The sequence below is a fragment of the Chaetodon auriga genome, chromosome 16, assembly GCF_051107435.1.
Source record: "Chaetodon auriga isolate fChaAug3 chromosome 16, fChaAug3.hap1, whole genome shotgun sequence".
Classification (NCBI taxonomy): domain Eukaryota; kingdom Metazoa; phylum Chordata; class Actinopteri; order Chaetodontiformes; family Chaetodontidae; genus Chaetodon; species Chaetodon auriga.
This window is the reverse complement of record NC_135089.1, coordinates 4,585,170-4,729,348: the sequence shown is the minus strand read 5'-3', so window position 1 is coordinate 4,729,348 and position 144,179 is coordinate 4,585,170. Positions and strand designations below refer to the sequence as shown.

The 144,179-nt window shown below is 44.1% G+C and overlaps 5 protein-coding genes across 11 annotated transcripts in view; 3 read left to right on the top strand and 2 right to left on the bottom strand.

Annotated features, from left to right (window-relative positions):
* The window catches only part of tmem98 (transmembrane protein 98), a 6,701-nt gene extending 6,447 nt beyond the window's left edge, over positions 1-254 (bottom strand). For 2 of the 4 annotated variants that reach the window (XM_076751720.1, XM_076751724.1), the window contains exon 1: positions 45-166. The gene's annotated coding sequence lies outside the window, so the exon portion shown is untranslated. The other 2 variants (XR_013078290.1, XM_076751723.1) reach the window with 2 other exon arrangements.
* A 71,225-nt stretch (positions 255-71,479) lies between these two features.
* LOC143333604 (G protein-activated inward rectifier potassium channel 1-like) lies at positions 71,480-86,974 on the bottom strand. Its single transcript, XM_076751719.1, has 3 exons — positions 85,918-86,974; positions 76,478-76,694; positions 71,480-72,531 (listed from the first exon to the last, which is right to left on the bottom strand). The coding sequence occupies exons 1-3, from the start codon at positions 86,581-86,583 to the stop codon at positions 71,867-71,869; spliced, it is 1,548 nt and encodes a 515-aa protein (XP_076607834.1). The 5' UTR covers positions 86,584-86,974; the 3' UTR covers positions 71,480-71,866.
* A 6,248-nt stretch (positions 86,975-93,222) lies between these two features.
* On the top strand, positions 93,223-101,673 carry LOC143334627 (zinc finger protein 281-like). Its single transcript, XM_076753488.1, has 7 exons — positions 93,223-93,355; positions 95,056-95,506; positions 97,803-97,904; positions 98,181-98,307; positions 99,257-99,340; positions 99,433-99,551; positions 99,639-101,673. Exons 2-7 carry the CDS (start codon positions 95,105-95,107, stop codon positions 101,223-101,225), a joined length of 2,421 nt encoding a protein of 806 aa, XP_076609603.1. The 5' UTR covers positions 93,223-93,355; positions 95,056-95,104; the 3' UTR covers positions 101,226-101,673.
* A 9,843-nt stretch (positions 101,674-111,516) lies between these two features.
* Positions 111,517-143,575, top strand: LOC143334571 (uncharacterized). 4 transcript variants are annotated; one of them, XM_076753410.1, is made up of 17 exons: positions 111,517-111,703; positions 121,611-121,700; positions 122,659-123,345; positions 123,612-123,968; positions 124,608-124,715; positions 137,946-138,920; positions 139,394-139,459; positions 139,620-139,718; positions 139,819-139,928; positions 140,018-140,076; positions 140,182-140,315; positions 140,403-140,537; positions 141,236-141,278; positions 141,454-141,491; positions 141,589-141,676; positions 142,337-142,523; positions 143,276-143,575. In XM_076753410.1, the coding sequence occupies exons 1-17, from the start codon at positions 111,652-111,654 to the stop codon at positions 143,402-143,404; spliced, it is 3,357 nt and encodes a 1,118-aa protein (XP_076609525.1). In that variant the 5' UTR covers positions 111,517-111,651; the 3' UTR covers positions 143,405-143,575. The 4 variants fall into 4 exon arrangements, with proteins under 4 accessions (XP_076609525.1, XP_076609524.1, XP_076609523.1 ...); XM_076753409.1 differs by having other exon boundaries at positions 121,611-121,967; positions 123,612-123,701; XM_076753408.1 differs by having other exon boundaries at positions 121,611-121,967.
* LOC143333822 (uncharacterized) lies at positions 125,091-137,247 on the top strand. Its single transcript, XM_076752178.1, has 3 exons — positions 125,091-125,141; positions 126,953-127,789; positions 137,215-137,247. Exons 1-3 carry the CDS (start codon positions 125,091-125,093, stop codon positions 137,245-137,247), a joined length of 921 nt encoding a protein of 306 aa, XP_076608293.1.
* Positions 143,576-144,179: the final 604 nt, after the last annotated feature.

Below are 144,179 nucleotides of genomic sequence, written 5' to 3'. Positions count from 1 at the left end.
CGACTCGATTGAAGCGAACGAACTACTGATTTCCAGTTACTCACCTAAACATTTTGTCCTTTTAGTCCTTTAAGGAGTCAAAATAGTTTTCTCTCCGCCACCAGGCGCGCGGAGACGGCACCAACATCTCCAAATCTGCGGCGTGAGCGCGCACGGAAGCAGCCCTCGAGCTCCGTGAACGGCCGCGCTGAAGGTATCGGTGAGTGACCGATGATCCGACTTTATCTTCCTTGCAGCGCGCGCCCCGCAGCTCTACCCTCGCGTGGGCAGTTTCAGCCCACGCGCGTCTACTGGGTGCTGTAAAGCGCGCGCTCGCTGTGTGGAAAAAGCTACAGGCTATCAGACACGGGTCGGCGCAGCTAACGCTAGGTGGCGCACGTTACCCGCTGAAATGCGGTCTTCTGGCCACATAGGAGAGGAGGTGGGGTCAAATCTGGCCGTATTGAGTGTTCCTGTCGTGTGTTTCACATTTAACATGACGTACGTTGATGGCAAATTAGCAGAGTAGCGCTAATGCTAAATGTGCCATTTGTGAGTCATTATGCTAAACGTAGCCACTCGTTTTAAATGTGCACAGTTAAACAGTTTCGACATCTCTGTGTCAGGTTATGGCAGATATTTAAACTTCTTGAATCAAGAAAAGCACAGGTGTCACTAGTAGCGTTAATTAATTAATGTTTGACCGCTGCGTTGCGTTCAAGTGTCCCACCAGCAAACATGTCGGGTTCTAACTGAAATGCAGCCATAATCAGTGTAAATTATCGACCTGTGCTTCCTGCTGTGACATGTCCAAAAAGTCAGTTTTCAGTGCTCCAGTTTGAGCCAGTAATTTATCTTCAAAATCACCGTAAAAACATACAGTTTTAGCCTTAAAATGCTAACTTTTTATAGCTAATTACTGTGGATATGGAGTCTCAAAGTTCCCTCTTGTCCTTTGGAAACAGCAGTTGAGAAGCTCAGGCTCTCTTTAGCTTTTCTAAAAGCTGTACTGAACGGACCTTGAGGTAAGATACACCTATATTCCTTTACTTTAAGTATTTATTCAACAATATGGATTGTTAATGCAATAGCTAACAAAGAAGCACTTTACAGACTTTACAGGGATAAATACAAAAAGAAGTGAATGTGATTTGGTTGGCATGCAAGTGGTGATTCATTATATCCTGTCAGCCTGGTGTTAAAACCATGTTCCTTTAACTTTGCAGAGCTATGAGCTCTCAGTCCACAGATGGATGAGCCGCTGAGAGCTACTTCCCTTCACAAACATGCAGGATAATTTACAGAATACGGCTTTAAAGAGGTATGACTGGCTTTTTCACCCTGCACACACTGTGTCAACTCACTGAACATTAAAGCGTGTTGGAGTGTAAATCTGCAACATCCTCTTTGTTGTAATCCACCTCTGTTGCACTGCAGTTTGGTGCTTTTTCTCATACATTAATGCCCTACATCCACTATTCCCTGCGTGCTCCACTTTGCAGGAGTGTATCCATACCACCAGTGGAGATAATTACCCCCTCTTCAACTGAATCCAGAATCCAGCATAAAAGCAGTGTACCTCAGCACAGAGACGGCGAAAAGCTGGTTAATTTTTGAGCAATCCTGTCAATCACAGCGATGCATCATTAGGTGTGTCTGTGCAGCGCTCTGGTACAGACGCATGTCTTTGAAGTTTTACTCTGCACAGGAGTGGAAGAGCAGACTGGGTTTAGTTTAAAAATATGTGCCTATTCAACAACATCGGTTTGGATTGAGAACAGAAATATAGATTTCACTTAAACACCTTTTCATCCCAACATCATGAGCACAATGATAAATTAGATAATAAATAACATTATCCTTAGATAGTTATCTTTTCTCTTTTTGTAACTGCAGTGCTCCAACATCTATACCTGAAAGGAAACTTTACTGAGTCTCCTCTGCTGGTCACCTTTGTAGCTCTTACTCTTCATCATCGGCCCACAAGCTTTGCAGTGGTGCCAGTTAACAAGTAGGTGAGTGTTATCCAGAAGCAGTATTGAGCAGCAGCAGAGCTAATCAGCTGGTAACAGCCGATTCTCCCTGAGAGCAAACCTGCCGAGCTGTAATTGAACTATTAACTGTCCTTGATGCTGCCGAGGTGGCTGTCAGGACTCCGGGAGCTGCACAGGAGTGTCTTACACTGAGTTTGCAGTGGGTGGGCTGAACTGCTGGAGCATTCAGTGATTTTCCTTCAAAATATCGGCTTGTTATTCTTTCTTTGCCGATGAGAATAATGCCTAAATCATGAAAGCTTTTAGATTCACAAAGTGTTTAGTTATAGGAGAGCAGAAGTGGACTGACACACAGGAAGTGATGCATTTTACACTTCTGGAAGCAGCAATTGTTTGTATTTTTTTTTTTTGGCGGGGGGGGGGGGGTATTTTATAGTGCAGCTGGACAGACAGGAAAGGGGGAGAGAGTGGGGATGACAAAGGGCTGCTGGGAAAGAAACATCAAAACAATACATGTTAAGGACTGAAGCTCTTGCTAAAATACTGTATGCACAGGATATAACCAACAGAGGCATATTGCAGAAATAAATAGAAATGCTTGGGGCTGTTGATTGCACTTCCTGTTATCATAAATATTAATCAAGACAGAAAATTTAATAAATCTATACGAGCAGAAGATTTGTGCAACTTCCAAGACAAGCCTTTATGTGGTTGTGCTATAGCTTCCTCTTCTCTTTTTTTTTTTTTTTTTGTGTAAGGTGATATCAGTCTGAAGACATCACCTTCACCGTTTTCTGACAATTACAGACCAGTTTAATTGAGAAATTAATTGACAGATTGATCAGTAATAGACATAGTTGCGGTCATAGTTGTAAGCATGAAATTTGTGAGCAAACTCTTTAAGAATCTCCACATCCGGTCGTCTCACCAGTGATAAGTGACAGAGTTAAACTTTTATTTGTAATGAGGAAGAAGCAGTTTACTCGTCAGTTGGAAATAGGCTCGGAGTTTTCTTAAAGTACCTCTTGAATCATTGATGTTTCCCCATCAAGCAGATTTATACTGCAGGTTTACAGATGCAGCCATCACTCTGCCATCAGCATGTTGGCGAGTTTTCCCACCGTCCATAATTAGAGCCAATGGATTGAATCGTAACAGAAATCTCCTCCACAACTTGTGATGGACAAACTGGTTCGCCAGCTGCTGAGTGCTGCAGTCGACAGGAGGTAGTAAATGATGCATGGTTTCCCTACAACCTCTTTATTTCATTTCTCATTATCCCTTCTCACAGCTTGTGGGATTCATGACGAAGGACACAGGCTGACTTAGTCCATGTGTCTCTGGTTTTGTTCTTATACACTAAACACGCCTGCTCATTACTCAGGTTTGATGATTTTGGAGGCACATCTCTGGTACTTTGGACTGGCTGCCTTTAACTGGTCAGTGTGGGAAGAAGTGGGTTTGTTTGCAGCCCATGTGGCCTGTCATGACATCTGTGGTCTTGTGCAGCTCTGCAGGCTCCAGGGTAAGGCCATTAAGTGTGTGAAAGAGGGGGTCTTTCTTCAGCAGATTGCTGAGGGTGGCCTTTGAGAAACGCTGGATCTGGAGCAGCACTCTGAAGATTTATCTATCGCTCTCGGTGTCTTAATCAGAAACGGTGGGAAACAGTCTTCGCTGTCAGTGCTTGACAACAGTCTTTGTGTTGGATGTCCGTTGTTGACAGAGAGGCAGGCGTCTCACTTTTATTTCCCTCAGCCTCCCTGGCAGGTGTGGTCGTTTAAGCGGAAAATCAATCAACTTTGGCAATTTCTTGCTGTGTTATTTCACATTATTTCCATGGCTAGGATTCTGATTAAATTCGATGCCTTCATAAAAAGCTATATATTAAAACAATGTTTTCAGGCCGCAGATGTAATCAAGTTTTTCCCTATTTTTTCTTACCTTGATTGACATCATTCTCTCCCTCATATTTTCCTGCATTAGTTAAGGCTGAAAAATGAGAACATGTTTGAAAATAAAGATGAAGAAAATGTTACCATCTCCTCCAACACTACACTGGAAAATATTACCGGCCAGTCTGCAGGGAGAAGTTGTTGAAGCCCATATACCCCCTATTGTATTCTCTTTGCCCATCTTACGTGTTTTGCGGGGGTGGAAATGCTTCCCAGATTTAAAAAAAAAAAAAAAAAGATGTTTTGTTTTCTCTGTTTTATCAGCACTTTGAAGCTGGAGGCAAACCATGACAACACCATCTGTATCAGGAACACAGGAGAAGCACACAGAGAGAGAAATGTTGGTAAAGAGGCTTCAGTCCAAAAGAAGGGAGCTAGTTATCATCACCACGACCTGAAGTGGTCAGACAGTGGTCTGATTGCGGCTTGTTGCAGAGATCGAATTACCTGTTGTGCATATGAAGCATCACCTGTTCGCTTTGTGTTTTACATGCACAGCTTTACACCTTTAGGTTTGTCATATGTGGTTTTTCTGCAGCTGCGTTAAGATGAATGAGCACACAAGGCTGGAAACAAACATCAGCACGGCTGCCACAGATGGCTGCGCTACTATCAATCAATATCTTAATAATGTGAAATGATTCAAGTGTAGTGTGGGCTGAGAGGTGTAAGCAGTAAGTGGGATGCTGTTGCTAAAGTTGGCCAGACAAATCCAGCTCCATTGTTGTATTTGCAACTGGCTCATTCTTTTCAACTAAGAGCACTGTGACTGATTTTCAAGCTAATGTTGTCATCAGTTCAGTTGACTTCAATTGGAGATTCTGGGTCATACCCTCACCCATGAACTATGGCTCAAGTCAAGTCACATTTATTTATAAAGCCCCATATCCCAAATCACAAATATGCCTCAAGGGGCTTTACAATCTGTTCAACATCAACACCCTCTATCCCTCCTCAAAAAATCCTTTTAACGGGGAGAAAATGGAAGAAATGTCAGGAAGAGCAACAGGATCTGGATTATTTGGTCATTAGCGTTTTTTATTAGGAAAAATCAGTTGAAGTCCGCCATATTTAAATCGCCCTCGTCATCATGTGTGGTGAAAATAACTCCCTCTAAGCACAATTGGAATTTTATTAGGCTAAATGTAAATTTCCTCATATCCTTCCTTGTAAAAAACCCTTCATTTTTGCACAGGCTACAGGCTAGCCTATGTGATTTCTGTCACTGTTGATAAAGTGTCTGATGAAGCGTGTACTGAAACTGAATGCCATAGCCTGCCTAGCCACCATTGCATCAAACAGCACATGAGCGACATAGATCAAATATGGCCAACCAAGCAAACCTTAGCAGGTACTATTCTTTGGATAGGCTCCCCATCAATTGCTTTAAGCTCAGTATCTTCCAGGACACGTGGTCAGGCACCATCCGTCTTCCAGGATGGATACATATGCAGCAGATGCCGTGTGCACAGAATAGACCAACATAAAATTACAATCGGGATGACAAAATAACAGATTGTAAACATGTCCAACAGCTGAAAAATGAGCACAGCTTCTTTACATTAAGAGCCATTCAAGGTGGTCTAGGCATCTGATCAGGGAGCCTCCTTGACCTCCTTCTGTGGATTTATTCTAGGCCGGTCCAACTGGGAGGAGACCCTGGGACGGACCCAGAGCCGACCGGAGGGGTTACGCATGTATTATGTATGGGCAGGGAACAGCTCAGGGTCATCCACAAAGAGCTGGAGAATGTGGCTCAGCCGGCTGCCACTGTGACCTGGATCCAGATAGGCATCAGAAATAGCAGAAGTTTTCATGGTATAATCAGCTAATTTAGATACTTGACTGGGCTCTATAAATACTCATATTAAATAAAATTTGGTATAATTCCCCTAAAAAGTATGTGTTCTAAGCTCAAAAGTGCATTCCAAATTCCCCAATATGCCACAGTGAGTCCAGCTATATTTGTTATAATCCCCATATTTGGCTGAGCACCCACATTTTGTCAGTTTTCATAATCCCCCAAATTTGTTAAGGAGCTACTCATGGACCAAACTCCCCAAAGGTTCTCCCAGCTGACATTCTTGGTTTTGCCACTCTAAGAAAATGAGGACCTTCAAATGGTTAAATTATGTTAAAAATGGTAGCTTGGGGGCCACAGGGGGACTTGTGATCCTGTTGTTTCCACAAGGGATTTGCAGCTTTTGATAGAAAATGAATGAGAGGCAGCCGTTCTGCCTCACTCAACACATTTAGTCTGGGTGTACCCCGAGACTGTTTGCCACTAAAAGGATTGGGGAATAGAAGCAAAGACGAAGATGAAGAGGAAGACTGCTGTTACAATCTGACGATCCATCCAATGACAGCCTTTGTGTGTTCTATTTCCTTGAGAAAACAATGCATTATAAAGCATCTCCTGGGTGCAGAGGGGAGGTGGAGACGCTGATGCCTGATATCTGATGGCCATGGTCGAAAGGGTCTCTCATACGGAGAACATGAATAGATTCAATAGTCTGTTCATCATGAGCTTCCTGTATGTGGCAACAATACAGCAAGCAGAACTGTTTTGTAAGATAATATCTTCAAGAACGTTTGGGCTCATTGCGTTAAGTATGACGAAGACTGAATCACTGGCATGTTTCAGAAATGGATGCGGCTGCATAGATCAGCTAATGAATACACTTTGACACCCTCTGTACATGCAGAATATTTCCACTCCTAAGTGCCACTTAGGATATCATTTGCTTTTAATGACCCTGTTTTATAAGACCTGCACTGCTCACAAGGTTCTCTGGCCTTTCAACTCTTTTAAAAGCCAATTTTGCGTGAAGAGCGACTTCAAAATCTCTTGACTTTCAGAATGAGGCTCAGAAAAAGTCCAAACGCAAAACGAGAGTTTCTCTGAATGTTCCCAGCTTTTACCCCAGGGATCTCCAATCCCTGTGGCTCCAAAGGCTTACATGGCTTCCTATTTTATAAGCAGCTGAGTTGGAATTGCGGGAAGCTCCCTGCAACTGAGAGCGATACAATGGGGCTGGTTGGGGTGGGCTCAGATAAAGGGTGGTGGACTCAGTGGAGTATAGGATGTAGAAATGTCCTTGAGAATCAAAGAATCCAGCAGGCTTTTAGCCAAACGGCTCTGCTTCTTTATTTTTCTCGTCCCGGTCTCTTCAGAGAGAAATCCCTTTCTTGGCAGGCAAACAGAAAAACGGCAAACATTTTTTTGTGTCGTCGCCTTTGCTGCAGATTACAGGATGGTGCAAACCGGTATGTGTGCTAGTATTTGTGGATAATGTGTACAGTTCATTTAGCAATACAATCATCTGAGTTGATCTTTAAAACAAGATCCCACACATGGTCCCAATATGTAAAATTAAGCCTGTCTCCTATATGATCATTGTTTACTGATCAAATCTTTAGAAACTGAGTATATCCAACCTGATGTTAGGACTGCAGGTTTAATAAGGCTTTTGACACATAAACAAAGCTTATATCTAATTATCTTCTTCCATTCTTGTCACATATGCGCGGTTAAATGTGAGTAAATCTTTTCTACATGTCTTTCATGCTTTGAATGTGGTTTAATTTTGATGAAAAGATCAGTAATGCCACTTAAAAACAAACTACACAGCTGCTGATGGGGAGTGCTTGGGCCTCATTTCCTAAAGAGAAGTGTAGTGGATTTATATTTTTTTCTTGCATTTGATCCCACATGATGCTGTGAAGGTAATTTTTGGGAGCATAAATGCATTGAAGCACCTGTGTGATTACAGTCCTCTGCTCTCCAGTGGAAGAATAAGCTTTAAAGCTGCATCACCTGAATACCTGAACAAGCTGAAAACACAACATTGACACACTGTCACCTTACAGTTCCCAAATTACCAGCTAAATGTCTGTTTGATGCTGAGTAGGTAGTGTAGAGTAGGTTTTTAGAGGTTTTTCTCTGTAAACAGCTTCCTGTCTGGACTGAAAATGACGCCATGAGAGCAGTGAGAGTGAACCACAGCAGTAAAGTTTTGAGTTGTACAGCTAACAATGAGCTCAAACTGAAGCTGAAAAACACCCTGATGGAAACACAGCTGTTGTCACACTGTTTTCATATTGTCATTTGATACATTTTTTATAATAAAAATAGACATTGTAGCCACTTTAAGGTAATTTCAGACCTGTTTAGTTGTAGCTAATCACAAAAAGCCAGGAAAACATCATCTTTACCCTTTAAATACATGGTTAACCCAAGAAAGCCGTCCATGTGCTCCACCTGTGCTGACTTCACATGAGCATGCATGCAGGCAGAAGTGAGGTTTTTATTTCAGCAAAAAAAGTCAGCAAATCATTATGAATCCTTGGTACATGTTGTATTTCAACTCCTCTTTCCCTTCTAACTGTATTTCTCCATCCACTGATCTTCGCTGATGACGCTGCTTCTATTTTGCATTCCTCCCAACATTTCTAACTTAATGTAATTGAATCAAATTTGACTGAAGGGATTACTCCGCTCTCGATTTCTTATCACGGCGCCGTAGAGCTGAGAAATTGCTTCCTCCTTAGATTCTTTGCCTAATCTTGAAGCAATTTCTTGCTTCCCAAAAGCCGAAGGGAGAGTGAGAAGATGTGAGAGGGCCGACCGTTTTATCTTTGTCGCAGGTAAATTGATAGATCCAGTGCCGCTGTGAGGTTACTCATACAGCAGGGTGGAGTGGATGGCACTCGCACAAATGGCTGAAATAGACTGAATTAACACAGAGACTTAACCTGAACTTTTAAGAGATCTCCAGACTGGAGTTTTAATAGCACAGACATTTCTTGAGGGCAGAGTGGAGAGTGATAATAACCACAATTTTTCTGACTGAGTAGTAAAGCCTTGTGAAAGGTCAAGGGCTAAGGAGGGAAAACTAAGTGGAAAAGCAGTTGTATGCTTATGTAGATTCATTTTCTAATGAGTTTCGGTTGATTAAAATCACAAACATCCAAGCACTATCATCAGATGTAAAAAGGGACTGTCACATGACCTGAGATGCAAAAGTCACATGACTGCTGAAATGTCACTGAACACTTATATTAAGAAGAGTAAAGCAGGGCAGTGGGCTTCTTTAGCAGTGCTTATCAGAGGGTTGACCAGCTTTCGAGACCCCCTGCTCCCCCATAATAAAACAGTGCATCTCTGTTGCAGCTAATTAGCTCTGTTCTGTCCTCACATGGCACTTCACATTCAACATCACATAACCCAGGGACCAATATCATATGTCAGTCGTATGTGATACAAGAATGAAACAGGATTTATGTCGATTTACCTCAAACTGCACTTAATTTGTGCTTCACGAGCAGTTTTGTCTGTGTAAATGTTTGAATAAGTCAGGCTACGTTCTGCCATCTGTGGAGTGAGAAAAGAAAATGCTGATAATGTGTCAACGTGTGTCCTGGTGGCTCAGTTGGCACCGAGTACCCAAACTGGCCTGGAGCCTTTGTCGCATGGCAACCCCCCCCCCCCCCCACTGTATCTTTCTACCATCATTGGCCAAATGTGTGTGTGTGTTCCCGTGTGGCGTTGTGATAATTGTCATATGATAGTGCTGGTGGACAGTTCAGTCAGCTGTGTGTGAGATGAGAATTAATGCTCACAGTGACCCCAAGTGGTTTGTAAAATGATTCAAATCGATGATGGTCCATGACCACGGCGGTGATGCTCTGCCTGACTGGTCATCAGACATCCTAATCAGCCGTGTGGGGTCAGTCAGTGCTGCGTAGAGGACACGCTGCCATGATAAACACTCTCTAATCTCTTTAATCAGATTCTATTACCGGACAGACCTGCCTTCATATTTTATCTCTCCGCTCTTGGTCGCCTGCTTAACAGACGCCATCGTGAAGCTTTGGTAGAAGCAAAAGGCCGCTTGACAAGACGCCTGGGTGGAAGCAATGTCTGTACCAAACCCTCGCTCCGCAGCGCTGATGAAATCCACTCTGTGGTCTATTGATCTGGCCTGCCGTTTGATTGATGCCGTCTTTAAAAATTCATTAGTTTGAGGCATGGGGGAGCTGCAGGGCGGCAGGAGCTCCTGTAGGGCACATTCGTCTATGTTTACAGAACCAGCAGCATTCAGTCAGCAGCCAGAAAGGAGGCCTGACGGGGGCCACCCAGGCCCCAATGAGTCACGCTGTCACTATGGACCAGATACACAAAAACACGCCGTCCCACAAGGTGTGGTATTCTGCTCGTTCTTATGGACTTACCTATCTGTGTGTGGTTACTATTGATCGCCTGGTGTGAAGCGGCTCTTCCCCTTCTGTGGGCTTATAGCCAGCTGCTTCTGTGCAGGCTGTAACAAGGCCTCTTGCTCTGCACACATCCTTCATCTTAACAAATGTAACATACATACACTTCATTTAGAGGCTGTGGTTGTTCTGTTATCTCCCTGAGTGCTGGGCCATAAATCACCTGCAGGGGGATTTTGCCGTTAACAATATATTGTGGTCAAAATGTCAGTGTTTGTATTTCACATTTTTTTTATACACTGGAATAGGATCTTTTCAAAAAGGTGAAACAGCTTTGCAGCAAAACATTTCTAATTAGCTCTGGGGTGTGACGAACCCTCTTCAGCCTGCATCTCTTCAACCATGTTTGAGGCCTGATGAAGTAACATTTGGAGACTGTGGTGTTTGCAAACAGAAGGAAGCACCTTTTAAACAGAAGGATTGTCCTTTTCATTCCTTGTCTACTGCTGTTACTTTGATTTATAAACCAGAACTAAGACATACCAAGCCAAAACTGTTAGTGTTTAAGTCATAATTATCAGATTATATTCAAAACTTTGACTCCTTTTGAATCAAAGTATTGTTCAAGTGCGATATCTAAAGAATTGGTCGAACGTACTACTATAAATGAAGCACTGTGGTGCTACACAGATGGCCTGGCTTCCAAAACATATCCTCCAGACGTAAGGGAACATGCTTGTTTGGACGCCAGCAAAAATCACATCATCATTTTTAGATTTTTTTCAGTGAAAATGAAATGAAAAAGTACCAGTCCACTAAACCTGTGACTCATACAATATGTCAAAAATATTCACGAAATCATTCAGCCTTATTATAAAATAGTACTTCAAAATGTAGTAACAGCTATGAGATAAGTCAGTATTTTGATATACTGTGAGTATTTTTAGATTTGTAATTATGAACATTTCATCATTGTTTTTTCATTCTTGGCACAAACGGGCTTCCATACTTGTCACCATTTCTACTTATATTCTACTTGCTTTTTTAAGATTGATGTTTTTTCCCTTTCTTCTCTACAAAACTCAAATCCTCATCTTAGAAGGTCTCTGACCCGTGACCAGCTACTACAGGGGATTCATCCAAATCAATGTACCCCCGTGTGTGTGTGTGTGTGTGTGTGTGCGTGTGTGTGTGTAGCAGTGGTGACTCAGCAAATGAAGAGTTAATCACCTGAAGACCATTGCATGCTGTGGGAAATACCACGACTTGAAAAGCAGCCTCATTAAGACATGCCAATTAGGGCTCATTGTTGATTATGGCTGTGTTCTCCAGTTAGTGCTGACTGGAAGCAGGTCCAGTCATTACTTATTGCTGAACAATGGGTCAGCAGGATACAGGGCTGTTGTAGTGATGACAAGTGAGGTGAGGAGGGTGAATGAGCCTAAACAGCTGTGAGGAAGAAGGAAATGAATGCCAACAGAGAGAATAAGCAGGAGTGAGAAGGAGAATGGGAAGGGAAAGGTTTTTGTCAGCCTAATCATCCTGCTGCTGTAATTGTACTTGTAGCGAGTATCACATTGAAGCCCTACACCCACTCAGCTACCGCTACAGACAAATGCCCACAACGCTCTCACTTCCACATGAAAGCAGAGACTGAACAGAAGGCGATCCCCGCAGTCTGCGCTCGCAGCTCCCCCGCAGTGGATTCTGGGTCAGGTTGTATTCACCAGCAGAGCAGAGGGAAAGCCTCGGCTGCCAGGACATCAAACACTACAGAGCTGCCGGCTTTTTGAAGCAGGGAAATGAGAATTTGCCTCTGCCGGAGCTTGCATCACCCGTGCTCCTCGCCCACTCCGACGATGGAGTGGGGGAAAAGTTCAGACACACCGGTCCACTCGGGCTTTGTCAGAACAGACCAGAGCCCACGCTTTGTTCTCCGTTTGTGTGTGGATGCATGAGTGATAGAGTTACACTTCGGAGGATGTGCAGTTCATTTCTTTTTACGTTGCACTGCTGACATACTATACTGCAGCACGTGTGCTTGTTTAAGTGATGAATATGCCCGCATGTGCGTACATTAGGTGTGAGAAGCCGCCCTGGGCTCACATCATCACAATCCCTATGACTCAGTTGAATAAAATAGCACCTCTGGCTTCAACGTGTTACACAAGAGGCTTGTGTGAGAACACAGGACAGTAATGACTTCTCTCTTCTGCATATAGAAACATGCATATCATGCTCCCAGAGGCAACGCAGGCGGCCTCAGGGGGAATGAATTTGTATGGAGTAAATGTATGAATACGGATTAGCTGTTTGTGAAGGGCCAGGATCCATGGCCATGCCGTCTCAGTGGGAATAATGAGATCTGAGAACGACTCCAGTCTCAACTATAATCTAACTTTATACTGCTGTGGGCCCTGATTCATTTCATTAATTAGATATACGACTGGACTTTTGCAGGCTTTACACAAACAGTAATAGTTGTTGCTGCTTCCTGTCATATCTTCTTCAAGCCCTTTGCTACTCTTTTGAGTACTGTCATGATGCACTGTATGAAAACACATTTTCACTGGTGGAAGAACAACTCGGATCGTTTACTTAACATTGAACTTGATGTTTTACTTGACTTGTGTGCTTCTACGGTTAAAGTCGTAATTACCAAAACGAAGAAATTTCTTTTTCTGCAGTGAAAGCGCTCTCATCCAGTGTTCACCAAAGGGGATGTTGCTGGTAGTTCAGTGGAGGGCAGACGTCTTAAATTGCTTCCAGTACATCACCAGCACTACGTTAGCTTAGAGTTTGTAAGACACCACAGAGGTTTTGTGAGAAACCTCCACCAGAGGCTCAATGCTTAAACGCTTTTTGTGCTTTGACAAGTGAAAAAAACCCCACAATACAGTAGCTGCAGGGATGTTCTGCAGAGACGTCACAGCTCAGTTCATACCCCAGTTTAGGAGTCATGGTTCAGTGCGAGTTCGGCAGGAAAAAACCCAAATACGTGAATACTCTTACTGAGGACAAGCTGTTTTCATTATGAAAATGAGGAACATCTCTGTATTACACTGTACTCAACAAGCACGTCCCAAAAGGCGAAAGGTCACTGCAGGCTATGAAGCTGAAAAACATCTCATATGCTATGAAAATACAGAATAATAAAATATAAAACTTGCGCATTAAGTGACTCAGCTAGTTCCACCTTCGCTAAAATAGTCAGAGCGCCCAAACTTGTTCGCATTGCACTGAATTAAGCAGTAAAATTAGCATGTTCACTGTGCTTCCCACAACATTGACACGCCATCCTTGTCTTACCCACAATTCTTTGCCCGTTACTCAGCAGGTCGTCCAGCATTTGCGCTCACCATAGTGCGATCAATGAGCTTGTTGCGCTGACCTCGGCACACGCTGCTTTCAGCTTAAAGCTTCCAGACAGAAGTCACACTTGTGAGCTTTGGTTCCTCATTACGTGCATCAGTCTATATATAGTGAAGTCAGAGTGCACACTCCCACCATGACGGTTCAGGATGCATACACAAGCTGTTGTACTGCTGCAGAATCATGGTTTTCTCTAGTATAATACCACAATGTAGAACTACTCTGCTCAAGGTTTTACGTCTCTAAAACTGAACCTTCACTCTGTCTCTAGTTGTACGTAACCAGTGACGCAAAAGCATGGGAGCCATGTAAAAAAGATACTCAGACAAGGACAGGGGTTTAATTTCGCTTATTGATTCCCAGAGATGCTGAAGAAGGCTGGAGCACAAGGATGATTAGTTCACAGGAGCCTCAGATCTTTATTGAAAAGAACCGAATGAAATGACTTAAATCTCTGTCTGTGGTTGTCCAGCGTTTATATTCAGTCTTAAATCATATACGTGTTTGTCTGTGCTTCTACTGGATATCTAGTAGTATTGTTTTAACCAAGTCTTTTCTGCAAACGTATCTTTTATTTCCTGAACAAATGCACTGAAGTCTTGAGAGCTTGGACTGTTGATTATTCTCTAAAAGCTGAGAACATAGACGCTAACATTAATGATGCTTCTCCTCCAGATCCTCAGGTCATCCATGCTAGCTCTTTGCTTAACTAGCAGGCGTTAAACCTTTTGATAATAAAGGTAGAAAAACTATTGAGACCTTTTACTTAAGTAACAGTAGCAAAACTACAGTGTATTGCGAGTAAAAACCCTCTATTTGTGAGTAAATGTATGTAAGGATTAGCAGCTGCAGTAAATGAGGTGCTCTTTATGCAAAATGGCTCCATTCAGAGTTATATTTATCATATTTTCTTGCTTTTATTGTTTCTGATACACTTGCGTAAGCAGCATTTTCACATTTTGGTGATGGACTGGACGGGTGCCTGTTACAGTGATATGACGCCGTCCTTCGCCGCAGTGCGTTCTATTTCTTCTAGGTGAAAAACGTGGGATACATTATTGATTTTCTTTTTCTAAATTTGACAAATCTCAAAACTTCAACCAAGACAGCGGTTTGATTTTCCTCACCGCGGTGCCGTGTCAACAAAACACTGCTTACATAACAAAAACAAAATGAAAGAAAACACTTCGCGCTTCGCAAAGTTTAGAGTATCTGTGTATCTGTACGTGTGTCCGTGCGTGTTGTTTTGTTTTTGTTAGACATCCGCTGTGGCTGCGAATATCAAACCCCAGAAGCGCAGCTCAGACAGGGGTGGGTGGGCTGCAGGAGAGACGTACCCTGATAAATCAAATCTGTTCTGGAGACGTGAGCCTGATGGCTGAACTGAAGCATGACCAAGAGGGCAGAGAAGAAGAGCTGATAAGAGGAGAGAAGAGAGGCAGAAAATTGAGACTTAGGCTTCCAGCTCTTCCTCGTCTTCCTCTTCTCTCTCTGTCTCTTTGTGTTCTTTTGCCTCTTTCCAGACAGGAAGCTACCTTTAAGGTGTACACATGGGTAAATTCATCTCTTTATACCGAGTGGCAGCCGAGGTGAGCAGATGGAGCATCACAGGAGGTTACATAACTGCTGCTCTAATATTGACAATCACCCAAATGTTGTGAGTGGAGAAAGGAACTCTGGGAGTGTGTTTTTCATCCTTTTCAGCACATAATCAGACAGTCAAATATAGACATGGTGTGAACTTTATGTGATTCAGAATATATGCATTAAACACCTCGCAAAGTCATTCACAGCAGAGACACTTTCTGGTTCAATCTAACACCTGTCCAGCGACGCTTTCTGAAGATGCCACCAGGGGCTCAGGTGTCTTGGGATGTCGAGGTTCTCCGTTGCCTTTGTTGCTGCTGTGGATGTGGGAGTGGTTAGTGTTAAAGTTATGGCTTAATTACCGCACTGCAGGGCTCCCTGGGCCAGAACGCCTCAATTACCAGAATTACCCGCCTGTGGTGTCACATTAATTTTGAAGCAAACACTTGTCACTATAAAAGATCATTTTTAAAAAAATTAGCTTTTTGAAAGATAAAGAGAGTGAGAGGGAGGGTGTGGATGCAAGAGGGGGCCATGTGCCCGAGGCTTTTGCAAACCCATGAGAGTTAAATGTGCCTGAACTCTCTAATGGTGCCGCCGTGCGTCGAATTTCCAATCAGGCTGCCGACAAAGAGTCCGGGCTGTGAGTGCTAACAGGTGCTTCCTCTGTGCTTATTGCTTTATTTTATCACTTTTCTAAATTTTGTACCAGGACAATGCACGCTGATCCACGTCTCTGTGGATGTGCCAGTGTTATTCATGTGGACAGTTTTCAAATGTTGACACTTTGCCAGATGTTAAATTACCCATTGAAATAACAGCACAGCAGATATAATGTAAAATCAGCATTAGGAAAGACGCACACAGCTCATCCAACAACACAGTTAGCTATCTATGAATAAAAAGAGCTGTGTGCCAGCTGTTCATATGTGCAGTCAAACCTTCTCTAAAACCTTCAGTGACTCTTTGCTTTTGTCTTTGAGTTTGCTGTTACATTCTGAGCTTCTCATGTTTATGCATTAACCTTGGACCTTTGCATTGTTTCCATGCTAATATGGCTTCAGGGCAGAAGGTTGATGTGAGCTATGATTGTCTGGCAAGTTGTCAGAAAACAGCTTAGCGGCTATGTGTACCTCATTATGCATGGTGGGCAGACTGTGTGTTCAACTTTGGTTCATTTCGGTGAAAATGATGTCAGGTTGATCTTCCAAACAGCCGGCACACAGCTAACAGTGTTGTTGAATTAGAGCTACTTTTGGGTTCTGTGCACACAAATGAATTGTTTCTTATACACATGCATTAACATTTAAGCACTTGATATATATATATATGTTTATATATGTTTGCTCCATACTTGACTGACTGTTCAGTTAATTCGTTGTTTCAGCTCTTCAAGCAGCACACATAGTCGAATTTATGCAGGGCAAACAAGTGTGAGAAAGACAAAGGACACAATCTGACAAACAGCCAAGCAATTGAGAACAGACAAGACAAGCCTGCAGTGACGAGGCGCTGTGACAAGTCTACTGAACTTTCATGATTTTATACAAAAGAATTTGTGTGTTCCACGTCTGTGAAGCTCCTTCTGTAAATGCTGTGTAGCCAGAAATCAGAGTATGTAGCCATGGAGGCAGGAAAGATGTTCAGAGTAAGATGGAGTGTGTGGTATCCTTTATGGTGGCTGTGCAGTGCTGTTGTTTGTGCTGTGCGCTCAGCCGTGATAATTAAAAGACTCCCTCCCCTCGTCCCCCCAGAGTGCCCACTGTTTCCTACACAAGTCAAAGAACAACTTCTCTGCATTACCCAGCATCCAGAGTCAGACGTGGAGGAGATGAACAGTGCCACATCCTGCTGCAAAGAAGTGAAATCCACTTTAATTAAAAAGTGAATAATTTTTATAATTACAATACACCCACATCTGCAGCAGGGGCGCTCCTCTGGTCACTGAGTGTGTGGTAATTTCAGCTCACAAATGCGATTATCTTCAAAATTTATTGTCATGAATTGGAAACTCGTGACTGGAAAGTATGACCCTAAGCAACCTCTCAACAAGCTTTCATTAAGCTGCTCATATTGAAGTCTATTTATTTATTATTATGAAGCATTTCTAGCATAATTTAAATTTTAGGAGACTCTCCTTCCTTCGAATTCAGATAAAGTTACAGCTAACAGGCTTGTTTTGGACTTATCTTGGAGAAAAAGTGAAAATTTGAGTTCTCCACAGCTTATTGGAAAAAAAAAAAATGAAGCAGGTTTGAAAGGTTGTTCCCACTCAGACGCACCACATATTATCCATCTGTTGCAGTTGCATAAATGCAGTCTGAAGCTGGATATTTGTGTTAGAAGTTTTGGGACACAGACAGATACTGTAACTTTAAAAACCACCTCCTGCTTGGTTCATTTAAACAGGTTAAAATTATAAATATCAACTAGACATTGACAAGTTTTGACTCTCTGTTATAGTCAAAGAGATCAGCTGATTTAGAATAACAGACGATCACGTTCTTCCTCCTCTCATCTTTCACCTTCTCTTCATCAATGAAAAAAAATAAATGGCCGTTATTTTGAACAGATTGAAGAGCTGATATTTTAAGAACGAGCACACTGTGTCCTAACGTTTTGAAAGAGAACGCGGGGTTGCGTGATGCGATCCAGGATGTTGTTTCTCTTGTGTATTCAGCTTGACTCTAACTGATGTCCTTGTCTATTTTCCACATCTGGGGCCTCGACTGGGGCTGACTCCAAATAAGAATTCATTTATTCATCCTTCCTGGAAACGCAGATGATATTGGACGAAACCTGACCTTGTGCCACGACAGAGTGGAAGCTGAATATTATTTAGCATATAGGAATCACGCCTGTTACTGTGAGCTCCCTCATACAATGCAGTGAATTAGTTAGGTGACCATATGGCATGCATTCAGTAAATCTATTCCCTGTTATGGAAATGTGGTCAGTGCTCATTTAAGTGGAACCCGATAGTGTCTTTGGGGAGATAACAGTAGAATTCATATTAATCTGAGCAGAAATGAACAAATATGAGATTGAGGTTGTTCCTGGCTGACTTTAAGACAGTGAAGGTAACAGTAAGTGGCAGAAAGGCAGGCGAGGAAAAAACGTCAGGCTGCAGGAATCCCTTGGAGGGGTGGGGGGGGTGGGGGGGGGGGCTAATCCGGACGTTTACCTCAACACAGCTTAAACCCATCTGATGTCATTTGCATGAACACACTTTCTCATGTCACTTATCAGACCTCTGACAGCTCTGCACACATGTCGACTGCAGTTTACATCTGCTGCTCAAACACATGTACAAACACATGTCATTACATCAAAAATGCATCCCGGTGTCGCCTGTTTCCCACTTATCCGCCTCTCAAAGACTCACAGCTCGTGCACTTGTTCGTTTCCAGAATAAACAGGATGAAGAAACATTTGAGGGAAACAGCTGCGTGTGTGATTTAGTGGTTAAATTGTGGTTTGTACATTTATTTTAATGTCAAATACAGTTGAGTTTAGTTTGAGTTTCAGGTCTTCCTCAGTGGAAGGAGCTTGCCAGCTGAATGTGTTTCCATCCAAATGTTTCACGAATTTTAGCTGAATTTCAAGAAAATCGACCAAAGAAAATGCAAAGAACGATTGTTTCCTTATTTAAGAGTTGGTTCATTGAGATGACCAGTAGGTGGCGCCAATTCTCCAGTCAGAAGACCTTTATGCCATCGCAGAGGAAAACGATGGCATAATTAAAGGAGCGTAGGTGAGAAAAAATGCATGATGAAAATTTCTGTTTAATGGTTCAATGTGAGGAAGGTTTCAGTGGCTCTGTGCGAAGCGACGAGTACACAGAGGAAACGTCCAATCAGTCCTGAGTTAAATGTTCTCCGGAATTAAAAAAAAAAAAAAAGGTGTTTCTATCTCCCATTAGGTGCTTTAAGTCCTTTTCGAAATTTGCCGTTTCCATCAACCTTTCCTAATGCGATACTTAAAAATGCACATTAACGGAAACCTGGTTAAAAACGTGTGACATCCGACGCTGAAGGCCATCGTGGGTCTTCCTCCTCTTCCTTCCGCCTCACCTCCACCAACTGTCGATCGGTGAAATAGTGTGAAATCAATGACAGGACTGTTTATTGGCGTGCACTAATTAGTTTACATGTAGGCCTCATTCAAAGTATGGGTGAAAACTGACAATCTGCTGGCTGGTAGCAAAACCAGTTCACCCATTACGAGCTGTTTCTGTGTTTTATGTATTCTCTGCAGGTCTCAGGGGTGGCCGACATGGAGAGGCAAACACACATATTGATGTGTACGAAGTGATTTTTTTTCATAATGATTTTTCTGGTTTAATCTTCCCGAAGCAATCAATATGCACCAGCGACCATCACTTTTTTATATTATTGCAATTTGTCTTCACAAAATGCATCCACACCTACTTAATAGAGAAACACATCATGTGGCTCTCAGTCCCACAGTGATTTGAACTTTTCACGGTGACTCATGCTCGCCACAATAATGAGCCAGACGCCACATAAGCAGGAAGAGAAAAGTGTGCCGGCCTCTCAGCCGCTCTCTGGCTCATCCACAGTCTGCTCGGCACGGATATTTCAGCCCTCCAACTCAATGCTGTTGTCGGTGGGAGCTAACCGTTTGTGACACACACACCTGAAGATACATACCAGCAGTCATGTTAGATGCCAGGACATGAGAAAATTGTTTAAGCACATACTGCTGTGCTGTTCCTTTAATCTGCATCATTTCTGCCCCTCTCACGTTCTGTAGATCTCCGCGGGTCAGCGGCGATGTCTCTCGGTAAGAGCGTGCATCAAAAACAGCTTGTTGGTGTTGTAATGCACGGTTGAGAGGAGGCCCGCGGGAGAGACGTGTTTCCTCTCTGAGTTTTGGATGAGAGCCTGCATGACAGGGTCGCTGTGTCTTGATGTCCATAGGTGGCAGAGTTAGAGAGGTAATAAAACGTGCATCAGACCTACCTCCCCCCCTCGGAGGGATGAGCGATCTGATTTCGCCGCGGCTTTTTCCTGGAAGATCCATCTCTCCACCGGAGCATCCAGGCGAGAGAGCAGAGACTCAGGTGCACAGCAGCCAGTGAAGCAGAGAGCAGCTCTGCCTGTGTGTCACTTTGACAGGATTTCTCTCTTTCTGCCTGTGTTTTTGAGTGCATGTGTGGCTGCTTGTGTGTCGTTTTGAGACGTTTTTCCTCAAACTGTATTGTTTACAGCAGAGCGAAGCTGCTTTAAACGCTGCAAACAACAGCACCTGCACCATTTCCTGTCAGCCAGAAGTGTGTTTCTGTTGCTGCGTGCGATGTATGCTGCTCACACATGTTCAGTTTGGCACTGCGTAGTTCACTTGTGAGTAAACTGTCCCTGTGTGTCAGATGGCTCTCAGGGGATTCCTGCTCTGACAGGGGGTTTCTCTTGCAAGCTGAGCCCAGAGACTCATGGGATATGGGGAGTTTTTTTGAAGCCTCCCAAGGGTTCATCACATGAAGTTGACTGAGGACAGATCCTAATGGGGGGGGTCATGGATGGAATAAGAAGCGAGGTTCCCAGTATACAGTATCTGTAAGCGTCTACAGTACAGCCTCTGTCTGCACCTGGCCTTCACATGTGCCATGGGTGATCCAACCACCGAGGTGGTCTTGGGCACATCTGACCACATATCTTTTGTAGTGTAAATGTGTCCTGATGCATCACGGCGAGGAAGTAACATGAATGTTCCTCATCAATGCAGGACACAGCGATGGTTCGTAGTCAGAGTACAAGTTTCTTTTTGTCTTGTCTTGCATTCAATTGCAAGTTCTTGGAACATTTTTGTTAGCTAGCTGTTAGCCCGTGTGACACAAATCTGGCGACACTTATCAGTCTATGCAGCCATGCAGATGGTTTTGGTCTGATTTCTGTCGTCCCCTCAATGCAGTGAAGGTGAATTAGGAACTATTTCTTCAGCAGAAAGGATAGTTTGAGTGAGAACTGTACTCGGGGAGTACTGTGGGTTATTCAGACGAGCGATGGACTCCAATAACCAGATCCAAAATACTCAGTGCTAACGATTCTCATATTAAACCTTTTATCTCTCATTCTTTTCTGTCAGCACAGATCAATGGAAAACATACAGGTAGCAGGCGTCTCATTTCTTCATCTGTTGCTGGTTAAAATATCAAACATCACCGGCAGCAGATTCAATCAGCTGTAGCCAATTATGGTGACAACACTGTGCGGCCACCCGTGGACTGAGTGTTTTTGTGGTTCTACAAGAACTGTGTTGTCTGTTCTCCAGCAGATCACCTCACAGCAGTTTAGCCTCCCAGTTAAAGTCTTTTATTATTGTCAGTTTAATAGCTCTGTATCAGGATTCTCAGTATTTGGCGTACGTCAATGTTGATGTACAGAAGAAGAAGAAACCAGGAAGTTGTTTCTGGGAAAGGATGAGGTGTCTGAATTTTTCAAATGCCAAAGGGTGTGCAGATACAACCAGAAGCATCTGCAAGGCTTTTCCACCGGAGATACTTAAGAAAATATGGTTTGGTCATTTCGGGGTGGATGAACCTTTTAATGAGAACAGAATTCATTTTAATGACGGAGTCGTGTTTTGTTGCCGGAGAGGAAAGAGTGCTGAGAGCGAGGAAAAGATATTGACGGCTTCTTTTGTCATTATGCACAAGTCCCGCAGGACATAAACAGCCACTAAAGAAGTATTGTGGAGTTTGGTGGATGAGTGAAAATGTGTGTGCTCAGCTGTGCGCCCCCTGGCTGTGCGGCTGATTAAAGGTTATCATTACATGGCTGGCTCAATCGCTCCTTTGTGGCTCATGGTTACATTGACTGCTTAAAGCTTTGCTCCAAGTCAAATTCTCAGATCTGCGCGCCATTTATATCCTGTGATGATCGCACAAACGCTGCTCAGCTCGTCCAAACCTGTCACCGAACCTGCTGTTTATAAGGAGAGACGTTCACCACACTGCAGGACTGACTGGAGCTGGACATGTGCGTACTGTTGGACAGCTTTGTGAACTATAAATACTACACTGACTTGAATCTGGCGAGCGCTTGTGTTTGCCGTCATGACACCTCGGGCCAGGAGGAACGAGGGATTCGCTCCGTCCAACTGCGGCTCGGATGACTCTCGGCGGGACGCTCCTGTAGTTAGTCAAAATGAGATTTGCAAACGCTCCATAGAAAATGCCCGTCGCAATCAAAGTTCACTAACTGAGCTGGCAGCACAGACGAGCATCAGCTTTCTGTTTTTACAGCAGTTACCTGATTTTGTTCCAAGAGTCTGAGCCAAGTTTATACAACAGCGGATCTTCACAGGCAGACGATTCACTCACGTCTGTATAAACACACACGGCTCAGTGTGAAGCTCCACTCAGTTTGACATCTCTGTACACTTGTGTCTGTGTTGTCAGTTAGTTCAGAGTTTTACAAGCTCCAGATATATTTCTGTATTTCTCAGGCTCAGTAAATCTTCGGTTTTTGACGCATCGAGGAAATGCATCACGGTTACATAACTCCGCTTTGCGTCTCCTCATCAGGAGGCAAATGCATTTCTTCCTTTTAAACCTGACAAACAGCGTTCATCATGGTGTGACATTTAAAAAACATTAGAGCATCAAGCAGCAGCCAGCAAACTTCACTGGTAAATAGTTCAAACATCTCACCACAATTCTGAGAAAGTTGTAGTTGAGTATTTCTATTTTGTGTTACTTTATACTTCTGTTTCACTGAGTTTATGATGGAAGATGCTTTCCTATATATTAAACTGTCTATAAACTGGTTAATATTTAAGTGTGAACATTTATTCTTGATCTTGATAACAGCAGTTTGACAGAAAGTCTTTGCTCAAGGTCCTTTTTCCATCATTTTTCCAGAGCTTTCAACTACACTTAGGGTTTGCTAAACTTAACCAAATCTCCATTAAAAAGATAATTAAAACGATATTTTTGAGTTGATGCATCATTAATAATAAGCCATTCATACCATTCTGTAGTATTTTCACGGTGTTGTATTTCTTCTTTTGCTTCACTAAATGATCTCAGTGCTTCCTCCTTCACTGATTCCAATAAGCACTTTCAGTTTGAAGCCGTTGATTGTTTTGCTGGCTCACTGCAGACTTTCCAAATTAAAATTAAGCCTCGACACAATCGTGCAATAAACATGCTCGCCCTCTGTCTTATCTCTGAGCCTTGAATTATAATTCCTTATCTTGTCATTGATGGATGACGATGAATACTATCCATGGTATAACAGTTAAATGGTATTCATATTTCCTTCGTCATTATTAGCATGAGAATGGATCCTGAGAGCTCCATGTGGCTGCTGCCTCGACACAAAGCTTTCTCAGAGGATGTCACAGTGTGACGGGTCTGAATGTCTCCTCAGAGATGAACTGTGGCTTTATTCTGAGAAGAGATGGAGGAAAAATGGAGGAGACAAGTCTCTGTGGCAGATGCCGGGCTGCCTCGTACTGCCTCACATGGGACTTAGCACATTGAAGGCCCGGTGGGACTCGACAAACAAACAGAACCTTCTCGACAAACACACAAGCACATCCCTCAGCTGCTTGATAGGCAGTGTTTTTGTTGTCATTTTTTTGTGTTTGGGATATTTTAAGATGGATCCCTGTCGTGCCCTCCCGGTGCCACCTGAGGCTGGCTGAGCACCGCGGAGCGCTTCCTGCTGGCTCTCTGGACACAGCGAGCGGCTGGAGCCTGTGAACGCTGCCTGTTCCGGTCTTTTCCATCCTGCCGTCTCTTCGCTCGCTCCGCGGTGAAGCTGCCCTGACCAGCTGGTGGAGCTGGGTAGCTGCAGGCTGCCTTGGACCCTGATCAAGTATTGATGTCTGGCTCTCCATGCTGGCTGACTCACCAAAGAAGAGCTCTATGAGACAGAGATAGAGAGCGGCTGCAGAGAGGATGACGGTTTCAAAGGAGGCTTGCATAAAACAGCTAATTGCACTGTGTGGAGCCAAGATGTGTTCTTACATGCATATTTAAAGAGAAACTTTATCTAACTTTCTAAACCACGTTCAAATCCCTGTTGGGCCCTTACTATTAATTTGCTTCACATTTGACATTCAGCGTATTTACTGTAAACAAGGGATCCAGTGTGGAAGTGGGAGATTCAACTGTAGATGAGGAGCAGCAGGACTGTCTGCGTCTGTGTGCACACTGATGTGTCCGGCCTCGTCAGTGGCAGGTGCTTTGGCAAAGAAGTGTGAAAAACTAATCATGGTTGCTGACCTTTCCCAGTCCCATCATGCTGTGCATGGATAATCTCCATGCAGGCTGTCAGTGTGGGTCAGAGGCAGCCAAAGGTCCACAACTCTCTCTGATGGGGTTGAGTCCATTCGCCTCCCTGAACTCAAGACAGTTTACCAGATCTGTGGTACAATCAGTAAATGCTCATTGGTTTGTCGCAGCTGGCTGAACGCATGAAGCCAATTCTGCTGCCTAATTATGTGTATTTTATGTATTTAGATTTGAAGTAGATGATGTCTCTCTCCTGTGTGAAGGGAAGCTGCGAATTCTCTGTGGTTTCACTAAATGAGAGCAGTTAAATGTCTGATGTTGTTTATTTTGTCAAAATATCTTTAAATCTCCACTTTTCCCCAAATTTTGTGGTTTCGCTTTACTTTTCCTGCGTTCTGTGTTTGATGGAGGTTGCTCTCGTGTGTGGGCAACACTCCCTGTTTACAATGCTGGACCAGGAACCGACGTAACTAACGAGGTGGTCATCACACACATTCTTATTCATATTCTGCAATTTATGGATCATTTCGTTTTTATTGTTAATTTCAGCGAGGAGGAGGAGGGGGTGTCTGAAGGTGTTCGCCTACTGATAGTTGATGATAGTTGTTGATACATGTCAGTTTGGAGCAAAGTGGGGGAACGTCTGACCGACTGACTGACCACCATTGTCGTCCATGCAGTCATGCAGCTAACGTGGCTAAAGATTGTACATTATGTTATTTATCTGCACAAAATCAGTCAGACTTTCTCTAATAACAACTAACAGGTCGTTTACTGTTTGTTTATTTTACATCGAGCGCCACACACAAGCTTACACCTCTGGATTGGTTTGTGTGATGAGCACTTGATCTCTTTTTATATGAGATTCACATCTCACATATATCCCGGTTTGGTTTCATTTCCTCCAGTATCAAATGTATCTTATTCAGAAAAGCTGTGAACATTTTCCACACTTATGGTAGACTTTTAATTTCATGCATATTTCCATCCTGTCTTGTGTCTCATCATGTCGTACTGCTGTTACTTTTTCACACGATGTGATTTAAATTGCATTTTATTTTTCTGCTTTTCACCCCATTCACTCAATTCTTATTTACACCATATATTTCATTTTCTGCTACCACTTGCTGCAGCAACAGCCCAGTTTCCTCAAGGGAATCATTAAATTTTCATCTAAGTGTGCCACATAAAAAAAGTCTATTTCTCTGAGACATATGCAGAGTCTTTCACAGTCATCTGAACTAAATGAATAAATTATTTGGGTTTAATGTTTTGCTAGTCATACAAAGGACTCCCAAAGTGTTGGCAACTAATTAGAATAAACTCATTTCAATTATTCATTGTTTATTACTTCGACGCCGCCCTGTTAACAGTCAGTGAACATGGCAGATGATTGTTTTTCTTCAGATATATTGAGTTAGATTAACTGTCAGATCAAATTCACTCCATCTTGAATCGTGCTCGCCGTCGGCCACCAGTTGCTTTGTCTTTTGTTGTTTTGTATTTTGCGTACCCTGTATGTCACCCAGTGCATGCTGGGATATCGTCCAGCCCTTTAGCACACCTCAGGCTTCATTGACATGCTGAGTGCTGCAATGAATAGTAGTTCTCTGGTTTCCTGACGAAAATGACAACTTGAAAGCAAAAGGCAGCCTTTGGCAGAGCTGGTGAAGAAACTGTGACCTCAGCAGAGGCCAAATACCGACAGACCGAACAGACAGAAAGACAGAACGAGTTGCATGCGATGTGCGAGGAATAAGCGATTTGATCATGTTCTCAGCAAAGAGACGATGTTGACAAATGAAGACGAGGCTTAAAAGCTTAACTGCAGCTCCATTGTCCTCAGCGCCATTCAGATTGTTGCATAAATTAAATCTTCTTGCTTTCATTAGCTGGGAGAAAATGGGAGAAAGTTTGCGTGTGGGAGTGTGTGTGTGGGTGTGTGTGTGTATGTGTGTGCGTACGTATGCAGTGCTGAAGCTGAGTTTTGAATTCTCCAGGTGAAGGCAGGCAGGCACTAAAAGCCATGATTAGGCAGAGTTAATATATGCACAATCACTATTTAGCCTCAGTGCACCCTTCACCTCCTGAGGTGCTGGTGACACACACACACACACACACACACACACACACACACACACAAAAAAAAAAACCAGAGTATTCCATCCTGAAACTGGAGTCGAGCTTTAAATAGCAGTCAAGGTGTTTTCCCTTCAGTGCACTGGTTATACTGGTTATACGTTCTGTTGATCTGTGTGACTCATGTTGAAGCTGTGAGAAGATTTTTTTGATGTACACATGACTCCAGACTTTCATTTACCCAAACTGATGGCCTCCTTCGATCATACTTGTCAGAAATTGTAATTTCCTGCACGCTTCGAGCGGTTTCGGGAGGCGTTCCTGCTTTTATTGTGAAACATTTGACAGAAATGAGTTTTATTAACATCAGTGACGTAGAGTTTCTGACTAAATCAGTGAGTGAAAACAGTATTTCTGGTAAATTAGCAGCAATTAGCAACAAACAAAGCACCTGAGAGAAAAATAGAGAGAAGTCTGCGGGAATATGTTTTGTGTGGGCGAGTTACAATTGCTCTTTCATCTTTTCAGTGCGTTTCAGTCACTTGAATTATGTCCACCACGACCGAACTTAATGGGCAAAAGTGTTTCCATTTCCCATTTAACGCAAAAATCACCTCAGACGAGTGTAAAAACTTTTCTGAAACAAAACACCTCGATGGAAAGGCGGCCACTGTTACTGTCGTTAGTGACGTTGTAACAGATGTGCAGTAAAAATACTCATTGTCACACACATTCAGTTGGCAGCCCCCTTACTTAAAACATCTTCCTGCACGCCTGCGTGAGAGAGGTATCCTTCTTCTCATTTGACTCTTGGCAAGAAGCCGAATAAGGTGGATTAGAAACTTGTTTTCTGCCTTCACACACATTTCACTGGAAGCACTACCCCACTCGATTTTAGTCTCTGTGAATTCATTAACGTCTTCAAGGATCTGATTGGTCTGACGTTCTCGTGGGCGGGCTGAGTGCTTCCTCATCGACGTCTGCGGATGAAACCCCTTCAGTGATGTTTATGTTAATGCACCGAGCGCTGAGTTTCTGCATCTTAAAGTCAGTATTCGGATCTCTTTCATGTGGCCCGGTGGCTTAAGATGACTGTGCTTCAATGGGCGTCACATGTGGAGTTTTCTCCTCTGCTGAGGATTTCACATGCATGAAGCCTGGTTAATGCTCCATATGATGACAGCTGAGAAAAGTCTGAGCTGAGCTAAGTAGGCTGATGTTTGACATGTCGTGTATTTAAAAAGGACACTTTCCGTTCCCTGTACTTGAGGTGGTGAGTCACTCTCTGCAAGGTAATCAGAAAAATGTTCATTACATTACATCCAGGCTGGAAGACACATACATACCACTTCATCAGGCTGATTCTGGGGAACTCTGAGCAAGATTGAACCCTGATAAACTCCCTGCTGAGTGTATATTTTTCCACTACAACACAAATAGTCCTTTCAATAATTAAAGCAGCAGGGTGGAAAAAGAGAGAGAAAATCAGTGAGAAAGCGTCTGCTGTGGATGAGTGTTAGCACACGACAACAGAAGCATCGCCTCTGACCGGCTGTCAGACCGGCTGACCACAGCAGTCAAGAGCTTATTAGCAACGTTTATGGATATTTATAGAGACACTAATACAGGCTTTATAATGTTGTATCACACGGTTTCCAGGCAGCACTTAAGTTTTCTGTGCATCTCCCTGTATGTTTAATTTTATACCTACTGGAAATCTCAACAGCAGAAAGATACCAAATGTGGCTAAATGATACACAACGATTCCACAATATTTTCCAATATTTATCTGGCAAGTTGCAAAAATGCTGTTACTGAATGTTCCAGTAAAATGTTCACTGATGACTTAATTTGTTGTAGCTCGCCGTCATAGAACTGGAGTTACATCAGGTTACTATTTTCCCCCCAAATATTTGATTTTGCAGCGCAATATCCACTTGTAGTGACTTAATTACACTTTTTATGACAGTTGTTTAAGAGCATGGTCCTGGTTTAATTCATTTAAGTTCCGTGACTCGAATCACGAGACAGAACTTAATTAACATTTGTCTGAAACCACGATTATTCCCTGACTTTAGTCAAAGGGCAGGTGCTGACTAAACCTGACCGTGGATGGAATTATGTAATAACATCTCATAAATAGGAGGCCAGGGTTACCGTTTACGCATCCAGCAGATATGGAGCAACAACAACACTATTCACTCGACGTGTTTATGGCCTAATCCAACATTTACTCTCCTTTTTGTTCTGTTTTGGTCTCCACCATCTCCAGAGGGAAACATTTGGCTCTTTAGCTGCTAAACGCTGCACCGTGCTCTCCAGTCAGTAGCTGACTTTGTTTTTCTGCTCTTTGGTGCTGAGCTGGTTGTGAGTTTATCAAAGCTTTTCCACTGCAAATGGAGTAGAATAAGAATATTCATTAAAGCTGGTTAAGTGGAAACAAAAGGAGAAAATTGTCTGTGTTAAAGTATTGACTTCAAAGACGTCGCCTCTCTGGGGATTCCCTTCACCCAAATCCAAGAGCACATTATGTAAAGGGATATTACTCGCTTCATTCTTTCCCCTACATTTCTTTGAATGTCTTCTTCTTTGCACGGCTTGCAGAAAGACTTGAAAGGACTCAAAGAGGAAGTTGAACTTTGGTTGCTGCCCCCCCCGGCTGAACTTTGCTGCTCTGGTAACACGAAGCTCTGCTGTCGCTTCGCTGTCAGCGTCTCCCTCCATTATCAGATGATCCTGCAGGCTTTGTGTGTTTGCGGCCACGCGTGTGTGTTACAACACACACATTTCACATTCAGATTCGTCACAGGTGGGAACAGTCAGGTGTGACTGTGCTCTCGGTGTTGCATGCAAATGAGCTGTGATGCGCCACACAGACTGTAATATTTCTGAGCTTTTAGTGGTTCGTGTGTTTGTTGTTTTTTGACATTTGGAGCAAACAGCTGGATAGATCATTTAAAGGTCAGCTTTACATATTTAACTCTTTTTCCTTTACTTACACTTAAATGACCTATCTTAGCCTGATAATCGCGTTGAATTGCTACTTTGTTTCACGTTGTGTCCTCGAACCAATCAGTAGAGAGTGACGTTTAGTTTTTCACGTTGATCAAAGAAGTACGCTGTGTCAATCTCAACTTCATGGGTCGGCTTAGTTGTAGCATTTGTCTGTTAATCCTAATGTTTTGTAGCCTGATTCTAAACAGCCGGAAACACCTGAACCACAGAGAGCAGGTCTAAACCAAATGAGGATGATCTCTTTTACCATGTTAATGATATTCAGTATATTGTGCATGTTTATTGTAAAATGACGCACTGAATGTGTAGCTGGTCGCTTCTGCAGAACACAGGAAACTGTGCATGGAGCTAAAGCTAAAGCTAAGTTTCCATGATGGCAGACAGGCAGGATACTGGGAAAACAGACAAAATGAGAAGCGGAGAAGGACATGGAAAGGCAGCCGTGTCTGGCAGTCATGTTGATGTTACTATAAATAGAATTTAAAAGCTTTTGATGGGTTTATGAAACTGCCACAGGTATGTGTCGTCCTCCTTTCATCTGCATGAGTTACACCTGCTCAGTACTTCATCAAGCTGACAACCAGAAATTAACTTTATTGAAAATGAACGAGATTTCTGAAACACACGTGTGGCCTGAATTGGTCGTCAGTAACGTCGTCCACAAAAAGAAACCCTTCGTCTTCCCAGACCAAAAACTATATTTCACTGAGTCAGATCTTGTGTTCGTGCCATTCTGCCGTCAATCCAGCAGGCTCTGGTGTGACTCACAGGACCTCAGATGTCAGAGTGAAACCTTGTCAAACAGAAAGCAGAGACGGAGTAAAGGGTTTAATCACGCCGCCTGGAGTTACAACCATGGAAACTACACACACATACGCACACACGGCACAAACACACTTCACTGCAGCCTCAAAAGGTGTCAGGATGACGACGATGCCGAATCAGGCGGTGAATGAGCGACTGTGTGATTTCTGAAAGTCAGCAGGGTCCGGCGGGGACGTGGTTGAGCTCTCCCGCTAAATCCGGACCTCCGTTAACCTGCTCGCCTGCGACTTCGTGTCTCCTTGTCAACGGCGTCCTGATGTGCTGTGCGACTCCAGGGCCGGTGGGAAGCCCAGGAAGGGCTCTGGATGAGTGACAGAGGGCCATCCCCTGCACGTACCCGACATCCGGCTTGTCTTCCCCCACCTCCCTTTCTCCGTACCCCCCAGGAACCACGTCCAGCTGCTGAATCACAGATGAGGAGCCGCTGATGGGAGCTGACAGCCGGCCCGCCTGTGGACATGCTAAATGTACTGACTTTCACATACTAATGTTGAGGTCAGAGGTCGTATGAAAGCATGCAACACGTGACTGCCGGGAAGGAGTCTGTGCAAGTGTGAACGAATATATTCTCCTGGTATACAACACATGCATAATTCATCCCACTGTCCCCAGGAAAAGTGTTCATTTTGATTCTGCAGCACACAGATTGGGCAGCGGAGGCAAACTAAGTACATTTACTCTAGTAAATGTACACCACTGCATTTATTATTACCTTGTAGATCAAGATTTTACCAACGTATAAAGATAAAATACGATTTTTGGAGTCCTGACCTGATACCTGTATGCTGTGCAGAATACTCCCTTGTGTCTTCTTCTATTGTTTATATTGTGTGTGACCGGCCAGTGTTTTCCACGTACTTTATTCCCCTCCATGCACATTGCGTGCAAACCTCTGATTGACTTTCCTCTTGATTCCTCCTTGACGTGTCCGTGAAGTGAGTGATGTTGTTGTGCTGTCATTTTGAGTCACATTCAGGCCCTCTGCAACCAGGAGTCATCATTACTCCCAAAACTGAATTGTGAATATGCGGATGAATGTTTTTCCTCTGGTTTTGTGAACACACTTAGAAACAGTGAACAGCCTGCAGTGTGTTTTGGATGGAGAGCTCCTTCAGTATGAGTGTATGAGTGGAGAGATGAGGTAGTTCTTCCAGAAAACAGCAGAGAAACAGTATTTTTACTGTGGAAGAGGACGTTACATCGCCGCTTTACTGCCAGTGGCATAATTTGTCCTTTTAACAGACAGCGTTGGTTTCAAAATGCAGTTTGTGACGTGGATTCATTTTTAAGTGAACATTTCTGCCTATATTGATAGCAGGCTAATGTAAATTATATTGTGTATTATTGTCCCGAGGACTGAAGATGGAAAAAAGGTGACTTAAACCTGCATTATGTCTAATGGCCAGCAGGGGGCCAATTGACTGGCTGCAAAAAGTAGGATTGGATGAAACCTTACTCCTGACTTCCTTACAAGTTTATGATCTCAGTCACTAGTTTTAAGTCTTTAAGTTTTAAGTCTCAATGCAGCACGATGTGCATCTTCCACCCGCTCGCCCAAACATGGTCACTTTTGTCTCAAAAAAAGATGGCGACAGCCATAATGACAAACTCGCTTCAAACCGGTCGTCCCCAAACCAATGGGTGACGTCACAGCATGAGTTTGCATCCCGTCACTTTATTTAATGTTTGCAAATTTTTTAGAAACCGTAACTGTCAGATGAAGCATTTTTTAATGATTTAACAACTTGAAATACGTCATCCTTGAACATTAAAGATGAATCGTTTATTGTCAGTGTTCAGTCCAGCAGTGAGGCTGGCAGAGTGCACGATGCCTCGCTCAAAGGCAGGACGGTAAGATGTATAACAGGCTAGAAGAAGAACTTGGACCTGGGTGTTTAAACTCTGAAGGAATGGAAGGAGTAGAGAGAGAAGCAGGATGTGTGGACAGAAGGAGGGAAAGGCTTCATGTGGAGAGGAAGATCTGATGCGTGATGTGGGCTGACATGTAGCTTTTATGTGGCGCTGCTTCAGTGGCAGCACCCACCGGTGAGCCTGACACCCTGCTGAACATCGCCTGGTTTAAGGGAGAGAAACTGGGCCAGCAAATGAGGACGATGAGGGGATGTCAGTCTCATCTTCATCATACAGCTGCCTAATGTTATGTCATTTTTAAATTTGCAGGAAGGCCGTCAAGTACTGTAAATCTGGCTGACTGTTGTCTGTCCATTTGTACCGTGTGATTCAGCAGAAAGCAGCCCAACAGCTGTTCCATGTCTGCAGAATCTCATAGAATCAAATGACTTAAATTACTCCATATTTAATCTCGTGTCAGTTCCCTTTCTGGGTGACACGCACATAAAACCGGACATATTTGACATCTTTTGGAGCTTTGGGATCTTCAGTAGAATCTCGAGTAAATGAACCAGAGTGTAAGAGGTTCAAATCAGAGGTGGGGTGAGTCAGTCTGGACAGAGATGTTGACATTACCAATTCTGCTTCTTCATAATGTGATTATACGTCCCTCGGGTTCCACGCCCTCCCTGTGCACGAGCGTGAACGCCACCTGTTGTTGCTGATTGGCTGGAATCAGCACACAAAGAACATACAGGAGGAGGAGATACTCGCTAAATTTCAAGTTTTTTCTCCACTCTGACTCACCCCACCTTTAACTTAACATCTAAAATATGTTCTTGCACGTCTTATCTCATCAGTGAAACTCATTCATTAGACCGTCCTCAGTGTTTTATTTGCATTTCTGCTTATTTGAGCTGAAAAAAGGCGAGTTTACAGCGTTTAAAGGTGAAATGCTCTTTCTGCTCTCTCTGACATTCAGCACGGACAGAGAGGAGTTGAGCTTCATCAGCAGATCCTTTGTATTGAATCTTTAGCCAACGGTTCATTTTTTTGGGACTGCTGTGAGTCAGTGTTGTTTTTGACATTTTCCTTTGAATTGCTGTGGTATCTGGTGACAGCACACACTGTGGAAAAGCCTGAATGAGTTCTTCACAGCCCTTTTGATTGCTGCCGTTTGTTTTGTTGTGATGACGACAGTCTGGATGATAGCCGGTGTTGGTTGCAATCTAAATTGCATATAAACGCTGTTGAACTTTGAATGGCAGCAAAAATTGGCGGCGGCTCCCCTAAACGCTGCCGCTGTCGGCACGTTGGCGACAGGAAATGTTAAATGTGGAATCTAAATGTCTCCCTGAAACCGCCGCTCCGTCACAGGTTTCTTATTGGTCCCCGACTGTGAGGCTGTGTTGTCTGAGAGGAGCCCTGAAGGTCAGTGTTTCTGTTTCAGTTTGAGTGTGTTTGTGATCTATTTTCAGTCACTTCTGTCCTTTTTCCTGAGTGCACTGCCGATGTCTGCCTCTGCTTTTCCACTAAGAGGATCTCCCGCTGTGACTTCAACGTTTTTTGAGTCGTCTGTTTAAAGGTCAGAGGTGGAAGAAGAAGTCTGAGAACAGAGACTCTTATCCTCTTTCACCTGCCTCCGTAGACTTATTGATGAGAGCAGGTGGCTGCGTGACTTCACCTGTACTGTTAACAACATTAGTTATAGAGTACGCTCATTCAAGCCTTTGATGCCCTACTTTCTCCGCCCTGCACATGTAGACACATGCACCCATAAAAAGGCTTGTTTGTGGCAGCCCATGTACGTGAACAGATGCTCACTTTCTCCAGCATGTCCACTGACGAGAGAAATCACCCGTCAGAGCAGTTTATCTCGCCGCCTTTCAGCCCGACGGCTTGTTGTTGTCGTGTCATAATTAAAAATGACACCTGGCGCAGATTTTTACACACGCTGGTGATCTGGTGTTGGTTGCTCGTCAGCCACCTGTGCTAAATATGGAGGCGCGTTAAGCGCTCCGCCTCGGCCTGCCTCAGCCACTAATTTGCATTGGCCTCCAGGTTGCTTTTAGCGACCACACAAGGGAGAATCTCATCGGGCTCGGTGACTCTATTTTAACAAACCACCGCAGCAGCAACGACGTGAACCAGTCCTGTCTGTCACACGGTGCTAGAGGAAGTATTCGGATCCTTTACTGAAGTAAAAGTACTAATACCGTACTGTAAAAATACTGCATTATGAGTAAAGTCCTGGTAGAGCAGCGGCCTGGGCTTGATTGTGTCCTGTCTGTCTGTGAGCTCTTCTTTCATAAAAGAAAAAGCTCAAAAAGCACTGAAAAATAAAATAAATGTCACTTTAACCAGGAAAATGTAGTTGCAGTAGTAAAAGTACTTGATGCTTGTGTGATTATTATGACTCATGCATTCATGTGAAAGCAGGATTTCACTGTTGTTCTTGGTCGAGGTGGAGCTCATTTTGAGTGATTCCATGGAGGACTGATTATTTTCATTATGGATCAGTCTGCTGATAATTGATTGATTATTTGGTTTGTAACAGAGTCAAACTGTACAAACCTCAGAATGATTAAAAATACATTAAAATTATAAAAATAATTCAAAGAAATATCACCGCTGTGAAGCTGGAACCATGAGCTGTTTTTACATGAACAAATGATAGTTTATAGTTAATTAATTTAATTTTCCAATTAATTTTCAGCCAATCGACTAATTGATTAATCATTAGAAACTCATTGTTTCAGCTGTACTTGTATGCAAACATCATATTTCATAAGCTCTTCGTATGTTTTTTTTGTGGATAAAATCTTAAAAATAATTGTAGTGGAGTATAAAGTGCAGTATTTCCCTCTGAAACGTAGTGGAGTAAATGTATACAGTGGCATGAAAGTAAAGTACAAGTACCTCTAATGTGCACAGTTGAGTAAATGTACTTTGTTGCAGTCCTGCGCTGCTGTCTCGTGTTCTGCTCTCATAGTTAATCATGTGTGAGGGAAGCGGTCAGGGTGGAGGTGACCGGGTGGATCAAAGAGTGGCTGATTCTGATGGAGAGCAGATTGATGGCCCGGCCTCAGGGTGGAGGTGTGTGTGCCTTGGGGGGGGGGCTTCACGACCTCAACCCTACGTTTCACCGTGATGAGAGTGTCACGAACAACCTGTGAGACTGTGTGAGTGATGGGCTGTGGGTGTGGGACGTGTGGCTGCTGGGTCTGACTGATAACACGGGGAGGTAGAAGCTTGTTATTTTGCCTTTTTATCACAGAAAGTCAGAAATGTACAAAAGTTTAATTTTGATACCAAAATTATATGTATCCCATCCCATCTGCATAGTAGTTGTGAGACCTTAATTGAAGAAATATGCTAATTTAAGAATTAATATCTCAGTAATATGTATACCTGCATCATCCTCACGCACGCTTGTCGACATTTTCATGGAAATCTTTCTGTTTTTATTTTTCTGGCTGTGAAACACAAACATGCACGTTTGGGCTTTTTTAGGGCTGCTGCCAAGATTTAAAAATACTGAGGACGACTCCACCTTCTAAAGAAATGCTTCACTAGCCAACAAAGAGTCGAAACTTTACATGTCATTTGCACGCAGCTGAACTCTGGACTTGATTTTTTGGTTACAGAGGTTGTACTCAGCCTGTGAACAGTGCCTGTAGAGTGAGGGGATGCGTGCACGCTGCATGGGTTTGGATGGTCTTTTTGATGGCCTGGAGCTGGACTGTGGCTCACGGCGAACAAAGACAAGAGTTTATGTAAGCGGACAAATCATCACATGAATGAAATCATTGTCCTGCTCTGCCATCAGTGAACAATCCTGAAAATTGTGTTCATTTTAATCTGCGGAGACGCTTGAATGAGCAGGCTTCATCACATCGGGGACAATTTAGATGGGATGAGATAAGATGACAGACACAGAAATTGCAACCTGCTGACATCTGTGGAGCTGCAACACAAGCCCGTAAAGCGCTCTGTTGACTGTTTACAATGTGCTCTGCAGCACAACTTAATTCATCTGAACTTCATTTTACATTTGACACTTTTTCATTATCTTCCCTGAGATTAGGATTGAGGGCTCTGCATGTAACTGGGGAAGTTTTTATGAGTTCCAGAGTGACTCTCTTGGCTCGCACAGCTGCTTTAATAACACGTTATCAGCACATGCTGATGTGGAAACCCATAAAGCACAATGTGACTGCGCATCTTCCTGTCAGTGTTTCGCAGAATGATGGTGAAATATCGACTCGCCAGCCACGCGGTCCACACCGCCGGCAGCTAGATGGACAGATAGTGTTACTTATACGTCGCTGAAGGAAAGTCAGAGTGCTGCTCGCTCAGTTTTGAAGCACTTACAGTCTATAGGTGAATTTAATGGGACGAGGCTGATGTTCCCGTTGCACTCATATCAGCACGTACCTGTTCCCACACATTGTTCTGCTTTTTGTCATTCTCCGCTGCTCTCGCTGGTTGCCAGGGAACAGTATCAGATGAACGCTGAGTCTTATCTTGTCACACTCCTAATTTCCTGTGGACCGACTCTCCCCTGTGGCTGCTGTTCCCGTGACGATGGAGATGAAGGGGGGGGGTTGACAGCACGGCTCCCGCTAAGACAACAGTGTATCCGCACAGGGTGGAGAGGCCTGTAATGACCGGGTAAACAAATGTGGAACATATGGAGCCCTCCATTGCCGGGGACACCACCTCCTCAACAAATACGTCTCACATGGAGATTCAGCAGGACAAAGGACGTGTTTTGATGTTTGCATTCAGCAGAAACACAGGTTGCACAGAGCCATGACTACTCACGCACAGTCCCGCTCGTCTCATCAGCGCAGCTAACGCAGCGGGTGTTTTGTTGTTGTCAGGGATTTTACGATGGGCGGTTGAGGACCATTTTCCTCTGTCTCACTGGAGCTGCACGGTGAATAGCATGCGCAGCCCAGTATAAGATAGATAGCGCTGGCAATTTTAAATCGAGCCGGAGATGGATGGATAGCAGAGGCTGTTTTCAGAGCAGGAGGAGGCCAGAATGAGTGAACAGTTTGACGATAAAAGCCGAGTAATGGTGTCCCTGCTGTGGTGTTTCCTGGATCAGCAGTTCAGTAGGATATTCTCCCACTTTCCTGTGAAAATTGAGAAAAAATCTTGGAAAACTGCTTTTTTACTCCATTTCACAGGTTTTCTTACTCCACTCCACAAAATACAGTATGGCTTCTTCTGGAATTATTTATTTAGTGGAACATAAATTATGTGAAATTAGCTCCTCCATTGTGCTGCAACATTAAAATACACGACATCAATAGCTTAATGAATTTTTCTTAATATATACAGTAAGTTTTACTGAATATTTACCATAAATTCTTAAATAAAAGTCTTTGCAAGTAGTGGCTGAGTCTCAAATAATGTTATTAGCGCTAACTCCATCGGTGCAGCAGTAAGTCATACGCACCAATCCACTGTTTCTCCTATGTTCTGTTGTTTGGCTGTTGGCTTCCAGCAGCTCAAAGAAGCTTTTCTGTCTGTCTCCTTGTAGGTTTTTAATACCAAATATCTGCAGGGAAGTGTTAATTTTCACTGGCAGTGATTGAAAATGGCCGAGTGAGTGAATGAAACTGCTGAAAAGGGAAAATGAGAGCAGCAAAGCCGTGACTGTGACATAGCTTGTTGTACTGATGGAATCAGCGCTGTGGTAACGAACATTATTATTATAGCAGGTGAACATGAAAGACGTGTTGAGTTTATACTCCCAGCATGCATCACCAGCCAATTAAAATAGGAGCAGATCAGAAAGCGTTGTTAATCCTACTTGAATATAATTGCATTTACTTTATAATGCAAAGTAATTTAGAAATAGAGGCCTGTATGTAAATCAAGCCTGTTTCAAATACAAACCTCTGTCATGGAGTATTACTACATGCATTGAATGGCATGAGCATGCACACACATATATGCACATGCATTCTCAAGCATTAGCCCTTAGCATGACCGTCCTTGTGATCTGATGTCTATCTGTTAAATAGCTTTTATATGCAGAATATATCCCCCTGAAGTGGTCCTGAGTATCATATAAACACTCAGCTCTTGTTTTTCTTGAGTGGCGCCTCTTTCTGATTGTGGAGGGCCTGAATAAACCCTCAAAACCTGATTGGCATATTTAGCTTGCAAACGAGCAGGCATCTTAAAAGCTGAGAGAGCGACGGTAATCTTTATCAGCTACATATTTTACCAACCGCACCGGAGCAGCAGTCCAGCGCGGCGTTCTGTAATTGTTCCTCCAGCGATCAGATGTCAGGCCTGGAGATGTATGAGCCTGCTGTCCGTGTGCCGAGGCTCTCGCCTGATTAAGATCTGTTACAGCACACAACACAGCAATTCAATTAGTTAAGCCCCATTCCCATGTTAACCAGTGAACTGTACATGAAAGCGGGCCAGCCCATACGCTGCCGAGCACCGTGTAACAGTGATTAAATATGAACAATCAATCCCTCTTTCAGGAGACTAATTGCTAGTTTCTTTCTCTCCCCTTCTCCTCATGCAAGATAGATGAAAAATCCCATCAAATGACTGGAAATTTAGGAAAACAAGGCAACATCCAGTATGCTAATATGCATGTGTGTGTGTGTGTGTGTGTGTGTGTGTGTGTGTGTGTGTGTGTGTGGTCTTTATTTATGTGAGCACGTCTGTGCCTGCAGAAGCGTGTTAATAGCTCTCTCAGTCAAAATGTAAATAACTGCTGGGTAATGTTCTATCCTCTGCGCCGGCTCACCACCTGAATGCTGATATAACAATTACTTAATACGCGTCCCATACGTGAGAAAACAGCTTTCATCAGTAAACAGGTGTACAAATTGATGGCAGAGCTCGCGTGGAATTAGCAAACGGCCTGTTTGACTTTGTGCTGACATTGTGCTCCTGCTTTCCGTGCACACTGGCATGGCTGGCACTGTTTGTGTGTGTGTTTTTATGTTTCCAGCCTTACAAACCCTATTGGCTTTCCCCCTTATACCTCCTGCTGGGATCTTCATCATCAACACATCCCTCAGTGCTGCGTGTGTGTGTGTGTGAGGAAAGATTAGCCCTGGGAAATGTTTTGGAAAACCTCACCTGATTATTATCTGGAGAAAGCTGATCTGTGGTCAGATCGGAACGGTGACTTCATCTTCTGATAGGCTGTAATGTAATTTCTATGGATTAGGATCTCACCACTGCATGCAGCTCATTAGTCATCATTCTGACGTGCATCAGCTCACCAGGTAGTGCTTAATGCATCCCCATATTTTAACGTCTGCTAGGATTGGCTGATATGACAGCATATCATCCGTTAGCACTATCCCTCAGTGTCTCTGCTGTATGTTTGCGGCAGGTTGCAGCAAATCAGGGTTGGATTTCACGTGATCTCGCAATCTCACAAGTGACATATATGCATTGCACATTGCAGTACAGAACATGACAACACCTCATTAAATAGAAGTTAGCTAATAAGGTTTATTGAAAATAGGATTTCATTGGGTGAAAGTGTTGCAAACACAGTGCAAAATAGTCATCAGTTGTCAGAAGAACTAAGAATAATTAGCCTACGAAAATATCAGTTAGGTCTACTGATCGACGTTAGCGGTTTTTCAGGCTGCTTGCTCGACTGACGAAACAGTTTTCTTTATTGAAATTAACACGTCAGCATCTTCGGGTGGAAGGGGAGACCTCAGCCGATTAACAGGAAGTGCGGCAGCTGTAATGCAATAAGTTGAACTAGCGAGTATCTCCGGAGTCTGTAACGCGTTATCAGCCTGACGTCAGTTCAGACTGCGTCTTTTATTTTCCAGTAAACATTCTGGGGTAATTAGAACAGGATTGAAAGCACAGGACATGTCCATCCAGGGCCTTAAATTGAGCAGAGTGATTCCACAGACATCCTCTGCCTCTGGAAGCAGCGAGCCCTCCTCCTCCTCCTCCTCTTCCTCCTCCTCCTGCAGCCGATGTGACAGGCCTTTTAATTGTCTCATTCAGATAACATGTCATCGCAGGCCTGAGACCACGCCGTGACATCTGCTAATCATCTGTCACGCGCCTGTTCACACATCCGTCCATCCAGTGCGGGGATCTGATTGCCTCTTGGTGGCCTCTGTCTGGCCCCGATTCATTCTCACCTTCTGTCTGTATCCATGTCTCTCATTCACACCCGCTTTTCACACTCTGGTCCTGCTCCTATTTCAATTTCAGCCTCGACACTGATTTTCATCCCTGCTCCGTCTTCACTACGAGTGAGCGAGGCCTCTTTCTGCTTCTCCTCTCTGTCCGCCCTCTGCTACGACAGCCTGATCATTCATTGTGCTTCTGTGTCGCTGTTGTGATCAACACAGTGTGACTCTACAGGCTCACAATCAAGCTCCTACGACGATAATTCCTCTTCATTACCTCCACCAAGGAGGTTATGTTTTCTGTTTGCTTGGTTTGTCTGTTTGTCAGCAGGATTATGGAAAAACTGCTGCCTTGATTTTCATGAAACTTGGTGGGAGGGTGTAGCATGGGCCACAGAAGAAACCATTACATTCTGGAGCTGATTCACAGAATCAGAATCTGCTTTACTGGCCAAGTATGTGAGCACATACAAGGAATTGTAAACACTGCACTCAGTGCACTTGCATAGAAAAAAGACAAAAAACAGAAAGAGCGAAAGATTCGTTAAGTTGTGCAAAAATATAAAATAAGCAGTAAAGAAAGAAGAATGATGAAGAAGAATGCCTTCTAGCTGTGAACTGGATCTTTATCGCCCCATCGTGTCTGTTGGTTATGATAACACTGTACTCACTAAGGCAATGTCTGAGGAGCAGAAGACCACCGGACAGGCTGCGTGCAGCAGTTCAACCAGGTTATCTGAACTACTTAATTTACCTGAATGTGGGTGTGATAATCTGTCACTGAAGGTTTTGTTTGAAGCATCTGTAATTGACATTTTTAAAATCACACTGAGTGTGAAAACAATGTGGCTGTGAGAGGGGTTACTGTAGCACTGAACCCACAGAGAAGATCCCCTCCCCCCTCACTGCTGCCTCCCCCCTCACTGCTCTCACGTAGCCTCGTTTTCAGCTGCTGTTTTCAGTGGAAAAGCTCTAAAACCCCACAGAGCACAGCCTGCCAGCACCCAACGGCAGAAGGACACAGTTAGGAAGGAGCTGGTGAACGTAGTGGAGCATTTAGCAGCTAAAGAGTCATGTATTTCCCTCAGGAGCTGGTAGAGACCAAAAATGGAGCAAAAACAAAGTGAATATTGGACTTCAAATCAATGATAATGTTGCTTCAAAACGACTGCTTGTGTAAACAAGCAAGAAAGGAGAAATTGGTCACATAAGCTTGGCGGGTGTATCGATGAGGACCCAAGTTTTCACTATTAATAAATGATGAATAAACAAGCAAACAGCACTGTGCTCAGCAGCAGGACTTCAGGGCTTTTAAGTTACTGATATTGCAAACTACGCCTGAAATGGTGTACTGTAATACTCATTGATGAAGTTTAAAAAACTGAGAGGACACTGGTGTTGCATTCATACGTCTAACAGTGCTGCAGCTCTGCAGGTTGATGATACTGAGAAAGCTGCAAGCATCAATACTGGAGGCCGAGCAATCAGCGTGTTGTGAACAGGCGTTTTTAACGGGCGCTGCTGCAGACTAACAACCCAGACAGTGTGCAGCGAAAATAGCCTAAAGTGCAGATTTAATAGTGCAGATTCAAGGCGCAGCTTTGCCTTGTTGTTTATCAGAAATCTGCTGTCGATGTTTAATATTTCTGTTTGTGTGAGTTCAGACGTTTTTTTCTTCTTCCTGCATAAATGTATTCATTTGTATGTGCGCTGAGTCTGTATGTTTGTGCGTGCACTGATGCGTGTCGATACGTACTGTAAAGGCTAGTGGATGGATACTGCGATAGTCGGGGGGGTGCTGTAGTTGTTAGTGCACTGAGCCCAGCAGAGAGATAAAAGGAGAGTCTATGGGAGCTTTACTTGATAACACTGGTGAGACTCAGTGAAGTGGTTGGAAAACGCTGCACTCTCGGCTCATTGCCCCGAGAGTTGCGCTGCTCTTTCCTCGGGGGTGTCCACTCCTCTGCCGTGTGTTGCCAAGCTCCATATGGCGCTGCAGCAGAGCAGAATGGATTTATTATTTATTTGCCTTGTCTCATACAACCCAAATGAGGTCGAACAGTGGGACTGGCAAAGCAGGAGAGACCCAAACAGGGTAGTATATGCTGTAGCAGCTGTAGCCCATAGCTTACATTTCCCATGAATATAGAGGAGGTGAGTTGGCACTGAGGTGCAGTACCGACCGGTCATATTTCCTCAGGGTCAGGGACGCCGAGTGACTCCTTCCTCTCTTCAAATCTCTAATCTTCATTGTGTCTTTTCCTCTCATCTCCATTTATCAGCGGGGCCTCTTCTGTTCTGCCCACCGACACATCCAGTGATGAATTACACTGCCCACAGTGGATCATTCTGCATGAATCACTGCTACTGTACTCTAACATGGCACTGAACCTGGGGGGAGTGCAGCCTTGCCAACTTTGCAGGGAGTTTTTGTAACTGTCAGAAACAAAGATCATTCATCATGGTTTCTCTAATTTTATTTTCTGGGACGGCATGTTGAAATGATATCAATTTTCATGGGCAGACTCTCAGGGTAATGTGATGATGTACTGGATTCCTGTCACAGTTTGTCAGGAAATGTATTACATCTGCATAAACAATGATTTAAAATAGCATTTACATGCAGGTGTTTTATCCATGGCCTGCTCCTATCCAAGTGACATTTTTTGGGAAGTTCAGTGAAGAAACTAGAATGGATTATCTGTTTTTGGCACATCCAGTTCATTAAAAAGTTTATTAATGATCCTGTAAATCCATAAAGAACCTCAGCCATTCGGCCAAATGCAGTTATCCCCAACCTTTTTTGGCTTATGGCCCCTTAAAATGACTCCCTTGTGATCGTCAGTCAACCAAAGTTTTTTCCTTGTTTCATTTGAATAATCTTTAAAGCCCCGAAGAGCTAAAGTTATCCAATAATTCAAGCTACGATGAGAAAAACAAATGTTTCTTTCTGTTTTTTTTATCGTTATTTGCCTCGTTTGCTCTCTGATTTATCTTTGAATGCTCTCCTAATATTACAACCAGAGATATTAAACTCACGTTTTACATGATCACATCATGCACGCCTGGAAACCTTTGTCAAAATTTCAGTTTACATGCTTTTGTTTGCCATCTTCCACTGACTAGCTTTGAATGCATGCTTACTGAACCTGGTCACAGTATATTTGCGCCCCTCTGTTGCTTGCTTCGTCCACGTCTTCCCTCTCACTTCCCCTCTGCAGTGTGTTTTTGCAGAAACTGATTCGCATTCAATGACAGTTTATGTTTTATTCATCATGTCCCCGATAAGTAACAACACCGCCCAGGCCCTCAGCTAATCACAATCCCGGTGGGGGGAGTTTTTCCATCATTAGCTGCACCTGTAGCTCTCCTCAGCCACAGATGCTAATGTGAGGAGGTTAGCCCCGCCTGCATCTGTGACTCCAGGTTGAAGGATGAGACCTAATCACTGAATCACGTCTGTCACCTTCTCTCTGCTCTCGCTGGAAGCGCGGAAGCATCAGGAGTCTCTAATTGCCAATCAGGGATAACTCGAGTGCCGCGGCGAGGGCTCGCTGTGTGTAAGGCTGGAAAGGACTACAAAGCAGACTGGAACCTGGTTCAGACACACGCAGGAATCCAGGCGTCGCCGAGGAAAATGAAGTCTCCGAGAGGTGTTTTTGTTCTCTGTTTTGTGCTCTGTCTCTTTGAACACTGTCTGCTGAGACCCTGACAGGGGCAGTTACGTCTCCGCCCCGTAACCACCACACTACATTTGATGTCTTTTTGTACAGCCGCCTCTGAACTATCTTAAGTGTGATGCAACCCTTACAAACAGATTGTAGTGTTTTCTCCCCGCGTTTATGTCTGGGTGTTACATCATTACATTACAGTGAAGACTCCTGAAAACACACTTTATCTATGTATTTATATATATATTTTCTTTTTTGACCATTGCTCCTCTTGGTTGGTTCGCACTGATCTGGGAACATCTGAGAGCTGCTCTTCCTGCTGTCTGTTTGCTGCTACCTGTTATCTCTGGTGTGGCACATTTTGGCTGCTCTGAGTGCTCATGTCTGTTTGTGATCACCAGCCTGCCCTCCTGAATGCTGGCTCCACGTCCACACTTGCTGTTGGCGCTGTTTTCTCTCTGCTGTCGAGCAGATGTCACTCACTTCTTTCCTGTGAAGCACTTCATAAAGTTTGAGATAGCCGCTGCTACGGTTTTTATAATTAGACCCAGCGTTATGTCGGACAGGCACCACAGGACTTTGGATGATCAGCTGTTAACAACTTCACACTTCATGCGTATTTTGTAAAGCAAATTATTTGGAAGCGATAGCTGCCGTGTTGGCCGCGTCCCCAGATCTCAGCATTTATGTTGGAAAGCGAAATATGTCATTAACAGGAATTAAGTGAAACCTACAATAACAAGACTCCTGTGGAATAAAGACCTCATTTGTCCTGAAAGAATAAGGCTTTTGTTGCTCTATATTTTTCTTAATGTTGAGACCAAATCTAAAATGTGTAAACTGTGTTGACGAGTCAAAACTGGTTTGATTTTATGCGAACCGTCTGAACCGTCTTTTGTCATGATGAGATGTTCTGGCAAAAAGTAGCCGACATCAGCAACGACTGTCCTAAATCCAACTTTCTACTGCATTAGTAACAAGGAGTATGACAATGTGACTGACCTCCTCAGCCAACTAAACGACTAAATAGAGCAGAGACTTACCCATTTTTCCATGTTGAAAACAGTTATTGTTGTTAGCATGATTGTTAGCTGTCCACTGGCAATCCCATGATGCCTTGGGTTGAGTCTGTCCACCAATCTGAGGCTGTGTTCCCGACATGGAAGACATTGGAGAGTTGAGCACAAACTCCAAACGCTCTCCTAAACAGAAATTAATGATTAATGATTAATATTAACTCACTGTTTGGTTTTTTAACAATCAGCCAATCACAGGCTGGAATAGAAACCATGAGCGCGCTGCATGTATGCACGGTTTGCTGAAGGCCTTACATTTCCACAAAAAGCTGAGTTCAGCATGATCCACTCTGGAGTCTCGAGTCACCTGGAAAAGGTATGAAAAGAAATCTTTATAGAAACAAAGAAGATTACAGAAAGCAGTGATTTCATGCGAGCTGACTCCTCTCTGTTAATCACATTGTGTTCGCCTCCTGACGCTCCAGATGAAGCTAATATCAGTGAGGGATTAATATCCAGGTCTCCTATTAAACAAGAAATGGTGCTGCCGGTGGCGAGTGGGTGGATGGAGATCGTGGAACAGCTGCCATGTTGATGGTTAACTGCATTTAGTCTTATTGGACGCTGGGATTATGGGAATTACGGATATCCACGTACTGCCTGGAAAATCCTATTACGTGCCCTAACCCTAACCCTATTAAGGTGCACAAAGAGCTTTTTCCTCTTTACCTTTTACACACACAAAATCTCCCACCCATGCAAATGTTTTATTAGTTTGACACTTGTTTTTAAAGGGAAATGTTTTGGTCATTAACCCCGCAGTGTCGGAAATTTTAGATTTGAATGAGCGCTGATGCTAGCAGAATCCATGGATCCTCCTCTATGGATGGAAAAGTCGGACGGTCCACCTCCATCGAGTATTTGCTACGCTACAAAAACGCCTTGGTACAGATGTTCATGGTCCCCAGAGGATGACTCTCAACGACTTTGCCTTTCCATCATCAGATCAAAACTTGTCAGATACTTTGATTTGTAACTGAATACGTGCAAAAGTAATGACGTTCCCATCAGCCTCAGCTGTACTTACTGCGACATAGCAAAAGTTAGCACGGTCACGTGCTAAACCAAGCTGTCAACCCTCCTGATAAAAGACCCTCTGAGCAGACATTACATGTTCTTGACCACTAAAGATCAAAAACCTCAACTTTTTTCCTTCTTACAGTTGTTTTTCAGCCTCACAGAGAACTATTATTAGTCTTGTTTGTTTTCACCAACTGGCTGATATCCAGCTGAACTATCATCGCTGTAACTCTTGGCTTCATCATCCTCTGTGGCTGCAACTGAGTTTTCTGTTCACATACTTTCCCATAAGGGCCTCGTGATTAATCAGTTGTTGACCGTCAGTCCTCAAAGCTTCTCTCTCCTTCAATATTGAAGTGCTAAGACTAGGTAGTGTCCCTATCAGCAGCAACTTTTAAACGTAATTGAACATAACGGAGCTCTGGTGCTTTACACTTCAAAGCCCTCTGTAGATGGGATGTCACTCAGCTGACAGTCGGCAGCTGAGAACCACTTCAGCCCGTCTGTGACAGCGCCGGCGACAAGCGAGCAGCGCAGTCTTTGGCAGGATTTCACACAAATCGCCCAAAAATAAGCAGTGAAAAGCAGATGATTTAATGCATGTCTGTTTTTTTTTAATCTTTTACTGTGAATTACAAGCAGAAAGCAAGCAGTGACGCCAGCGTGCTGAAAACATACAGCTGTGATATCAATACGTCAAGCCCGTATTATTTCAAGGACCAATAAATTAGGAAGGCTGGGTCACTTCTTCTGCTGTTAATTAAAGCCTATAGCATAATGCTATGGCACAGCTTGCAGTAATTGAGTTAATTACCGCTGCTAGCTTGACTGTTCACATGCCTCCCACACGCTCTCAGAGGGGTTGAGAGGTCGAGCACACCTACACCGCCGTCATGGAGCGCTCCCTGGAGAGCGCTGCTTAGGCTCACTTTGGCTCGATGCATTGAATGCCTTTTAGTTTAGCATGAAAGAGTCTTCGTGGGTGGGAATAAACCAGCCTGTCTCACAGCTATCATACAGGCCACAGTGTAACATAATTAAGGCAAAAATGGGGTCGACGCCGTGGAATTAAAGTCCAAACAAGAAATATTCTGCCTTTCAAAAGTTCTCATGACAGAGCAAAGAAGACAAACAGGATGAGGGAGTCAAACCCTACTTTTCTTTCTGATGCTTTTAGCTCTAAAGTTCCCATATTTTTGCCTTTACCCCCCCTCCCTCCCTTTCCTCTCCCCACCCGGGACTCACAGAGCTCCAGGATTAGATTAGCTATCATTTATAGCAAGCCTGGGAGGCTGTGAAGAGCAGACTCCATCAGATGGAGAGATAATGGTGCTTTATGATAGATCCTGGCTAATGAAATGCCACTGTCTGTAATGAGATCAGTGAAAAGTGAGCTTTTGACCTCATGAAAAGGGCAGACAGCATGTTGAGAATATCTACTGAGGATGTTCTTGACGTCTAAGATTTCGGCCCTCCTGCTCAAGACGTGGTCAGTGAGACAGTAATAGTTTTTTGGGAGGAACAGAGCTGTGAGGAATGTGTCGCGGCTCTACGGTAATGCAGAGCCCGGCCGCACGCTCGAGCTGGAGCACAACACGAATCACACATGCAAACAGCACAAACAGTGGAAATGCCAAAATGCTAATGCCAACATTTACCAGAGGCTGCGAGGTGGGGCTGTTCAAACAGTGGGAGGTGTGTAAGGTCAAGAAGGGGATTACTCATTCTCAGTGTGCCTCGGAGGTCCACACATCTGTAAATCAGCAAAAAACACACTATCATTCCCGACAGCTGCGTGGAGAGGGCGAAATACTCAGCCTGTAAGGACTCAGAGCACGGAAACTTTAACAACCCTGATTCCACAAAAGTACTAAACACAATGATTTGCTCACAAACTGTGTTTACCGACAACGGTTTTACAATCATGTGTTCACAAAGTGATGAACGTCGCTCCATCCTTGAATGACTGAGCCTTTCCAGGATGCCCCTTTCACACCCAATCATGATGCTCTCACCTGTCACCAATGAGCCTGTTTACCTGTGGAATGTTCCAAACAGGTGTTTTTGGAGCGTTCCACAGTCTTTTGTTGCTCCTGTCCTAACGTGTTTGAAAAGTGTTGCTGCATCAGATTCAGAATGAGCTGATATTTACAAAAATCAATCAAGCTGATGAGGACAAACATTAAATATATTGTCTTTGTGCTGTTTTCAGTAAATGGGGTTGGATCGTAATTGGATTGTTGGGGTTGTAATATCAAATCCAACTCGCTAATTAAAATCAATTTTCCAACAATTACAAAGCTTGAACCCAAAGAAACTGGATTTGGTTTTATAACACTGGTTGTTCAGCAAACTGCGTACATGATCACAACAGGATCCAGCTTTCTGAGCTGTGTGCAGGTGTGTCTTTGACCTCTTAAAATACTATCAGACCCACACTCCACTGATTCTTTTCACATATGTAGTCGTGCTCCTTTAAATGTGTAGAATGTACGTGCACGTGGCCTCAGTAGTTGAGATGAACTTTCTGGCTGCCTGGACTTTGTTGGATTTGTCTTCCACATCTGACCATGAGAACTGGAAAATAGGAGTGACAGTGTGGTCCACATTACTGATGGCAAACCTTGTTTTTCATTGCGGCGTGTTGGCCATTAGGTTGCTGAGCATCATCATTTTTGTTCCATCAGATAATAACATTGCAGATGGATCATTCGGTCTTTTCAAACCAGGATAAGATGTTCAGAATGGCAATGTCATTACTCACATATCCAGTAACTGATGGTCCTGCAGCTCTTATTTTTTGTGCCCTTTGAGGAAGGGAGCCTCAGTCCTGTATAACTGCAGTTTGAAGGTACAGAACGTCCCAGCAAACAATTTAACGAGGCCCTTTGGTGAAACAGCAGGTTCAACTTTGCTCTTCCAGTAAGTCTTATTTTGTAATTAGTCACTGATTTTTTGACTCCACCATCAGTGGTTGTCAGCTGAACATGCTGTTGCTATAACAACCACAACCGACGTGGTTGTGTTTTATCCACTTGGCAGGTGCCCTTGTTCTTGCAGCGTTATCTGCAGGTGCTCTTTTTTTCATTGAAGCTGCTTTGTGGTCATAAACCGCTAACCATGCTCGCCACGGTACGAGCAGTCTGAGGCTAACATGTCGCTAACATCATTGTAAGTGACTGCTGATTTACTGTTGAGCTGTACTTATTATTTATAAAGTTCCTCAAATGAATACATGAAACAAATAAACAGATATTCCACGTTTCACGTATATGCATTTTATGCAATGTTGCAGTGACCCCTGTCCTCCATTATTGGATCAGTGCTCCTCACCTCCTATGAAGCAGCACCGTCAACCCATGAATAAGAAACCAGCACAGCCTTCCTGTTACACAATGACTGTTTTCATGATTACCTTCGCTTTTCTTCTCTTACCTCTTAAAATATTCCTCCCCTTCGCTCTCTTTTCTTCCTTCATACTTCACAGGTCATCAACCTCATCCGTCCAATCTCATTTCTGTCCACTTTGCTTCTTGCTCTCGGGAAGGCGAAGAGTTGTGTGACAGCAAAATCGCATCTGAGAGCTGCCACCCCCCTCCCTCATCATCCCGGGGAGCTCGGCCTCGTGTCTGAGTCTCCGAAGAGGGGTCAGAGGTCGAGCGAAGTCATCTATAGCTTCAGGAGAATTCAGAGGGGGCTCATACGCCACTGACAAGTTTTCATTTACACCTTCCCTGCTCCCCTCACTCAACTTCATTTTTCATCTCTGCTGTCACTCCCGCGGGAGCAGAGCGCACTTGCTTCCCCTTGAAAATGTGTGTCTTGCATTGCAGCAGGAGACCGTTAACAAAGAATAAATTGGTCCCATTCTCCTCTCACACATTCTGTTTATTAAAACGGCAAACAGTTTTATTATATATACTTTGCCTGTGGCTATTTAATTATGCCGTTTACAGCGGCTGTTTTGTTGCAGACTGATATTTTAGACCCCACCTGGCTGTCAATAAGCAATCTCATTTAATAGTAAAAGCAGTCTTCGGGTGAAGTCTGTAACCACACGCACTAAATTAATTTGAAACATCTTTCCAACTTTCACAGTCTGCCTGTCACTGACAAGAAGCTCGCCCGCCGGCAGCACAGGGAAGACCAAACCGCCCCGAATCGTCTCTCCTCTCCTTTTATATAACATTTCTATTATTGTCAAGAAGTCATTTCCGAGGCTAATCTCCTTTTGAAAAGGATAGAGAGGAGTCACAGAGAGCGATATACTTTTTTAGGGTTTTCTTTAATTGAGGAGTCATGGCGGGATTAAATTTTATTTGGTCCAAGGGAGCAGCCGGTCCTAGTGAGGCGACAAAGGAAATTGATTTTGTGCCCCACATCCTTTCCTGCAGCTCCTGGCTGGCGCTCAGATGGCACGGCACTGTGCCATGTTAGGACAAGCTGGGATGCAAAATAGCTTCATGCATGTCTTTATCTCAGAGTGTGGAGGGTGGCTCCACCGGCTTGTTGTTTGGAGCCATGAAACAGGGAAGAAGAGCAAGTGGGAATTGTGGGTAGAGAGAGACATCTCAGTTTTAATGGATTTGGGTGTAGGAGCAGTTTGTAGGCTGATCTCGTGTCTGCCAGAGGTCAGCACACATTAGGGAAACAAATACAAATGCGTTATCTGGGTGGGAACGTTAGCGCACTCTGTCCCAACAGTGCATTTAAACACAGAAAAATGGCCGTTAGGTTGACTTTGCCAGTAGGATATTATGACCTGTGCCACTTTTATCGCTGCAACCTCTAGTGACTGTAGTAATTATGACGAGAGCGAAGGAGGATGTCAGGTGACGCAGTGTAGAAAGCAAGAGGGTGTGTGGAGGAGGTGGGATGGATGGATGGATGGATGGATGGAACAAACCACCACTGATTGAGGCAGGAGGCCGCTGTGAAGCTGGAAGTCATATATAACAGTAATCTACTTTTTTTAGCCCGTGATCTTTTCCTAAAACTGCAGATGGAAGCTGAATAAGTAACTGTAGTTACTAAAGTAACTCTATAGCTCACTGTTAAAATCAATATTCCAACCAAGGAAATAATAGCTGAGATTTGTGGTTTTGTGTCGTGCTTTCTCTGTGTTTCACCACGCTAAGTGGCCGAGTCTCGAGGTGGCTGACTCAGGCTTTTGTTTTGCTCTGAGATGCTGGTGATCTAGAAAATCTTTAAACTCGGGTATACAGAGAAACTCTCCTCCTTCAACAGATTGGTTTGAAAACATCTGCCCAGTGTCAAACTCTGCACACACAGCATCCTGCACAGTGAAGCGCAAACATCCCAGTAACATAAGAAAGGAAAAACACGGGTAGCAAGTGGCATTTAGAGATCTCTGTCAGGCTGAATACACTTAGCAAAGAGCTCCATAATCACCTCAGCTGCTCTGCAAGTTTTTCCATGTTCGGCTGGCCAGAGGGTTGGCTTTGAATTTCAACTATGTCGTTCCTCTGAGGAAACCCTTTTAGACCCGCTGAGCCTGAGGGAACGCTGGCCTGAGTGGACACCTCTGGGCAGCTTGGCATGCTCGTAATATCATGGCCAGCAGTCACCCGGGGCGTTGCTGACAGGCCAAAATGTGCTAAGCTGACCTTTTGCTTCTCATTAAAGTGCATTTCGTGTGGCCAGATGTGGCAAAGCAGCCTATAGTCTGTCTGTGGAGAGAGGCTGATGTCCTGAAGCCATTGTTCCTGCAGCGGCCCGTCGCATTAGCTCATCCGCCTCGCTGTCACCTCCTTCACATGATGTTCGCTGCTTTACAAACGTGTGAAGTCCTGACACCCTGCTAAGTGCTGCATGGGCCGCTGTCCGGGAGGAACGTTAAGTGCCCCCACAACACCAATCCAATGTGTCCTTGAACACAGAGATGAACGGAAAACTGCACACTTCCAACACACACATTCATATACTCACGTTGGCACTTTAGCATCACCGAGGAGATGCTCCGCTTGTCTTTCCCTTTACTTTCCTTCACGTCACTGGAAGCTGTGAATTGGAAAAATGGACCGTTTCTCCCTCGAGGCACCAGAATCCTTCTCCTGGGGAATGACATGCGAGTTTCAGGAGAAAGCTGCACTTTGCAATCGATTTGGATGTCACCACAAAAAAAGGAAAGACAGAAATACAGAAAGAGAAAGCAGGAAGATGTCCTTCTCATTAAGAATATATGGAAACACGAAACAAGCAAAGAGCCAGCGAAGCAGGAAAACACTTGTCAAACAGGCTTTGACACAAACTTATGCAGCAGGTCTTTTCAATTTGCCGGGAACTTAGATCAAAAGTGGCCTCTTCATTATTATCGTGCAATGAAGAAGCTCCTGCAAGGTCCATGAGAGCTAATGTTAATTGCTTTTTTCGATTAACAATGAAAGAGCCTCCTGATTGAGTCAGCACTTGTTGGTGTGAGAAATGGCAGAGAAGAGGCTCGTGGTAGCCGTGAGTCACTCTGAATGGCAGTCTGGGTATTTCTAAAGGCTGTCTGTCTGAATGGTAATCACATTTGGTCGTTTATATCCTGAACAATAAAGATGCATCACCACTTGTTGCTGTGAAGATTAAAAACTGCCTTTAAACATGCAAAAAAAATACTAGTTATTTTAACAAGTTAACATTATATATGACAAACAACATGTGTAACACGAGCCTGAGTTGATGGCTGCTGAGACAAGATTGGCATTAGTCTGTTACGAACTGACCAGACTGGAAACCGCCATCTTTTCTTTGCAGACGGCAGTGGAACGATTCGCTCTTGCAGCTGCGTGTGTGTGATTCAGTAAATCCACCTTATCGTCTTGGTTGCAGGAGGGAGCTGTGGGCCTCTGGTCAGCGCTGTCTGATAGGGAAACCATGTCTCGCTTCTGGTCATGCTATTTGTTGGCTCTCGAAGGCGTCGGGAGAGATTGCTTTTAAGAGACTTCGCACATATTACAAAGCTGTCACTGTTGGGAGCGTCGACAGCTGATCGCTCTGTGGGAGTGTGACGCTCAGAGAAGCAGAGGCCGCTAAGATAGCAGTTGTCAGGGAGGTTAAGGGTGGACAGACTTTCCCAGCATATGCATATAAGGATTCCTCCGGCCGTCCTCCTCCAGAGATGGACAGTGTGCCGCGTCTCCACCTGCCGTTAATGCCCGTCCTGGATGATTGGATTAAAATCGCATGAATCCCAGACTGCACCTTAAGTTCACCTGTAAAATCATCAAGATGATGTGATTATCCATCATGTCCGGAGGTGGTCAGAGACACATCTGGCTAACAAACGCTGCATTTGGTCTTCAGATCACACATTTGCCCCTCCCCCACCCCCACCCACACACAGCGGGTCTATCAATTCAATCACCATTTGCTCGCTGTGCGTTAATGGCCACTGTCATGTGGACTTTTGGACTTCAGATAATAAACGTCCTGTCAGAAAGTGACCTCGCTCAGATGAGTGGGATGTCGTTAATCTCTGCTGCTTTCAAGGCCACTTAAAAGGTCCAATTTAATCGTTTTTGGAAATATTTTATTCTAATTTATTGAATTACATCCATCAGTCAAGCACAGTCATTCATGCTCTTTGTGTTAACCCTCACAGTCCCAGGCTGGATGCTGCTTTTCTGTGCTACTCGCATTTATCTGGCTCCTTTTATGGCTTCAAATATGGCTGTGTTATAACAAGGGCTATTTGAAAATTGAGAAATATTAATAGATTACAGAACTACGGTGGCCCTGAGAGCTCAAAACCTGAAGGAAACGCATGCAAATTAAATATACACCTTCATGCAAATACACAAAATCCATCCAAATACCACCATACAGAAGAGTAACACAGCTAATCAGTGACGTCTGTAGTTTTTGGATAAAACAAACATGTAACTACCGGATTTGATGAAAAAGAGACACAACAACCAAACTTTAAATGCTATAAGGTGCCATGTGCTCATAAAGACCAGAGCTACTGATGTGTTCACTGACTGCACCAAGCAGTTTGGATAAAGCCTCGTTCACGCCGGCGTCACTGGACTGATGAGGTTCTAAATTCAGTGTCTATAATATCTAATGGAAATGTGGATCCTCTACACATCTCAGTGAGTCTGCTCCACATCACTATAAAAATGCATATCAACCTTAATTTTCGTGAATTATGCTCTTACGGTGGTGTGCCAGAGTACCCTTTTTGAGACCTTTATTTAACCGGAATACACCCGGTGGGACGCTTTTGTGCTTTACTTCTGCTTTAATGTCCCACAGAGGGACCATTCTGCAGTCTAAGTGCTCAGCTCAAATAAAGAAATGTCTGCGGCTGTTTTGACAGGTATTATCCGGTGTTTTGCTTTTATGTGGCGCGGTATCGTCAGGGCTTGTGAAATGGAAATGTGGCTCTGTTTAATTAAGCAACGAGCACAGTGTCTGACTCCTGCCTTCACTTTAAATACTTTCATCAGCAGCTGGAAAAGGTTTTTGGATGTTTTACAGCCCGTTTTTCTCTAAAAATTAGCGTTCACTTTGATCCTGTGGGCAAAAGTGGAGGCACTTCAAATGAAGCTGTTCTCCATCACCAAAATCCATTTCTGTGGAGTGTGGAAGCCACGTTTTTCTGCCCCGTATCTGCCTCTTATCTAAGGTTGAGGGAATGTTTGGGGGCATTTGCTGCAACAACAACTGCTGCTGTTGTTTGGTCACTGCCAGTTCTTTCCCGCTGTTTATTCCTACCTGATCATTGTAAATCAATCAATTCAGCCGTCACAGGTGCTTTGCTCCACTCTTCTTCTTCGGTACGGCTGTGACATCTCTGGGCATCTTCGCTAAGAATCAGGTTCTTTAGAAGTTTGAAAAGAAAATGGAGCTCAGCAAAGACACAACAATTGCCTCGGCACAGTGTTTATAGTCACCCGTGTGCAGCAGAAACACACACACACACACACACACACACACACACAGACATATGCAATTGTTGTGTCAGTCAACTTGAAAATATCAGCGTGCAGCGTTATTTCTCCTTGTTGTCGGCCTCAGTCCTGTCCTGCAGCCTCACCGTCGTATCACTCAACATCACTTCTCCTTCAGCAACAGTCGGCGGAGTTTAGGAGGGTGGTGGCCTCTCTGTTATTATTAGCGTTAAGGTCAGACTGTGTCAGTTTGTGGCGGCGAATGGCAGGCTGGGACAGTGTGTTCCAGGTTGTCTGCAGGCTGCAGAGTGTGACAGGAAGAGCCGAGCAGACAGTAAGCAGAGGACGGGGCATCGCTGACTCCTACACAGACACATCAAGGATAACTGGCTACATTAACTCTGTCCATTAGTGGCTGTCCCTCGCAGACAGGAAGTGACTGATCGAGGCAGATGTGTGGGATTTATTTATATCCCAGCTTATTTGGCTGCTTTGTTTGCTGTTTGCTTGTCAGGCATCCTTTCAAATAATGTCCAGGGGATCTATGACAGACAGGGATAAGCAGGGAGTGTGTGTGTGTGTGTGCATGTGATTAACATGCGAATGCCTTTCTACAGCGCGACTGAGAGTGAGCCGGGGATGTTTAGGAACAACAGCTACAGAGCGGCTTTCGCTGATTTCCTGCATAAATTTTCTACCGAGTGCAGAGCCGTGATTGCATTAACAAAGAGAGTGTGCAGATAAAGGGATGACGAGGAGAGATCCGCCAGATCGGGACGAAAACAAAAAATAATGAATGAAAGAGCTTCTAACATACCGAGGTGAAAATCACTCCGCTATTAGCAGGACATGAAAACAAACACGAAGCAGTCGGGTCAGTTAATTACACCCAGCTCTTTATTCAGGCTTTAACTTTAGAGTCACTATCACAGTCAGACCTATTATGAGACTGGAAGGGAAAATATGATACAAACAAAAAAAGAAGTAATTACTCCATTTTTTTACTCAAAGTCCAGATTGTGAAAATCATGAATCAGATGCATAAAACTGCAGATTTACAGCTCAAACAGACAGAAATCCATCAGGTTTATGGAGCCCTGTGTGGACATGGTTCGGTTTTCTAAACCTTGACGCACATGCAGGGTCCTCACAGACGTAGACACGCCTGTTTTCATATCAATATTCAGCCTGCTTCACCAGTCTTAATCAAAGTGAGGTTTAGAAATGTGCCTAAAGAATGCAATCATCTGCAAACAAGCTGTTCACCGACAGTGTCCCTGAGCCCATGTAGGAACATCCTTTATCCAATCATGTGTTCACAAAAGGCGCCTGCTTCTTGTAAACTCAGCATACGTCCTTATGTTTGTTGGTAAGGTTGCCATTGACAGTGTAAACACCGAAACACGTCCTTGCTGTTCTTCTCAGAGGCTTCATTGTCCTGATTATGTGATCAGCACAGCTTTGCTGAACTTACTGATTCGTCAAGCTGAACCTCTGCTGGACTTCGACGTTGCCAGAAAAAAGGCCTTGGAGAACAAAAGACTAGAAGAGACTTTCTGTAAAACCCATCCTGAAGCTAAAGCAGACAAAACAGTAATATGCAGCCAAACAACAGACGTCAAAACAAACTAAAATCGAGCTGATGGCAGGAGCTTTTCACCTGATCGCTGCTGTACGTTTTGGGCTGAAATGTCTTTTCACGATTCGGGACAGAACCCTGGGGTTCCTCTGAGTGATGGGCAGCCCACAAGACACTGGCTGACTGTGTGTGTGTGTGTGTGTGTGTGTGTGTGTGTGTTTGTGTGTGTGTGTGTGTGTGTGTGTGTGTGTGTGTGTGTGTGTGTGTGTGTTTGTGAGAGATGCTTCCCAGTTGCTGTGCTCCAGTTCAGAAGCTGGAGATATGAAAGGAGTGGAGCTTCTCTTGGGTCCACGCAGCACAGTGGAGCCGATAAACAGATCAGATCAGCTCTGCCTCCCGCTGACCCAAATACAGGCTCACATCCGTCCCTCCTCCGTTAAGGCAGGACGACCTTCTCTGACGTGTTTAAGGTAGAGGACAGATGTGAGTTTTTGCCATCAAATCTTGCGGCGACTCTTTCCAACTCCACCACGAGTGAAGCTTTAACTTTTCCTGAACTTTGTAGAAGTTCTACCTTCAGATGCTGTAGGTTTGATTAGAGGAGACACATTTTAAGATCTTGGTTTCCTCCTTCAGCAAAGCATCCATCTCTATGTCGATTCCTGTTCAATATTCTGTAAACATTGCCAAACACACATACTTATAAATATATGATGTGTTGATTCAGTGGACATCATCCACTTGACAAGCGCCTCCAGATGAGTCTTGTTCCAGCGGGGACGTACGATTCTGAGCCGCTGCCTGATATGAAACATTTCACAATCTGCTGCTGTTTCTTCGCTGTATTTCCAGCCATTTACGAGAAAGAACCTGTGCAAATATGACAAGCGTTTGATAACATTACAGCTGTTTCCCTCCTCTCCGCCTGAGGTGTCTCTATCTCCGTCTCTCAGTCTCCTTCTGAAGCCTGTGCGTTGACGATCGAGATGCAATGGTCTGACAACTTCCTGTGCAGTTTTGTGCTCAGACTTGAATCAGGAGGTGTGTGCTGTAAAGAAACTCTCCTTCCCTGCCTCCTTGGACACACACACAGAGCAGATTATACTCTCTGCGCTTACGACAGCGTGACGTTTGAATTTCTTCTTTTTCTAACGTTAAATAAGGTCAGCCATGCTTCTTGGAGATTGTGACCTATTTCGTGGAGCACTCCAGGGCCCCGCTCCTCATACTGATCCAGATTAGAGAGCTGACGGTTTGGCACAAGTCTGTATTTTGTGGTTCTTCAAAGCTGCTTTAAAATTCATCTGTTGGTGCAGCTGAACCGCACACATTAGTAGGAAACTGACCACGTGTGAGTTGATGTGGTTTGTCTGTAGTTTACAGTTCATCTAACTACAGTGGGTGTTGTCTAATGAAGCTATCAGAGGGCCATAACAGCAGCATTAAATGTGGCGTCTAATGGTAGAATACTGTTTTGGATCTGATATGGTGTTTTATTTGATTTTGGACTTTGCTGATGTAAAGTGGTTTATTAGAATCTCCTGTCTGGTTTCTAATGGCAGTTTAGTTTGGTGTAATAGTGTCCATGTTTAGTTTATTTTGGGGCTAATATGGCATTATGTGCAAGAAAAAGGGTTTAATAATATAACAAAACATAAAATGATGTTTGTGAATCAGTTGCCCCAGTGCATGCTGGGAGGGCTCTTCACTCCTCCTGTAACTGCAATCAAAGGATCATCACATGATGCTGATGGTGATTTCAACGCTCTACTCTCTATTTCAAAATAAGAGCACACTAATTTCATCCAGGGTTAACAAATCAGTCCTCAAACCGCTTTCAAAGAGCCGAATGAGCCGGATGAGATTAAACAGGATTATTTTACAGAGATCTTCTTTTTGCCTTTTGCTTGTGTGTGTCTGCTGTTTGGTCCTGGGCAGGTAGTGAACAGTGGGCTTATCATCACTAAATAAACCCTGAAAAGCTGCCTGCTGTGGCTAAAAACAACTTTAAGCGAGCAGTGAGTGTGAAGCGTAACAGTGAAGTTTGAGGATGTAAAACCAAAGAGCTGAAAGATGCTGATGCAGAGCTGGATGCTAACTTTTGTGGGTTCATCACTTCGAGTGACCCCTTTTCACATTACAAACAGTCCGTACTGCAGATCCATTTTTATTATAAAAATAGATTTCAGCTGCTGCTGTGTGCACATCCAAAAGTGCAGCAGCAATCATCCGCAGGCCTGCCTCGGCTTAGAGGTGTGAGTTTGTAACAATCTCCAACATCACTGATAGCTTTCTCCACCACCAAAGGCTCATATGGCCTGAATCCTAGGATGAAAACATGTGCCTCCTCTTCATCCTCCTCCACTTCCTCCATAAGTGGGGGTGATTGGAGGCGAGTGATCTTCAATCCTGCTGTTATCTGGTCACTGTGCCTGGTGCAGGTTGATACCAGATGCGGCAAACGTTTCTGTATGAATGCAGCAAACATCCGACGCAGACGGCTTTCATTAGGGTCCATTTCGCAGCCTCTTGTCCCACATCCCTTTGAACTGTGAAAATCAAGTCACTGATTTAAGAAAAAAAGGGCATAACTTGTTTTTTAGGCCACATAAGCCAATTACAAAAGAAAACTAGTAGCAAATACAGTGCGCTGTAGTCATATGTGAGATGGAAATAATAAGCTGTGTGGGACCTCGGTTAGCAAAAAGCAGCTTTTAAATCTCTCCCCGCTCCACCGCCCACTCCCACACATTCATGCCTATACTTTGACTTTCTTCCTCCTTACCGCCGCCTCCTAATATGGTCCAAATTGTGAGAGGTGCCTCGATGCCTCGTACACCCTCATTTGTATCTGTCAAACTTTAATGAATGCTTAGGCCATGAATGTTGCATGACTGAGAGCGTTAGCACATGCATACTGAACTGTGTCCCAAGCACATGATTAATTATTTTTCATTTCATTACAGAGCATCCTTTTGTTCTCCGGTGTATGACACTTTAATCTACATAAAGATGCACTGTGGTATGAACTGAACAATGCTCCCACGTTCTAAGAGAAAAGAAACAGACGAAATAGCATGTCATCAGCTGGTAGTATATCAACTTAATTGGTATTCACGCTTGTGTTCCGAGCAGCTTCCGCCTCAGAAGCGATAAACAAATAATGGTTGATACAGTCGCTACCAGGGGAAGGCGTCTGCACGCAGTGTGCTAACTGTGTTTGACAGGGCTAAATGCAGGAGACCTGTGGTTTTGCTCTCCACGCGGACCTGACAGGATCATCTGAAACCCGACTCTGCCTTTGCAGCGAGACGCCTTGTCAGCGACTCAAACGCTGCGTTGGGCTTCTGCTCCCCGAGGAAGCGTTCTGCCAAATTACGTTTCTCAAAAAGGGACAATAAATGAATAGTTTGCTTACTTTAATCAGGCTCTGGCTTGTACAGTGAAGAGAACAGCACCAGCGGAGGCACAGCTTGTTATCCGAGACAAAGTTGCACTTTGCCAAATCAATCTGATTAAAGCTGCCTTCGCTCTGATTGGACGGATCTACCTGATGGAAACGAATCCGACTCCTGTGAGACACACATCTGTCAGCGGAGAAGAAAATGGAAAGACGCCCTTCATTCGCTAATGAATCTAAGATATTCACAGTGGTGCCTTCCTGAGATTGAATAGAGTAGGAATAGTTTCCTGCCTAATGTCAAGACCTCGAGACCTTTGGAAATCTGCTCTCCAGTCAGCGCCGAGTATCCTCCAGCGTGCACTCACCGAAGCAGAGAGCGTGTTTGAAGAGTGTATCTGCCGCGTCTGTTTTCCTCGGGGAGGAAACAGCGGCTGCTTGGTGTTCGGAAAACATTATTACTATTTTTGGATTTTTGTGAAGTTGCTCTAAAAACTTTGCTGCGCTCAGGCTTAAATATCAGGTGTAGAGAGGTGAAGGGATGTGCAGCATACCTCCAAAACAAGCAGTAACTGGGTTTCCAGCCAAAAAAAAAAAAAATGCAAAGGAGCGCTTGTTTCCTGCACCACACACACTGGTTCACTGGGATCAGCAGAAGTTGGTGCCAATTCTCCAGTCAGTTGCAGAAGAAGAGGGCACAAAAACATGACAACAATAGAAAAGATGATGAGCATGTGGCATTTCTATTTGCTCCTCCACTGGACCAGAGGACAACCGAACAGAAACTGATGCTAGGTGCAAAGCTGAAAGAGTTTTACAAACGTTTGAGCCCCCGTCAACCTTTACCTTTATGGCCGGCGAGCCAACGTGTGTATTAATCTTTATTTCAGCTTCAGTCTACTTTTGCATTTCTTCCACAGCAGCGTCTCTGAAGCAGTAAGCGACAAACTGCACCAGCAGCAATTAACCTCTGCACATGTAAGCTGACAGCAGTCATATTCATTCACTATTAATTACTTATCAGGAATTAGAGTCTGTCAACTCATCACAGGCAAAGATTAACACTAATATACGTAAATCCATTCTGACTGCTCTCAAGCTTCCTGCAGAGAGGCGTATTAATCCTGATGGGACTCGCTTTCTCCGCAATGTTTCCATTTACGCGATGAAAGTGGTCACTAAATGCTTTGATGAGCACAATAGTCAAACACAGCTTATGTCCTAATTGTCTTCATCACTAAACAAAAGCAAGGCGAGTTCATCTTCTAACCCTCAAAACAATTAAGAGGAATTACAGATGATCATAAACCAGCAAACCAAAAAAAACGAGATGAGGGCAGAGCAAAGTGTAATTCAGCTTTTGCTGCACTCAAAGCAAAGAAAGTCGCTAAAAGCCTGTTTTAAGTGGAGTTTTAGAAGAATGCAGTGATCAGGTTAACATAATCTCCTCTGACAGGCCTTGACAACCACAACAGAGCTCAATCACACTTTATGTCGCGTCGCTTTCGGTGCTGTTTCCGTTATTTTGACAGGAACACTCAGTTTTTGCATGAGAGGGAACAAGAAAGTCGTGTTTCTGCACACAGTCTGCAGCTCAGTGATCAGAAAGGAGGGTCAAACACAGCAGAACTCTGTGGGTATCAGCTCTCTCATTGTATATCAGGATGTTTGGGAGTGTGTGTGTGAGAGTGTGTGTGTGTGTGTCGTCAGACTGAATCATCTGGAGAGGCATCTGTCTGTCTGTCTGTCAGACGGCGAATGTTTTCTCGTCTGTGTCAGACACCAAAAATAATCAAAAGACAACATTTCTGGGCTGAGAGAGGTCAAACGCCATCATCGTGATTCCCGAGTTTTCACTTCCTTTTTCCTTCAAACAGGAAGAAAAATATGCTTTTTGGCATTGATGAGGGACTAACAGGAGGGAAAAGAGCTCTGGAAAGATTAAAGTGACTTGGCATTCACTCTGACTCTTCTTCTCTGTCATTCGCCGCTTGTTTTGCTTTGGGTAGCATGAGGATTTAATCAGGAAGTGTTTGTCCACTAACGGCATTTCTTTTCTCATTTATCTCAGTCAATAAACCGTGAATGGCAAAGTGAACCTTTGCATCTTTAAACCTTGTTTGTCCTGCAGCATTTTTTTAATGTGGCCTCCTGAAAACAATGTGCAGAGATGTTTTATTATGTGCGTCATGAATTAAACATAATGTGTGTGAAAAGAAGAGTTTGATGCTTTTGATAACTCCTGTTCTCATCTGGTCACCCTGTCGTGATACCTCAAAGCTATAACTCCTTCATAAAACCACAACATTTTGTTTTTACACCTCAATTTTAACGAATGTTTTAAACCAACAATATAAAACATGCTATGGGAGAGTCAAAGGTGCAGGATGGTGGATTTTGTTACCGTTGGACAGAACCAGGCTAGCTGTTTCCCTCTGCTTCCAGTCTTTGTGCTAAGCTAAGCTAACTGGCTACTTTATGTTTGCCATGTTAAGTGAGCTGTATCAGTGTTCTCATATAGCAGAATACCAACCTATTCCTTTAATGGTTTATGCTAAAATTACTGCCAAGAGAAGAAAAAAGAGATTTTTGGTGAAATTAAATTCTCAAATCTGCTTTAATCCTGCAAATGAGTCTGAGTTAAACAAAGGTCGGCCTGTGAGAACTGATAAAGCATCTATAGTAAAATCTAATTGCCACCAGGCCTTTTTTTTTTTGTACTGTTTCGTTTTATATAATCAAGCCTCATACATAATGCTGCTAATAATAGAGAAATCTAAGAGGGCAAATCCCCCCTGTGGGAATCTGTGCTGTGCTTACAGAGGAAATTGTTTCCCGCCCCCGAACTGTGTCAAACATGCTGCTGAGATGAAAGCAGAGTTAAGAGACAAAGATGTAAAAGGTGCACATGAAGGCAGAACAATACAAAGTACGATGTGCTGCATTTCTCGTCATCCTGCTCGAGTTCACGACGACACGGACGGTGTTGGTGACAGGAAGTCGCAAGGTATGAGAGGAGGATAATTAGAGAGCGTCTGACATCACACTGCGTGTCACCAAGATGGCTGACATTTTACTGACATGTTGCTGACACATCGCGACGGTGGTGTCAAACTTACTGCGTTGTAATGTGCATATAAGAGGAAACATTACAGCAGGAGCTGACAAAGAGTCAGAGAGCGACTCTGCTCGTCTGTCCCCTTTCCGTTTCCTGTCTGTGTCATGGCGGCAGTTGGCAGGTTCCTGTCTCAGATCACTGGACTGAGGGCTGAGTCATGATGAGGCAGGTCTGAAAGGAGGCCAGAGCTCCAGAGAGCTTCTCCTCAGTCTGAAGTCCAAGACTGAAGTCTGTGAGTTTGGCTCCAAGTCATGACTTGAAGCTCATTTTTAATTATATTCTGTTCAATAACGAGCTGTTTAGTGGTCAAAAGCTTAAAGTTTCACATGTATATCTTGTGAGCATCGTGCTCAAATCTGCAGATAAATACAACAAAGCACAAAGAATTAAGAAAAATCAATGCAGCATGCTCAGTGCGTTCAGGGCCGGAGTGTATCTAATGATGGTTTAGCAGTGTTAATTCTCACTTAGCTTCTGACATTTTGGACGCAGCGCTGAATTTTCATTAACTACTTAGCAGTCATGAGTCTCAGTACAATAACCGCTAAAATACCTTTGCCAAAAACTGAAGCAGCGCTGCATATTTTGACTTATAATGAAATCTAATGTGTCTCACAGCTCAAAAAGTACCATCTGCTTTGGCGTGAATGGCTGAAATCAAGCATGCGTGAGCTGAAAGCACTAACCTGTGTGCGTATATTTTCAGGAGGAAAGGTTGGGTTCATCTGGAGCCTTTTGTTCTTCGCATATTTGGACCTTGACACAGTTCCTCTGTTTTTTCCAAAAGGCTTTGAAGTCCCTAATTCCAAACACTGCAGCGCATGGCACGCGTCCTGTGGAAGCCTCTTAGAGTCCAAAACACATTGTTTTGTTTGTTGACTCGCTGGCGTCTCACATATCTGTAGCTGGCAGGCGCGCTGTGCATCACGGAGATGAGCGGAACATTCCTCCGGTGGCAGCGATCACCAAACGCAAAAAAAACAAATTATTCACTCATCATCATCAAGGCTGAGTCTGGAGCCAGTAAAGACGAGCTGTAAATCAAGTCTAATGATGATGTGAGTGGAGCCCAGAGGACAGTCAGACAGTGACTGTATTCTGCCACCAGCAGTTGGTGTCAGCAGTTATTAGCAGCCACTCCTGGCTCAGCTCCATCACTGTGAGACTGACAGGACTCCCTAAAAACGTGGTGTTGACGAGGATGGGAGTGGGTTTGAGCTCTGTAGCCGTCTGTGAGTGAGGAGGGCAGAGTGTATTTGGCCTCTTTTGGACAACCTTTAAATCAGAAAAGGGAGTTCCAGACACTGTTTGACAATCTGGTGAGCATTTCATTTCACTTCTTTGGCGCCCTTTGCTGCGGCGTCGAGGAGGAACACAGTTGCTCTCTGCAGAACCTGCGGTCCTGATGCTGCAGAGTCGCTTAGGAGAGACCAGTGAGGTTTAATTAATGTGCCGGTGAGGAATGTCTGAAAACGTCTGGGGCTCCTCTAACAGGCGAGTTGGCAGGCTGACAGACAGGCAGATGTTCAAACAGTGTGTGCATTCTTCTTTTGTGAGGAGGGGGCTGCTGTGTTTGGCCGCCTTTTAAAGCGGACACGGTGTGATGGAGATTAGGAGCAAGCTGTGCAACCGGCGTTTAGTGGGCCGGTCAGGCAGGCATATGGGGGAAAGATTTTACATATCAAAGCCAAGGAGACAGAGGGAAGAGAGCGAACATCAGGCATGGCGATCTGGACTCCACTCCATACATCATGGCATCGGGGCGGGGGAGTTCGAGGAGAGGTGGGTGAAGTGAGCCTCTTCGTTGGATTTGGTGCAGCATTAAACACTCACATGCATTTTCCTTTGCAGACTTCAGTGACTCCGTAGCGAAGTGCTGTTCCTCTCCATGAACTCGAGTTCCAGACTCACCGTCTGCCTGCATCTGTGTTCATGGCTGCTTTGCATCCGACTAGCCTGCAGCTCACCCCGCGGTGTTACCTCCACAACGTGGCTAAAGCTTGGATTAAAACAGTGCAAATGAATGTGTCAGGGGACTCCGTGCTCAGCAGATGCACTGCACTAACAAAACCAGTCCGAACAGGGCGAAACTTCTGATTTAAGCACTTTCACAAAGTTCTGTGAACTCAACTTACTGCAAAGTTTTCCGAAACACACTTTTATTACAGGAAATAATGACATGTTGAGATCTTGACACTGATTTGTTGTCACTTATGTAAACACAAATAAAATTATTATGTATTTATTTATTATTTCTTCAGCAAATCTGCATTTTACCAGCGCAGTTTCTTACAGTTCAGAAAAGCTTAATGTTTCAAGCCTAAACTGGCTAAAAGAGCTCTATATCATTAAAAGGTGCACTTTTACACTTCGATGCTGCAAGTTCAGCAAACTTTGAGCCTAATTTTGCCTAATGTCACTCAATAGGCCAGTATTTGAGACCAGTGCAAGAAACACTCCCACAGCAGCGCTGACAGCACTGTGCTGGTTTAAAGTCACCTCATGGAGGACCTCGCTGACACCATTTTCGTGGGTTTCAGAGAGTCCTCCTGTCCTGTCTCGTATCTGAGGTGTTTTCTGCTGTAACGACCCTGACACTGATGTCTCCACGGGTTAAAAATACCTGGAACATGAATACTTAATAACAAGACAAGGCGTGGAGAGGCTCATTAGGAGCCTGTCTCTCCACTCCGTCCTCCAACTCAAATCTGACATGCTAATATCACCTCCAAAGCGACGGAGTTGAAAAGTTTTAAATGACAAAGAACATCAGTCACATCTATCAGAAAAAAGAAAAAAAAAAAGCAGAGTTCATTCATTTCTCACTCTGTCCCATCTGATAGATCGATTTGGGGATCTGTTGATGTATAGCTGATTCGTTTATAATCCACAGTGAGACACTTCTTTGTCGCACCAACTGTGAATGAATGGCTAATTAGGCCACTTGTGGTGTCTTAAAGGGAAATGCGCCTGACTGAACCACCTTATTGACACACACACACACACACGTGCGTCTGCAGGCGCACAGACACACGCAACAAACAGATGCAGCAGCCGTCAATCAAAGGCAAGCCACGTCTTCCTACGGCTGTCACAACGCCAACATGGGAACCTCTTTGCCCTGCGGCAGTGAGGACTAAGCATACAGCAGTGGTGTTCGTGTGTGTGTGTGTGTGTGTGTGTGTGAGTCCTGTCATTTGCCCACTCTGACTCTTCTCCCAAATTCACATCCAGCATTTAAAACACAAGCACTTGTGTGTGTGTTTTTGCGCGTGTGGGTCTCGGTCGCGCTGTGTGCAGATGACTTGGACCGCTGCTCTAAACTGTAGATATTAAACGTGTCAAGCGCTGTGATTTATTCCTCCTTATCCCCGAAGAGTGAGCCTGTGGGAATCAGGGGAAAAAAAGATGGCAAATAACATCAGCGCTCATCTTTCTGCGTTGCATTTTAATTTCAGCTTGTCTGCTTTACAGTGGGGACAACCACTGTTGACATGCCTTGAAAATAATGAATGGCTGACTGCATTGATTTTTCCATGCATACATTACCATAATACTCGGCCGTGGGTTGTGTGTGTGGAGCGTGTAAATATTGGTTCTTTTAAAGCCAGCGTCTCCGGCAGGATAGTGATGGAATGAGTGGTTCATCTTGGAGAAGAAGCGTAGCCCGACCACCCCCCGGGGACGTCCCTCTCATTGCTCCCCCCCAATGTAACCAGGCCAAAGATCGAAGGACCAATCAATACCCGCCTCACTGCCGCAACCTAACCCATGACCTGCGACGCAATCCGACGCTCAGAGGTTTGGATAATCACTGGGCTCTGCGGAGACAGCTGGTGTCACCAGGGACTGGAAGATGGAGGTCCATCTGCAGCTCAGAGAGAAGTTTAGTGGAAACCAACCACAATGACCTCATGTGTCCTCACAAGGAATCAATAGCAATGAGCTCTATTCATCACACAAACGTGCTTATGTCACAGCAGGACGTGCGCTTTGTTTGAATGCTCGCCTCTGGTGGGCCACGTCATGGTCAGCCGTGTCACAGATTGGCATGCAGCGGCGTTACACGGCGTTTCTTCTGGAAGGTTTGGCCTTCCTGTGTGTGCGGATGAAAGGAGGAATTTTAACATTAGTCTGTTCAACTAGCTGCAAGGCGCCATGGCTGCAGAGTGCAACATTCAGCCTCATTTGTATTCAGCTTCAGGGGCTGCGCTGTCTGTTGTGTTGGTGCTTCTTTGTGAGCCGGTGCATGTATAGATAATATTGGTCAGAAGGAGTGTGTCTGCACATTTAGTCACATTACGTTTAGTCACATTCCCCAACTTCCTCCCTCCTTCTCTGACGTATCATCTGGTGTTTCCCTTGATGACCAAAAGAAAGACACCGCTAACTTCTCCAACTAGTCATTTTTAGATATGACATTTTACACTTTTAAGCGTAATCAAAGGCTCATTTTTCTGTAAAATATCCCTGCTGTACCTGACCTGGGATCTGGATTCCAAAGTAAACGTAAGAAGCTTGTTGATTAGTAAAAGTTCAAGCCACCGGCATCATGAAGTCACAATTAGGCAGCGCGCAATAAATGAAAACCTCACGCAGCTCAGAGGTGGTGTTTTAGGCACAGTCCCACAGGACTGAATGAGTAATAATGACCTGACTGACAGTGTGTGTGTGTGTGTGTGTGTGTGTGTGTGTGTGACTGTGGCTGCATATTTAGTTCCATTTGTCAAAGGCATCAAATGTACCCCCCCCCCCCCCCACACACACACACACACACACAGGAGGAAATCCATGTACTGCTGCGCCATCATTAAATTACACTGAACACGTCCCCTTCGCTCAAACCTGGAAACATGAGTTATGGCTTTCCTCTACGCTCCGTTTATCTATTTACTCCCTCTTTCCCTCCTTATCTGTTTATTTCTTTTTGGGACCTTTCTGCTGTTTTACGGCTGCCTTCGCCCGGCTACATTGTGCCTGATAAGCACTTTTTCCTCCCCGGACGAACCGTTTGTCTGACGCTACCTCTTCTGTGAAATTGTACTTGTCACACGCAGGCGTGCGTCTTGACGAAATACGGTCGCACAAACTCAAACGCACACACATTTCGCCATCAGAGGCTCGGCTGCAAAGACGGCGAACGCCACCCCACCACCACCTCCACCACCACCGCCCCCCTTTGTTTCCCACTTTTCAATTCCTCACTTCACAGCCTTCAGCGAGGAGGCTGTGAAGTGAGGAAAGCAAGAGAACTTTTTCTGAGACATTATTTGAAATCCATCTTCAGACCCTGAAAAGTCTTTTACTTTTTAATCACACTCTTTCAAAGGACTTTTAATCACACTCTTCCTGCAGTGTACTGTATTGTGCTGTGTGTGTGTGTGAGTGTGTGTGTGTGTGTGTGTGTGTGTGTGACAGTGATGTGGGCAGTGAGTGAAAGCCAAGAGAATAAAAGAGAGGCCCCATCATTACACGCAGACGTTCTGTCGTTCCATTAGAAAGAACAAAATGACCCTCATCACCCTGTCTTCCCTACAGAGACATAATTGGGTTTTCAGGGGAAAATTTCTTAGGACCTAAATTGCATTTGTTCTGTCTCCTCCCTGTGCTGCCCTGCTCAGCCCACCCCTGCAGCGAACAGTCCACGAAGGCTCCACAGGAAATAATTATTCCTGCTGTCACACACTAATGATCATGGCTACTTAACTGCATCCCCGCATGGAGAATAATAATAATTCCGCCGTGATGGGTGTCATCAACTTATATATGAGGCCAATTTCTTTGGATGTAAGCAGGACGAGGTTGTGAAATCATTAGGAAAGTTCAGAATAAGCCATCGGTCATTTGGATCGTCTGATTTCTTTTTGTCCTCCGGTGCTACTTGACACATGTGTGGTTAATCACCTCAGTTAAATAATAGAAGGATTTATTCACATGACCAGGAAGGTAATTGTGAGCATGGCTGCATTAAGCTGCCCTGGCACCCTGAGCAAAAATGAGCCATGGGCCACCACTGATACATTAGGGTGCATTATTTATAACTGTAAGTAGGATATTGACGCTTGTTCCCAACTAAATATTGTGGAAATTCAATTCTTAAAAAAGATGTCTGAGTATATTTAAGTACTCTCGTTGTATTAAGATATATACTGAGCGACAGAAGTTATTTTCCAGTAATTCTACCCCCTTCAAAATTTGTGAAAGATCAACCCCAAACAGGGATGTGACGTCACATTCAGCTGTGGACAGTTTATGAGGATGAGGAGAGTAGAAATACTTCTACCTGCAGTACTTCCGGGGTAGTAGTACAGTGTTGATTCTAGAGTTTGTGGCAAATGTACATCACGTCTCCACCACATATTCATAATCCCTTTCCAGTCAGTTATGACTGTGGGTCAGTTGATGTTGACAATCAGCAGGTAAAATCACACATTTTGCTGTCCGTCGTTCTCCAAAAAGACCTTTTTAAACACGCTCGATCTTTGCAGCTGACATCGGCGACCAGTGACATCACTGTGTATCACCTGAAACAGAAGACGGATTGTGTAGTGGTGTAGAAGAAATGAATGAAAACTGACTGAACTGGTGCTACAGAAAAAAGTCTGCTACGACTGCTGCTACGCTTTACAGTGCAAATGCATATAAATCTTGCATATAAACAGTAGAAGCTGCTGGTTGCTCTACACGCTTGATGTAGTACAAGTACTCACCACAATCGATGTTGTGGGAGTCCGTGTCATTACTGTCCTCCTGTATTTACTCACTCATAAGTTTATACTCCTTCCCAACTGTCAAAGAGTAAAAAAAAAGCTGTGAACATTGGAGGAAATAATCTTCATGTGAGCTTTGTCCAGTCTTTGATTTGTCCCTAACGTTAAGCTAACGTTAAGCTCGCAGGTCAAACGGCTCCGACGGACAGTCTTGGCTGTCACTTAAAGTGGAGACTCTGGGATAATGAAGCCGCGGTCATTTTCAATTTCAGAAAAATACACGAGTGAGGTATTAACAGACGGTTTGGTGCTCACATCTACTTGTATTTTCACGTGTGAGATTGACTTTTTGCTGAGGTATTGAAAGAGGTTTTTATTGCAGTGAGACAACACAAGCAACCACTGGCGCAGCTTCAAAATCAGCTGACAGTGACTTGTGTGGGAAAGATGCATCACCTTTTTTGTTTGGTTGCACCCCCTCCCACACAGAAATGGACTGACCTGAACAAGATTTCACTTTGCTGAATGAGTGAGGTGAAACTTTGATGTTACCGTCACCCACATGAAAAGCTGGGAGCTGCTACCACCTGGTTTTTAGGGCACAATGGTCGGTTGACAGTGGAATAGAGTGAGAGGAATAGAGATCAAAGACGAGAGTGAGCTTCAGCTTTATTGATGAATTGTAGGCCATGTGATTAAAAACAATAATCAAACTAAGATGCGCTGAACAGTCGATCGCTCTCATCAACTGTTTGTGCTCTGCCTGAAATCGTCGCATTCAGTTTCACTGTTGACCGTCTCTGTGCTTCATCTGAGGTCGTCTGTCTTGTAATGAGCCTATTTCTATTCGCTGTTGTGTTTGCTAAATCACACACAGCATAAGAACAGCGAACACCCATGTGTGCAGCGAGCGAGAGTACAAACACACCCAGCAGGCTCTGTGCGCGGCTAAATTAGAGGTGTACGGAGCAGTTTAGCCTCTGTTAAACTGAGTGGGTGGTCGGAGCTGTACATGCATAATGAGAGGGGGAAGGTCTACGCGACAGCTGGGAAACCCCCCCGCCATTGATTTTCCTGTCTTTGTGCTGCTGCGGTGGTGAAATTGAGGCTTAGGTGATCTAAGCACTTAAGATATGCCGACCCCGTGGTGTTGACGAAGCTTTTCGTGAAGTTACATCCATGCAGTGTTTATTTTTTTAAGCCCTGTTTCTCCTGCTCTAATCTCTGTTTGCTCTTGTTAACTGTTTATGGTATTGTGCTCTGCGGCAAGTCTCCAATTCCACTGCCTGTTGACACACCTGGATGAAAGGATCAAACTTACACAGAGCAAAGTTTGTGGTCGTCTGCTTGGACGTACAACAGAGGGAAGACCACATAATCCACTGCTTGTCAGACGTGACGCCTCAGTGAGCTGATTCGTCCTGTGTGTGGAGCGATGGGTGGACTGTAATCAGCCTCCATTCTTCTATGAACGCCTTCATATTTCTCTCTCTGCAACAGCACAACTCATTATCCTCTGTCTGTCTCTCTCTCATATGCACTTTATGCCCAGAGAAAGGATTGCCAAGAGCACAAAATTCATGCGTTCACAGCAGCCTTTAAAAAACTGCATTGCATTGAACTCTTGGATTACTCATCTGGACACACTGTTGCATTAGCGATCAGCTCATCGACGTCTTTTTGATGTGACAACAATAAAAACAAGGGAGAGAAAGATCAAACAGCATTTATTATCATCTTTATAGAATTTATATTTAGATAAAACTAAGATTGACTATTAATTGCAGTGGTGCATACATTAAACAATGGATTTAGTGTATACATGCACAACTCTTGCAGGATGATTGAGTTCGCGTTAAGCATGAAGTTTGTGGTTTTTCTTGTTTTGTGTGTAACAAAGCCTGCGAATGCCTCTGCAATGAAACACAAAAAATCACAGTAATTCCAGTAAAGGTTGTGTCTCAAGAGGAAAACAAATAAATTGTCAGTGAGCCTGACAAAGTTAAGTACATCTCTGAATCCATGCTCGTCTCCTCCTGCCTGTCCGTGGTCGGCAGTCGGTGGGAGTCTGTTGTTGCGGTCTGGGACTGTCTGGGTCTCAGCGGTCGGCGTTCATCTTCCGCAGCTTCGCTGGCAAGTTGTCCTCTGGCCTCCCTCCTGCCGACAGCAGAGGGCTGTGCATGGGGACCGGAGCCGGGGACAGCGTGGGCGCTAGGCTGTGCTGGTACAGGTCTCCAGTAGACTGGGTCATGGGTTCGAAGCCCACCTTGAGGGACTTGAGCTGCAGCCGATTCTCCGCCTCGGGTCCCGCCGAGGAGCTGAGGCGTTGGAGCTTTAGGGGCAGGTCTCCCGTGCTGCAGGCCTTCTCCGAGTGCTGGGAGCTGAGCATAAGCACCTTCCTCTGCAGGTCCTCCTTCCCAGAAGAGCTCATCCTCTGCAGCTTGCTCGGCAGCCGACCCCCAGTCCCCCCCTGACGGCCCCTCTCCTCTGATGTGTTGATGCAATCCACGGAAAACACCCGGTCACGCCGGGCGCCGTGGCTCTCAGTCAGTGCGGGGGTGGGAGTGGATAGAGGCGAGGGCAGCGAATTCTTCTCTTCGTGCTCCTTGACGCTGTACGGTGGTGTCGGTACCTCGAAGGTGCTGTGGAACTGAGAGTAGTCTACCCTGAAGAAGCCCTCCTCCAGGGACATCACAGGCAGGAAGCGATGACCCCATAAAACCTCGTCCTCGGTATATGATGTCCGTGCCTGGCATGTCATACCTGTGAGAGAGTGACAGCGCAGTAATAATACACAAATAAATGAAGTTTAGCTCCAGTGAAACAATTATTGGCTGATAAAAGGGAATGTGAAAGGGCAGCAGTCTCTCCCATTACCACTCTGGTCTTTCTTATTGCTTGTGAAGTCACTGCTTCATGCCCTTCCTGTGCAATGTACCATTTAGTCCCATTAAGTCACAAACTGGAGATTTTAATAGTGCCAACAATAAATCCACAGGGAAGGTTTCTTAACATTAATGGCTCATGAAAGCAGCTAAACAGCAATTATTACTGACTATTATTACTATTTATGTCTTTCTGTATTCTAAGCTTCACCTTTAATGTACTGAAATGGAATAACAGTATGAGATGACCTGAGATAAAGGGCATCTTTATGGACCATTTCCGAGAACTTCAGTGTTTTGTGCTGTTAACACAGATGAATGGAGAGTGACGCTTGTTATCAGTGTGGCTTGTGGTGTTGGTCGTGATAATTGCCAATTTAAAACTGATCAACGTAATTAGCAGTCACCCAGCACCCTTCCCACAGCAGCACATCAATGGCAGGAGCCACAGGTCCCGTCTTTACATTAATGTTGTTTATTGTGAATTGCACTGGCCTGAATCGCTGCTCAACAATCATTTATTGGCAAACCAACGTTCGGCTCTTCGGCAGCTCTTTTATTAGTTTGCATATTTGCCCATAATTCAAGGATGGCCTATCGAGAAGCAAAGATTTTCCAGTAACGCTGGTGCCTGTGTGTCTGCTGCACACAGGATGCTCGCGAGCATCACAGATAACACTTTTTTCCCATTTGACCTCTGCTCTGGTAAAATAAATTTCTTGACATTTGAATGCTCGCTGGAGGTCCTTCGCGATCGATAAGCACTTAGCACATAGTTTTTTCTGATCCGCTGGCTCTGCTTCAATCCGAGCTTTTCTGTTAAACACTACAGTTAGCTGTGGAGTAGGAGTCTGATCCCGTCCCTCTGAGGGATGATATGAGCTGTGTTATGTCACAGCCTGGTGCTATTCCAGGCTCACCACTCATCTTGATCCACAGAAAACCTTCAGCGGTCCTATATCTACAGAAAGGTCATTTTTATTCTTAATTAGCCCAGAGGCTTGACTTTAATCACAAAGGTTAGTCTGGGGTAATTTTCCAGCTGTATTTTCCTCTCTTACCAGGAGAACGACTGTATTTCTGCTGACTGTAGATACATAACACAGCAGTAATTCCCGTGCTGTGGGTTTAGAGCCTGACGGGCACGCCAGTTTTGTTTCATCACTCAGGCGTCATATGGGTATTCAACCAGCTGGTTAATGTTTACTGCATCTTACATAAAAATAAAAGCCCTCGGCAAAACTATGCAAACTCTTGGCAGACAGCGAGCGGGGCGTCCCTGAAGGAGACTTTATGTAAAATTCCTGGCAGTGGCCTTCACTGGCACTGTTTACAGAGTGCATTATGATGCTTTTTTCTGAGGCTCCATTTGAATCTGACCACTGTTACTTAGTCAGACTCTGAACACACACACACACACACACACAGAGAGGTGTGTGTGTCATCTGCATATCAGTGAAACCTGCAGATGGAGCTGATATTCCAGAGCAGATAAAGAATAAAAAGATTTACATGAAGCCGTGCTGAAACCCTGTTGTACACTATGCTTTACAAAGGTTTGTGCTGCTCCGTTCACACATTCTGCTGTTTTTTAGAGGTCTTCACTTGGTTCCTAGAAACCAGGTTCTATTGATATTCAGTCTAATTGGGTCCAGGTAGGCATGTCTCATACCCAGGTGGGTCTGAGCAGACTCAGTTCTGATCATGTGGAAGTCTTAATCATGAGAAAAGTGTAGTTTTTGAGACATTGTGTTGCTGATCTCTTGGCCTCAGTTGCTCATTACTTGATGAATCATGCGTCTACTGGTGTTCTCTCTCTGTTTGTGTCTGTTTGTGCTGACTGTAATTTAGTTTGGTGGTAGCTATCCTCAGGTCGGACAAAGGCTGACCTTTCCGATAAGGCCTGTTTTTGGAAAATTAGTTTACACACATCAGGTTCCAGTGTGTTTTGCATGGCTCCATTTTGGTGAGTGCCTTCTGTTTTCCAGATGAAGACCATTGATTCAAGACATCCTGACCTGAAAGAAATGTTTAACGTGGTCATGTTTCAGCTAGTTTTGTCGCAGTATTGAGTCAATGTGCATGAAACAATAAACAGTGTAACTGTGGAGCTAATGTTTTCTGTAGAGGCTAAATTCTCTATTCTCTTTATCTGTTCAGGCTCATAAATGTTTCAAACCTGACAAAAAAACCTTCAGCTTTGTGGAGTAAAACACCTCCAACACAAATCCCTTTCTGCTTTTCTTCTGACGTCTAAAAGCAGAATCAGTGCTGCCTGTAATGACCTATGTGCACAGAGCTAGTATTACCTGGAGACTCCTAGTAATTTGTCATAATGGTGGAGGTCATCTGTGATCTTAATCCTGCATAAATCTGCCACGTCCGAACAAAGACTTCATGTGATAATATTAGTCCCATGTGAATTGGCGTCTACGTGATTTAGAGTCATTTTTTGTTTGAACATATTAGCAGTCAGACAACTAAAGAAGTTTGAAATCATAATATATTGAACAGCAGTCAGCCTGTGCTGTGAGGCTATACTGATGTTTAAAATGAGCCACAAAAGGTTCAAGTACCGCAACAAAGCTGATCTAAATGTGTATTTATGCTTATAACAGATGCAGAAATTGGACAAAACAACTCTAAACTATATTATTAATGTGGCTGCTGAAGAACAGACACTTTGATTCTGAAATGCCGTACAGTCTTGACATCATATCTGAGCGATAATGTTCACGTATTTGAGTAAAAGAATTGCTTATCACACGTGAATGCGGTGCACGAAGCCCAGACGTGGCAGTTCATCCCTAAACCCCACAAGGCCTGCTGGTAATTGTCTAGCGCGAACAGGGCTTAAGACATGAACTAAAACTGACAAGTGTTTTGTCAATTCTGGTCGAAACATAATTGGAATGAGTTGGGGAGACAATCAACTAGCTTGAACGGCTGCATCAGCAGCAGGCTGGATGTGAGAGGACAGCTCTAAATGTGTTCGGGTTAATGGGATGTGCATTGTGGCCCACTGAAGGTGACACTTCCAGGGCTTCCCTCCTCTTCTCCTCAGCTCCGAGTTCCCCAGCCCTGCGACAATAAAGTTGCGGTTTCACCCTGATTTAATGGTATTATCAGCAGAGCACAGATCGTGTTGCCTGCATGCCTCTACGCTTCCCTGCTGATCCCTCCCTCCTGCTCTAAGCCTATTCAGCTCTGTGGCTTCTTCTGCAGCAGTGGCAAACTGAGGGCTACGGGGGATGGATAGAAGCAGAGCGAAAAAGAAAAGAGCGAGATAGATTTACTTGTATTGGACTTCAGGGAAGAATCACTCCGTTAAATATGCAGCAGAGAGAACAGTGTTGGCGCTGAGAGCGCTCCAGCATGGCTGCCGGTAGTTTACAGTGGAGGCTGTACAACAATGTCTCACAGGCTGAGAATTACCTCTGCTCTCAGCTGTCATCTGAAAAATGGAGTGGAACTTCGACTAAAGCCCCATCTCATTCATCAAAGTGACACACACATCTATGACCACAGGCCTTTATTATGCATTGGGTGGGCATAAACCAATTCTGCAGTAATAAAATATCCCTCATAATTCAATCAGGGTGTCATTCTTATGTGTTGTTCTCAATTTTTTTTCAGCTCAAAACTGGGAAGGCGGGGAAATGAGATTTTCTCTATGACGAGTGTCTATCTGTTATGTGGGTTGATAATGATGTGAATTTACATTTAGAGAGGAGTGAAGGAAAGGAGTGATGGGGATGGACTGGAGGCAGATCCAAAAAAAAAAAAAAAAAAAAAAGGGAAAGAAGTGATGGTTTAAATCTCACCAGTGGTCTCCACGATGCCTTCAAGGATAACGACGATCTCAAACTGCTCGTTCATGAGAGAGCGCTGGGATAAGTCGAAAAAGGGGCTCTTGGGATTGATTTCGTGGCATATGGTGAGAGGGGACACCAGGAAGAGCTGGTCTGCGCCGGTCCCGAAACCGACGTCCAGTTCACACTGATCCAGAGGCAGGAACTCGCCCTCGGGCGTCTGACGAGACTGAAAGACAGACGCGAGAGAGGCAAGTGGACGAAGACAGAGGGAAGGAAGTGAAATAAAGACAGAAAAGAAGACGGAAGACACAGGAAAGAGAGGATTAGATGCATGTCATCACAAAGCAGAGGAAGAAAGAGTCTTGATCTGGAACCGTTTGTCTTCCTTTCATCTATAAACCTTCAATCCAGCAGTGAAAGAAGTACTTTGATCTTCTTCAGAAACAGTAGTAATAGAACTATTTAAATTATAAATATGTTACAAGACTGAAGTATCACAAATAAAAGGACTCTATATTCTTAAATATACATTACTAGATTATTAATATTAATGCAGCGGGTCGAGTTGGAGCTACTTTTAATTATCTGCAGTTAGTTAGTCCAGTGAGTAAATCTGAGATGAGACCAATTTGTGGGATTTTAAGATGATCAATGAGAGGGGAAATGAGGAAAAACAAAGTTCTGATGCTGTTTGTAAAGTGTAAAGTAGCAGAAAATGGAGCTGCTCAAGCAGTACCATTGTCATACGTCGTATTGCCCTTGAGAAAATACTGTTGCGTAGTATTTGAGTAAATGCACTTAGTTACTTTGCACCACCACTCGTCTATCTCAAATCCCTATTGGCTCCCGGTTTGCAGTGGCCACAGACTTGGCTCTTCACATTGATTTGTGGAAAAACGTATGAGACAGCCGCGTTCGGACAGGATTTGCCCACAGAGTGTGAACTGGTGCGGAAGCATTTAATTGCCCAGATGATGCTGAGGCCCTGCGCAGAGGTCCTGGATGTCTTTTCTCCTTTGCTGTCTTATTCTGTCCAGTCAATCTGTTCACCTTCCAGTTTGCTTTGCGTCTGTTTTTTATTCTTTTTGCTGCCGACATGTCTTCACATCTTCCCCTCACAAAAGAAGCTTTTTAAAAAGCTTTTATATATAAATTTTACATTATAAAAACTTGCAAAAACAGGCTTATGTGTTTCATGTCATTTAATGGAAAGAAATTTGATGTTCGGATATTAAGCTTTGAAACTCGTCACCTTTTAGAGTATAAGGAGCAGGGTGGATTTCTTTTTGTGCTTTTAAAGCACATCTTTCTTTTCTACTTAAAATAGCATCACAACTTTCTTTTTAAGCCAGCAATTAACGTTAGAATAACAACAACAAAAATCAGTGTCAACTTGATTTTGTTACAAAAGACTTAATGGCAAAAAGCTCATTTTTTACACTCTTTTCTTTCTCTCTCTCTTTTTTTTTATATTGTTACACCTCCAGCCAATAATTGGGATGCGTCAGCCATCCAGCCATCCACCCACACACACACACACACACACACACACACACGCACACCATCCTCCACCACACACAGCTTCATAATGATCTCCCACACAGATACACACAGTCCCACCCCCTTCTCTACAACCCTTTCTGCCATTTCTGGATCTTTTGTTCTCGTTCTAAATCCTAAAATAATCGACACATTATTCCCACAAAAGCAGTTTCCTCTTTCAGTCTTTATCTCTGAGTCAGTGTCATCTGGTGATAATAAAACAGAGAAGGGGATCATCTTTGACTCCAGCGCACCGTAACTTCAAAGGCTTCACTTCTTCCATCTGTTGCTACACCTTTCCAGCCTCACGTGGAGCCACAGGCTGCACGTAGAACGCCTGCAATCACACTCGATTTCCCATCGAAACTCTTTTTGTCATAATCTTACAAACAGGAGGTCCTTAATTTCAGACAGATGCAGAAAAAAAACAGTCTAATCTGTAGCCAGCAAACTCAGATTTTAGCGACTGCAACTGTTGCTAGCAGCTGTAGCTAGCTAATTAAGTTAATGTTAGCCCTGTTTCCACCTGAACCATTTTGCAATGAGAATTTTTAAAACTGTCGTAGATATGCACTTGATGCTACATAGCGTGCTAAAACAGTGAAGCCACAGCTAGCTACATGTCTCAGGCTAACAGTTAGCATCCTCAGTTCGAATAAGGGAACAGAATTGTTCATGTATTGCATTGTAGAGTTTGTTAGCGCTAGTATTCTAAGTATGATAAAGAAAAATGTCAGATGTAGCTGCTTAGCTTGCCTGCTTCTATTTTCAGATAATGTGTTCTCACTTTTAATGTTAAAAGGCTTTCTAGGACTAGCTGAGGGGTTTGGCAAACATTATCTCAGATTAATGTTGGCTGGAGTTGCTGGAAACATCCCTCAATCTAACGAGCAAGACAGATCTGCTAACATTAGCCTCTCTCTAATCACACACAGGACTGGCTTCTACACATTAGATGTGTCAGTCACGAAGGGGACAAACCTGTAAGGCCACAAACTTGTTAACGATGTGCTCATTGGCCTTGTAATTAGCTAGATTAGGTCATTGCTGTAGATGGTAGGCTAGTTCTCTGGACATGCTAACAATTGCAGGGTACGTTAGAGTGGACAAACTGTTTAATTAATGTGTGTTGAGGTTTTAAATCCTTGTGCTCTAATTTCATAAAATGACTTTGCACACTTGTCCGGGTTTCTAACATTTCTGGCTATTTTATCAAACAGCTTTGCAGAATCAAGGATGAAAAGATGGGAATTTATGTCAAACTCCAAAGGGTGAACAAACGATTGTCGTCCATCAAGTTGTAAATCAGTCGGGTTCCAGTTGTTTTACTGCATCTCTGGTCATCTCTCATCCACCCATCTAAACCAGTCCTGTGCTGCAGCTTCTGGCTTCATCCTGACCTCCCGGTGACATTGCCTGATATTTTATCCCCGTGAGACGCAAACTGTGAATGAAGTGTGAGTAAACAGGCTTTGCATTGCCAGAAACATTGTGTTCTATTTATATCTCCTGTGAATATCAATGCCATGCTCTTTTGGATTTATGTCGGAGAATGACTTTCATGTCGGGGGGGCACTGTTCACTTGTCGGATGCCTACGGGCAGCTGAACAATGTTTGGCATCGCTCCTCCATGTGGGTTATCTCATGCTAGCTATGTGAAATTCGACTTTTCGCTCTCTATTGTCACTTAAGATTAAAAAGACGGATGACTATATGCAAACACTGACAGCCAAAGCTCCTTAAACAGGCCCCGCTGGCACTCTCCTACGCGTCTTCATGCACAAAGATTCTCAGATAGCTGAGCTTGTCTTTTGTCTTTTTCTGTAAATCCGACACTCCAGCTAATAGATTTTTCTCCCCGAGCTCTGTCGTATCTAGAGAGGGACTTTTTTTACTTTTTAGGAGAAAAAAATGGACACACATCTGTTCAAAATGCTGCCCATGACTACTCAATCTGTCAGCTGCTCATTATCATGAGAAAGGCAACGTGGTTTTGTTTTGCGCTCACAAAAGGAGCGTTTCAGTGGTGTGAATGATGCTTATGGATGAAGACAGGTGATAAATAAAATTGATTAGAGCTAGAGTGCCCTGATCTTCCTACTCAACTCCACTCAGCCGGGCCTCCATCAATCAGAAGCCTGAGAGGGGCTTTGAGGAGCTTGTAAGGCAATCAGGTTGACTGGTGAGCCAGCCGGTTCACACCGCCAGAAACCTGCCTGCTTAGAAAGGTTGGGCCAGTCTAACGTTTCAGACTCAGTGAGATGAATTGCTTAATTTGAGTCAAGACTCAAATGAATTGGACAATCCAATGCTGGACGGACTGCACTGCAGTTTTCTCCTGGTCTCATAAGATGAGAATATGTACACATGCTCAGTTGCCAGTTTATTAGGTACACCTAGTTTAAGCTAATGCAGTGCTGCAATAAATCCTCCCTCCATAGTTTTTGCTGAAGCTGTTTTATTCAACTGTGTGATCATTTTGAAGTTTCCGCTGCATAAATCAGTGATTTGATTGCACCTCACCAAAGCTACCTGTGGGCCAGGTGAACAGGAATTCTTGTGCTGCTATGATTCACTCTTTTATGACATAATGAACAGAAATGCAGCTTAATGACAACACCTGTGCCGTGTTATTGGCTACACTGACATTTAAAATGAGCGATCACTGCGGGGCTCTGAGGCGACAGAAAGCTTCTCTCTGGATTGTACTGCTGCACAGTTCCTGGAATCCGCAAGAAATAAGCATTAAACAAACATTAACACAATAACCGTGAAGGAAAGCTGTGGGCAAACCCATGAAAGCTGTTTTTCTCAGGTTTCTGTGTGCATTAATGGCACAGCTGCTCACACACATAATTGAGTCTTCTGCTGCATCTTCTCGTCTGCTGGGAAAACGTCGCGACCCACCCAAATCTTGGCCGACCAATTACTGTTTCACATTTCTGACTCACAGAAGTTAGAACTCACTAAGCCGACAACGAAGACACCAGTTGGTCCATCAGAAGTCCAGAAGAGACCACCTTTTTTTTGGCTGAAATCACAGTGATTTTTGGACAACCCACAGTTCAGTGCCACTTTATTTCGTCAGTAATGTTTGTAAGACAAACTACAAACCCACCCACCACTCCACCTTGCTACATGAAGGGCATGATATCACAAAAGTTATCGGCTGCAGAATTGTAACATGGAGGTCATTTTTATGCATAATGGGCTGCTTTTGTAAAGCTCTGAAAGGATTAGCTAGATGGTGAAAAACTGCAAGATTTGATTGTGGATCCAGTGAGGAGGCATGTGAAGTCATACTGATTAGGTGACTGTTGAGGCTTAGAGTTCATCAAAATTACAAATTTAATTCATCAGACCAGGAAAAGAGGAATTAGATGTTTGGAAACGCTGAGCCTGAAACGCACTTTGTCTGTCTTATGTTCTGCTTTTGTTTTCTTCCTTGTAAAGCGTTTAAATCCTCAACTCAGCAACTTTGGCATCGTTTGGCAGAAATGGTGTCACAATGTTCTTGGCCAAAAACGTGTTTTGTTGTGACTGTACTGCCTCTGACTTCTTCTTGGGTGGGGAAAACACTGTAACAAGGCTCATACATTTTTATTGTCAGGAGCCTGAGGATGTAGTGTTTGCTCAAGAATAATAATGCTGTAGTTTAGTGCTTGTAAATTTATGGCTCAGACATTACAAATAATGCACACTCCGCCTCACACACATCTTCTTTTGAACGCCTCGGGAGGAGAGCTTGTGAGGAAACCCAAGCTGAAAATTCTGTGTCTATACGTGTGTGTGTGCTTGTGCACTTTGGAGCAAACACAAAACATCCTATACATCTGTGAAGACTTTGAATTATTCAGGAGAGGAGCGTGAGCAGTCCAGAGTCTTAAGGCTTTCTGGCTCTGGGGCTTGCTAATCAATGACTGCAGGGCTTCAAGCCTTTCTCCAGCCCTCCACAACCTGATAGTATAATTGCATCTCTATTCTTATTAGAAAGGGAATGGAAATCAATTCTACTTCTTGTGACTAGTATATGTAGCCCCTCCTGCAATCCTCTCAGGAGATGTGCTGTCTGGAGGATTTTTCTCCCTTGTATGTCTCTGAAATAGAAGGCACCACTCATACAATGAAAATATTACGAAAAAAAAATGTGTCTGTAATTCTTTTTATGTCTCCTCTCTCTAACTGCGAGCCTCTCTGCAGCTCTTTCGCCACTTTCCATCACTTTCAATCAATCCCTTCACTCTCACCCTCCTCCCAAACTCCCAGTAATGCCACAGTCATATTTTCAGCCAGGATGTTCCACCACGATGCCCTCTGAGGCTGTCATGGATGCCCTGCAAAGCTGCATTTCAGCTGCTTATGGTGGGACTGTGGATGACAGCTTCCATTGGTCTGTCTCTCCCTTCTTTCTGCTGGCTGCTGTCATCCAGTAATCACCCACGACAGTTCAGCCGAGCTCTGGCACGCCGACTTACTGTCCAAACAACGCAGCACAAACAAGTGGCTCCAATTTAAACCATCTTTGTCTTCTCCTGTAACCGGGCTCTGCAGATTGAACCTGTCGTCTTCGTGGATCATTGAACCTGACATTTCAGGCCATCTTGATCCGGTTGTTGGGTCCACACCAGGGTTCGACTGACAGCTTTCACACCAGCCTGAACGAACTGTGCTAACCAAGTGCATGCACCAAAGTTCATTTTAACTGAAGCAGGTTGGTGTGAAAGCACCTGAATCTTGGTGTTGAGGTCATTTTAGCTGGCACATTGAGGAACAATGGGCTTTGGATAAGGCACTATCTTGCCCTCCAGTACAGGACAAAGCCTTTGTTAAACAGGAAGTGGTTGCATACTATAATTCTTACTTTATGGAAACAGGTTGAGTCTCACTCCCACATATGGATGCATGTTCAGGACCCCTTAACATCACTTTTTAAGGCAACTTTAGCGTAATTTTTCAACATGCTGGGTAGTCCCATAGCCTTCTATAGACAGCCTGTTGTGTCAAATGATGTAGTATCAAGAGCAAGAAAAGTCCACATATGGAGGAGGTTGGGGTGGTTGTATGGGCCAATCACAGGACTTTCAGAGGGATTGTGTCCTGCGTGAAAGCAAAAGTGAAGGTTGATTGCTTTTGTAAGTGAAGTGAAGTAACGTAACATACAGAACTTTTTCTAATACAAGTAGTTTTGTGGTCTAATTCTCAAAATTTGCACGTGCTTGTTACTGTTCTCAAGTCTGACTTGCCAAGCAGACATACTTATTATTGCTAACACATATTTATTATTGCTAAGTTGACTATGGAGCCATGCACATTGAATGATGGCATTAAGGTGGGGAGGAACTTGAGAAAGGTTCAACTTCATGCAAATATCCTTCGATGCAACAACCTAACCCTAGACGCTCAAGAAACAGAATCACGTCAGGTTTTTTATTCCAGCTCAACTACAGACGTACAGACGTACTTGCTGATTGTTGGATCAATGTCCTTCTACTTTGACTAATACTGTGGTTGCTAAATGCTTAGTTGATAGGGAATGGTCAAGACCATCCTTTACTTGTACATGCAAAGCTTCTGTACTCACACCTGCAGAGGTGAGTGCTCTGCAGGGTCCCATAAGAGGACCTGGACCGTGCTCTCAGAAACTAGTGTTACTTTCAGAGATATGATCCTGTGTTACAATTTCATAAAAATAAAAACCGCCAAAGGTTTCAGAGAACCATCAAAAACATTTTCACATCATGAGGTGCAATCAAAGATGTTGTTTTGAAGAAGAGATTGACTTTATATCGGAGAGCTGTTCATTTACTCTGCGTTAGATGCAGTCTGATGAACAAGTCATCAGGAAAACCCTTTCACAAACTCCCTCCCTCACACACACACACAAACACTCAGCGTCTATACAAGTTACAAAGATTCCTCTGCCAGGGTTTTATATGACAAGGCATGACTTGAAGAGGGCTGCAGCTCAACAGCACCACCAACATTTCTACACAGGGACTGCACTGAAAGCACCCAGGCTGAAACATCACTGAGCTTTTTATTTCAGGGGTTTCAAAAAATGTCTGTGTCATGTGATATCTGACAGCATGTTCAGCCTAAACAGTGCCTTTGTTCATGCACAGTGACTCACTTATTTTTCTAATTTTTGTGTTCTGTGCTCTGGCAGAGCTGCTGCAAAAATTCTATCTCGAGTCTTTGAAGCGAAAGAATAAGGTTACACCACAAAGCCCTGAAGCAAAACTAAAAAAAAAACACACTACGGAGCAGAGTGGATGCTGTATTTATGGTATTTCGCGGAGAGAGGGAGTGTAAAAATCACGTGAGGTTGGGAGAGAGGTCTTGGAATTTATACTGATTGCATTTCCAGATGGAAAGGGAAAAGGAGAGTGGCTCCGCAGGATAAAAAATACCTGAGCCTCAGTCATTTCTTTTCTGCTGCGATGCCTTTTCCTTTCAAAGTAACACAAATCCTGATTGGTTTTCTTGTGGTCAGGGTGCTTTAGAAATCCTCTTCAGCTTATTTAAAACAGACTATTTTTTTTTACTATGAGTTGTGTTGCTACCCTGAAGGTGTAGACGTGTGATTGTACCTCATGCCTGTGAGGCTGCTCACTGCCTCCACGCTTGTAACAGTGGACTAGCTCGGCCCCCCCGCCTCTCTCTCTCTGCCTGCATGCATCATTAAGCTGCCCAACGCTCTGCTGGATGTGGCTGTGCAGGTGACAACACAGGCATAAACAAGCTCCAAGCACCTCGCTAATGCTGTTTGTCTTCTTTATGGCCCATTTTGTACATTGAACATGGATGTGGCTGAGCGGAGCTCTATTATGATAATTAAAAGAGAAGCCAGTCAACTTTGCTGCTGTTTGAGGCAATTTTCTGCACTGTTGCTTGTTTTCGGGGTGTGATCTTCATTATTCCCCCAAATCCTCTGACTTCTTCATTAGTGGACAACCAACGTGGCAGAGTTGATAAGGAGGATTCAAAGCCACAGCACATGGGCAGTGGAGTCTTTTTACTGAGCCGTCTTCAAACGTTGTGATGCTTTATGACACGTTTTATATCTCAGGCCAGAGAAATAAAATTCACCCTAAAGAAAGAAATAATGCACTTCTTTATGGAGGCCGTAAATACTTTTTATGTCTGCGTGCTCCCCCTCAGGAGTGCTGTGTTACTGACCCCGGTGATCTGTGGAAGTGTGAGACTCGCTGCGCCTTCCTCAGGGGCCCATCTCTCTGTCTCTCTGACACACACCTCTCTGTCCAGGTGTCACCAGCTGAAGAGGAGCTGATGCTGGACACGGTGTCGCCCGGCCGCAGCACAAAAAGACCATCAGCCTTTGTGCTCTTATCTCAGGGGTTTGAGATGCACCTGGCCGCCACTCAGCCTCACCATCCTGCAGCTGAAGGATTATGCTAATGCTATCGTAAGCCACTTTTGTTTAACAGAGCGTATTGTGTAGTGGGACCTGCTTACATTTAAGCTCTGAATTAGGTTGATTTTAACTAATGATGTGCAACTGTTCCTTTCCCTGGCGTGCTCCGGGGAGAGGAAAGTAAAGGGAGTAAAGATGCTTCGGGTATCAGCTGTCAGTCAGGAGCGCAGTCATGGTGCAAAAAAAGAAAGGGCTGTTTTGTTTTTTTTTTACTTTCACTAAGCTTCCCATATTTGCATGTGTCTACAGTAAGCAATATTTTAGTGCTCAACGCTGCTGATAGATGATAGTACAATCTGATGCACCGGCAGGGAGCCTCACACTTCTCCATTATACCGCATGCTTACTTTCATATAACTTTGTTGGTTTGCTTTATTGGTGATGCACCAAGTGCTTGACTTCAGCTCCTACACTTCTCGGTTTGTTTCTGGGAGTAATTATCATCAGGGAGTCTCCGGCGCTTGAACTTACCTTTATGAGTTTGCACCTGATCTGCGCGGACACCATGTGGCTGTTCCGCAGGTTGCCCACGCGGAACATGAGGCACAGCTTGCCGTCTCGCTGAGAAATCACCGCGTCCTGACTGAACATGAGCGTCTCCGCGCGTTTCTTGGGTTGAGACATTTTTATGAACATGCAGCCGATGAGAAAGGCGTCCACTATGGAGCCCAGCAGCGACTGGAACAAGAAGAGGATGATGCCCTCCGGACACTTCTCGGTAATGTACCGGTAGCCGTAGCCGATCGTGGCCTCAGTCTCGATGAAAAACAGAAAAGCTGAGGGGAAGTTGTAAACATTGGCCACACAGGGGGTGTAGGACGAGTCGTGGCCGTGATTTAGGTCTCCTCTGATATATGCGATGATCCACCACATAGATGCCATGACCAGCCAAGCGATCGTGTAAGTTAGGATGAAGATGAGCAGGTTCCATCGCCACTTCAGGTCGACCAAAGTGGTGAAGAGGTCAGAGAGGTACCTGCTGGTCTCCCCGCCGAGGTTTCCGTGCTGCACATTACAGCGACCGTTCTTGTCCACGAAGCGCTGGCGTTTCTTTTTCACCGGAGCAGAAAAAGTGGTGGCCCGATTTGTGTTAACCACCTGGTAGTCTTCACCAAATTTTCTACGAAGTGCCGCCATTTGAGCTCTCCAGGAGTAAATTGGAAATCACTTGCTGTTTAATCCATGTTTCAGTTTGTTTGAGCCTGAACACTGGTTACCTGCAGTGCGTAAAATGCGCCATGGTCACTTTAGCGCGCACAATAAATCCTTGGAGTAAAAAGAAAAAAACAGAAAAGAAAAATCTGTGTGTGTCAGTGCCTTTAACGCACTGATATTATCCGTTTATTTAAAAATATCCACCACTCTTCCAGTGATTTCTACATGACACCAGGAGGTCGCTGGCTGTGGCTGTGCGCTCTGCTCAGTCTCCGCTCTGACTGGCGTTCTGCTCACCAGCGGAGCGAAATACGAGGATCCGTCTACCATTCACAGCTTCTGGTGGGCAGTAAAGGATGAAGATGGAAGTGTGAGCGTGTGTGAGGGAGAGAAGCGAGGAGAGGGAGGGAAGGGGGCAGGGAGGGAGGAGGGGGAGTTACACAAGACTGCGTTTGTGTGAAAAAAGAGAGAGAGAGAAAGAGAGAGAGAGAGAGAGAGAGAGAGAGAGAGAGGTGGACAGTTTGAGTCTTCTGCGCAGTTGATTTGGTCACTTCAATCAGTGGGTAACTTCATTTATACTTTGATTAATAAGATGAATAATTTATTCATTAATTCACCAAAAGTGCTTCCATTGTGTTTACATTGTGGCTGCTCCCCTTTAGCATTAACACCAAGAGTCACACTGATCCAAAACGATGAGATTTGAGGATCTTTGTGCTTCTGGTTAAACTGTGCCATCTACTGGAAGCTCGACCATTGTGCATATGTGATCTAATTCTTGGTCTAACAGGGGCAACATGGGGGACATGGACTAATTGAATTGCAGATGGGCTCCAGTGATTCGCTGGGCTTCTGTTAACCTGCACCAAATTGCGAAGGCTTATTAAATTATAAGAATGTCGAGTGAATGAACAGTAACGTAAAAATTATACAGCACTCATTTGAGTTTTAAATGTTTTCCTGAAGTCTTCCCATTTGCATTTTGCTTACTTTCTTTAAATAAATACATTTTTACAACTCGCTGTCCAAAGGCTTTGCCCATTTTAAGCCTGACATTAAATATGTGCTTCTCCTCTTTCTGGTGAAGGCTTCTTATTGATTTAGGCCTTGGATGACGATTGCAGTGGTGGATTTCCTGGACTCGTATCCTCCCAAAGGACGGTCCTAAATGGGATGGTTCGTCCTTGCCTCTTTGTTTCCCTTGTTTTAATTAGATAGAACACAAAGGTCTGCATTACATGTAAGTAGGTACTGTTATTAGCTAATGCACAATTACAGCTCCAGTCACACAGGTAGTACAAGTACGCCCTTGTCTCAAGTGGATGTTGTTCATTTGTGTTGAGATTCAGGAGTATTTCTGACTTGAACAAGGTCAGCACTCCTAAAAAAGCAAGATCAAACATCAGTTAATTACATAATTGATTGATAAAGTGCTCTCAAGATGCTCTTTGAAGGTATTTCAAGCGCTTCATCAGTAAGTGATGTAATAACCTGATTTTGGATCTTGGTTTTCAAGAGTGTCGCCTCAGTGCACTTTTTTAGTTGCTTTAGTTGTGGGGAAAAGTTCAATAAAGCAACAGGTTTTCACAACTTTGGATGGAATTTTAATGATGATTTCAAAGAAAGAAATGACAGACTGGAGCTGATGAGGAATAGATGATCTACACAAAGCTTCACCAGTGCAGATGTTAAATTAAGTTTTCCTCCAGCACATCAGAGGTCGAGGTCTGTGAGCGAAGGTGCTATGGCAGTATTAAACAACAATCCTGCCATAAATCCTACCCACATCATGAAGGTTATAATGTTCAGTTTAGAGAGGTGCTGATTCAACTTTATGATCACGATGGAGGCTGTGGTGTTAAGCTGTTTGATATACTCGTTGATATATTGTGGACAAACAATTAAAACACTTTTCATGACCTTATAGGAGCTTCATTTTATGTTAAAACATGTTAAATCTGAAAAAAAAACTAATGAATTTTATGAAGACTACAATGATCTTTACAGACTATACAAACAAACAACAAGCAGCTCAAATATTCTCTGTCACCTGAACAAGAAATATCCAATATCTTCAGGTCATAAAACACTAAACTAAGCTGAAAAAAAGAGGATGACTCCCATAGACGAAGCTTCAGGCACAGAGGATGAGAAAGCAGTGCAAATATCAATGGACCTTTGGTGGGTATTTCCCAAAGATCAGAATCTTCTTGTCATTTAATTGTCTCGTGTGTTATTTATCTGCGTCGCCTTTCAGTTGTAGTGAAGCACAGACCTGACATTTCATCCCAGCTGCAGGTGATTAAACTGACATCAAACAACAAAATGCCGCTTGCACTGGAACCATCAGACTGATCTAACATTTGTTTTGAAAGGCACAATGAAAGCTGTAAAACAAAATTTGCATGACAGATGCCCGAATGCAGCGAAAGAAAAGGTGTCCATGTATCACAGGTGCAGCATTTAGTGGCTGTTCATTACGAAACAGCCACAAACAGCACGGAGCCCTGCACGACACCAAATTAACCAAACATACTTCTAAGAAAGACGTTTTCATTAAATAAGAGAAAAGACTGAGCAGCAGTGGTTTCATTATCCCGACTCCCACTGCTGCCTGCACTGTTGACATGAGCTGCTGGGTGCTGCAGTCAACCTGCTCCTCAGCTATTCCATATTGATCAATTACGTTATGGTGGCAAAGGTAATTGCTGCCTGGATTGTGTTCAGGGGCTTTTATTTGAGTCAATGAGGAGCTACATTTATGTGCTGCACTTGGAAGTGTGGGTGTGCAAATTGCAGGACTTTGACACCAGAAACTATTGGTTCAAACCCAGACTCCTGTCTGTGGTAAGCTTTGGGCAACAAAACAAAGTGAGGGGATGGTCGTGGTTTGGTTAAATCCTAATAAACATGTAGTGTCTCGTCTCTGTGAAACTTTCTCTGACCTTAATCAAGTGCTGCCAGTGCCTGAACACAACCACACAGATGAAGAAGTGCTGGAGTCGCTGCAAACAGATGTTATTTTCCAAGATCAGATCAAAAATAAAACATTTTAGTGCAACTTTCCAGATATGTAAATGACCATTTCCTGATTTTCTTAATGGAATCTAATATTAATAGAATAACACTGGCATGTTTCAATAAATATGAAGCTACAGCCAACAGGCGGTTAGCTTAGCTTAGCACACAGACTGGAAACAGGGGGAAACAGCTAGCCTGGCTCTTCACTTCCATCATGAGTTAATATGTTATATCTTATTTAAAGCTATAGCGTAAAAACAATAAGTTGTAATTTTACACGGGTTATGTGCCAAACTGTTTCTTGGTGAGATGCAATAAAATCCAGGTGTGGCGTGGTTGCCAGATTTAATGCTAAGCTAAGCTAACCAGCAGCTGGCTGCAGCTACGTATTTACCACACAGACATGAGAGTGGTGCCAGTCCTCTCATCTAACTCTTCGTAAGAAAGGGAATAAATGTATTTTCCAAAATGTCAAACCATTGCTTTAAATGTTTTTTGTTTTTTGTGTACACATTAGCAGTGTTAGCATTTTTTTTTATCTCCTTATCTACTAAATGCTGCATTTAATGAAACGTCTCAGAAAAGTGGAACCACATCTTTAAAGTCCAGTCTCTGTCGGGGGATGACTGCGACTACAAATACATTTACTTGTGTATATAGGAGGCTGTAATGTCATAACTTCCCCGCCAACCCAGCCTGAGACTTCATCTATTGAGTGTAATATTGACTTTCTGAATTGGAGCCTATGCCACCAAATATCAGCGATCAATGCACCAAATAAAACCGTCCAAATGTGATTTTATCCCCTACAACACAAGTCTCAGCACTGCACAGGTTTCTGATGACGGACAAGGGACTTCTGTGTCAATACAGGGAACTCATACGGCTGTGATCCTCCTAACAATTGAGGATTAGAGCGTAGACGGCCAGGATCGCCATCTGTTATGTGTAGGCATCAGGCTTTCCCAGAGAGAGGAATCCAAATCGCAGGCAGTCACCAAACCTTGGCTCTCCACCGTTGATGGTTTTCATGGGTTACGTTATTAGACGAGAAAAAGAGATTTGACACTCACATCCAAATTATTTGTGGTGTGTGTGAGTGTGTGAGGTTGGGATGCGTTCAGTGGAGGAGGGAGAGGGAACAAAGACGTGCTGCCCAAGCTGAATTATTGATGAGGAGTTAGATTTGATAACCATCTGTGTCATATGATACGCAAATTACCACAGATTCCAGGCATGAAAACACTGGCCTGTTTTTCGTGTTGGTATGAGGAGTCCTAATGTCTCTGACCTGAATGTCCCAAACGCTCAGCTGATAGCAGAGACTGATGGAAAGCCGAGCCACGTAGTGACATCTTCTGACTTTAGCTGAGAGCGTGTCATTGAAGTACCACTGCACACACAGGATGTCCTCTCTTTGTGTCTGTTACTGTAGGTGTTTGTGTTTGCGCTCCAGCTTGAAAGGGTTTTACTGCCACGGCTTTGACTGACTTGAAAGACGCTGAAAGCTGTTACTGTTGTCATCAGGTGACAGGTGATGATCACATGTTTGCCTCCATCAAAGCGTCTTCAGTGGATGTTTTTGTATTAACAATGGATCACATGTCTAACTGTATGTCGCACAGGATCCACAGAGAATCATCACGTGAGCTCCTGGCTCCATTTTAGCATCTTAGCAGCTATTTTTTGGTTTTGTTTTTTAGCCCACAACCTCGCTGTTGAGCCTACTTGCCCGGCACCAAATAGCAGACAGATACAGTCAGCAACCAACTGGTGAACATAGAAAAGCATCAAGCAGCTAAAAGGTATTTACCTCAGAAGGTGGAGACCAAAAACAGAGCCAAAAAGAGAGTGAATACTGGATTAACAGCCATCAGACGGCCATAAACACAATCTGTAAACAGATAGCTGTGTGCTAACAAGTTGCTAACATGAAGTTCTTTATTTAGGCTACTTTTCTAAGCCATGCATGACTGTATTTAGGATTTTAGAAACGCAGACGTGATCATTACACACAATGGCACACAGTATCTGAAGTGTTTTTAAATCTGGATTGAGCCTATAAAATACCACCATAACTCCCCCAAGATGGTAAAATAAAACCTCAGTGTCTGCAGACTCTGAAGTCTGCAAGCAATCAAGACCACAATTTATCTCAAATATAAATACATAATTCATTTGTTGATAAAGTCAGCCTTGGTCTGATCCCAGATCTTCCGTAAAACTGCTGTATAAGCCAAAACATGACTTCATTATTATCAGTTTCTTGATTAAATTAAAATTGTAAAATGATGAACTTTTCTTTCCACCATATTCTGAAATTCTAATCACTGAGTTTCATCTGGACTCGGTTCATCAGGCCATCATACATATTTAAGCACTCCAAGATGAGAGTGATTTCAAAGATTATCACTGTCAGCTGTGTGGGTTGTCATTTTGGATATATGAAAGGAGAGGGACATCAAAAATGCACCCGCTGACCTTTTTTTGCATTACTCTACTGTCTGCATTTCAATTATGCTCTGCTTTCTGAATTAATTGGTTCATTAGCAAAGGCAATTAGGAGAGTGGGCGCGAGGCCTGACTCTGATGTGCTTTTAGATGTATACATAGCCATTCATCTGGCAGATCTGAGAGCTTCACTTCGAAATACATCTGTCGTGATCATCTGAATGGCTGGTCTGAGACTCGCTCTGTTATTCTGGTGGTTTGAACAATCAACACGGCAATTTGAATTTTAGAAATCTTTATTAACTGCTGCCATTCAAGGTAGGTTTTTTTCTTCCTTTCATTAATGACTGAAATAGCATCATCAGCATTACTAGTATTAGCATTATTCTTGAGAGTGAACAAACAATAAAAAGGCAGAAGCTGTTTTTCCTAGATAAACATTGCTAAAGCAAACACTTAAAAAGGCAGTGAGGAAAGAAAGCAGCCATTAGTGGCTCTTTGTGTGACACAGCTAGCATTTTGAAACACTGTCTGTGCACAGTGGTGGAAAACAGTCATTCAAGTAATGCCCTTCAGATAAAACGCTGTACTTTGTTATTTTGTACTTCACTACATTTTTAACTTTCCAGCCACATTTTTCATACTTCATGCTGTGGCACAGCCTTGACCAGTATTTTGCACACCTCCTTTGCTTGAAACACTTTAAAAAACAGGAATAGTTTACATATTTTTTTATTTTAAATGTTTCTATTTTACATTTGTTGTGCTTCTTTTGCAGAACTTGCTTTTTATTTAAATTTTCTCTTACTGTGTTTGTTATGCAGCATAACACCAAGGCTAATTCCACCTCCTTCAGGGTTATTGATGGTTTTGTTTGTTTTTTTGCTTGGAAACGCTATTAAAATTATAGGAATTTTATAAAAATAGAAGAAGAAGAAGAAGAAGAAGAAGTGTTTGTTTTTTGTTTGCAAATGCTATTAAAATTATACCAATTTTATAAAAACACGATAAATAGTATTATTTATCGTGTATTACCTAATGTGCCATAATTAACAACAATAATAATTAGTAATTATAAACCATATATATGCATATTTTTTTAATTAAATTATTCCGTCTCTTGTCGGGACGCGTCCGCCCGCTGGACCCAGAATCCCCTGCGCCGAGGCAAGATGGAAGAACCCAGCAGCTGCGGGAGAACAATGTTTTGGCTGTAGATATTGAAACGGACAGCTGAGGGTGTGCTACGGGAGCCAGAACAGCAGGTCATGGTCCTGTTACGGTAAGGGGGATTAATAAAATCCAACTTTGGAGCCGAGTGCGTCGCCGTAGTTGTGAAACTCCTCGTACGGGACAGACAACAAAGCGCAGCGCACTAACGCTACCTTACGGCTAGCTAGCTGCTAAGCTAGCTGGCTCGGCTAGCCGGACGAGCATCATTGTTCGCTGGAGTTGTGTGGGCCGTTTGTTATGGGTCATGCTTGTGCTGTCGCTCCATCACTCACAGTCCGTTGCAGGAAACGAAGCCAACAACTTGGAGAAAACAGTCGAGAATAAGCACAGACGATGTAAGATGATAAGAAGCCATGTTGGTTGTTTTATTTTTCAGGCGCAAAGCAGCGTTCGTCCTTGGATCAATTCCTCAGCTCGCAGATTTAGTGTCTTGTGTAACGTTAACGCGAGTGTGCGCTGATATCTGCCACTAAATTATTTAATTTCGCCTTTCTTTAAAAACAAAAAAAAAAGTACAAACTAACTTTGTTCACGTGTCGAAAAGGCTCCGACTTCCCTCGCGCTTTTAGCGAGTTTTCCCGCTGATATTTGCGGGGTTTCGCGTTCATCGGCGTCGGTCTGCCGCTGTTATTGCATGGCCATATTAATTATTGCCTGATCCTGCATCACAAAGAAGGGCCCCGCAAGAGTGGTTAGCCAAATGGTGAGCTAGGTGGCTAATTGCTTAGCGAACAAGGTAGTTTTCACAAAGGTACGCAGACCACGGAGTCCACTCAGCTCACCGTTTGTCTGCTTCAACGCGTTTGAGAAAGCTGAAGTTAGCTGAAGTGGCCGAAGTCTGGTTTCTTTCTCTTTTTTCTAAAAGTTGGGCTTTGTGTTAGCTTGAGGAGGTGATTGCTGCTAACGCACCATCAGAGCTGAAGGCATTTGGCAGATAGCACTCATTAGCTGGATGGATCGCTCACGCGCTGGTCAAAGCTCGTCATTGGGATTTTAAAGTAACTTCAGTGGAAAAACGAGGGGGGGGGGGGGGAATAGTAAATTAAGCTTCAAAGAGACACGTTCTCATTATTTGATCACCTCCACAAATTGTGTTAAGTCACGGCTTTACATATTAACATCCATTAGCTCCCTCAAATATCATCTGAGAGCTATCACAAAGCGTGCGGTTGATTTGTTTATGCAGCAGTCACATAATTACAGCAGCAGTGTTTCGCATGCAGCTCGTGTGCACTCTCATTGGCAGATAAGCTCATGCAAATAGGATGACTGGGTCAGACAGGCCCATCAAACAGATTAACACACAGCTTCAATCCTCTCATTCCTCATCTCATGTTGTGTCTAGCACTGCAGCCACAGTGACCCTTTTTGCCCTGTAATATACTGTACACACACACACACACACACACACACACACACACACACTGTAATCAACCAGAGGGAATTCTGCGCAGTGTAGCTCCAGTGTTTAGCTTGTTTCCACATGTCATTGTACCAGACTGTAGCCCTTTGTTGACCCACAAACCGTCAGTTTTAATCCGACTAAGCGCCCAGTTGTGAGATCAGAGGCCGTGACACTGATTCCTGAAGACCGAGCTTAACTGGCTCCATAATTGTTGTCTGCTGGCTATTATGTGTGCGTCTATAACTAACAGTCAATTTGGGATCCTCACAGATTGTTAGCTATAGTTCTTCCTTAAAGGGTTCGTTGTAACTTTGACTCCTGCTGTTTTTTTTTCCTCCTCACAGGATGACACTGATTGCCACCCCATAGTTTTCCTGCCCGCCGGCATCCACCATGAGCATCATTCAAGACAAACTAGGCAATGAGTTCCTGCGCTCCAACGGGAGCATGGACTCCAATTTCGGCACTGGCATGATCATGTTCAGCCACCTCCCTCCGGTGACCAGCTTCACCCGGCTGGCCGCCCACTCCGTGATGCAGGAGCTTCCACCGCAAGAAATGATCCTGAAGAAGGAGCGTGACTCCCCTGACTGCAGCATGGGCGCCCAGGGTGGCCACATGGGGTGCTCGGGGGTGGGAGACTATGCTCACACCATGGGTATCAAGCAGGAGAAGCTGTCAGAGCACGATTATCGCCTGCCGGTTTACCCCGGAGGGCTGGGGAAGAGCACAGAGCTGCTAGAGGTGACAGTCAGCAACAACCAGAGCCTGCTGCACGACCTCAACATGGGCAACGTAAGTACAGCTGGTAGGAAATCATGAGGGGGAGTTTCTGTGCTGGCAAGTGTGCATGATTTCCCCAGTTAAATCCTAGTAGATTTATCGATAATTGAATCGTAGAAAACTCCAGACATTCTCTGGTTGTAGCTTCATTCTGTGTCATATCAATGTAAACTGAATATCTTTGGGCTGTTTGACTCCACAAAATAAGAAATTTTATACTATTTCCTGGCATTTAACAGACCAAACGGTCAATTAATCAATAAAATCAGCAACCTTTTTGTTGCAGTGCATCCAGTGAGCCTTCATCTTCTCTGAGCCGTGGTCAGGTTCAAGTTACAATCATAATTTAATAAGATTATGTGTTTACAGGCTTTTCCTTTTGTGCATTATCAGATCGTCCGATAAGCAGTGGCTGCCGGCCAAACAGCGCACTGCTCATGTAGTGTATTAATAATATAAATATTAAATTTTGAGTACAGTAAAACATGATTGATTGGATTTACAAGCTGGGATTCGCCCTGTGTGTACATTTTACGACCACTGGCCTGCCCTTCAAAACAATGCAAGCATGACAACAGAGAAAAGTGCCCATCTGTGTGTGTCGGTCCCGCCCCCTCACGCCCTATATGTGTGTGTGTATGTGTGGCCGCACAGAGCAGAAAGCCGTCTTCAGCGTTTGACAGATACTAGGAAAATAATTGATGACGAAACACATGAAGGATTTCATTGATCGCACAGATGGGGGACATCTCTAGCAACTTCACGTTTGAGCAGCAAACATCAAAAAATCCACTGAAACCTCTGGATTTTCCATATTCTGGGCTTAATGAATGAACAGATCTTTATTTGCGTTGAGCTCGTTGCACCAGAAACATCTCTAAGACGCATTGCAAACACACGTTCAAACAGCCAGTGCTGTCAGAGTGGCAGGCTTGTGTCATATGAGGAAAACGTAGTCGATGTCTCAGCCTCGCACTGTAATTTTACAGTTTAAAATGTCCCAGAACACTTATGCAAACAAACGTCCGATGCCCCAAATCATATGTTGTAAAAATAAAATAAGATGTAATGGAACTTCCTGCAGAAATATATATATGAGCAAGCATACATGTTTGCCTACGTCATCCATTCTATCCATCTGTGTGTGTTCATTTTTAAATCATACCTGTTTGTCGCATTATAATGTGCCAGAGGCCTCCATATGTGGGCTTTTATGACCAGAAGTGTTCTCGGAGGATGATTATGCAGCAAAAATCTATGTATGAATGTAAAATTTTGGATGAATTTAGTTTAGTTTGTCCCCCCCCCAAAAACAGCTCTGCTGCGTTGTCGAACAGCTGATGTTTTAAAAGTGTGAGAGGGAGGAGCCAGAGAGGGGACGGATGCCTGGGAGGAGTGTCTGTGGAGCTGGTTATGGCGACATAAATCGACTGGCGGCTCGAGATGCAAAATATAACAGAGCCCCCCCCCCCGGCCTGGCTCGGCCCTCCCTCTGTTTCTCTTTCTGGGTAGAAGGATGATGTCATTCAGCTCAGTGTGAATGAAAACATCATGGCAAGGACACAGCTGTCTTGTTTGAGCTTGCACTTCATTTCAGACGCCTTTTGTCCTCATTTAAATAGAAATACACACAACCACACACTTCAAACAATAGCCGGGCGTCAGAGGTCACCGAGGCTGTGGATGCACGTTAGCTGAGAAACAGAATGAATTATTGTCTTCACTGTCATTTTTTTCCCCATTGTCAACTCAAGGACGACTCCATGTTGAGGATTTTATTTCAACACAATATGCAGAGTCTTTAGAGGAAGGTTTTCACCCACAAGCCCCTAGAAATTGGGCTGATTTGAGAGCAGCAGGTGCACCCAGTCGGCCTCCATATGGCGCCGAGGTGCAGCATTTTAACTGAGGAAGAAAAGGCAGAGCAGGCGGCGGAAAAGTGCGAGAGACACCCTGCAGATTGTTTGTGATGAAGTTTAGTCAAGAGTAATAATCTTGAATGTTCAGTTTAGCGTGTGAAGTGTGTGCTTTGTCCGTTTCTTGGCTTAGAGGAGAAGATGAAAGGCTCTCACCGGGAATTACAGGCTGCTTATGCATGAATTTTAGACATTGTCATTTCACCCACATCTTGAACAATGAGTTTCCAACAGCCAATCACTAGACTTCATCCAAGTGTTCTGTTTGTTTGCGTCCGCGGTGAACACGGACTCGTTTGTGAGATGGTGTCAGACTGAAGGCCCTTAACCTTCACTCAAGTAATTTCCTCGCTCTCACGGCCCGCTCCCTCTCCCTTTTGTCATGCTCACAGCTGCCGAGTCAGTTAGGAAAAGAGCCCAGTGGGAGAAAAGGTCGAAGGTCAAATGGTGACGGACAGGAGGGAAAACCGAGAAAGAAGAGAAACGAGGCAAAGGTTTGTCATGTATTTATGTATCTGTTGGTGCTGCTGTTAAACAAAAACTGAAAGTAATGAGCCTCATATTTGAGTAACGCATCAGTAATTTTTGTAGTAGTAAAAATATCTAATAGTGTCTAATTTATTCAGTTTTAAATTTTAGCATAACCACTAAAAAGTGCTAAATTGTGCGTGAATTTTGCCCAGTTTGAAGACACTGACCCGCTCCTTTAAATACGTTCAGACGCTGCTGGCTGAGTCTGACCCGTGTGTTTCTCTGTCATCGTTTCACAGCAATCAATGATGCTGGATGCAGATGGAGGCAGCCTGTCGCCGGGCACCAAGCCTCATATCTGCGAGCACTGCACTGCATCCTTCAGGAGCTCCTACCACCTGCGCAGACATGTCCTCATTCACACAGGTACAGAGGGTGCAAATTTCCACCGCCATGCTTGTGTTTGTGCTTCTCGATAAGGAGTTTTATGAGTCAGAAAAAAACGTTTACGACACCTTCATAGCTTCATTACTGCTGTTACAGTTTATCTAACGCTGTATTCAGGTCATTCTCTGTGTACTTGGCAAACTGTTTTTTTTTTTGTTTTTTTTTTTTGCATATTATTTAGGTTGTTTGGAACAATCCCTGGTCTTCAGCATGTCCACTGTCCTAATACTGGAGAAGCAATAACACAGTAGCCTGTCCATAATAGATTCTGGTCCTTGAGGGGAGTTTTGTTCAGTGTGTTGGTCTCTCAAATAGTTACTGAGACACAGAGGGGCTCAGATATAAGGAGGCCAGGTGTAGGGTCTTGCATGAAGCCTGTCCTGCTGTATTTCAATGCACCATTGAGTGTACAGGTGCATTGAAATTGATGAAACATCTATTGTACGGCACATTTTAATTTGTGCTCTTCTCACAACGTCTTGGCAAACATTAATGTCACAAATACTGTGTGAGAATACTTTTATTAGATTCAATTACGTGGCGAGACAAAGATTAAATTCAGACTTCTGAGTCAAAGTTTTTCATGCATTAGTATCTGAAAATAATGATCTGCATCCATGTAGTCAGTGTAGAGTGAAAGACAGTATGTCAGACAGGGATGATCTCAGTGAAATACAGTGCAATCCTTTGCAATAGCAATGCAACACATAGTGCTTTTAGTGCAGAGTGTGTTAAGTGTTTGATTGTGGCCTGAGGAGTTACCATGAAGACAAATCAACACTCAAATGATGCATATCAGCAAAATCTGTTTTATTATTGCGCTGGGTGTCATTACACTGCACAGGTGCTCGTTGGTTATTTTACAAGTAAGTGTAACTCATCACAGAGGTGACGACCGTCTGCAAAAACCTCTGCTGTTTCACTTCAGGTGAAAGACCCTTCAGATGCAATCAGTGCAACATGAGTTTCATCCAGAAGTACCTCCTCCAGCGACACGAGAAAATCCACAGTGGTGAGTGATGAAGACGAGCATTCGCGTCACCGAACCCGAACCTCGACGTCGATTCTAATGTCAGCTGACCCTGACCTGTTTTTGTGTGTCAGGAGAGAAGCCATTCAGCTGTGACCAGTGCAACATGCGTTTCATTCAGAAGTACCACATGGAGAGGCACAAGAGGACGCACAGCGGAGAAAAGCCGTACAGATGTGAGACCTGCCAACAGGTTAGTGAGCCGCTCAGCGTCCTGCAGGCCTGAATGATGTCAGACTCTTCAGGATTTGCTTTAAACACGTTTGTTTGTTCCCTTCAGTATTTTTCTAGGACAGACCGACTGCTTAAGCACAAGCGAACCTGTGGAGAAGCCATAAAGAAGGGGCTGGATCCCGGGATGATGGACTTGGGTTGTGTAGACATGGGACAGGGCAGCTATGGAATCACTCAGGGAAATGCTGGGAGTACTGGGAGAAAGAGGGGGAAGTCCAAAAATTCTGGAGAGGGAGGGGAGCGCAAGAAGAAGAAGGGGGACGGAGGAGCCCACATTCATGGGGCCGTATCCGGAGGCTACAGCATCCACCAATACTCTGTGGAGAATCAGACGGTATCTTCCTCTACTGAGCCAGGACCCAGCATGCAGCAGGTCCACCACGGCCGAGCTCCAAAGATGGCGTTCAAGAAGGCCAATCGGAAGGGCCTGGACAAAGCGGGTCTGGGACAGGCCAAAGCAGACTCACTGGAGCAGAGCGGGGGCATGGACGACCTCGGCCTCATGCAGGGTAACGGGGCTAAAGGAGGGCCCACCAGCAGCAACTACGACGACGCCATGCAGTTCCTCAAGAAAAGACGCTACCTTCACGCAGCTAACAATGCAACCTCGTCAGGGCCGGTGGCGGTCGGGGGAACCAGCGGCGAGTACGACGTCGGCATCGGCCACTTGTCTTCCCAGCAGTCCGTCATTCAGGGCGTCGTTTCCAGCGTGATGGACAGCGAAGCGCCTCTGAGTCTCGACAAGTCGGGGATCCCAGACGAGGTGCTGCAGAGCATCCTCGACCACTACGCCCAGAAGCCCGACGGCTCGCACCACGACGTTCACTTTGACATCGGCGACCACCACGTGGGGCTGAACCCCGCCCCGGCCGACGGCCCCGACATCGGCCACAACGCCGACGTCCCCAGCCCGTCTGGAGACAAGACCGTCATGATGCACGAATACTCCCGCTTCCTGCTGCAGGCTTTGGAGCGCACCAGCCACAGTGCCAGCTTCCCTGTGGGCCCCGGGGCTCCCGTCTCAGGACCGTTCACCAGTTCCCACTCGGGAAACCCCCTCTATGCCGACAAGAACATCTACACTACGTCCCCACTGGAGTGTGGGTTCGGCCAGTCGGTGGCCTCGCCTTCGCTGCCCGCCTCCGTGCCAAAGTCTCACTTCGCGATGCTGACGGACTCCTCGCCGCAGCACAGCTTCCACCTGAGCAGCCTGGAGGCCTCCACACACCAGCAGCTCACCCCTTCTCAGGAGCTCACCGAGCAGATGGAGAAGCAGCACTCCTCCACCCCCCCCTCCTCCTACCAGATCAGCCCATCTGACCTGAACGGCCAGAAGGACCACCCGCCGGTCAAGAACGGCGTGGCGGTCTACCCTCTGGCCCCCTCGCAGGATCTGGCCTCTCTGGACTCCTCCAAGCCTTCCTACCACATAGAAAACTTTGCTCAGGCCTTTGGCTCCCAGTTCAAGTCAGACGGCCGCGGCTTGTCTTATGGCACTGACTCCGGCGGGGAGGTGGACCACAGGATACGGACTCCTGTGTCTGAATTCTCAGGGTATAGTAGTTTGTTATCTGATGTCAATGAGCCAGTAAGTACAGGTTCCAAAACTACAACAAGCCAAAGCTACAGATGAGAGCCTGAGAGGGAGAGAACACTCTGTCGTTAACGTTGTTCTTATTTTCATTTTTTTAGTGCTCCTATTTTATTATTATTATTATTATAATTATTATTGTTATTGTTATTTTTTTTAAGTGTCATCTTTCTTTTAATTAAACTGATGCTCTGTTTCTGTGCCCACTCCCCACAACAAGCCTGCAAGGCTTCCTGCAAATGCAAAGTATCTGTTGTTTGTTTGTTTGTTTTTTTTAAGTTAAATATGTATTTACTGTTTATTCTCGTCCTGTTAGTGACATTAGGTCTGGTCATTAATCATGAACTGAAAGTACTTTTTAAAGCGTAGAGTAGCGCCGGATGTATTTCTCTTCCGATGAGCTGAAGTGTTTTGAGCAATCAACTTTACAATTGTAAAATAATAATAAAAATAACCACGATGGCAGGGAATAGCCCAGATTTGAAATAGCAAAAAAAAAAGAAAAGAAAAGAAAACAACAAAAAATTCTTGTCTGTTACAAGGTTGAAAGTATTACTCAGGAAAAAGTGAAAGAGGAGAAGCCTACGAGGTGCAGTGAGCACTCTTTTCAGAAGTGTAAGTTTGCGACTTCACAGGGGATTTTTCTTATGTTTTATTACTTGTTGAATGAGTGTGACATAACAGACTGCTGCCAGCTCACTCGAGCACTGAAAACACTTTCTACTCGGCTATATAGAGATTATGGTACTTTCGTGTCAATGTGAAACTCATGTTTTCTTCAATAAGGGCCATATATATATCTATATATATTTATAAGAATATATATATTAATGTAAAATAACAGATTTAATCATTCTGGGGAACTGCCAGTTGAAGTAGAGGAAGACTGGGGGCTGGTTCGGGGGGTAAATGTTGTCCTTGGTATATTTTTGGAGAACAGATGTGATGTTAGGGCTTTTCTGTGGCCAATAGGGGGTGCTGTTGGACAGCGGTAGAATGGCCTTCCCCGTTTCCCGCCCTCCACTTCTTCCTCAGTTCCCCTCGTTTCTTTAAAAGAATCCAATCAGCACTTTGAGCCGTTTTCTTACATTGAGTAAAAACCCCCCCGTCGGATCAGGCGTCAGGAGCGGACGGGCTTTGTGGCGGAGGCGTGCTGTAGTTTGGGCATATGCAGGTGGGGTTTCTGGGTTTGACATGTTCTGGCTGTAAGACGGGGTGCATCCTCTGTTTGGGCTGAATGACGGGTGGGTGGGTGGGGTGGGGGGGTCGATATGTGAAAGTGGGATTTTTCATTAACATTTTCTCTTTCTCCTCACTTCTAGGAAGGGTTTAGCGGGGGGGAGGGGGGGAGGGAGGGAGGCGGGGGGCTTTTAAAACCCAGTAACATTTAATCGGGATAATGTAAATGTAATTCAAACCCCTAGTTTTAGTTTGACTTGTTACCCAATTTAGCAGCTTTGCTTTCCTCTTGAATTTGATGACAAACGTGTTAGTGATGGAGTATTTCCTCAGCTGTTACCGAGGCGGCCGCGTGCGCCCCCAAAAAAGAAAAGATGGCTGACCAAACATTTGTATGCATTTAGATCTTTCCACGTGTGCTGGCAGTACCGAGCATATATGTCCCGTTAGAGATTGGGTGCCTATTCCTGAGAAGCACGGGTGCAAGATATTGTCTAGTAAATGTTAAATGTACCTTCTTGCTGATTTTTAAATGTATTTATGCTGTACATCTTTTTTTTGTAAAGACAACAATAATTGCGCTGTCTTCCGTAGCTACAGCTGGCCTTGAGCGCCGGGACTGATTTCACTCTGCTGAATGAGTCTTCGAACCCCTTTCACGCCCCGACGGCCTGTAGTTTTAAGCAATCATGAAACCTGGCAGAGTGAATGCAATGCTGTAATATCTTAACATGTTGGAGCGGTTGAGGCGTGAACAAGAATTAGCCTCGCATATACCTCATATCACAATAAACCAGGGACAAAGGAGTGAAGGTTTGATGTATGTAGCAGAGATGCTGTTGTATGTATAAAAAAAAAAAAAAAAAAAGATGTCATGTTTCTGTGCGACTATTTTTAAGCATCTGTGACGTTTGTGTGACCCGTCGAGGCTGAAGGGTTTCTGTCGATGCGTCACGCCAGCCAGTGTTCAGCTGCTTCACTTCGACCTCTCCTCCACATCTGATTTGCCATATTGTCTCAATATGCTTGTTTACAAAAAAAAATGTACAAAACACTAAATCTTACTTTGCTGAATTTTGACCCCCTGTATAAAATTTATTTTACTATAATTCTTTCCCTTTTTTTTTTTCACCGCCAAATTTTGTAGCTGATGATATCTTCCATTTTTATGTTCTTTCGGGTTCTTGTGACGCGGTTCGCAAGACTGTACTTGTCCAATGAATTTAAAACTGATTAGGGAGAAAACAATAAAAAAATGCTGTTATCAAGAGCTGCTGCTGTCATCCTTTATGAGCCGAGCGGTGTGAAACCTGTCAGAGGTGTCCGGAGGATGCTCTCAGAGGCTGCATTATGTTTCCTGTTCTGCACAGAAGAGCCTTACTGACTCATTTCCACCACCAGGTGGCGCTCTTGGCCTGTTTGCTTTGCCTCAAAGTAACAAAAAGGAAGTCCAGACAGCACTTCCTTTTTAACAACAGTTTGGCTTCATCACATTTCTCATTTGTTCACATGGACTTTTCTGATACGTTTCTAATTCAGGCCTGCTGTACTCATAGTTGTGCCTCTAAAAGCAGCTTTTTTTAAATACTGAGGGCTTAATGAACCAGATGGTTTACGGTCACTCCTGTAAAATCTTATCTCTCCTCAAAAAGCTCTGATCTGCGAGCCGGTCCGTCAGGATGCAGCACGAATACCAAGACTTCACCTTCAAATGAGTCATTCAGCTTTTAAATCAGACTTATTTCCTTGAAGATTAACTGGGTGAATGGTGGTACTTTTGTAAACTAAATGTATGTAAACAAATGAGGGAAAGCACGTATGATTCATTTGTTTTTCCATGATCTCCTCTCAACCCAGACTGCAACACACTCTCCAAATTTCAAGTTTTTACTTGAAATACTGAAGCTGAAAACTGGGCTGTTTTGACTCTTTGGAGATACGTGGTCCTCACAGGACAGCGATGCTACCCAACAGCATACAAAGTAGTTAAAATGAGCTCAACCTTAAACATCTACAGCAGCAAAATGCATCACACACGCTAATGCAGCTGTAATATTCATCCACAAACATCATCAGTAATAGTGAAACATGATTTTCAGCAGAAGTAGTACTTTTACTTTTGATACTGATAATACTTCCATACTTAAGTAAAGTTTTGAATGCAGAACTTTTTACTTGTGGTGGAGTATTTTCACAATCTAAGTAAAGGATCTGAATACTTCTTCACCACTGTGACGACAATATACCCAGTTTATTCAACCTAAAATGCAAGTAATAGCCAAGAAATACAGTGTACCTACATGTATAATGGTGCGCTGTGTTTATAGAGTCATGTGATGCTTTTGAACCAACTAATCAAAGAATAAAAGTTTGACTTTACACATTAAATTCATCAATATGGAAGCCGTTCACTATGAGGAGAAGTGCCCACCACTGATCCAGAGAAGCCTTTGAATAACCTTTAAACTTTAACTTTCCCATGCATGATTTTGTATTTATTTCCTTTTCAGTACCTGTTAGCGGAATAAAATGACTTCCTTATATCGGAAAGAGAAGTGACCAGAATAAAACCTGCCTTTGACGTGTGTCTCGCCTGCAAACATGAATGTGAAAACCTTCACTCGCTTGCGTGATTCAGCTTCCAGCACATCATCATGAGCCGGTACTGATGAGCACATTGTGCAGAACCTGATGCTTCAGGCAACCTGTACAATAAAAAGCTTGTAGAATCAAGGTTTCAACTAACAGTGTGAGGACGTTTGGCTTTAAGGGTCATGGTCGCATTAGTTTTAGGTGTTTTTGGCTGAACTCTTGTTAATTAGTGGTCTTTCTGGCCGTCACCGTCTGCTTTCTCGTTGCCTCGTTGCTCCTTTCGAGGTCACAGGTGTGGTGACAGAGTGGATGTGACGTCCGTGATGTTCTTATCTTCAGAGGGAGGAAGAGGCTACCAATTGTGTTGTGTACACAGGGAGCCACTGAGCTGAAAACAATAAAGTTTTATTGATGCTGCAACATGAGCTGCTGGTTAGATGAGTCAAATAAAGGGGGCGGTCTGAAAAATATCAACACAACCTCTGTTCTGATATTCAGTACATGAGTCACACTGACCCCTGACCTTTCTGCCATGAGCTTCACGCTGAGGTTTTAGGTGAAACATCTCATCAGCTATTCGATGGACTGCCATGAAACCCAGTTCAGGTTCAGTCAACCCTTCACTTCTCATGTAGCGCCACCATCAGGTCAAAATTTGATTTTTTCCAGTCGGTTTGTGGCTAAATACCCACAAAACTGAAGACATTCCCATCAGCCTCAGCTGTACTTTGGGTTTACTGCTAATTAGCAAATGTTAGCATGTTAACGCACGCAATATGGTGAACATTACACTTCTTCGACATCAGCCTGTTAACATTTTGCTAGAAGCGCTGCTGTGCTTTAGTACAGCCTCACAGAGCAGGAACAGCTGAGGATGGAGTGATCCATCAACAACAGAAAATGAAAGGTAATCTAAACAATGACCTTGTACAGTATTAAGAGCAGCAACCCTTCTCCCAGAGTCCAGTCCTGAAATAAGACACACTTGTGCCAACGCTGAAAGGCCTCTGGAATTAATCCTGAAAATCAACTCGAGCTATTGAAAAATGTCACATTCTCACAGATTATTTGCATGAGATAAGGGTGAGGTCAGCCAGGTGTGTGTGTGTTAATACACGTTTGTCTGTGAAGACGTGTCCCAGTGCAGAGATGTAAAAGCTGCGTCATGGCAACATGGAAAACACGAAAAGAATTTGCCTGCCTCATATGAATTTATTGTTGAGCTGAAAGGTCGTGATGAGAAATTAACCAGTCATGTTAATTTCCTCAGATAAGGTCCAAACCTTGTGTAAACAGATACACAATGTGTCTGTTTGATCACCGGTCAGGTTCTGTAATATTCACTCTTAAAGTATGTCATGTCGTGTCATTACTGAAGTTAATAGAAGTGTTTTGCTGCTCATCTCCATGTAGATTGTAAATCAAAATATATCTTGAAACATGAGATTTTTCACTAATCAAAAGTCTAATTTGTTGCTGTTTGTCCTGATGACGATATTAGGAGTTTTATTATTGTGATAATAAGAAAGTTTTTCATTCAAGTTCTCCAAACGGCTGCTTATATTATCATCGTTTGACTCGTGTGTGTCCCAAACACGACACGCTGACTCCATCGCTCGCACTGTAGCAGCGACACAAGTAAACAAACAAAACACTTGCTTGACAACAGGATTTTATCAGGTGAGCTGGCCTCGTTTGACGATGACCACGGGGCCAAAATGTCTGATGCCACAGAGGTTTTATTCGAGCCTTTGAACCATCATTACTTTTCATCTTGTTGTTTGCGTTTGTTCAATACCTGCGTTGCCCACAGACAAATGTAAAAGCAGTGCCACCCATGCAATAAAAAGGGGAGATGCTCACACTCCCGATTTCCAAAGAAACAAAACTTCCTTGAAAAACAGCCGCTGACTGTTAAGCTCATGTCGTGTTTTTGTAGAGAGGAAGTGTAGTACAGCAAGGATAAAACAAAAGTGTAAAGGTCAGTCATAACTGCCATGTGTGTAAAGTTAATATGGCTGTGCCTCATATCCTTCAGGTAGTACTTGTTTCTGTGAGGAAGAAATAGAAAGTAACCAGGATCTCTGGTCGCAGCTTTTTGTGTCATTAAACACTGGCACAGGTCTGGAGCAGTGGCATTGCCAGGGTCTCTTGGGGCTCCAAGCAAGAAATTCCTGGGACCCCCACCCTGCCTGTGCATGCCGCAAAAATGTGGTTTTTGCACACATAAATGCACAATTTCCGAGACATTTGAGATGAATACTGAAAAAATAGATTAGCAGTTCTCAAAGTGAGGTCCAGGGACCAACAGAGGTCCCTGAAAGCCCAGGCCGATCAATAATCATTGTTGTAAATAAGCGGCCTTGTGGCTGGGAGCTCCAAGACACTGCCTGGCTTGCCTGTCCACAAGCGCCGCACCTGGTTTGGAGTGCTTATCTCGTGTTATCTGGAGGAGGAGAATGATATTTAAGCTACTGATTAACTTTAACGTATGAATGCTTTAGATCAGCTTTCTTCTCCTCCAACCTCCCTTTTCTCTGACGTGCAAGTGCAGGATTTAGAGTTATTTAAGTAAGTTATTAAGAGTGAGTTATTTACTCTGGTTCATCCCCTCAAGTGGGACTTGATCAGATAAGATATAACTTTCTTGATCCGACACTGGAGAAGTTAAGATGTTACAGACAGCATTAAAGATGTGTACGCCATGTGACAACATTCACTCATTGGTCAGATGTGTCTGGGGTGGGAGCAGGAATGTAAGCACAGGAAGAGGGTCCTGAAGGAGGTCCACTGGCCAAATACAATGATCTGCATTGCACTAGTCCAGGTCCAGCCTTGTCTGGCTTGGTGCTACCAACTGCTGAATTACTTCATCCACATCCCACAATGCAAAGCACACCTGGTGACGGGAGTCGTTTCCCTCAAACTTGCAGAATTCGTCCAGCAGCTGGAACAGATTGAGGCTGGATCACGTTCCCACCACAAATGAACTGCTCCAGAGTTTGTTAGGAACCAGACCTTCAGGGTCTGGGTCTGGTTGTTTGGTTTGTACCCGGGTTTGACTGAAGTCACCAAATGACCAATGACCAAAACAAGTACTCATGTGTCACTGTTTTCACAGTTTCCTGTCAGACTGTCAGGATTCGCATCAAGATCTGTGGATTATCTTAGATGACGACATTGTCCATGACGTTGTTTTTAGGAATACAGATGCTACTTATTTAGTTGCAGTGTTCGAGTGGAGAGGCCTTCATAAGGATAGATTCCACTGAGTTTAAGTTTTCCAAAGAAAACAATATCAGTGGTAGAGGTCTTGAACCCTCAGCACAATCAAAAACACACGCTTTAGATGACCTGATGCCATGAAGGTTAAAACAGGAGAAAAAGTTTGTGATTTGGACAAACTGAACTTTTAAGCACAGTATTGGAACAAATAATGAGGGTCAGACAACAATTGCATGTTTTCTTCCTAAGATGGTCTCAGAGGCTACATAACCACTGAAAATAGAACAGAAAGGCTTTCAGGAGCTGCCCATTTAGCCTGAAATGGTCGAACCCATTAAGAAGTCCACAATAACAACATGAAGAAAAGGGATGACGTTGTGGAGGTTTAGTATCTTTTATTATGTTACAGATTATGTTTTTATGAATGAGTTTGTTCTCCTGTGTTCTCATTTTTGGACAATAAGAAAGACAGAAAGAAAAACTCTCCTCAAAAGACCGCTGCCTCTCTCTGCCAGCCAAATTCTACCTTGTCTAATGATATTTATTTGAATATCAAACAGCTCTCACATAGTTTCTCATCAGGCTGAATTTAACTCCACAGAAGTCAAATTCAGCTCAAAGTCAGCGTGACCTGTTCATGGTTCAGTGCTTGAGGATGTCATCATACAAATCTGCTGAAGTTAGATCAAGATTCTGAGGCCACGAAAACTGGTTGATCCTGTGTAAGGTCATTACAATAAGGAAAAGCAGTGTCACTTATGCAATAAGGTACAATGAGATAACTAAAAGTGCAATCAATCATCTATAAATAAATATTACAGTAATTGCACTGTGGCATTCTGGGAATTCAGGCTACTACTGCGATGGTAATTATAAAATGTATCACATCATGTTTTATGTGAACTTTTTAAGTTTTACTTCGAAAGGTAAAAGTGTGTCTGCAGTTTAAGTACACACTGAATCAAAGCTCTGGTGAACATCAATCAGACTTTATTTGTATAGAAGTTTTCAAACGAAACACGAACTGTTTCACACAATAAAACGTTTACTGCCCCCATCCACACACAAAGCAACCAATAAAAAGCAGGAACTGTCATGTAAAATACATAAATAAACAGACAAATTCAATGAGAAGGTCTTGAGTTTGATTTCCTCTGCTGTGGAGATGAGGACCGCAGAAATAAAAGGATGCCTGATCACTGGTTTTAGTTCTGACTTTAGGGATAATTGAAAGGTCCCCACCAGGAGACCTGAGGGTTCTACGGGGTTCACGGACTGATAACAAATCAGATAAGTCAGTATGACCACGATCATAAAGAACGCCATAAACCAATTAAGAATCTGGATACTGAGGTTTTAAACCATACGTGCAGATGAGTTTTGAAATAGGTTGGTATATTCTTTCTAGTATGGTCACGCCCCATAGTCAGGTAATAAAAGCATTAATTCTCAGCAATAAGATAATAAAATGTAGCCGTGCTTATTTTCTAGCGTGAGGTTAAAAGTGACATCTGAATCAAAGGTGACTCCTATGTTTTTCACTTGTTGACAAGGTTTAATGCTAATGTTTGTAGTTTGGCTCTCTGAGCTTCAGGAACAATGATTGAACCTTCATTTTTTTCTTAACTGAGCTGCGATCCAGAGCTGGATATCTAAAATACACAGAGGACATACAGAAGACGAATTATTATTTCAGTTCAGTGCAGGTTTAGGTCACGCTGACGTTGCTCTCAGGATGACGGTTGGTCTCTGGTCCAGACCAGGAACCATGAGGTTAACATTTAGGACTTTATGACACGTCTTGACAGCTAAAGAATGTATCTGGCACAGATATTCATGGTGCCCAGAGGACGAACCATTTAGTGACTTTGATGATCCCTGAACATTTCATCTTTCACATCCCGTAAACACCTACTAGACGGATTGGCACAAAATAAATTTACACAATCGTGACTGCAAACAGATAGAAGCTGTTGGCAAGAGACCCCATTTTGGTTTCTGAAAAGTCTGGTTTCCATTTGAAAGCCTTGGCCCTCTATCATCCAGGTATCTGTTGGCGACACTAGAAGCCCTGAAACACTGGCTGTTATCCCCAGAGGCTAAATCAATAATAGACGATTAGCCTAGCATCATTAACAGGTTGATATTTGTGGCTTAAATACCACCATCCACTCAAAAAACCCTGCAAAATGAACAATCCCCATTATCCTCAGCTGTACTTTGTGTTTATGCTAATTATCAAATGCTTACACACAAATTAAGGTGAACATAATAAATCGTATCTGCCAATGCTAGGCTCTGGGGTAATTGTGAACAAATGCTAACCTTAGCATTTAGCTGCTGTAGTTACAGCCCCAGGTACAGAGCTGCTAGCGTTAGCATAGATGTAAACTCTTAGTCTTATTTGATATTTGTAGCCTGTTTATAATATCCTAACACATTTTGACTCTTATCCAAGCAGCATCTCCGGGGATGAAAAATGAAGTCAACACTGAAGTGCTAAAAACTGCAGTTCCTCAAACTGGAGGCTTGCTCCAAATGGCCCCATAGACCCCCATATTAAAATGCCAGACTTTACAGCGGAAATAAATGTTTGCAGCCAGTTTCGGTCCCTAATTTCCCCATTCATGACAACTGCACAGGGGTGAATCTTTATATAAATCACCTGTTTAGATTATTATTATTATTATTATTATTATTATTATTATTATTATTATTCATTCATTCATTCATCTTCTTTACCCGTGCATCCCATTTCGGGGTTGTGGGGGGCTGGAGCCTATCCCAGCTAGCAATGGGCGAGAGGCGGGGTACACCCTGAACCGGTCGCCAGCCGATCGCAGTATTATTATTATTATTATTATTATTATTATTATTATTATTATTATTATTATTATTATTAAGGCAGATAGTCACTAGGTTTAAGCAACCAGGCTCCATTCAGCCCACCTCAGCTCCACCCAAGCTCCACCTCTTTGCCCATGTTTGAATTAGCTGGCGTTCGGTTGGTTTGTACAGTTTGTGGTCTCATCTGTCTTTTCAGAGAACTTAAACTGGCTTTGTTGTGCTGTGATATGTGATATTAATGTCAGTATTGAGGTTGTTCCTTCACCAAAGCACGCAGTGAATTCACTCTTTGTGCAAACATCAGCTGAAAACAGTGCAGCAGTTCCTCTTCGTGCGGATGACAGGACAGGTTTACAGTTCAGGTGCTGGTCCATGGGTGGAGGCTGAGCCGCGCAGTAATGATGAGTGACAGGAGAACGGGCCAATCAGAGGGAGGGACTAAAGCTTTTAATGCTGTCAGAGGCTGCAACACCCAGACTGAGCACCTGTAGCAGCCGCAGAGGAGACGTCCTGGAGGATACAGCACCGTTATCTTCACCTTTATCAGCAGTGGGCAGCAGTCAGGGCTTCCTAACCGGCTGGACCCCCGGAGTCCATCCGTGTTCACACACCGAAGACTGGAAACATGAACCTCAGCTTTCTGTCCGCCGTGTTTCTGCTCAGCGCAGTCTTCAGTGGTGAGCCAAGTTTACTTCCACGCTGTTTAATATTCTGTCAGACTGTTTGGAAATGTGTGTTTGTACCAACATTTTCATCTGAATTTGACTTGGACGTCGGAAACTCATTTTCACGTCACTTTTCACGAGTTAAAGTTCACTTAGTTAAGATGAGGTGACCTGAAGTATTAGTGTCAGTAACAAAAGGTGCCAAAATATCCAAACTACGATTTCTGATGCCGAAAAATGTGTACTTGTAACTTTTTGGTAGTTTAATCTGATCACCAATCAAAGGTCATCGTATGTATTTAAAGTCTTGCTCAGTCAGAAAACAACATTTCTCATGTACATAAAGGATATTTTGTATTTTTGGCCTCCTAGTAAGTTTCAGGCTACATCTGTATGCATTTCAGTAGGGCTTCTTGCAAATAATATACCCATAACATAGAAATGAATATCTAAAACTATTATAATAGTATTTTCAGTGGCAAAAATCTCATTCTTATACATGTATGTGCTCAATGCATGATACATTTATGATCTGCTGTTCTGTGATTAGTGATGGAAAATCATGTGTAGGCAGATTACAGTTATATTTCAATAAAGTGATGATTGTGACATTTTTTGTGGGGGTATCGAATACATTATATCTATGGAAATACAACATATCAGACTTCGTCAAGCACAAGAGGGAGACGGAGGCAAATCTGATGTTTCAAACTAGTAAAGTGTAGTTTTGAGCTGAGGACATAGAAAATTTAATGATAATTGTCATATATTTTCCAAGGAATACGTTTAAAGGAAAAAACTTGTGCTACTTATTGAAGTTTCTTAAGAAAAATACACCTTTTCCTCCTCTTTTGCTTTTTTTTCTACACATTCATGAATAGTCTTAACCTGTGACTCACTGCTCCGTCAGTGTGACTCAAAGCTCTCCGGGGGTGGATGGATGCTTGGGAGGAGGCTTTGGCCAAACACCAGCCGGCCCCCTGAAGTGCAGCACACTCCACACACAGCGTTCACTCGGTGTGTGCATAGGCGGACCCCCTCCACAGCGTGGTGAAGCTGCCCGGAGGAATTTTGATGAGCTCTCCACTGTACAGACCGGCTAAGCTTAGCTGCAGTTAAATCCATTGGTCACCCTTTGCATTGTTTTGGACCGGTCTGAAGTGCATCTCTGTGATTTAAAGTTCCCATAGAGTCATGTGCTGGAGCCTCGCTGCAGGCCTGCAGGCTGTTTGTGTGATTCCCCTCCTGTCATGTGTCGACCTCTATAGAAACACAGACTTGGATGTAGCTAGAGGAAGACTGGGAGTTGATGGAGGCTCCAGTTTGCGGCGTGACTGAGTGTGCCTGAAGTAGCAGTAAAGAGGTCCAGATGAAAAGACCTCCTGAGGGTCGTGATCCTCCTCCTCTGGCGCCACATTTTCTTGTGCCCTCTATAAGAAATCTCTGCTACGGTTTCCTCTGCAAGGCCACATGCGTTAATCATTTATCATGTCATCGCCAGGAGTGAACACACGGTTATTGGAATGAACCCACCCATGTCGGGCTGCGTCTAACCATTATTTTCATATTGTAGTGGATTAATTGATAAATTGCTTAATTGATGAAATGTTAAAAGAGGACACAGCAATGTCCCCAGTTAGCTTTTGTCTGACTAATGGTCAGATATTCAATTTTCTGCTACATATAAAACAATGAAAAGCAGCAAATCGGCACATTTGAGAGGCTGCAACCAGAGATTTGGCATTTTTACTTAAATTAAAAGCATTTTCTGTCAATCAACTGATTGATTGTTCGGCCAATAATCTTGCAGCTCTAGGCTCATGCACCTTTTCAGCCTTTATTTGCAGTCATGCTATCAGTGGGAGAAGTACATAAAGAGCTCATGTTAACCAGCTCAGTTCCTCCTCCTCTGTTCCGATAATCGATGTCATCTTCCTCACCGGACGCTCTCTCAGCTGCTGCTGTTGTTTTCCCGTCCACCTCTCATGTACACTTTTTTTCCCCTCCCTCCGTCGCTGCGGCCCTGCTGTATCCTGTTGGATTAGACCTGCTCCGGGGCAGTAAATCTCACTCTGTAATTGGAAAGCATGTGCTGGCGGAGCTTTAATTGGATATGATATGTGCAGAGGCCCTGCGACTGAGCCCTGCTCCAGGGAGCCATCTGTTGCCTCAGAGTTACAGTATAAGAGCTCTGTTTGCTCGGATGCAGACCACTCTTTTCTGCTATCCTCTTATTGAGGACGCCATTTAAACTGGAGGCCATATGAGAAAAGGACTCACAGTATGACATCATCACCTGGAATAAATAGAGATCGAAACTCAACATCTGATTGGCTTCTTGTTTGCTGTGCCGCTCAGTGCGTCCTCGTGCAATAGCGACGCTGGCCTGAGATGTTGTGTGTGTGCGTTGGGCGGCACGTGTGCGTCTGGCATCACGTTTGTCTTGTCAGTAACAGGAAGAGCCTCAATCCCCGCCAAAGTGAAGTTTATGTGAGATAAAGGAGAGCAAAGTCTTAGTCTTAGTCTGTTAATGATACACACTGTTTTTGTCTGCACTGAATGATAAAAGAAAATGTCATTGACTTTTCGCTGACTTGGTTGCGTGATTGGTTACTGATTATAAAGGAAAAAGTGTTAAATTGTTTCATTTGCAGTCAGTTGTTAGCAGAGTAAAACGTGATTGAAATATGGAAGTGATTCAGCAGGTATGAAAAATAAACTTGGGCTCAAAAGATCAGCAGTTTCAGGGAAACTTCTTATGAACGAACTACAGTGAACTTGTTTAAAAATAACTTAAAAGAACAGAACTTTGCATCCATTTTCTCTATAATTACTAAGAAATTACATAGTTATTTCCAAGAAACATCATACAAAATTGTTAAGAATTTGCAGACTCATAAAAAGCATGTTACCAAAACACAATAATACTCTTTAAAACACAATAAAACGACTCAGAGAATCCCACAAAGCAGTGAGGAAAATAAAGGTTTAGAAATGCAGCAACCAGCTTTGATTATTGGTTATAAAACTATGTGAGCGTTAACTGCTTTTTACCTCTACAGGGAAAATACTGTACTTTTCACTGCATTTATTAAAAAGGTATAGTTAGCAGAAAAAAAAATATAAATATTATAAAATATGATGTATTTCTACACAATAGAGGATTTAAAGTTGTTAAAATAGGCTCCAGCTAAAGATGTGGGTACATTCATATCAAGAAGATCAACATGATTACCTTTGTAAAGGAAGAATTTATTGCGATACTGTTGTATTAGACTGCTTAATTTTTAGCTAGGTGTGCCTAATAAAGTGGCAAGTGAAGGGCTGCACCTTGTTATTTTGTGGATTTATTGATTGCATGTTATCTAGTGTCTTGTTTTGTGTGACCAATAAAACCTAAATATTTACTTCAGTATCATATAAGACAAAGAAAAGCAACAAATGCTTTAGACACTGGAACTGCTTCAGCTCCAAAATAACTTTCTAACTAATCAATAAGCAACAAGGTTGTCAGGTTATTTACCAAGTAGTCATCTGATGGTTTCAGCTCCAGCTCAGTGTGCAGTATATGTCCACAGTATTTTGACTATTACTGGGATATTGACATATTTCCCAGCCCTTCACCTCCAGCATTTGAGGCGTCAGTGTATCTTTGATCAGACTGTTGACAGGAGGCTCTCAGCAGGATGATGGACTCTGAGTCCTGTGAGGTCGCCCCTGGTGACCCGGCGTCAGCTGTGTGGCTTTGATGTGGCAGCCCTCAGGCCTGGTTTTCACTCAGCAGTGAATGCTGAAGGCCTGTGTGTATCTGCTGGTGTGCTGTGGGTTTTTGTAATGCAAGAGTGGGCACCTTTAAATACCAGGAGGTCATAAAACAGTCTGCAAGAAAGGTTCACTCCCATTGGCTGGCAAAGGGACCCAAAGTGTGACCAGTAATTAGCTGTGAGCTGCAGTCCAGCATGCCTCCAGCATTTTTGTCTTTAATCAGCTTGTTTCAGATGTCATACTGCATGTTTTCTGAAACACACACACACACACACACACACACACACACACACACACACACACATCACTGTAGGTCAGCTCTCCACACGACTCCTCAGCCTCCTAATGAGATGCTGCCTTTTGGCCTCAGGCTCTTCCTGATTGTTGGGTCACAACCTGTCAGTTCGTCTCCTGCTCTCTGTGCCCTCTTTAAAAATCAGCTCCGACTCCGTCCTTCTCGCACCGCTGCTGGATGCGATAAAGAACTATTTCAGGAACGTTCTTTCCCCACAACACCAACAATACACTGGAAATATTTCATGGTAACAGTGAGAAACCAGGAGAGCTGTCTGGGCTGCTTGGGAGTTGTTCTGGTGTGTAATTAATACAGACAAAAATTACTCTCCAGGAGTGGCAATGTGGACAGGAAGTGGACGATGTGGGCTGGTGGAACTGGATCTGACAGTTCAGGAGCAGTACTTCACAGGAGTGCCGTTATGTCGCATGAACAAAAGTCTCCTGAAGTGCAACACAAGCATCAGTGCTTACATTTGGCTCCATCTGTCTTTGTTTCTGCTACTGTTAGTGATATGAAGTGAGGTGCAGCTGGAGGCAGACGCTTCCTTTAGTCCTACACTGCGCTTATTTGACTTCTGTGTTGAGAAAAATAGAGGTGGAGAGGCGTGTCGGTGCATCAGCACAGTGATAGTTTGCAAACCAACTAGCAGGCGTTCGTATTTGAGTTGGTGGGCAAAGCCGGACCTTCTTATCCACATCCTCCTGAGTGTGTGCTCGCAGGCCGACCTTAGACCCACTTGACACCCTGCCTGACCCAGTCATCCCTTTTGTGTCTGCAGGGGATTATCCGGTTTTGGGTTAAATCCTCAGAGACAAGGCTCCCTGTTAGACGTGCAAGGCAGAGCATGCTCTTAATTACTCCACTGTTTCAACTATGTTACACTGACTGACTGTAACTTTACCAACACAGGACACCTAGAAAACTCACAAAAACAAGCATCAGGCCGCTAACATGTAATTTAAGAAACGCTGTGCATGTGGTGAAGTGGGAGAAGTTTTTCGGTCTTTGATCAGGGCGACATCGGTTGTCACTGAAACTTGCTGACATTTCCATTTAAATGGAAATAGAGAAGCAGCACTGAGCTTTGAAGCAATTATCACTATGAAAAGGACAGTGGAAGGAGAACAACTGTTTGTTCATGATGGGCTGTACGCATTCTTCTCTATGACAATTTCCCTTTTGTCCATCACTTCCTTGTACGAGAAATACCTCAGCAGGCCGGGAACCTTTGTTCAGTTGGACATTTTCAAGGTCTCAGCTTCAACATCTTTACATAATCAGATAATAATTACTGTACATGGCAGCCACATATTAAAAACCCAAGGTCAGCTCAGTCGTGTGGCCTTTGTGTACATGACATCAAAGCTAATCTCATATCAACATTTCTTATCACAACAATCTAGATAGCTTTAGAAATGTCATCACACCCAAAAAAAAAAACCCTTTCATATTTTGTTTTCCAGGTGAGACTGTGTAAAGAATTATTGCGCAATACCTCCAAACGATAGCCTTTATTTCACTCTGTGTGCTCTACTTGTAATGGACTTAGCTGGAGCAGCAGGAGGTGATAAGGATGACAGTAGTTTACAGATTCATAGCTTTACAGGCATAAAAAGACATCTGATGTTCAAACTGTAATAATGCTCTTATGTCAAGGTCCAGTGTAACACTCATAGGTTAACAAATCAGGGCTGCAACTTACGACAGTCAGTTGGGTGGGAGTCTGCTTTTTATTTTTGTTCTATACATGTGTGGATGTGTATTACTCATGTTGTGGGGGCGTAAATGTGTTCACACACAGGTACATTGTGGGGACTCAACATCCTACCTGCCTTATGGGGACAAAACACAAGTCCCTATAATGTAAAGCATTAAATTTTATGATGAAGACAAGGGGGTTAAGGTTAGGGCTAGGTAAGGTAAAAACACAACATCCTATTGGATGTTACAATATTAAAAGGACGTTTGAAATAAAACCACTGGTGGTTAAAAGATGGTCCTCCCAAGATAAAAAAGGAGAGAATCATTAAAAGAATATCTGTAAGAAAAGTTAAATAAGTAGATAAAAGAAAAGAAAATGATTAAAGTAAGGGTGGGGCTGCTGTACTAATTTTAGGGGGTCCGAAGCGCAGGTGGTGTAGCAGAAAGCTAATATAAATGAAAACCATTTTTTCTTTAATAAACACCTACCTTAGTTTCTAAAAGACGTTTTTTCCCCTGAGGTTATAGAAAGAGTGTGTTCAAATGACTGTTTGTTGTCAAAGACCAGTAAATAAATCAATAATTTAGTAATAGATTTTAAATAGATTATATACTATAGGTTAAAATACTGGATTGATTAAAGGAGAGGCTCAATGATAAAACACACATGTATTAAAAGTGATAAATATATATAGAGGAAAATTGTTACAAAAAAACATGCATGCACACATGAATATATAGAGTATAGAATATAAATAATAAATAAATAAATTAGTTAAAAAGTGCTTTAAAAAGGGGGGGAGATAAGTGCTGTCCTGATTTTCTTGATTATTGGACAAAGAAGGAGGGGTAAAAACAAATTACCGCAAAAACACCGCAAACAGTAAATTATATATAATACAATTGTTTTAAAGAATACACAGTCATTTTTGAAAACATAATGCAGAGGTGCTCTCATGAAAAGAAAAATAATAATGAGGAACACATTAGAAGACAGTAGCCGCGGTGCAGGAGGGGACCTGGGTAAAACACTGTTGGAGGGAGAAACATTCAAAAGAACGGGGAGATCAATATTCCATTGAAAAAGAAGATGGAGGATGGATTCACGTTAAAATTTCTCATTGAGTCCTGTTGGCTGAATTGTTTTCAGCTGGTGGATCCATCTCCTCCCCACGCCTGTTGCTGCGCCGTGGACCACCGTTGATTGTTCTCCAGGCCCACGCTCTGGAGGTTGTGCGGGCCATGGAGTTTAAAATGAGTCTATAAAACGTTTGTACCGTTCCCACTGTTCATCCTAAAAATATGTTGTTGGATTCTTAAAATTAGTTGGTTGCCGGTCTCTCCCACATACAGTTTATTAAGGTTAGGTGAAGGTAAAAGACTAGCCTTAGGGTAAGTCTCCAGGAAATGAATGTAAATGTATGTAATGTTCGCAACAGTAAAGGAAACGTGTGTGCGCGTGTGTCTGCCATTAGAGGTTATTGAGAATATAGTAACTGATAAACTAATCAATTTATCAGTTGGTTTTTATGATTCTGTTCATATTTTCCATGTAGTTTGATACGATTATCAGGCTAATTGAGTTGATAAGCTCGATTATAACGACATAACAACCAATAAAACACGTTCACAACATGTTCCTGCCAGATCGTGTTACAATGTCCAAATAATAATGATAATATAACGGTGAATAGTTCTGCAGGTATTTCGTCATAAACATTATACTGTACAACAAATGAAAATTCTGACCTGATGACGGTGCTCGATGTAAAATCAGTGGCTAGCTGCACATCTGATGTGCGTCCCTGTGGTTGGTCGATCTGGCAGACAACATCCCTCATTGCTTGTAAGTAGTGATGTGCAGGCCTGTATGCAAGAAACAGACATTGCACCAAGTTGATCTTAAAATGTAGTTATGGCAACAGCTACACACAGTGCAATAATGATAATAAATACTTTCTGTTCAGTCAGTTACTTAAGAAGAATCTGATTATACAAATCATTTGACTGTCAGTAAATCAACCTGAGACTCAGGGCCACCTTCCCTTTGGAAGAATGACCGTGCTCCACGCTCTGCAGGTTGCCTGCCTTGTAAATACACAGATGTTGCAGCCAGCAACTGCAAAACTATTCATGAGTCTCCGGATCTGTAGCTTTCAAAGTCATGCAAAGCGTATGCACTCAGTTCAAAAAGGGGATAGCTTATAATGTCCGGGTATGTGAGTGGAGTTCGTGCATCGGGCTCTGTAATCAAGTTTGGATCTATGTTGTTTATCGTGCTTAGTTTGTCCAAATGCTGGTGCTTGACAAACCTTTGGTTCAGTCAGTTTCTCCCAGTCTGGTCATTTTGCTCTCTCCTCACTTCTCCTTGATTGATTAACTAACGTTTTAGGCAATCAAAGCAAAGGGTAAGCAGGTAACCCCCATAACAGGCATAGCCTCATGAGATGCCTCACGTATCCACAAACAGTGGATGTCTCGGTCCTGAACGGGTATTTTTTCAAAGTAGCCTGTAACCCCATAAAATACATGCTGAGTGCCTTAATGCTTACTGCAGTAGGTAGTGAGCTAGTTAGCCAACCATGCTAACATTTGCAGCGTCTTGGATAATTAGCTGATTGTGTGTTGATGAAAATGTTTAGGACTTCCACTGCCACTACTAATGTAGTGAAGCAACACACACCAGACTGATCTGCAGGATGGAGTGTAAACAGAAACTGCCCAGTTTCTATAAGCCAACAGGAGTCTGAAAAATGTGATTATTTTTGATACGAGCAGATAAAACTTTGACCTTTGAGATTTTAATAGAATGTCAGGTATGCAGGAATGAGGTGCACAGTGAAATATTTAACCTCCAACTCAGTTATTCATGGAAACACACACAAGTCTTTGAAGTGGATATTCTGCTAAAATGTAACACACATAATGTAACAGGGCTAATCACGACAGGGTCGACTGGATCTTTAAGAGGTTTTTCATTAATCTTGATCTCCAGTCATCCGTTGAGATTGCTTTTAAGACTTAATGTGGAAGAGCCCATCACAAATTGATATGTGTGTTTTACAGCAATGATCTCCCGCTACGCTGCTCCACACATGGATCTAGTTCTGCTTACTGTACCCTTACTTTTGTTGCTTTATGACCATTAAAAACATCACGTGAGACTATAAACATCTTTTCCACCCTTTGTCACTTCCCCGTCGAACGTTGATTGCTTAATGTCTTTGTCCACTCCCATGATATATGCTTTTTAAGGTGAGTGTGTGTGCACATCAGGTACATCGTATCCATAGAAGCCTGCTGTCACAGGGTGTGTGCAGCCTGTGGTTTTTCAACTCTTAAAGACAGATAAGATAAAGACATTAGGTCACACAGTGCCTTGTACGCAGAAAATAATCAAATCACCCTCAGGATCTGATATTAGCCCTGATTTTCTCACCCCTTCCTGATGCTTTTGAAATGACTTACAGGGGAAAACTGCATCCAACCATGTGGCTCTCAGTAGTACATGTGCTCTCTGGCTGCTGAAAAGGGGCTTTGAATGTAATGATTCAATGCATGCAGATGAGGAGCTGAGGTAAACAGGCTAAGCCATTATCAAAGCCCTCCTGCTGTTTGTACCACTCCTCAAGCTGCCCTCTGCCTTCCTCTGTCCCCCCATAAACTCAAAGCCAAAAAGGGGAGCAGGTTAAATGGGAACAGGCATCACCTGAGACCACCACCACACCTTCATCCTCCACCACAATCACAACAGCTGAACCCACGTCCTCCTCTCCTACCTCCATCTCCACCTCCAGCTCTCTCCCTACAAACTCCTCCCTAGGCAGTAGCACCTTAACCTCCACTTTAGATACCACCACCCCTAGTCCCTCAACAACCACCTCAGGAGGTAGGACTAACAGCATGACGAGTGTTTATGTTTGTTCTTACAAAATAATATACAACAACATGCAGGTGAGAGGGAATTCAGTGAGGACTCAAAGTTAAAGCATTTTACAAGTGTGTACATGTGTCAGGTCACCAGAGTCAAATTTCAAATGTGTCTGTTTCTCGTCATTTACATCATACATTTAACCTCTCAACACCTTAATGAGATGTGGCCCCGAAAGAAAAGGTGATGAGCTGGTTATTTTTGTGCCTTTCTTTTGAATGTAGGAATGATGACAGCAACCACCACACATGATGTGACCAGCAGTTTTACATCCTCACCAACCGCTTACACCAGCAGCAGTCCATCAAGTACAAGTACAGTCACTCCAGAAACATCTGCACCTGTCCTGACTACATCTACACTAACAGCATCCACTAACACCTCGCCTGAGACTCTGTCCACCACCACCCCATCCTCCACCGTCACTGCAGTTACAACACTCACAACTGGACCCACACCCTCCTCTCCTACCTCCATCTCCACCTCCAGCTCTCTCCCTACAAACTCCTCCCCAGGCAGTAGCACCTTAACCCCCACTTTAGATACCACCACCCCTAGTCCCTCAACAACCACCTCAGGAGGTAGGACTAACAGCATGACGACTGTTGATGTTTGTTCTTACAAAATAATATAAAACAACATGCAGGTGAGAGGGAATTCAGTGAGGACTCGAAGTTAAAGCTGCACTGGGTAATTTTACAAGTGTGCATGTTCTTCAGGTCTCTGAATGCAGATTTTTGACATCTTCAAAAGTCCACAGTCATGCCCTCTGAGGCTGTACTGAGGCACAGTGCTGCTTTGAGTCCTTGTTACTGATATTTCCACTGTCCTCACTAAATTCCAAGTCAAAATCAGTCGAAATCTACTTCAAATGAATGTGCATGTTACTTGATTGTGTTCATATCTGCTGAGAAGTGGCCAAAAAAAGTCCTTGAACTGCGGTTTAAAGCCTCAAACCTTTTATTTAGCTTTTTTCACATTTATGCTAATGACCTACGTTTTTGTTCTTGGAAAAATGAGACACTGTCAGTGAATACCGGTGCAGTCATGTGTTGCTGTCGGCACATGTATCTGGACATTTGTCTGGTCTTTGTTGCTCTCTCACATGTCTTATCTGATACCACCACGGGGGAACACCAGAGTCAGAACATTTGAAATGCTTCTGTTTCTGGTCAATCACATCATGCATTTAAAATATTTTTTCACCTTGAGATGTGGCATTAAAGAAAAGGTGATGAGCTGATTATTTTTCTGCGTTTCTTTTGACTGTAGGAACGACGACAGCAGCCACCACACAGAGTGTCACCAGTGATGGAGGAACAAGCACCAAGACACCAACCACTGCTCCAGTTTCTGACACGACTGTAGCTTCAACCTCAGGTTCAAGCAACACCAACACAACCAGCAGTTTTACATCCTCACCACCGTCCGCCACAGAGCAGTCCACAACCTCAGCACCAGCTACAACTACAGAAAATGGCACAACAGAATCTACAACTACGAAACCATCAACCACTTCTACAAATCCTCACAGCACTGTAACCACAGACACCACCACCAACGAAATCACAGATACACCAACCACACAGACAACCACCGATGCAACTCCAAGCTTATCAACCGTGCACACAACCACCAGTGAAACTGAAAGTACGCCGACTGCTTACACCAGCAGTAGTCCAGCAAGTACAAGTACAGTCACTCCAGAAACATCTTCACCTGTCCTGACTGCATCTACACTAACAGCATCCACTAACACCTCGCCTGAGACTCTGTCCGCCACCACCCCATCCTCCACCGTCACTGCAGTTACAACACTCACAACTGGACCCACACCCTCCTCTCCTACCTCCATCTCCACCTCCAGCTCTCTCCCTACAAACTCCTCCCTAGGCAGTAGCACCTTAACCTCCACTTTAGATATCACCACCCCTAGTCCCTCAACAACCACCTCAGGAGGTAGGACTAACAGCATGACGAGTGTTGATGTTTGTTCTTACAAAATAATATACAACAACATGCAGGTGAGAGGGAATTCAGTGAGGACTCAAAGTTAAAGCATTTTACAAGTGTGTACATGTGTCAGGTCACCAGAGTCAAATTTCAAATGTGTCTGTTTCTCGTCATTTACATCATACATTTAACCTCTCAACACCTTAATAAGATGTGGCCCCGAAAGAAAAGGTGATGAGCTGGTTATTTTTGTGCTTTTCTTTTGAATGTAGGAATGATGACAGCAACCACCACACACGATGTGACCAGCAGTTTTACATCCTCACCAACCGCTTACACCAGCAGCAGTCCAGCAAGTACAAGTACAGTCACTCCAGAAACATCTTCACCTGTCCTGACTGCATCTACATTAACAGCATCTACTAACACCTCGCCTGAGACTCTGTCCACCACCACCCCATCCTCCACCATCACTGCAGTTACAACACTCACAACTGGACCCACACCCTCCTCTCCTACCTCCATCTCCACCTCCAGCTCTCTCCCTACAAACTCCTCCCCAGGCAGTAGCACCTTAACCCCCACTTTAGATATCACCACCCCTAGTCCCTCAACAACCACCTCAGGAGGTAGGACTAACAGCATGACGACTGTTGACGTTTGTTCTTACAAAATAATATACAACAACATGCAGGTGAGAGGGAATTCAGTGAGGACTCGAAGTTAAAGCTGCACTGGGTAATTTTACAAGTGTGCACATTCTTCAGGTCTCTGAATGCAGATTTTTGACATCTTCAAAAGTCTACAGTCATGCCTTCTGAGGCTGTACTGAGGCACAGTGCTGCTTTGAGTCCTTGTTACTGATATTTCCACTTTCCTCACTAAATTCCAAGTCAAAATCAATCGAAATCTACTTCAAATGAATGTGCATGTTACTTGATTGTGGTTATATCTTATGCTGCTGAGAAGTGGCCAAAAAAATCACATTTCACTTTCTCACATTTATGCTGATGACCTACGTTTTTGTTTTTGGAAAAATGAGACACTGTCAGTGAACACCACTGCAGTCATATGTTGCTGTTGGCACATGTATCTGGACATTTGTCTGGTCTTTGTTGCTCTCTCGCATGTCTTATCTGATACCACCACGGGGGAACACCAGAGCCAATCACATCATGCATTTAAAATATTTTTTCACCTTAATGAGATGTGGCCATTAAAGAAAAGGTGATGAGCTGATTATTTTTCTGCTTTTCTTTTGACTGTAGGAATGGCGACAGCAGCCACCACACAGAGTGTCACCAGTGATGGAGGAATGAGCACCGAGGCACCAACCACTGCTCCAGTTTCTGACACGACTGTAGCTTCAACCTCAGGTTCAAGCAGCACCAACACAACCAGCAGTTTTACATCCTCACCACTGTCCACCACAGAGCAGTCCACAACCTCAGCACCAGCTACAACTACAGAAAATGGCACAACAGAATCTACAACTACGAAACCATCAACCACTTCTACAAATCCTCACAGCACTGTAACCACAGACACCACCACCAACGAAACCACAGATACACCAACCACACAGACAACCACTGACGAAATAGGAAGTACATCGACCGCACACACAGCCACCAACACAACTGCAAGCACACAGATCACACAGACAACCACCGACGAAACCACAAATACACCAACCACACAGACAACCACCGACTCAACCACTAATACACCAACCTCACAGACAACCACCGATGCAACCACAAATACTCCAACCACACAGTCAACCACCGACGCAACCGCAAGTACATGTACCTCACAGACAACCACCGACGCAACCACAAATACATCGACCACACAGACAACCACCAAGGAAAACGTAAGTACATCGACCACACAGACAACCACCGACACAATAACAAATACACCAACCTCACAGACAACCACCGACGCAACAACTAATACACCAACCTCACAGACAACCACCCACTCATCCACTAATACACCAACCTCACAGACAACCACAGATGCAACCACAAATACACCAACCACACAGACAACCACCGACTCAACCACTAAGACACCAACCTCACAGACAACCACCGACTCATCCACTAATACACCAACCTCACAGACAACCACAGACGCAACCACAAATACACCAACCACACAGACAACTACAGATGCAACAACAAATACAACAACCTCACAGACAACCACCGACTCATCCACTAATACACCAACCTCACAGACAACCACAGACGCAACCACAAATACACCAACCACACAGACAACTACAGATGCAACAACAAATACAACAACCTCACAGACAACCACCGAGGAAACCGCAAGTACATCGACCACACAGACAACCACCGACGCAACAACAAATACACCAACCTCACAGACAACCACCGACTCAACCACTAATACACCAACCTCACAGACAACCACCGATACAACCACAAATACACCAACCACACAGACAACCACTGACTCATCCATGAATACACCAACCTCACAGACAACCACAGATGCAACCACAAATACACCAACCACACAGACAACCACCGACTCAACCACTAATACACCAACCTCACAGACAGCCACCGACGCAACAACAAATATACCAACCTCACAGACAACCACCGACTCAAGCACTAATACACCAACCTCACAGACAACCACTGACTCATCCACTAACACACCAACCTCACAGACAACCACAGACGCAACCACAAATACACCAACCTCACAGACAACCACCGACGCAACCGCAAATACACCAACCTCACAGACAACCACTGACTCAACCACAAATACACCAACCACACAGACAACCACCGACGCAACAACAAATACATCGACCACACAGACAACCACCAAGGGAACCGCAAGTACATCGACCACACAGACAACCACTGACGCAACAACAAATACGCCAACCTCACAGACAACCACAGACTCAACCACAAATACACCAACCTCACAGACAACCACCGACTCAACCACAAATACACCAACCTCACAGACAACCACCGACGCAACCACAAATACATCGACCACACAGACAACCACCGACGCAACCGCAAATACACCAACCTCACAGACAACCACCAACTCAACTACTAATACACCAACCTCACTAAAGACCACTGACTCAACCACTAATACACCAACCTCACAGACAACCACCGACTCAACCACTAATACACCAACCTCACAGACAATCACCGACGCAACAACAAATACACCAACCTCACAGACAACCACCGACTCAACCACTAATACACCAACCTCACAGACAACCACTGACTCATCCACTAATACACCAACCTCACAGACAACCACCGACACAACCACAAATACACCAACCTCACAGACAACCACCGACTCAACCACTAATACACCAACCTCACAGACAATCACCGACTCAACCACTAACACACCAACCTCACAGACAACCACCGATGCAACCACAAATACACCAACCTCACAGACAACCACTGACTCAACCACTAATACACCAACCTCACAGACAACCACCGACTCAACCACTAATACACCAACCTCACAGACAACCACTGACTCATCCCCTAATACACCAACCTCACAGACAACCACCGAAGCAACAACAAATACACCAACCTCACAGACAACCACCGACTCAACCACAAATGCACCAACCTCACAGACAACCACCGACTCAACCACTAATACACCAACCTCACAGACAACCACCGACTCAACCACTAATACACCAACCTCACAAACAACCACCGACACAACCACAAATACACCAACCTCACAGACAACCACCGACTCAACCACTAATACACCAACCTCACAGACAATCACCGACGCAACCACTAATACACCAACCTCACAGACAACCACCGATGCAACCACAAATACACCAACCTCACAGACCACCACCGACTCAACCACTAATACACCAACCTCACAGACAACCACTGACTCATCCCCTAATACACCAACCTCACAGACAACCACAGATGCAACCACAAATACACCAACCACACAGACAACCACAGATGCAACCACAAATACACCAACCACACAGACAACCACCGGCGCAACCACAAATACACTAACCACACAGACAACCACCGACGCAACCACAAATACACCAACCTCACAGACTACCACCGACTCAACTACCAATACACCAACCTCACAGACAACCACTGACTCAACCACTAATACACCAACCTCACAGACAACCACCGACTCAACCACTAATACACCAACCTCACAGACAACCACCGACGCAACCGCAAATACACCAACCACACAGACAACCACCGACGCAACCACAAATACACCAACCTCACAGACAACCACCGACTCAACCACTAATACACCAACTTCACAGACAACCACCGACTCAACCACTAATACACCAACCTCACAGACAACCACCGACGCAACCGCAAATACACCAACCACACAGACAACCACCGACGCAACCACAAATACACCAACCTCACAGACAACCACCGAAGCAACAACAAATACACCAACCTCACAGACAACCACCGACTCAACCACTAATACACCAACCTTACAGACAACCACTGACTCATCCCCTAATACACCAACCACACAGACAACCACCGACTCATCCACTAATACACCAACCTCACAGACAACCACAGACGCAACCACAAATACACCAACCACACAGACAACTACAGATGCAACAACAAATACACCAACCTCACAGACAACCACCGACTCATCCACTAATACACCAACCTCACAGACAACCACAGACGCAACCACAAATACACCAACCACACAGACAACTACAGATGCAACAACAAATACAACAACCTCACAGACAACCACCGACTCATCCACTAATACACCAACCTCACAGACAACCACAGACGCAACCACAAATACACCAACCACACAGACAACTACAGATGCAACAACAAATACAACAACCTCACAGACAACCACCGAGGAAACCGCAAGTACATCGACCACACAGACAACCACCGATACAACCACAAATACACCAACCACACAGACAACCACTGACTCATCCATGAATACACCAACCTCACAGACAACCACAGATGCAACCACAAATACACCAACCACACAAACAACCACCGACTCAACCACTAATACACCAACCTCACAGACAGCCACCGACGCAACAACAAATATACCAACCTCACAGACAACCACCGATGCAACCACAAATACACCAACCTCACAGACCACCACCGACTCAACCACTAATACACCAACCTCACAGACAACCACTGACTCATCCCCTAATACACCAACCTCACAGACAACCACAGATGCAACCACAAATACACCAACCACACAGACAACCACAGATGCAACCACAAATACACCAACCACACAGACAACCACCGGCGCAACCACAAATACACTAACCACACAGACAACCACCGACGCAACCACAAATACACCAACCTCACAGACTACCACCGACTCAACTACCAATACATCAACCTCACAGACAACCACTGACTCAACCACTAATACACCAACCTCACAGACAACCACCGACTCAACCACTAATACACCAACCTCACAGACAACCACCGACGCAACCGCAAATACACCAACCACACAGACAACCACCGACGCAACCACAAATACACCAACCTCACAGACAACCACCGAAGCAACAACAAATACACCAACCTCACAGACAACCACCGACTCAACCACAAATACACCAACCTCACAGACAACCACAGATGCAACCACAATTACACCAACCTCACAGACAACCACTGACTCAACCCCTAATACACCAACCTCACAGACAACCACAGATGCAACCACAAATACACCAACCACACAGACAACCACAGATGCAACCACAAATACACCAACCACACAGACAACCACCGACGCAACCACAAATACACCAACCACACAGACAACCACCGACGCAACCACAAATACACCAACCTCACAGACAACCACCGACTCAACTACCAATACACCAACCTCACAGACAACCACTGACTCAACCACGAATACACCAACCTCACAGACCACCACCGACTCAACCACTAATACACCAACCTTACAGACAACCACTGACTCATCCCCTAATACACCAACCACACAGACAACCACCGACTCAACCACTAAGACACCAACCTCACAGACAACCACCGACTCATCCACTAATACACCAACCTCACAGACAACCACAGACGCAACCACAAATACACCAACCACACAGACAACTACAGATGCAACAACAAATACAACAACCTCACAGACAACCACCGACTCATCCACTAATACACCAACCTCACAGACAACCACAGACGCAACCACAAATACACCAACCACACAGACAACTACAGATGCAACAACAAATACAACAACCTCACAGACAACCACCGAGGAAACCGCAAGTACATCGACCACACAGACAACCACCGACGCAACAACAAATACACCAACCTCACAGACAACAACCGACTCAACCACTAATACACCAACCTCACAGACAACCACCGATACAACCACAAATACACCAACCACACAGACAACCACTGACTCATCCATGAATACACCAACCTCACAGACAACCACAGATGCAACCACAAATACACCAACCACACAGACAACCACCGACTCAACCACTAATACACCAACCTCACAGACAGCCACCGACGCAACAACAAATATACCAACCTCACAGACAACCACCGACTCAAGCACTAATACACCAACCTCACAGACAACCACCGACTCATCCACTAACACACCAACCTCACAGACAACCACAGACGCAACCACAAATACACCAACCTCACAGACAACCACCGACGCAACCGCAAATACACCAACCTCACAGACAACCACTGACTCAACCACAAATACACCAACCACACAGACAACCACCGACGCAACAACAAATACATCGACCACACAGACAACCACCAAGGGAACCGCAAGTACATCGACCACACAGACAACCACCGGCGCAACCACAAATACACTAACCACACAGACAACCACCGACGCAACCACAAATACACCAACCTCACAGACTACCACCGACTCAACTACCAATACACCAACCTCACAGACAACCACCGACTCAACCACTAATACACCAACCTCACAGACAACCACCGACTCAACCACTAATACACCAACCTCACAGACAACCACCGACTCAACCACTAATACACCAACCTCACAGACAACCACTGACTCATCCCCTAATACACCAACCTCACAGACAACCACCGACGCAATAACAAATACACCAGCCTCACAGATAACCACCGACTCAACCACTAATACACCAACCTCACAGACAACCACCGACTCAACCACTTATACACCAACCTCACAGACAACCACCGACTCAACCACTAATACACCAACCTCACAGACAACCACCGACTCAACTACCAATACACCAACCTCACAGACAACCACTGACTCAACCACTAATACACCAACCTCACAGACAACCACCGACGCAATAACAAATACACCAGCCTCACAGACAACCACCGACTCAACCACTAATACACCAACCTCACAGACAATCACCGACTCAACCACTAATACACCAACCTCACAAACAACCACCGATGCAACCACAAATACACCAACCACACAGACAACCACCGACGCAACCGCAAATACACCAACCTCACAGACAACCACTGACTCAACCACAAATACACCAACCTCACAGACAACCACCGACGCAACCACAAATACACCAACCTCACAGACAACCACCGACGCAACCACAAATACACCAACCTCACAGACAACCACCGACTCAACCACAAATACACCAACCTCACAGACAACCACCGACGCAACCACAAATACACCAACCTCACAGACAACCACCAAGGAAACCGCAAGTACATCGACCACACAGACAACCACCGACTCAACCACAAATACACCAACCTCACAGACAACCACCGACTCAACTACTCATACACCAACCTCACAAACGACCACTGACTCAACCACTAATACACCAACCTCACAGACAACCACCGACTCAACCACTAATACACCAACCTCACAGACAACCACCGACGCAACAACAAATTCACCAACCTCACAAATAACCACCGACTCAACCACTAATACACCAACCTCACAGACAACCACCGACTCAACCACTAATACACCAACCTCACAGACAACCACTGACTCATCCACTAATACACCAACCTCACAGACAACCACCGACTCAACCACTAATACACCAACCTTACAGACAACCACTGACTCATCCCCTAATACACCAACCACACAGACAACCACCGACTCAACCACTAAGACACCAACCTCACAGACAACCACCGACTCATCCACTAATACACCAACCTCACAGACAACCACAGACGCAACCACAAATACACCAACCACACAGACAACTACAGATGCAACAACAAATACAACAACCTCACAGACAACCACCGACTCATCCACTAATACACCAACCTCACAGACAACCACAGACGCAACCACAAATACACCAACCACACAGACAACTACAGATGCAACAACAAATACAACAACCTCACAGACAACCACCGAGGAAACCGCAAGTACATCGACCACACAGACAACCACCGACGCAACAACAAATACACCAACCTCACAGACAACAACCGACTCAACCACTAATACACCAACCTCACAGACAACCACCGATACAACCACAAATACACCAACCACACAGACAACCACTGACTCATCCATGAATACACCAACCTCACAGACAACCACAGATGCAACCACAAATACACCAACCACACAGACAACCACCGACTCAACCACTAATACACCAACCTCACAGACAGCCACCGACGCAACAACAAATATACCAACCTCACAGACAACCACCGACTCAAGCACTAATACACCAACCTCACAGACAACCACCGACTCATCCACTAACACACCAACCTCACAGACAACCACAGACGCAACCACAAATACACCAACCTCACAGACAACCACCGACGCAACCGCAAATACACCAACCTCACAGACAACCACTGACTCAACCACAAATACACCAACCACACAGACAACCACCGACGCAACAACAAATACATCGACCACACAGACAACCACCAAGGGAACCGCAAGTACATCGACCACACAGACAACCACCGGCGCAACCACAAATACACTAACCACACAGACAACCACCGACGCAACCACAAATACACCAACCTCACAGACTACCACCGACTCAACTACCAATACACCAACCTCACAGACAACCACCGACTCAACCACTAATACACCAACCTCACAGACAACCACCGACTCAACCACTAATACACCAACCTCACAGACAACCACCGACTCAACCACTAATACACCAACCTCACAGACAACCACTGACTCATCCCCTAATACACCAACCTCACAGACAACCACCGACGCAATAACAAATACACCAGCCTCACAGATAACCACCGACTCAACCACTAATACACCAACCTCACAGACAACCACCGACTCAACCACTTATACACCAACCTCACAGACAACCACCGACTCAACCACTAATACACCAACCTCACAGACAACCACCGACTCAACTACCAATACACCAACCTCACAGACAACCACTGACTCAACCACTAATACACCAACCTCACAGACAACCACCGACGCAATAACAAATACACCAGCCTCACAGACAACCACCGACTCAACCACTAATACACCAACCTCACAGACAATCACCGACTCAACCACTAATACACCAACCTCACAAACAACCACCGATGCAACCACAAATACACCAACCACACAGACAACCACCGACGCAACCGCAAATACACCAACCTCACAGACAACCACTGACTCAACCACAAATACACCAACCTCACAGACAACCACCGACGCAACCACAAATACACCAACCTCACAGACAACCACCGACGCAACCACAAATACACCAACCTCACAGACAACCACCGACTCAACCACAAATACACCAACCTCACAGACAACCACCGACGCAACCACAAATACACCAACCTCACAGACAACCACCAAGGAAACCGCAAGTACATCGACCACACAGACAACCACCGACTCAACCACAAATACACCAACCTCACAGACAACCACCGACTCAACTACTCATACACCAACCTCACAAACGACCACTGACTCAACCACTAATACACCAACCTCACAGACAACCACCGACTCAACCACTAATACACCAACCTCACAGACAACCACCGACGCAACCGCAAATTCACCAACCTCACAAATAACCACCGACTCAACCACTAATACACCAACCTCACAGACAACCACCGACTCAACCACTAATACACCAACCTCACAGACAACCACTGACTCATCCACTAATACACCAACCTCACAGACAACCACCGACTCAACCACTAATACACCAACCTCACAGACAACCACCGACGCAACAACAAATTCACCAACCTCACAAATAACCACCGACTCAACCACTAATACACCAACCTCACAGACAACCACCGACTCAACCACTAATACACCAACCTCACAGACAACCACTGACTCATCCACTAATACACCAACCTCACAGACAACCACCGACACAACCACAAATACACCAACCTCACAGACAACCACCGACTCAACCACTAATACACCAACCTCACAGACAATCACCGACTCAACCACTAATACACCAACCTCACAGACAACCACCGATGCAACCACAAATACACCAACCTCACAGACCACCACCGACTCAACCACTAATACACCAACCTCACAGACAACCACTGACTCATCCCCTAATACACCAACCTCACAGACAACCACCGAAGCAACAACAAATACACCAACCTCACAGACAACCACCGACGCAACCACAAATACACCAACCTCACAGACTACCACCGACTCAACTACCAATACACCAACCTCACAGACAACCACCGACTCAACCACAAATACACCAACCTCACAGACAACCACCGACTCAACAACAAATACACCAACCTCACAGACAACCACCGACTCAACCACTAATACACCACCCTCACAGACAACCACCGACTCAAGTACTCATACACCAACCTCACAAACGACCACTGACTCAACCACTAATACACCAACCTCACAGACAACCACCGACTCAACCACTAATACACCAACCTCACAGACAACCACCGACGCAACAACAAATTCACCAACCTCACAAATAACCACCGACTCAACCACTAATACACCAACCTCACAGACAACCACCGACTCAACCACTAATACACCAACCTCACAGACAACCACTGACTCATCCACTAATACACCAACCTCACAGACAACCACCGACACAACCACAAATACACCAACCTCACAGACAACCACCGACTCAACCACTAATACACCAACCTCACAGACAATCACCGACTCAACCACTAATACACCAACCTCACAGACAACCACCGATGCAACCACAAATACACCAACCTCACAGACCACCACCGACTCAACCACTAATACACCAACCTCACAGACAACCACTGACTCATCCCCTAATACACCAACCTCACAGACAACCACCGAAGCAACAACAAATACACCAACCTCACAGACAACCACCGACGCAACCACAAATACACCAACCTCACAGACTACCACCGACTCAACTACCAATACACCAACCTCACAGACAACCACTGACTCAACCACTAATACACCAACCTCACAGACAACCACCGACTCAACCACAAATACACCAACCTCACAGACAACCACCGACTCAACCACTAATACACCAACCTCACAGACAACCACCGACTCAACCACTAATACACCACCCTCACAGACAACCACCGACTCAACTACCAATACACCAACCTCACAGACAACTACCGACTCAACCAGTAATACACCACCCTCACAGACAACCACCGACTCAACTACTCATACACCAACCTCACAAACGACCACTGACTCAACCACAAATACACCAACTTCACAGACAACCACCGACTCAACCACAAATGCACCAACCTCACAGACAATCACCGACTCAACCACTAATACACCAACCTCACAGACAACCACCGATGCAACCACAAATACACCAACCTTACAGACCACCACCGACTCAACCACTAATACACCAACCTCACAGACAACCACTGACTCATCCCCTAATACACCAACCTCACAGACAACCACCGAAGCAACAACAAATACACCAACCTCACAGACAACCACCGACTCAACCACAAATGCACCAACCTCACAGACAACCACTGACTCAACCACTAATACACCAACCTCACAGACAACCACCGACTCAACCACTAATACACCAACCTCACAGACAACCACCGACACAACCACAAATACACCAACCTCACAGACAACCACCGACTCAACCACTAATACACCAACCTCACAGACAATCACCGACGCAACCACTAATACACCAACCTCACAGACAACCACCGACTCAACCACTAATACACCAACCTCACAGACAACCACCGACTCAACCACTAATACACCAACCTCACAGACAACCACCGACTCAACTACTAATACACCAACCTCACAGACAACCACTGACTCAACCACTAATACACCCACCTCACAGACAACCACCGACGCAATAACAAATACACCAGCCTCACAGATAACCACCGACTCAACCACTAATACACCAACCTCACAGACAACCACCGACTCAACCACTTATACACCAACCTCACAGACAACCACCGACTCAACCACTAATACACCAACCTCACAGACAACCACCGACTCAACTACCAATACACCAACCTCACAGACAACCACCGACTCAACCACTAATACACCAACCTCACAGACAACCACCGACGCAATAACAAATACACCAGCCTCACAGACAACCACCGACTCAACCACTAATACACCAACCTCACAGACAATCACCGACTCAACCACTAATACACCAACCTCACAAACAACCACCAATGCAACCACAAATACACCAACCACACAGACAACCACCGACGCAACCGCAAATACACCAACCTCACAGACAACCACTGACTCAACCACAAATACACCAACCTCACAGACAACCACCGACGCAACCACAAATACACCAACCTCACAGACAACCACCAAGGAAACCGCAAGTACATCGACCACACAGACAACCACCGACTCAACCACAAATACACCAACCTCACAGACAACCACCGACTCAACCACTAATACACCACCCTCACAGACAACCACCGACTCAACTACTCATACACCAACCTCACAAACGACCACTGACTCAACCACTAATACACCAACCTCACAGACAACCACCGACTCAACCACTAATACACCAACCTCACAGACAACCACCGACGCAACAACAAATTCACCAACCTCACGAATAACCACCGACTCAACCACTAATACACCAACCTCACAGACAACCACCGACTCAACCACTAATACACCAACCTCACAGACAACCACCGATGCAACCACAAATACACCAACCTCACAGACAACCACCGACTCAACCACTAATACACCAACCTCACAGACAACCACTGACTCATCCCCTAATACACTAACCTCACAGACAACCACCAATAAAACTAATAGTACAACAACCGCTTACACCAGCAGTAGTCCAGCAAGTACAAGTACAGTCACTCCAGAAACATCTTCACCTGTCCTGACTGCATCTACATTAACAGCATCTACTAACACCTCGCCTGAGACTCTGTCCACCACCACCCCATGCTCCACCATCACTGCAGTTACAACACTCACAACTGGACCCACACCCTCCTCTCCTACCTCCATCTCCACCTCCAGCTCTCTCCCTACAAACTCCTCCCCAGGCAGTAGCACCTTAACCCCCACTTTAGATACGACCACCCCTAGTCCCTCAACAACCACCTCAGGAGGTAGGACTAACAGCATGACGACTGTTGACGTTTGTTCTTACAAAATAATATACAACAACATGCAGGTGAGAGGGAATTCAGTGAGGACTCGAAGTTAAAGCTGCACTGGGTAATTTTACAAGTGTGCACATTCTTCAGGTCTCTGAATGCAGATTTTTGACATCTTCAAAAGTCTACAGTCATGCCCTCTGAGGCTGTACTGAGGCACAGTGCTGCTTTGAGTCCTTGTTACTGATATTTCCACTTTCCTCACTAAATTCCAAGTCAAAATCAATCGAAATCTACTTCAAATGAATGTGCATGTTACTTGATTGTGGTTATATCTTATGCTGCTGAGAAGTGGCCAAAAAAATCACATTTCACTTTCTCACATTTATGCTGATGACCTACGTTTTTGTTTTTGGAAAAATGAGACACTGTCAGTGAACACCACTGCAGTCATATGTTGCTGTTGGCACATGTATCTGGACATTTGTCTGGTCTTTGTTGCTCTCTCGCATGTCTTATCTGATACCACCACGGGGGAACACCAGAGCCAATCACATCATGCATTTAAAATATTTTTTCACCTTAATGAGATGTGGCCAGGAAAGAAAAGGTGATGAGCTGATTATTTGTCTGCTTTTCTTTTGACTGTAGGAACAACGACAGCAGGCACCACACATAATGTCACCAGTGATGGAGGAACGAGCACCGAGACACCAACCACTGCTCCAGTTTCTGACACGACTGTAACTTCAACCTCAGGTCCAAGTGGAGACAACATAACCAGCAGTTTTACAACTTCACCCCCGTCCACCACAGAGCAGTTCACAACCACAGTATCAACTGCAAGTACAGAATCTACAACTATGAAACCATCAACCACTCCTACAACCACAGTCACCACCAGCAGCTCAACTGACTCTCCATCACCTCCACCCAGTACCATAACCACCACACCTCCTCCAAGTACACCGACCACACGCCCAACCACCGACACAACTACAAGTACACCGACCACACGCCCAACCACCGACACAACTACAAGTTCACCGACCACACACCCAACCACCGACACAACTACAAGTACACCGACCACACACCCAACCACCAACACAACTACGAGTACACCGACCACACGCCCAACCACCGACACAACTACGAGTACACCGACCACACGCCCAACCACCGACACAACTACGGGTACACCGACCACACGCCCAACCACCGACACAACTACGGGTACACCGACCACACGCCCAACCACCGACACAACTACGCGTACACCGACCACACGCCCAACCACCGACACAACTACGGGTACACCGACCACACGCCCAACCACCGACACAACTACGGGTACACCGACCACACGCCCAACCACCGACACAACTACGGGTACACCGACCACACGCCCAACCACCGACACAACTACGGGTACACCGACCACACGCCCAACCACCGACACAACTACGGGTACACCGACCACACGCCCAACCACCGACACAACTACGGGTACACCGACCACACGCCCAACCACCGACACAACTACGGGTACACCGACCACACGCCCAACCACCGACACAACTACGAGTACACCGACCATTGGTCCCTCAACAACAACCTCACAAGGTAACAGCATTATAAGTGATGATGTTTGTCCTTACAAAATAATATGCTGTGACATGCAGGTGAAAGGGAATTCAGTGAGGACTGTAAGTTAAAGCTGCACTTCGTAATTTGACCAGTGTGCAAGTTGCACAGGCCAAAAAATAAATTATCAATAATACCAATTATTATTTCATCTTCATATTCACATTATTCTCACAGCCAGGTGAGATGCTTGCGAATGCAGTCCTTTCTGATGGTTGATTTTGAATAATAGATGCTATAAATAAATGAAGAAAGTGTTTTTTAAAATGTACCAGTTATCAAAATACTACACAGTGATACATTGGACAACAATAGATCAATAAGTGAAAAACGCGGCAGACAATATGAAAGCCTCGCCGGTCGTTGGTATGCAGCAAATGTATAGATTTTCATTGGCATAATTAGAGGTTGATTATTTGGTGATTTGTCAAATGTCCTTTGCCACATTGCAGAAACCACCACTACCAACCCACCTGTTACAACAGCGCCATCCACCACCGCCACCATCCCAGTCATCGGTTCGTACCTTTCTCCAAAGTGTTGGAGTGGGTGGTTGCCCATAAAATTGTTATTATATAAATTATTGGTTGGAATTAAATCCTGCTCACACAAAGACCCACACTGCTAGAGATAATTATTTCTGTCTATTTCATTTTTCCTCTTTTCTTCTGTCATCAGTGTGTCCTGCTGTCCCGTGCCCACCTGACAGGGCTTGTCTTGAAAGCGTTTGTCAGTGTCGCTCTGGTACCTACCTGCAGAATGACCGCTGCGTACCCGGTAAGAACATAAGATGAAAAAACGACAATAACAGAAGTCAGAACAGGGTGGTGTTGCTCAGACTTTTGCCTTATTTTCTCCTCTCATCTTCTTCACTCAGCTCAAGTGTTCCCAGGCGAGCTTCATGTCACCAGCTTGGAGTTTAAAGAGGAGATGAAGAACAGGTCCTCAGGAATATTCCAGGAAACAGCGAATAAAATCTCAGCAGCGGTGGGTTGTGAGCTCACAAAGCATGTTGAAATGTTAAAATAAATGCTTCTCTCTCAGACATTAAACCACATGATTATTCTGTGTCATAGCTCTATGAAGTTCTCAAAGAAGAGCCAGGGTACCAGAGGTCTGAGGTTGTCCGACTTGAGTGAGTATTTTCTCTTTCTCTGCTGCAGAAAAATATCCCACATGTCACAAAAGTTTGATTTTTCTGTTTTTGTAACTTTTTTGGTGCTTCTGTATAATTCTCTAGACAGGGAAGTGTGAGAGCAATAGTAAACAACATCTTTGAAAACACCAATGCCACTGAAGATAGTATTAAAAAGTCTATTGAAACGGCTATAAGGGAGTCCTCAGGTGGATTGTTGAAGAATGCTAGTTTTACACGTAAGTACTGCTTTTGGCTTTTAATTTGTTTTTTTCTCTTATCTCAAGTTTTTCTCATATTCCAGTTTTATATCTTCTCTGTCTTAGCTGAAGAACTGTGTGATGTGGAGCCATTTCCTTGTGAACCCATCTCTACAATTTGTAAAAATCAAAATGGCCAGGCTGCTTGTACCTGTAAAACTGGCTACATCAAAAGCTTGTACTCAAGCATCAGCTGTATGGGTAAGTATGACTACTCAATGACCTTTACCTCCAGTACCAAGAAGCAGAGCAGACCACACTCCAGGAGTCATTGTTGTGTCTTTTATGGTCAAAATTGTGTAATGTGGAAAAGTTCTGCTGCCATAACACTATAGACTACTAAAGTCTCATGTATGGAGCAAAAGAGCTGATGACCCAATCTTTCCCAGCTGATCTACAGTTGAGAGAGCTTAAACAAAACCTCCTTATCCTCAGTAAAATACTTGGTGTGTGAGAATGAGGGGGAGAAGCAACAGGGAGCGAGACTCAGAGACGAGGTCAAGAGCTGTGGCCTTTTCTCCATGCCGACCCTTGGCACCGACTTCATTTATCTCTGTATTTTATTTCTTTTTAACGGGGTTGTTTCCCTGGAAACACATGGAGGAATCAGAGCTTTCTCTCTCTCTCTGGAGAGTCGTGACCAAGGAGATCAGCTATAAGAAGAGCTGATTTTCCTGGGAAAACAACATAATATGCAATTATGTGTTGGTTTGTAATGGTCATCATGGAGCCTCCGTATGAAGAGGCTCTCATTGTCCTTGTGTTTTCATTACATGTGCAACCAGGCGAACTGTGCGTCTCCATCCACCGTGATGGAGTCTGAAACTGTAGCCTGTTATTCTTATTTCAGTCTCTTTGTGAAAAACACTGTGTGTTTAAATTATTGTTTCCCTTTGCAGCGTGTCCAAGTGGACAGGAGCCAGATGGAGACCAGTGCAAGCCGTGAGTGCACACATTTTTAATTTTGTTAACAGGCTAAGTTTTGTGTGTGGGGTGTGGCGTGTGTGTGTATTACTGTGTGTGGTGCACATGATGTGAAGTTGGCTCCCCCGTGTGGATTCAGGACAGCCCTGAAATCCTAATTCCATTATGTTTAAGTGTTTTTTTTATCTTGCAGGTGTAAATTTGGATATGGTGGCTTCAACTGTCAGGATTGTGAGTAACAGCAGTATTTCAAAGGCAAAAAACGATGCAGCAGCAGTGATGTGCTGACCCATAAAAATCTAAATATGTCTCCGTGTGTGGTTTACAGCTTCTCTGCTGGCAGTGGTGGTCGTCTCCTGTGTACTGGGAGGAATTCTTCTCATCCTGGTCCTGGCTATGATCAGTTACTACGGCTGGTAAGGTCCTCACAACTTTACCAACATTAACACTAACTTGCTTTGAGTAAATCCAACTCATACAGTGGCTCTCTGGAAAGAAATGCATGTTCACATTTGACCCACATTAGTTCTGTAAATATCATATCTGGTTATTTTGCAGGTCAGAAAATTTAAATTTAGTGATAGTCTAGTGTTGTTTCAGTATCTTAATACCTATATTTCAATGTGTATTTGTAGCCTGAATGTCTAAAAAGCTCACTTTTCAACCAAATGAATACTTCAGGACGTTAAAGGATAAGGCTGGCGGTATTCAGTAATTTTCTTATTGTCACCAAATCCCATAAAAAGACCAAAACCAACAATATGTTAATGCGTCTTTCAGTACTTTCCAGCATCTGTACTCTTTCTGTGGCATTTCATCGTGAATAATAATGTGATGACGCCAGCTGAGCTGCATTGTTGTCCAAAAACACATAAATATACACATGAAAACTTTTTTCACTGGGTTTCATTTCCAGATTTGAATAGTTTTGGGAGATCAATGGAGCTCTATGATCCAGAGGAATGAGATATATCAGACTTTGGATACAAGTGCAGAACTTCTTAGTAAGATCAATTCATTGTTGGATTTGAAAAGGAAAATAGAAAAATGTTGTATTCCCGTTGTCTGTACATCAGGAGGAGATACTCCAGGAGTAAGCCAGACAACAGCAGCAGTCCATACTCCATAGGTGAGTCCTGGCCCGCTGGCGTCGTCCCCATCCCCCGCGCCACCACTAAATGGAACGCAGCTCGTTCCATGGAGATGACAGAAGCGGCCTACACCGATATCCTGGGGGACAGAACGCATCAAACCAATGGAGGAGTGAGTTACCACATGTTCTCCCGTCGTCTCTGTTGCCTGAAATACTTCCCACTAACCCTCAGACTCAGTCATGCGTAGTGTCGACCGTCCACTAAATCAGTTTGTTCAGTGTTGCCCCGCCATCTTGCATCCAGATCGCATCTGCTGATTAACCTTAAACCCACCCAGTGAGCGTGGATGTGATCATTTGCAGGTGAAAAATCGTGACACTCTGACCAGCAAATCAACAAATCCATGCTCACCGTGCAGATGACCGTGTTTTATGATTTCAGATCACAGATTAAATGACATGTTTTCAATCCAATGCTCACCAGTATGTTGAACCCAACTCATGCTAGCATGTAGCTCCCTCCCATGCTCCCTGCTTTGCCTGACTCCCAGTGTGTTGCTTTAGGGGTTTCATCCGAAGCAGAAAGGATGGAAAAAGGTAAGGCATGGCTTTGCTTCTAGCTTTTGATTTTCCTCGATTCCCCTTCTGATTGTGTAGACCAACCGCATGAGAATCGTGGTGGCAGTGTTATCGGGTGATGGGAAGCTGGATGGTTGTGGAAAGCCGTCTGCTTTCATCTTCATGTTAAATCTAGTTCTAATCTAGTCTAATCTAGTTTAGGAGTGACTATGATTAGTTTTCAATACACATTGGTGACTGTGGTTACTTGTGTGTGTCTTGCCTTTTGAGGGTGTTTGTGTGTGAATGTGTGAAGTCCCCACATCTGAGAGACACTAACACACTGCTTCCACTGACATTTCAGTCGGGATCATACGATCTCAGCATAGATGGAATGAGGACCTTCAAAGGTAAAAATCCGTCCCGCTACTCCTACCTGGTTCAAGGCCACGAGAACCCGTACTACTTAGAAGGAGATGAGGAGACAAACTGAAAGCATCGGGCCGGCGGGGGATGGAATCCATGCAGGAAGGAGGGACATGGGATCAAAAAGAAGTTACCCATTTGAAACCAAAGAGATTCATTCATATGAGCAAAAACATCTGAGCAGTTTGTTTAAAGTGAGCATCATGTCTGTTCCTTGCAAAGAGCTAAATGGTGCTAATTATAACCAGTAGATGTCACCATTGCTCAGTATAATTATCCTCCTGTTTTTTTAAGTACATTTGACTTTTTTGTGCTTTAAAGAAATCATTGTAGTCTTTAAAATGAAGCGTCTTACCTTGCTAATTGCACTAAAGTGTCAAGTTTACCACCAGTTTTCCTCTCAAATCAAAGGTAAATTGCAAGATATTTTGCTTACGGGTGTGATTATTTCCAAAAAAAAAAAAAAAAAAAAAAAAATTGTGAATGACCAAAGGGGCTGGATCCCTGGTTTGAGGTATTTCAAAAGGGATTTGTATTGTAGCTGAGTACTCTCTATTTGTTGAAGCTGCACTTGCAGAATGTGCCTCTTTAACGGTCTGTTTGACAAATATGAAACATGCAGAGCTGGTGATAAAACCTGCCTCTGGATGTGCCAATTGCCTATTGTATGCATTTCTTTTGAAAGCTCTTATATATGTATGTATCCTTTATCTCTGAGACAGTGCACTATTTTATAAGTGTGTAAAGGTTTTGTAAATAATGGATCTTTGAGCAGAGTGTGTGTGTGCATGCGTGTGTCATTGAGTGCAATGGAAATAAATTAATTTACACACTGCTCTTGT

Bases quoted from the DNA above. Each gene is read 5' to 3' on its own strand.
- LOC143333822 (XM_076752178.1), top strand. From the start codon at position 125,091: ATGCAACCACAAATACTCCAACCACACAGTCAACCACCGACGCAACCG. The intron at 125,142-126,952 runs GTACATGTACCT...CCAACCTCACAG, and splicing joins AACCACCGACGCAACCGCAA to ACAACCACCGAAGCAACAAC. The intron at 127,790-137,214 runs GCAAATACACCA...CTCCACCTCCAG, and splicing joins AGACAACCACCGACGCAACC to CTCTCTCCCTACAAACTCCT.
- LOC143333604 (XM_076751719.1), bottom strand. From the start codon at position 86,583: ATGGCGGCACTTCGTAGAAAATTTGGTGAAGACTACCAGGTGGTTAAC. The intron at 76,695-85,917 runs GTAAGTTCAAGC...TCTGTCTTTCAG, and splicing joins TCAGGTGCAAACTCATAAAG to TCTCGTCAGACGCCCGAGGG. The intron at 72,532-76,477 runs GTGAGATTTAAA...ACTCTCTCACAG, and splicing joins AGGCATCGTGGAGACCACTG to GTATGACATGCCAGGCACGG.
- LOC143334571 (XM_076753408.1), top strand. From the start codon at position 111,652: ATGAACCTCAGCTTTCTGTCCGCCGTGTTTCTGCTCAGCGCAGTCTTC. The intron at 124,716-137,945 runs GTTCAAGCAGCA...TTTTGACTGTAG, and splicing joins GACTGTAGCTTCAACCTCAG to GAACAACGACAGCAGGCACC. The intron at 141,677-142,336 runs GTAAGGTCCTCA...TCTGTACATCAG, and splicing joins ATGATCAGTTACTACGGCTG to GAGGAGATACTCCAGGAGTA.
- LOC143334627 (XM_076753488.1), top strand. From the start codon at position 95,105: ATGAGCATCATTCAAGACAAACTAGGCAATGAGTTCCTGCGCTCCAAC. The intron at 95,507-97,802 runs GTAAGTACAGCT...TCATGCTCACAG, and splicing joins ACGACCTCAACATGGGCAAC to CTGCCGAGTCAGTTAGGAAA. The intron at 97,905-98,180 runs GTTTGTCATGTA...ATCGTTTCACAG, and splicing joins AGAAGAGAAACGAGGCAAAG to CAATCAATGATGCTGGATGC.